The sequence below is a fragment of the Ascaphus truei genome, chromosome 7, assembly GCF_040206685.1.
Source record: "Ascaphus truei isolate aAscTru1 chromosome 7, aAscTru1.hap1, whole genome shotgun sequence".
In the NCBI taxonomy this organism is placed as follows: Eukaryota; Metazoa; Chordata; class Amphibia; order Anura; family Ascaphidae; genus Ascaphus; species Ascaphus truei.
In genome coordinates this window covers 2,601,878-2,746,056 of record NC_134489.1, presented here as the reverse complement: position 1 = coordinate 2,746,056, position 144,179 = coordinate 2,601,878, and the positions used below count along the sequence as shown (strand labels likewise).

General features: G+C 44.7%; 1 protein-coding gene across 3 annotated transcripts; it reads left to right on the top strand.

Annotated features, from left to right (window-relative positions):
• The first annotated feature begins 55,222 nt into the window (after nucleotides 1–55,222).
• MEIS3 (Meis homeobox 3) lies at nucleotides 55,223–117,873 on the top strand. Of its 3 annotated transcripts, XM_075606852.1 has the most exons (13): nucleotides 55,232–56,236; nucleotides 59,674–59,876; nucleotides 63,540–63,687; nucleotides 66,582–66,632; nucleotides 67,095–67,145; nucleotides 75,255–75,404; nucleotides 79,286–79,397; nucleotides 103,100–103,245; nucleotides 105,935–106,011; nucleotides 106,701–106,759; nucleotides 108,531–108,620; nucleotides 109,665–109,752; nucleotides 116,880–117,014. In XM_075606852.1, exons 1-12 carry the CDS (start codon nucleotides 56,225–56,227, stop codon nucleotides 109,721–109,723), a joined length of 1,158 nt encoding a protein of 385 aa, XP_075462967.1. In that variant the 5' UTR covers nucleotides 55,232–56,224; the 3' UTR covers nucleotides 109,724–109,752; nucleotides 116,880–117,014. The 3 variants fall into 3 exon arrangements, with proteins under 3 accessions (XP_075462966.1, XP_075462965.1, XP_075462967.1); XM_075606851.1 differs by lacking the exon at nucleotides 109,665–109,752 and having other exon boundaries at nucleotides 55,223–56,236; nucleotides 103,139–103,245; nucleotides 116,880–117,873; XM_075606850.1 differs by lacking the exon at nucleotides 109,665–109,752 and having other exon boundaries at nucleotides 55,231–56,236; nucleotides 116,880–117,871.
• The last annotated feature ends 26,306 nt before the right edge of the window (nucleotides 117,874–144,179 follow it).

Genomic DNA, 144,179 nt, shown 5'->3' with positions numbered 1-144,179 from the left:
TGCCCTGAGTGGTAGATGCAGGCCTGGCCTCTGCTGCAGACGTGAGCAAGAGGGGAGGTTCTGCTGACATCACGAGAGCTGGGGCTAGCTCTATATTTAGCAGCCAACACCTATAGCAGCCAACTCCTATATTTAGCAGCCAACTCCTATAAGTGACGAGTCTGCCGTGGGACTGTCTGAGAGTGAGTCCTGCGGATCTGTCCAAGGTGGTGGAGATGGTGGATTGGTCAGCGCAAGGAGATAGACTCAGAATATTTAGCAGCCAACTCCTGTAACTGATGAGTCTGCCGTGGGTCGGTCTGAGTAGTGAGTCCTGCGGATTCCAAGGAGTTGGGGGAGACCGCGGTCTCACCTGCGCAGCCGTGCAGGAACCGAGAGAGAGGAGCGGGGAGACTCAGCCGCTTTTAGTAGAGCTGATAGCATTATAGACCTGGTGGACCAATGCCCCTCACCCCACTGCCTGGGGTGATGGGGAGAATCCAATCCCCACCGCGAGGATAACCTCGGAGGTGGGCCGTGGGGTATTGAAGCCCCAGCCCAGACCATCCTGTCGGAGGAGAGACTTGTAGGGAAGGAGAGGAGGAAATATCTGTGTGGGAGGAGAGCGGAGTAAATAGCAAGGCTTTGCTGTTGTTGCTGCGGTGGTTGAACGCCACTACCTTTTGAGAGACGCTGATCTGCCAATAAAGAGACTATCCTTTGTACCAAAGACTGTGTGTGAGTTGGAAGCTATTACGCTAGGACCGAAGGGATTCTTCTATACAGGTCCTGTCCCATATTCCTGGGAGTAGGAAGATGGAGGCGCTGCACCACTAATGGATCATGGAGTCTACCACCCCAGAAGCCTGGTCCTGGCTCCCCAATAACATCGTGGGAAGCTCAGGCCCTCCTGTTCCTCACAGGTATGCACCACCACGACGCATGTAATCTGCCCTTATGCACCCTAGACACCACCGTAGAGTCTGGGGGGGGGAGCAGGGTTACATTTGGAGGCGCTGCTGAGATATATGCCAGCACAGGACCGGCTTATAGTAAGGTGGAACGGGCAGAGTGAGATGCACTCTCCGTGCAAGTGTTGGAGAAGGATGGGCGCAATTGCATATGCCGAGGGTAGTCAGGGGAGCGCAGACTCTCACACAGTACGCCTTGGGCGCCCATAGGAGGTGGCATAGGAAGGGTGAATAGTTAGAGCTGACCGAGTCCCTTGAGGCAGGTAGCGTGAGGCAACTGGGGGGGTCAGCCTGTTAACCAGACCAGGGACCATGGCCCACGGCCCGCGCTATGAGTGGCCAAAAGTAGGAGACACCCGTACCTAGAAGAGAGGTACCATAGCTATCACCCACACACACACGCACCACAGAGCACTTGCATGGTAGACATCGAGTACAGTGCATGGAGGAGAGGAGTTCCGCTGAGCCTGGGGTACAAGCCACCTCAATTTAGTGAGAAACAGAATGCAGAGCACACAGTTGGATGTCAGTCAGTGTTTAGGTACGAGATACCCGTTAGACATTGAGGATAGACGGGATGGACGTTTGGAGGACTCATCCAAGATGGCGTCCATCCCTACATGTGCTCCGCGGAGCAAGAACAGTGATCTAAAATGGCGGTTCCCGCCAAGCCTGGAGCAAGCATGTGCAGCGTGCACAGAAACTATAAGGAGAATGTGGCTGGAAATGTGTAATAATCTGGCGCCAAACCCGGATTCCTTGCACGGGGAGCGGAGCGGCGTGAAAGCCAAAAGCCCACCCACCTGTGCCGTGACTGGTCAGAAAACCAGGCCACGTCACGCTGAGGAAGAAAAGATCCCACCTCTGGATTCCACATGAGGGAGGGGGCACAAGGAGAGCCAATCAGGAGAGTCCTCCCCAGTGAAGGGAGGGACCGGAAGCCTGAGCGAAGAGCTTTACTTTTGTCTGGCATTCGAGGAGCTGAAACACTGAGCTGTTCCAACCCTGAGCGAACCATGTCCGAGATGAATACTTCCATTTATCAATTGCCAGGAGGCCTACTGGTAGTGGAGGTAGCTGAGCACGAATACATCCGGTGTTTGTTCGTTCACTGCGGGATACCGGGCGCGGTACCAAGCACCAAGGCCCGATGCCCTCAATGTGGCACGTTTTACCTTTGGCCGAACGAGCCGTGACCTGTGTTCGGAACCCCACGGGGTGCCTCTCTGGGAACATTGACGGAGGTGGCGGGAGGCAAAGAAAAGACTGCCCTGGTTCCCCATTACACCCAAGCGGGAGGAACCAAGGCTCAGCCCGCTATTGAACTAAGCGAGCTGGTGACAGAGAAGAGCGCGACCGCAGTGGAGGTACCAGAGCGAGACTACTTTGTACCTATACCCACTGGTTGTATCGCCGAAGAACCAGGTGACTCCCTAGCGGAGGAACCGATCGTGATTTCATCGGAGGAAGAGGTTGGCATGACATCGGTGGCGATGCGCCTACTGGCGAACCACCCCAAAGGCATCAAGAGAGAGCAGACAAGTCCGGAAACCATCCGACGGCGAGCGCTGGTGCGGCCGGAGGCCCGTAAGAGTCCCACCGCAGTGGTGACTCCCAGTGCGATGGAGAGGGAGACCGAGACGATCCTAGAGGAGCCCGATATCATCAAAAAGCAGTGGAGCGGTAAGGAAACTCAACCACCCCCTTACTCCCGCCAGGTGCAGACCGCAACCATGGTGGACGAGAAAGAGAGGCTTGAGGCCTAATTGTTCGACCGTGTACCGGATGCTCCGCCACTGCCCCTGAAGGTCCTCGACGCACTTCCGGTGCGTGACCACGGAGCGGGTGGAGATTCTGCGGGCGATCCTGATGACATCATTTCCGGTTCCACCGGAAACAGAAGGCCTGGAAGAGTGTTCTCCTCTTGAAGCATAGACTCAGCCATTGCCCTGGCTACCCTACAGAGTCGAGGCCACTCCTGAGAAGCCAGAAGTATGACGGAGAGTGCCTCTAAGAAAATGTTCCGTTGGCGTGGTGTCACCCGCTTGCTGGACAGTGATATGGACGTTCCCCAAGCCCCGGCCCATAGCTCCACTGCCCCGGCCACTGCCCCTGCCCCATCATGAGTGGTGCCACCGGGACCTACCAGGGATAAGTTATGTAAATACCCCAAATACTCCAAGGACTTGCGGGATTGGGAGTTGAGTGATGAAGGGTCTGATGGGGAGATACCTTTTCGAATGTTATACCTGTGCCTAACCCTGTACCGTTTTCTCCTGCAGCTGGAGGGAGGGCCCGTGAGTCTCACACTCCAGTAGAGGCTGGGTCTACCAGCAAAGTGGTGCACAAAACCAACCCTACTATGTATTATAATGCCAAGGGAAGGAGAGATTGCTCGCGATCTACTGATGCGGGTACGCCCGGTGTATCATCTCAGGTAGAGTCTGATGTAGAACGCACTAGTCATTCCGCAGAGTACGAACACCGCGACAAATGGTGGGCACCTTTGTTCATTGGATACCACGAGGGGATGGACCGTACATGGTTCTTATTAATTAAGAATAATGTAGTAGACCATTGGGGGGCGGCTGGTTCTTTCACTCCGCAGGAGGTGGAGGATGAGTTAGATCACCGGTTTCGGGAGATAGAGCAGAGACTGATTGTATCTCGAGGCCCAATATCTTGTACGATGAGGTAGCTCCAGAGGAGCCTGTATTTTGGGTACTGCCGAGCAGGGCAGGGCACCGCAAACTCACCAAACTAAGTCGAGCTGACAGGGCCATAGTCGCTAGATACCGGCAATCCCACGGGTATGTGTAGCCCTATGTGCTTGAGCCCATCATGAGGGAAATTGAGGAGAACCGAGACAGTTGGCTTAGGGAGGCAGTCCAGGAATACCTTCGGACCAAGTTCGGTCAGGGAGGGTATCACAATGAGGATAAGATTAGTGAATTAGTATGCATATGGAGCATAGGTAGATGTATCTACATGCACGGTGTTACATACAGGCCTGAGCATGGGCCGGTCCAATCGTTCACTGTGACCGTCACGGATCATAATGGACGGCGGGTAAGAAAGCCTGATCCAAAGCATTATCTGTAGGGTTCTCCATGTTGGGAGTACCCGGTTGTACTTGTACTGAACTACCTCATTATGTCATGTATTATGACAATGTTTATGTGTGATGTTTCCCAGGTTGTTTCGCCGCAGGATGGGTCTGCTAAAACTAGTTCCAAGTGGGGACCATTGGATTCCACCATAGGGAGAGTGTAGCCCCCTGTAAACAGCACAGGCTATACCTATCTCCCTTCTACTGTGGTAAGTCCTGTTAAGATCAGGCACCAGTAATCATCATGGGTTTTCCCCCTTCATAGCCCTGCCCTGAGTGGTAGATGCAGGCCTGGCCTCTGCTGCAGACGTGAGCAAGAGGGGAGGTTCTGCTGACATCACGAGAGCTGGGGCTAGCTCTATATTTAGCAGCCAACTCCTATAAGTGACGAGTCTGCCATGGGACTGTCTGAGAGTGAGTCCTGCGGATCTGTCCAAGGTGGTGGAGATGGTGGATTGGTCAGCGCAAGGAGATAGACTCAGAATTTGAGAGGAAGTAAAATACACAGAATAATTGTGTTAGATAAACATACGCGTTTAATCAATAAACATATGCATAAATATAATAGAAATGAAATCAAATAAAATGCACCACCGTCCGTTTCCCATTCCCCCTCCTCTCCCGCCCCTATCCCTTCCCTATCCCTTCCCCTCCTGTTAGCTTCAGGATATATATATATTTTATATTTTATTTTATATATTATGCATTTTATTTGATTTGATTTCTATTATATTTATGCATATGTTTATTGATTAAACGCGTATGTTTATCTAACACAATTATTCTGTGTATTTTACTTCCTCTCAAATTCTGAGTCTATCTCCTTCCGCTCACCAATCCACCATCTCCACTGCCGCTATAAGAAGACTCCGGGCTTCGTCTTCTTTCTGGTCCAGCTGCAGAAAACAACAAGGGCCAGTATATATTCTCCCCTTCTTTTGGTTATACACTATTTTTTAGGCGTTACTACAAGCCACACAAATAGGGAGCGCCCCAGTTTTCCCCTGTTTTGGATCTGTCCAAGGAGTTGGAAGAGACAGGCGGTCTCGCCTGCGCAGCGTGCAGGAGCAGAGAGAGGAGTAGAGATGATAGCATTATAAGACCTGGTGGACCAATGCCCCTCACCCCACTGCCTGGGGTGATTGGGAGAATCCAATCCCCACCGCGAGGATAACCTCGGAGGTGGGCCACGGGGTATTGAAGCCCCAGCCCAGACCATCCTGTCGGAGGAGAGACTTGGAGGGAAGGAGAGGAGGAAATATCTGTGTGGGAGGAGAGCGGAGTAACTAGCAAGGCTTTGCTGTTGTTGTTGCGGCTGCTGGAAGCCACTACATTTGGGAGTTGCTGATCTGCCAATAAAGAGACTATCCTTTGTACCAAAGACTGTGTGTGAGTTGGAAGCTATTACCCTGGGACCGAAGGGGTTCTTCTATACAGGTCCTGTCCCATATTCCTGGGAGTATAGAAGATGGAGGCGCTGCACCACTAAGAGATCATAGAGGCTACCACCCCAGAAGCCCGGTCCTGGCTCCCCAATAACATCGCAGGAAGCTCAGGCCCTCCTGTTCCTCACAGGTATGCAACACCACACCGCTTGTAATCTGCCCACATGCACCCTAGACACCACCGTAGAGTCTGGGGGAGGGAGGGGAAGCAGGGTTAAACATACAATACAATACAATCTGGAGCCTTGTCAAGTAGCAAGCAAACTGGAGTTTAGAAGGGAGTTTAAAAAGGAGTGGAAAAAGTGGACAACACTCAGAAGAGGAAGGCATTTAGATTCTTTAAGTCGGAAGGGACGGAGACATCGTATCAGAATTATAAGGAATGTAACAAAAATTGCAAAAGGGCAATCAAATTAGCAAAAATGGATAATGAAAAAAGGGTTGCAATAGAAAGTAAGGTCAATCCTAAAAAGTTATTTAAGTACCTTAATAACAAAAAAAGGAGAAAAGAAAATATAGGACCCTTTCAGTGTGAGATGGGTAGGCAGATTATTATTATTGGAGATAAGGAAAAAGCTGAGGTATTAAACAAATTCTTTGCCTCTGTGTTTACCAGGGAAAAATCAAGTTCAATAGTAGTGCCGCAGGAGGAAGCCACAACCTCCATATTAATGAATAATTGGTTAACTGAGGAAGAAGTTCATAAGCGACTTGAAAAAATTAAAGTAAATAAGGCACCTGGCCCCGATGGCATACATCCAAGAGTTCTCAAGGAGTTAAGCTCAGTAATAGCCAAACCATTATATTTAATATTCAAGGACTTCATTTCCACAGGCTCAGTACCACAAGATTGGCGTAAAGCAGATGTGGTGCCTATTTTTAAAAAGGGAGCTAGATCACAACCGGAAAATTACAGACCTGTAAGCCTGACTTCAATAGTAGGGAAACTACTTGAAGGTTTAATACAGGATAATATTCAGGAATACCCAATGGAAAACAAAATTATTAGTAATAGTCAGCATGGATCTATGAAGGATAGATCTTGCCAAACTAACCTTATTTGTTTCTTGAGGAGGTAAGTAGGAATTTAGACCAGGGTAATGCAGTTGATGTAGTCTACTTAGATTTTGCAACGGCTTTTGATACGGTTTCACACAAGAGGTTGGTGTACAAAATAAAGAAAATTGGACTCAGTAATAATATATGCACCTGGATTGAAAACTGGTTAAAGGACAGAGAGTTGTCATAAATGGAACTTTTTCAGGTTGGGCTAAAGTCGTGAGTGGAGAACATCAGGGATCGGTACTGGGACCCCTGCTTTTTAACTTGTTTATTAATGACCTTGAGGTTGGGATAGAGAGCAAAGTCTCCATCTTTGCTGATGATACTAAATTGTGTAAGGTAATAGAATCAGAGCAGGATGTAATTTCTCTTCAGAAGGACTTTGAGAGACTGGAAACGTGGGCAGGTAAATGGCAAATGAGGTTTAATATAGATAAATGTAAGGTTATGCATCTGAGATGCAAGAATAAAAGGCGACTTACAAATTAAATGGAGATATATTGGGGGAATCCTTGATGGAGAAGGATTTAGGAGTGCTTGTAGACTGCAGGCTTAGCAATAGTGCCCAATGTCATGCAGTAGCTGCAAAGGCAAACAAGATCTTATCTTGCACCAAACGGGCAATGGATGGAAGGGAAGTAAACATAATTATGCCCCTTTACAAAGCACTAGTAAGACCACACCTTGAATATGGAGTACAATTTTGGGCACCAATCCTAAGAAAAGACATTATGGAACTAGAGAGAGTGCAGAGAACAGCCACCAAATTAATAAAGGAGATGGACAATCTAACTTATGAGGAGAGGCTAGCTAAATTACATTTATTTACATTAGAAAAGAGGCGTCTAAGAGGGGATATGATAACTATATACAAATATATTCGGGGACAATTCAAGGAGCTTTCAAAAGAATTATTCATCCCACGGGCAGTACTAAGAACTCTGGGCCATCCCTTAAGGTTGGAGGAAAGGAAAGTTCACCAGCAACAAAGGAAAGAGATTCTTTACAGTAAGGGCAGTTCAAATGTGGAATTCATAACCCATGGAGACTGTGATGGCAGATACACTAGATTTGTTCAAAAAAAAGGTTGGACATCTTTTTAGATGGGAAAGGTATACAGGGATATACCAAATAATTATACATGGGAAGGATGTTGATCCAGGTATTAATCCAATTGCCAATTCTTGGAGTCAGGAAGGAATTATTTTTTCCCCTTAATGGGGTTTTTTATTTGCCTTCCTCTGGATCAATTAGTAAGTATGGATATAGGATAAAGTATCTGTTGTCTAAATTTAGCATAGGTTGAACTTGATGGACCTATTTTTTCAACCTCATCTACTATGTAACTATGTAACACCTGCTGGCCTTGATTCCTGCATTTGACCTACGCTGGAAAGGAGGATATCACCTATCCCAGGCTGCACATCTCAGCACTAAACTATTGCTGTGATGCCGACTTTACTATTTTTATTTGCTGTGACCTTTGCTGTGACCTCTCTTTTTTTCAAATTATGCACGTCCTTCTACCAGCTTCATTATGTCTCTAACTCTATTCATATATCTCCATCTCTCCTTTCTTCACCACTTCTCAGTTCACATGAACTCCTTTCTTACCTGCGCCCTCTGACACCACACAGCTATATCCCTTGCACTAAAACACACCCCTACAAATCATCCTCACAAATTCTCTTTCTATCCATGCTTCTCCTCCTTGCTTCTGGGGATTTCTCTCCCAATCCTGATCCCTGCTTTATTTCTACATGCTCTCGTCCTCGCCTTCCACATACTTCTATTCCTTCTGATGTCAACCCCTCTAACCTCATACTCATCCACTGTCACCCTCTCTCCTCTCTCCCTTTCTCCTGTGCCCTTTGGAATAGTCGCTCCCTTTCTAACAAGTTCCTCTCTGTGCATGACTTCTTTCTCTCACTCTCTGCTCCCATTTGCTATAACTGAGACCTGGCTCACTCAGTCTGACTCTGCTCTTGAAGCCGCCCTTTCTTATGGTGGCCTTTCTTTCTCCCACACTACACGCCCTGATGGCAGGGATGGAAGTGTGGGGCTCCTGCTCTCCTCTATCTGCCGCTACCGTACTCTTATTCCTCCCTCTCTTGCTTTTCCCTCCTTTGAGACTCACACTGTCCAGATCTTCTCTCCTCTCCCTGTCCACGTGGCAGTCATCAATCGCCTACTTCTACTTATCCCCTTCAGCCTTTCTCTCTCACTTTGAATCCTGGCTCTCTTTCTTTCTCTCCTCAGACTCCCCTGTTCTTCTCCTTGGGGACTTCAATTGCCACATTGATGACCCCTCTCTCCCTTGGGCTTCCTGCTTTCTCTCTCTAACCTCTTCTTTTGGCCTTCAACAGTGGACTGCAGCCAGCACCCACAAGGATGGCCACTACCTAGACCTGGTTTTCACAAAAAACTTTTCTCTCATTGATTTCTACATTTCCCCCTTTCCTCTCTCTGACCATCATCTCATCTCATTTTCTTTCTCTCGTTTCTCCCCCTCTCCATCTCAATCTAGCCCTCATTTCTGCAGATACCTGTGCGCTATTAACCTACCAGCTTTTGATTCCACTTTACGCTCCTCCCTTTCCTCTCTCAGCCCTGCTTCAGACCCTGACAACCTGGTCAGGAACTACAACTCTGCCTTATCCTCCTCTCTTGATCTACATGCCCCGCTTTCTCTCTGCCATCCTCGCCCTTCTAACCCCAGACCATGGCTAAATTCCCACACACGCATGCTGCGTTCCTCCACTCGTTCCTCTGAATGCACCTGGAGGAAATCTCATACTCTCGCAGACTTCCTTCACTACAAATTTATGCTGTCCTGTTTCAACTCTACCCTCTCTCAGGCTAAACAAACCTTCTTCTCATCACTAATCAACACGAAAAAGTCTAACCCACGCCAACTCTTCTCTGTCTTTGATTCTACTCAGACCACCCTCAGCTGCCTCTTCTTCCTCCATCTCACCTCAGGACTTTGCTGACTATTTTAAGGAAAAGGTGGAATCCATATGTCAGAACATCCCCTCTCTTGCCTCCTCCCATCCCACACTGCTTCCTAACTGTCCTACTACCTTCCTTGACTCTTTTTCCGCTGTCTCGGAGGAGGATGCGTCACTGCTGATCTCCTCTTCTCCCTCTACCACCTGCCATCCTGATCCCAAACCCTCCCATATCCTAAAACCTCTTGCTCTTACTATTATCCCTACGCTTACACACATTTTTAACTCTTCCCTCTACTCTTGTGCCTTTCCCTCCTCCTTCAAACATGCAACAGTTATACCACTCAAAAACAGCAAGCTTGACCCTACCTGTCTTTCTAACTATCGACCTGTCTCCCTGCTACCTTTTGCCTCCAAACTCCTTGAACGTCTTGTATTCTCTCGATTGCTACATTTTCTCAACACCTATTCTCTCCTAGACTCTCTTCAATCTGGCTTCCGCACAGCTCACTCCACTGAAACAGCCCTGACTAAAATAACTAATGACCTCCATGCTGCCAAAGGCAGAGGTCATTACACTCTGCTCATATTACTCGACCTCTCTACAGCATTTGACACCATGGACCACCCTCTTCTCCTTCACATTCTCCATACTCTTGGTATTCGTAACAAAGCTCTATCATGGATCTCCTCTTACCTCTCCCATCGTACTTTGTGTCTCTTTTGCCAACACCTCCTCCATCGATCTCTCTGTGGGGGTACCCCAAGGCCCTGTCCTGGGACCTCTTCTCTTTTCTCTGTACTCACTTTCTCTTGGTGACCTAATCCCATCTCTTGGGTTTAAATATCACCTCTATGCTGATGACACACAAATTTACCTTTCAACCCCCAACCTTATGTAGAGGGAGAAAGGGGGTGGCCCGATATTAAAGGGATTGCACCCCATTTGGCCATCCCCTGACCTCACCAGGGAGACAAGGGGTTAACTGGGCTGAGGCCCAGAAATGTGATTTAACCCTTGTTATAACATGTAAATGTATATCCCCCTGTTCCCATGCTTTATTGTAATATCTGGTTTAATCAGTGTCTGCATCACACACACACTGGGATCCATCCGGGAGTGCAAGGGTTAATAATGGGTTAGTGATTATAGCCCTTTGTGTAATTTTCCCGCCTTTTCAGGAACCATTTTGCAGGGTCCCATAGGCCGCCATTGGAGCTCCATGCGTTTCAATGGCGAATGTTGCTGTTTTGGTCCTGTTTCCCGTGAAGACCAGCAGATGGCGACCGAGAGGAGGAGCGGCGGTTTCCCATTGTAAGTCAATGGGCTCATTGACTTCAATGGAGATTCCTCGACGGCGCTGTCCAGGAACGAGTTGGCTGCCGTCCAAACCGCAAAAAAACGCAAAGCGGATACTTTTTCTAAAAGAGAGCTTTGATCACTGTTAGTCAAGTTCAACGTTAAGTGGGGTGGGAATCTACAGTTCTAGGACACCCAGGAATAAAATTCTTTTTGCCCCTAGTTCTTAGACCTCCCCCCACTTGACCCCCACCGGGTCCCCGAATCCTGGACCCCCAAGAAGGGTCGTGCCGAGAGAGCGGGTCACGCCATAGGTTCCAATGGCGGCGGCAGAAACCGCTCAGGAAAATGACTAAGTGTGAAAAGCTGAAAACCATGAATCCATATCTCCAGTTCCAGAGGGTCCAGAGGGCCAGGGTTTGGGGTACCTGTAGTCACTGCTCCGGCATGACTGCAGAACCATCCTTGACCCTCTCGAACCAACCCAACGGAGTATGGACCCCCTTGAAGGTTCGGGACTTTTCCCATAGACTCCAATGGCGGCCAACCTCCATTGACCGGCTATGGCAGAGAAATCCCATTGACTTCAACGGCGACGATGCCCCGTTGAAAGTCTATGGCGGCGGATTCCCATAGCCGCCAACGGCGGCAGTTTGCCATTGAAAGTCTATGGCGGCAGAGCCCGTTGTTTTCAATGGGGATTTAGTGAAAAAAAACGTGATTTCATTTACAGCGGAGTTTATTGTATTAAAATAGGAAACCGTTTGTGTATTTGTGTAACTCCGGTTCTGAAGGTCGTAGCAGGTCTCAAATTGGACCATATGGTGTCCCAGTTCCGGCATTGAGAACTGGGAAGTTTGGACCCGCTGAACCCAACAGAACCGGACCTTTTAATATGTTTGTGTTTAACTTGTAACACTGTATCCCAAGGCAGGGATAAAACCCAGAGGAAATTCCTTTGCATACCAGGGTAGCATATGGTCAGAGAGGCGACCCAATGTCTAGGACTTAAGTGTTGTTCAAATGATTTTGTCACCCTCACTGTTTACCTGAGGGCGGAGACGACTCAAACCAGATCAGTCTGTATGTGTCCCATGTAACACCTTACAACAAAGAGTATCCTGCCAGAAATCCCATTTGGTAGACTGGCTGGCATTCCTGATGTAAATGTGGGGCTACAGAAATGAGACCCCCAGGGTCCTAGTGCGCATGTCCTAACTAGCAGGGGGCATGGATTAAAATGTATTCCCACGTTAAAGATTGGCTACAGGTAATTGTGGCCCAATCACCTGTACTTAATGTTAAGGATAGGGTCACAAAAGATTTATAAACAGTGGTCAACCCTATATCCTTTGTCTTTTGATACCATCTTGATTGTACCTGATTGCTGGAGAATTGCTATGCAACATACTTCTCATCCCCCATCCCCAAAGTAAGTGTACTTCTTGCCTGTTACTGTACTATATTGTGTGTTCACCTATCCAAAGGAATAAATATACTTTATTATATCTAAGCCTCGTTCAGTTCAAACCCAGTTATTTGATGTAACTTACAACCTGTCATAAGCTATCGTGACACCTTACACCTGCTATACAGACCAAAGTTTCTGAATGTCTCTCTGGGACATCATCCTGGATGGTCAGCCGCCAACTTAAACTTAACATGGCTAAAACAGAGATCCTAATACTTCCTCCCAAACCTGGCCCTACTACCTCCTTCCACATTACTGTTGGAAGTACCATCATTCACCAAGTAGCCCAAGCACGCTGCCTAGGGGTCACACTCGACTCCTCTCTCACATTCGCCCCTCACATTCAACACGTATCTAAAACCTGTTGCTTTTTCCTCTGAAATATCACAAAGATACGCCCTTTCCTCTGTTACTCGTCTGCTAAAACTTTGACTCAGACCCTCATTCTCTCCCATCACGATTACTGTAACCTCCTGTTGTCCAGCCTTCCTGCCTCTCACCTATCTCCCCTACAATCTATCCTAAACGCTGCTGCCAGAATCACTCTACTCTTTCCTAGATCTGTCTCAGCATCTCCCCTGCTCAAATCATTCTCCTGGCTTCCTACCAAATCTCGCGCGCAATTCTCCTCCTCACTTTTAAAGCTTTAAACTCTTCTGCCCCTCCTTACATCTCAGCCCTAATTTCTCGCTATGCACCATCCCGACTCTTGTGTTCTGCTCAAGGATGTCTTCTCTCTACCCACTTTGTATCTAAAGCCCTCTCCCGCCTTAAACCTTTCTCACTGACTGCCTCGCACCTCTGAAATGCCCTTCCCCTCAATACCCGACTAGCACCCTCTCTATCCACCTTTAAGACCTACCTTAAGACACACTTGCTTAAAGAAGCATATGAGTAGCACCGTGGCTAATACTATACACGATACATAAAGCTTTGTCCCCTGCAGACGCATTTACCTGAATGCCTTCCTACTGTCTTTGTACGTTCTCCCCATCAATTAGATTGTAAGCTCTTCGGAACAGGGACTCCTTTTCTACAATGTTACTTTTATGTCCGAAGCACTTATTCCCCTGATCTGTTATTTGTACTATTTGTTATTTATATGATTGTCACGTGTATTACTGCTGTGAAGCGCTTTGTACATTAATGGCGCTATATAGCACTCAAGCGCTCAATAGCACTCCATTTTGACACATATACATATATATATTTTGTGGGGGCTCAGGGGTTCCCAAAAAGAGCTTGCTGGGGTTCTGTGTTTTGTTAACCCATTCTCAGCTGTTTCAGCTGTTTGGAGGTTAGTGGCTCCTCCTTCCCAGGTTTTAAGCCCGCCCCTCCCCACTTCCCTAGTTTGCAAGTCCCTCATTCTGCTGGATATAGACCCACTGTGGTCTTTCTCCCTCCTAATAGAGGTAAATGAGAATTTTAATCCTAATAGAGGTATATTAGTATTTTATCTGGTAGTGTTAGGCCTTGCGAACAGGTGTCTGCCATGTCGTGGCTCGCAAGCTTACAACGCTTTGGCCAAAGGGTTAAAATAAATGACTCTATTTCAAGAGAATATATAAGTATTTTACTGTGTATTTCTGTCATGTTGGATGTAGCATTGGGCTTCTCTGTCGTCTGCTATATAAATAAAGACATACATACATACATATATAACCTAAAATAATACAACTGTATTATTGACAGGTAGGGGTAATGCAGGGCTTAACCTTTTTAACATCAGCCATATTTACCCCTGCTGTTACAGAGCCTTATAGACGGATGTCAAATAAAGCACCTTTCCTGGTGCCCATCCTTTTTCAATTGGCTTATTCACGCCCAGTCTGCACCTACCCAGCATCCAGAACAGGTATGAGAGACTAAGCACTGCAATGTATATAGTAAATCTGATCTGACCTCCACTGGATCCAGGTAAGGAGGGCTTCATATTGTACCTATCCACCTTTCCTTTCTAAAAAGATGCCTTTACTAAAGGTTATTTACTATGTGTGCCATCATAGTCTCCATGGGTAGTAAATTCCACATTCATCAGTCTCTATTGTAAAAACACAATTTCCTGTGCTGTTGGTGAAATCTCCTGTCCTCCAATCTTAAGGGATGATCCAATGTTATTTGTACTGCTCTTAGGATGAAAGTTCCCTTGAATGTTCTTGGTATTGACTTAGAATATATTAGTAAATAGTAATCATCTCTCTGTTAGGTGCCTCTTTCCAAATGTAAACAATTCCAATTTGGATATTTTTGCCTCATAAATCAGACCTTTTATCTCTTTTATATGTGTGGTGGCTCTTCTCTGCACTTTTTCCAGTTCCATAATGTCTTTTTAATGAAGCGATGCCCAAAAATGTACTCTGTATTGTCTTGCTAAGTATTTATACAGTCTTCCCTTCCATCTATACCTCGTTGCATGACAATATTTTATTTGATTTGCTTTTGCAGTTACTGTCTGACATTGAGCACTATTGCTATGTTTTCAGCCTCGAACTCCTACTCCATCAAGAACTGGCCAAATGTTGTCCCATTTTATTTGTATTATCATGTTTATTCTTGCTTCCTAAATGCATAACCTTACATGTATCTGTATTAAACCTCATCTGCCATTTACCTGTCCAAGTTTCCAGTCTCTCCAAGTCCTTCTGTAGAGAAATTCTGCTTCTGCTCTCATTTTACTACCTTACATAATGTAGTTCATCAGTAAATATGGAGCCTTTGCCCTATGTGCCTACTTCAGGGTAATTAAAAAAGAAGTTAAAAAGCAGGGGCCCAAGTACTTAACCTCAGGGTACTCCACTTACAACTTTAGCCCAATCTGAAAAGGTGAAAAGGTTCAATTTATGACAACTCATATCCAGGTGCAAATATTTTAATCCAGACCAATTTCCTTTATTGTGTACACTAACCTTATTTTAGTAGACCACATCAACTGCATTACCCTGGTCTAAATTCCTACTTTTCTCCTCAAATAAACTAAGTTTAGTTTGGCACAACCTTTCCTTCATAAATCCATGCTGACTATTACTAGTAATGTTGTTGTCCAAAATGGATTCCTGAATATCCCTTAATAAACAATAAACTAGCTTCCCCACTATTGTCAGACTTACAGGTCTATAATTCCTTGTTTGTGATCTATCTCAATTTTCAAAAATAGATAGGCACCACATCTGCTGTTCAACAATCTTGTGGTACTGCGCCTGTGGACTCCTAGAATAATAATAACGTTCTGGCTATGACTGAACTGATCTCCTTGGCACAGTAGTGACATACAAGGACAATTATGTTTAGGAGGTCAGTACTAGAGTAGCAAATGGGACAGCAGATAAAGATCGAGGTGCTGGATGTTTTTGTTGTGAAGTGCAGGGGGCTAGTGCAGGGATACTAGAGGTTTCTTCAGGATGGGACTGAGCCTTATTGTGGGGTTAACACAGAATAGTAGAGAGTGCAGAAGTGGCACATTGAGGTGCAGGGACAGGATTAATAGGGGATGTTACAGGGCACGGGAGATCTGCATATAACCCTAGTAGATGCAATTCTTCACTAGCAGAGAAAAGGGTCTGAAAACTGCATCTCTAGCAGGTCCTGTCAAAGGCCACAGAAGAAAAATGAGCGCGAAGGGCTCCTTCATCAACATAAAGTCATTTACTTGATCAATGTTCCCCAGCAGTAAACAACGATTTTTAATCCATAGAGGAGCTGATTGGCTTTTGCTGTCTCTGGGAGCTGAGTGCAGCCGATATGGCTGACAATAAGGGAAGAAAAATGTTAGCGTCTGACCCAGAGCCGAGCACAGCCTGGAAAATTAAAACGGGGGAGGCGGGGTGCAGAGGGGAGAGAGAGAGAGAGAGAGGAAAAGAAGGGGTGATGGATGATGGAGGTAGAGAGAAGAGGAGGGTGCTGTGAGAGACTGCAATGAAGGGAGAGCAAAACAGATTTCAAAAGATTGTATTAGAAACATGCATTAGCTACAGTAAAGTGAAATGGCTCCGCTATGTAACAGGGTTAAACTGCAAGTTCCTAGGAGAAGGGACTTTATTAAAAACTGCGTCCATGCTTTGACTTGTTGATGTTTTAGCCTAGGTCATATAAAAACCTTAATTTTATTATTCTGCTTCCCAGTGTACCACACTATTATATATGTTGGTGCCATGTGAGTAAAAACAATGTAACCAAAGCATCCCTGAGATACACTCAGGTTAGGGGGTTTGTCTGTGTGCCAGATAGAGTCAGGATCATGAAAATAAACTGTCTGTCTGAGGAGAGCTTTAAGAAGGGAAAAAAAAAAGTGATTAGGAGGAAGGCAGGAGGGTTGAAAAATGAATGTTGGGAGCAGAGTAATTTGCCTGCTCTCTGCGGTGATAGATGGCGCAGGCGGCATAATCAATGCTTGAAGTGCGTGCCGAGGGGAAATGATGCAGCACACGGATAACAGCTCGCTATGAAGGAGGGGAGGGGGAGGGGGAGGCAGAGGGGATAGGGGTAACGGAGGGAAAGAAAAATGTTTTCTCCGTTGACCAGCCTGGTGCCCGTAATAGCCGGGAAGGGATTTCAATTACCAGGCTGCTCATCACAGATGCTCATTGGTCAGAGGGAAGGAGCCGGGGAGAAGATGGGTGAGAGACCCGGGCAGTTCAATCTGCTATAATTTATTGGACGCGTGGACCTTACTTGTTTAATTTAGATGTAACCCCTTCTCTGCTGGAGAAGTGTGCACTGGGATTATACACAGAGCAGTATGACTAGAACTTGATACATTCCCACTATGCGATGCACGTTGTATGTGCAGAAAATTTCTCCTATTTCTCCATTTAATTAACTATCTTATAAATCTTCCATACAACCACTCCCTATGACTTCACTTTGCTTCATATTATTCTTGTCTTCCCTAACTCCTATTGCTCCATATACTGTATAATACTCCCTGTGCTTCTTCCTTTTAACTCCTCCCATTGCTCCATATAACCGCTCACTACAACTCTTCCTATTGCTCCATGTAACCGCTCTCTAACTCCTATTACTCCCTAAAATCACTTGCTATAACTCCCCCTCTTGCTTCATATAACAGCTTCCTGTAGCTCATCTTATTGATCTATATCAGGGGGGTGCAAACTTTTTTCCCTGCGCCCCCCTGCCAGCGGTCTACTCACCCCTGCACCCCCCACTTACCTCGGCTTCGGCGTCATGACGTCACGTTGCCATAGCAACGTGATGCCACATGACCTTGTAGCATCATTTGATGCCGCGTTGCCATGGTGACGCGTGTGGAGCCAAGGTAAGTTAGGTTTGCAGAGGCCCTGCAGCTCCCCCGGCACTTAATTTAAGTGCCTTTGGGAAGCGCGCGGGGCCTCTGTAAACCGCACGCGCCCCCCCCCCCCCCCCGCAGGCAGGCTCGCGCTCCCCAGTTTGTGCACTGCTGATCTATATAACTGGTCTGTACAAATTCACCTATTGCTCTCTATAACCGCTCCCTCTAACTCCTCCTATTGCTCCATATAATTCTTCTGGTGCTCTATAAAATCACTCCCTATAACTCCTCCTGTTGCTTCAAATATATGCTCCCTGTAATTCCTCTTGTTGCGCCATATAACCGTTCCCTATAACGCCTCCTATTGCTCCATATAATTCCTCTTGTTGCTCTATAAAACCACTCCCTCTACCTGCTCCCCAGTTGCAACATATAACCGCTCCCTATAACTCCTCCTATTGCTCCATATACTCACTCCCTATAACTGCTTCGCTCATAGTGCCTTAATACTTAGGGGCTTATTCGGTAAGCTCCGTTAGTGCTTTACCGTTCATTCTGCATGAAAAGCCCAATTCAAGTCAATGGGGCTTTCCGTGAGGATCGTTTGGTACAGCGCTAACGGAGTTTACAGAATAAGCCCCTTAGAGTGGTATATACAGAACATTTCAGGGAAAGCTCAGCCTCTTCAATCAGAACATAAAATCAACTTTCCAAAAAGCAAATGGAATAGTTGAAGTTGGGGAATAGTTTAGAATCTCTTTAGTGGAAGCATTGTATGCTGAGAGATAATGGGGAAAGTCAAAGTTGGAGGCCTGTCTGAGACATGAATGTGCTCACAAGTGATATTTTTAATTTACTGAATAAGAATGTTAAAGGTTGAACGTCTAAGCAAGGCCATTAATGCAATTCCTTGTTGACTATATATCAAGTGAGTGAGGTCATAGAGAAATAATAGATATGGTGCTGTAGCAGATTGAACAGGGAACAGGGTTTAATATTGCGCTGTAACATGCCCATACTGGTCTATGAACTCATGTCAAGACATTTAAGAAGGGGAAATCTTTATTTTAAGTAGAAATGATAAATGTTGCACCTAATTAATATGGACCCTCCCTCTTAAATATTTATTTTATTATAGAAGGCATTAACATGTTACACAGTGAAATCAGTGAGAGATCAGATAATATACAACATATTTAATTAACATGCACTGGTAGAGAAGTAGAGAGGTCTTTTCAGCAAAGATCTTACAATCTAAAAAGATGACGGGGAATAGGTGCTCAGCTCTTTCAACAATGCCGTTGTTTTGGCATTGGAAAGTATTCCTTGAGCTAATGAGTGTTTAGGGCAGGTGAAGTCTGGGTGTAGATTTGGTCTGTCTGAATGGGCCACTTTGTAATGCAAAAGTGGGCAACTTTAATGTCCAATGTACGCTGGCAGTGAACTTAAAAAAAAAAAAAAAAAAAACGATTAGACTTTTCCAGTGCTTGTTAATCCAGGAGCTGAAATTATAGAGGGAAGCAGAGGGTAATTATGTATTCAGAAGAGACAGAGGAATTGAAAAGAGCGTTTCATGCTTGGGTTCACCCCAGCTGTTAATTGAGTGATCTTGTTAAGAGAGGTCTTTCAGCCCTTGACAGTTTCTCTTGCTAATTCTTTAATAGCCCTGCTATTTATCGTCCTTAGTTAGGTGAGGAAATAGAGGGGGTAAGCCAGGAATTTAATGGTTGCTTTCTGAGCTCCGACGGAACGCTATTGTGTAGCTTTGAGAGCAATTTTTTTTTTTTTGCAATATATATTTAATCCTACGAGGGGGAGGCTGGGGAATGAGTAGGGAGGGGAGGAGGTGGTCTATTTTGATCTGGTTTTGCTGATTGGCCGGAGTTGAACAGCAATTCTACTTGGTTAGAACAAGTAGAACAAAGAAAAAACAGCCAAACAAATATAAAATAAAACCAAAAACAAGTGCACTGTAAATAAAATAAAGTGCACTAAAAATGAAGGGTAAGTATAAAATAATCCAAAGTGGGGGATACCGAGAGCAGAGCACCCCGCCTGACACCCACTGGGAGGCAAACTCTGAAACTGTCCCAGTGGACTCAGCGTATATACACTCTGCCCGGATACGGGAGTGCACCAGTGCCAGGAACATGGCCACGATGTTTGTTGGGACCTCCCTCTCTGCTTCCTGGTCTTATATTATTACCGGTCTGCAATACCCCCTCGATTAAGGATGCCATCTCCCCCAACTCACGCACCTTCATCTCCTGGATCAGACGACGAGGAACGCGGGCAGTACGCAGACCCATATGGTGTGTGAGTACCTCTGCCCCTACTCAGACCCATCGCTCTTAGTCAAGGAGATCCTGGCACGAGTGACCAGAGTCGGGGATTAGTTGGCGGCAGATATATAAATTGAATCCAACATCCAAGCCCTCACTGCTGGATTAAACAGCAGGGGCTCGGCGAGGAAACCAACCCCCACCGCCGCCTGTTCTTTCCTGATCGCGGAGACCTGGTTCCAGGCCCTTAATAAGTCCTGGTAGTATGCCGGCAGCACCGAGAGGTCTCTACCTCAGGCTTGATGATAAACAGTCGCCGGTCATACCCCATATTGCGCAGCTGGTGAAAGAAACTGGTCGCCATCTGGCACCACTGCGGAGACGGATCTGCGAATAGGTATCTCTGCAGGTATTGGAGGAGGAAAGTGTGTATCCGGGAGCGGACACACACCACTCCCTGTCCACCCTCTCCCAGAGGGAGGCACGCCACACCCGCAGAGACCAAATGCTCCCCATCCAGAGAAAGTCAAGCAACTGCCTCTGGATCTTGCTGACAAATTCAGGGGTTGGAGCCATGGCTATCAGCCGGTGCCACAGCTGACTGGCCACCAGCTGGCTGATCACCAGAATCCTTCCCCTGAGGGAAAGCATTTTTTACAAATACACCCACGACCCCAGACGAGCGATGACTCAATCTTCAATATCACTGAAGTTCCTGCGGCCGGGTTCTCCGAGCAGACAAGTAAACTCCCAGATAATTGATAGTATCGCTCCCCCATGAGACATTACGGAACATGGGGGGCAATGAGTCTAAATGTAAGGGACCTACCAAAAGGCCAGAGCACTTGGACCAGTTGATCTGAGCTGAAGAGGCCACGGTGTAGACCTCTTGGCACGCTTTTGCCCGCTCCAGATCAACTAGGTCCTGGGCCACAAGGAGCATGTCATCAGCATAGGCTGACAGGACTACCCGCTTGTCAGGCTCCGGCAGCACCAGTCTGGTGAGCCTCTTCCTCAGGAGTGGGGGAAGGGCTCGATGGCCAGCATGTACAGTTGCCTGGACAGGGGGCATCCTTGACGTAATCCCCAACCAAACGCCAAAAGGTGCCACCAGACACTCTTCACAGGCGTACAGCATCTGGAGAAGGCCCACAAATTGTGGGCCAAAGCCAAATGCCTGCAGGTTCTGTAGGAGGTATCAGTGATCCACCCTATCAAATGGCTTCTCTGATCTAAGGACAGGAAGGTGAGTGACAGACCAGTCTTCTGCACAGGTCCAGTACCAGAATTTTTTTATCATGAATGCTCCGGTCCAGGATAGTATAGGACTGGTCGGGGTGAATCACCTCTGCCAGCACGGACTTGAGCCTCAGTGAGAGCACTTTGGCTACAATCTTATAGTCCGTGCTGAGCAGCGAGACCGTTTGCCAGTTGGAAATCTGGCGGAGATTCCCCTTGTTCGGCAGCAGAAACAGTACTGCCCTCCAACATGAAAGGGGCATCTCACCGGTCTCCAGGGCTTTGACCAGAACCTCAGTGAAATCAGGTCCCAGCATCTCCCAGAAAAACTGGAAGAACTCCACAATCATCCCGTCTAGCCCCGGCGCTTTTCCGTGAGATGTGAGATGGAGGGCTTCAGAGAGCCCGGCCAGAGTCAATGGTAACTCAAGTCACTCCTTTCCACTCTCGCTTACTGTGGGAAGCCCCTCCCATAAGATCCTGCATGTGTTCGGCTGGATGGACTCCAGAAAGAAAAGGTCTATGTAGAACCTCCGGGCTCTGTCCTGGATGCTCTCCGTGTCCATCAGAGGGAAACCGTCCTCTGCCAGTAAGCAGGTAACATGTTTACATTTTCCCCTCTTTTTCTCCAGCGTGTAGAAGGTGCGACCTGCGACCCATCTCCATAAGGAACTGGATGTGGGATCGCACGTATGCCCCCCGAGCTCTCCGATCTTCCAAGTCCCGGAGAGCGCACTTCCTCTTCAAGTACGCACTCTGCAGGTATTGGTCCCCTGACATACAGTCGCTCCTCAAGATCAAGCACCTCCCCCTTAAGGGCATTGATCTCCGCATCATGCTAGCACCTTGGGCGTGCTTCTGACAAACGAGGTGCAAGCGAACCTTACCCACGTCCCACCACTGCTCTAACGTGGCAAAGACCAACCTGCAATCTCTCCAGGCCATCCAAAACTCCAAGACCGACGTCGCAAACCCCTTCTCCTCCAACAACGTATTGTTGGAAGTGCCAATAGGTGACCGAGGGCGCTGCTGGTAGTAGCGCCACAGTCACGGATGCACAATTGTGGTCCGAGAACGGCGCCAGCCTAATGGCACTGGACTGGGCTCACAACAGGCTGTGGTTGGATATTTATTTATAAAATATTTTACCAGGAAGTAATACATTGAGTTACCTCTCGTTTTCAAGTATGTCCTGGGCACAGAGTTAAGACAAATAATACATGGTTACAAATACAGTTACATAAATGAAAAGGGTATTCATTATATACAAGACATTGCATGCACAGTTAAAGAAAATATATATTATGGGCTTATGAAACAGTTACAGACCAGATTAAAATGTGAGACAGCCTTAGATTTGAAAGAACTTAAACTGGTGGTGGATGTGAGAGTCTCCGGTAGGTTGTTCCAGTTTTGGGGTGCACGGTAAGAGAAGGATGAACGGCCGGGTACTTTGTTGAGCCTTGGGACCATGAACAGTCTTTTGGAGTCTGATCTCAGATGATAAGTGCTGCATGTGGTAGGGGTGAGGAGCTTGTTCAGATAGCTGGGTAGCTTGCCCATAAAGAATTTAAAGGCAAGACAGGAGAGGTGAACTTTGCACCTAGACTCGAGTGATGACCAATCTAGTCCTTTGAGCATTTCGCAGTGATGTGTGATATACATCCAGTCGATCCGGGACCAGGACATCCGGTCACCCATATACACTCTAACATGGGTGATCTCAGTGGATGCACTGGGATGTTGTTCTTGCCAGACATCTACCAAGTTGTTGCAGATGATGATCTCCGGCAGGGTCGACGCATAGTATGGGTGTGGCTCTGCACCATTCTGGTCCAGAGCCTCGAGGGTGCAGTTGAAATCACCACATACTCTTCCACGTCGACTGTCTCTAGGTATTCAGACAGTCTGATGAAAACTGTATTCTCAAGGGTCCGGTGGCAGGAGCATACACGTTTAAGAAATTGAATGTGCTGTCTTCATGCCGGACCCTGAGATGCAACAGATGGCATGGAACAACAACTTTGGCAAGCAGTAGCTCTGGCTGAAAAGGACTCAGAACAGGGTCACTGTGACCGTGCAGGGTTAACCAGGCTTATAATAAAGATCAAGACCACTTGGTCAATCCTGACCCATGTGTTAGGGTCTTAGAGTGTCAGCTCTGGGACCCAGATGTCGAGAATGTATTACTGCAACTGTATTGTATTGTATTGTATGTCTTTATTTATATAGCGCCATTAATGTACATAGCGCTTCACAGTAGTAATACATGTGGTAATCGAATAAATAACAGATAATATAAATAACAGATCATGGGAATAAGTGCTTTCGACATAAACATAACATTAAGGAAGAGGAGTCCCTGCCTCGAGGAGCTTACAATCCAATTGTATACTAATTCTGCGACATTAAAGATTTCTGTGACTTTTTGCCTTTCCAGGATGCTGGGATCAGGAGATTTCTAGGCTGTACGTTTCAGGGTGGGTTTGGCGGAGAAAGTCATTGCAGAATGTGTCTGTGTAGTGGGGTTCCGGAGTTATGGGATTCCCCAAGAGTTATAGCCGGAGATTGAGTGATGTCTTCGGATACAGCTAAGCGCATTACTCCGCCAACCTCGGACCCTGGAATCGTTCTTACGACTCAACGCCAGAGTCTCTGCTGCAGCATCTTCCAGACAAGGTAAATAAAGATATATATGGGTTAACATATATCTGCAGGTAGTATAGTAGGGATTCCCCAGTATAGCAGAGGTGCCCACATACATGCCCAGGTATCCTGAGCCTAGAACAGGGGTTCAGGAAGGTGCTTGAGCTAAGGTTATAAAGCTGAGCATATTGCAGTGTTTTAAAAAGTTTAAAAGTAGTTTTCTCATGTGTGCCAGGAATGAGGCCAGTGATTTGTAGGGAATATATGCACTCACTCCATTCATGACACCAGAATAGGAACTCATAACTTTTAGCACACAGAAGACAGGACACAATATATTTTATTAAATGGGTAAAGTTTAATATATATATAACCTGTATATGAACTGAGGGCTTTCTAAGTTATGGATTCCGGAAGACCCAGATGGCTACTAGTTGGTGCCTCTGTGTCTGTCCGGAGGCCGCACTTGAAAGGCTCAGAGATGCCTAGGTGTTAGGACAGGAGGGGGCACTGCCATTATTCTTGAGTACCCATATCCTGGCCTGACACAAGGCAAGTTAACACCATTTGCCAAAATCCAGACTCTGTGGAGCTGGAGCAGAGGGTGGGCTCGGTATGCAAGGAGGCGGAGGGGCCAAGATAACCCATACCCCCTTGCTACCTGAGAAAAGGTGCTCGCCCAGTTTTACAATGCTGGCAAATCAGTGATTGGCTGGCAGGAGAATTCCCATGCTTTGTTTAGCTGTCCTGGTTAGTGTATGAGGGCCTGAATGCTTAAGAGGGCTTGCAGCCAATGGGGAGTGCAGAAAACAGTTCCAGGACTTTTGTGAGTAACTACCGGTCATTGGAGAGTGCTCTAAAAAGGTGATCTTAAGGAATTTCATTCCAGAAACGGATTTAATCGTTAGCCCCATTCCCAGTATGTGTGTTAATCTTGAATTGTGTAACTTTGCCTGTCTTTTATAAGAAATAAATTACCATTTATTTTACCATCTTGTTTTGCTCAATCAAATGATCCCAGTTATAAAAAGGTGTTGTAGAACCTGGTCTCCTGTGGCAGTCACCACCCCACTAGAGGACGCTGTGAGGTGGCTGAAGAAGACCCTGCCTCGCCACTCCAGATGCCAGCTGGCTTTGGCCTCTGGAGTGGTATGGGTTTCCTGCAGGAAGCTCACAGAATACCCTCCCTTCTGTTAAAAAGGAGAGTACCTGGAACCTGCGAAACCCGTCCCTACAGCCATTTACATTAAGCGTACCGATGCTCAAAGCCATTGGTAGTCAGGAGTTGATCTTGTGCTTCCCACAGGTGCTCAGGGTGCTGAATCCTGAGTAGCCATGTGGGCTCGCAAGAAGTGGTAAAACTTCCGGGCACGAACATGGTCTAAGGTCCCGGAGTTTTTGGCCCGGTGGTTGGCACTCATATATTCAGAGAGAGAGGGAAGAATGTGTGAGGCATCCTCCCACCTCTTGAGGGCCAACTGCACCTTCATGCTTCTCTGCCCATAGAGGGTACTTTCCAAGAAATAGTTCCTGGGCAGGGATAATGGGGGTCAAGGAGTCCACCGACTCCACGGTGCCAGAGGACTCCTCACTGCCCCAACTCCCCGGGCTCCTCTTGGCTGATGATTTCAAAACTCCCGTCCTTCCCTGCGGGAATTAATTTCCTCAGCCTTAGAATGGGCCCCCATTTGGCGTTTTCACGGGGGGTCCATCGTACCCTCTACATTTGACTCTGGGGTAGAAAGTTCAGGGGCAGCTGGTGGTGGTTGGGTGTAGCAGTGTAGAAAAAAGAAAACAAGCGCACAGCCAAAGGAGTAGGTCACCAAGATATACAGTAATTGAAGAATGATTCTTTATTAATCCATAAAACAAACGGAGGTTGGCACCCTCCTACGCGTTTCGTGTACGCCATTACACTTTATCCTTGATAAAGTGTACTGGCGTACACGAAATGCGTAGGAGGGTGCCAACCTCCGTTTGTTTTATGAATTAATAAAGGATCATTCTTCAATTATACCTTGGTGACCTACTCCTTTGGCTGTGCGCCAGTTTTCTTTTTTTCTACACTGCACCAGCACTTCGACTCAGCAGCACGCCTCTCAGGACATTGAGATTGGGCAATATGTGAGTACTTTTATTATCCCACCATTGTGTTACATTGTGAACCAAGGGACTATCCCCATGAGGGGCTTCATTGTTAGCCCTATCTTCAGGGGTCTTCTGGCCCCACAGAGGACTATATATCTTCATTATCTCACTAGCCCTATTCTCTGTATCTATTTGCATTTTATGAATGAGATGGATCCAGCGGTGGAGCACATTAATCACTAACTATCTCTCTGGTTGGGTGGAGGCAGTGGCCCGAGTGACATTGGGGGCAACAGAGGCATGCAGTGCCTTCACCGCTTCCTCCACCACCACCTGGGCTGATGAGATATCGCAGGGCCTTGCAGCAATCGTGGAGGGTTCTCCTCGGTGAGCACCCCATGGAGGGTGTCCAGCGCAACAGGCACCTCCTGCGGAGAGCACAACGGAGACTCCCCACAGAGAGGTCCCACATCAGATGCCTTCACCATGTAATTTGGAGTACTCTCCTAAACACCCCCATTCATATCTGCCTCCCCCGCTCAATCCCCCACCTCACCAACCACCCCTTAATACCACTCTCAGAGTCATCCATGGGGGTCAGTCCAAGTTCATCCCCCTCCTCCGATGACATGAGCTGGGGCATTGCCACAGGTGTGCCACCTGAAGATGGCACAGCTGGAGGGGGATTCTGGCTGACCCCCGAAGACAGCTGCATTCGGTGTGGTAGATCCACTGAAACACAAGTCCATGGGGACTACCTTCCAATTGAGGAGTATTGGAAGGCACCCCAACACCATGTCCAGGGCCTCATGCTGTATAGCAATCTCGGCCTTCCACCCCTGAAACGCTGGGTACCTCCCTTTCTCCTCTCTTTCAGCAGATCCCATGACCCTACAGTCTCGCATCCTTGGGGATCTGGGGTGGTGTCCAGCCTACACTGGCTGAACTTAACCAGTGGGCCGGACCAGACCACGCTGTGCGGAACTGATGCTTTGTTCCACTTAGGAGTCTTTAGAGAGTGAACAATAATGTTCACCCTCCTCATCCTTAGCCACCCTCTTGTTGGTCTTGCACTTCTTCTTGGGTAACGATTCCCCAAGTGAGGGTGCGGCTGTCTCCCCAGCAGGAGTTTCCTCCTGCTCCCTCGCACCCTGTACAATGCTTGCATTGGGGATAGGGTGTGCTTGGGGGAAGACAGCAACAACAGAGAAGGATGGCTGTTCAAGGGTGGCCTTTTTCTTCTCTCTTTTTTTGGGGGGAGAGTTCCAGAAGTCACTGCCTGAGCAGGGGCAGCAACATATCCTACGGCCTTAGGGGGGACCTGAGCCCTCGAGGGCCCTGTTGTGGTGGGCACTGGGGTACAGGGTGTGTTGGCTGAAGGAGAAGTGGTGCAGGAGATGGGGTAGATCTTTTGTTCCCTTTGGACGCATGAGGCAGTCTGGGAGGAAGGGGGATACATTTGAAAGTATGATTCTAGTGCCCAACCCTTGCAGGGGTTCAATGGGGATGTAGGTCCCCCTACTGCAATGCCCCTCTGCACCAGGGTGTGGGTGGCAGCCAGCGTACAGAGGAAGAAAACACCCTTCCCGTACATCTTGCTGGCTGCCACCACTGCAGAGGGACCCACTACATCCCTCCTCCCCTTAGGCATGCTATTTAAAGCCTCTATGTCAGGGGAGGAGGTAGTGCCTAGGGAGAGAGGAGCTGACCATTTAAGAACTAATTAACTACCTTTTGCTAAGGGAGGAAAAAAAGGCAGCTTTTAAATCGCTGCAGTTTTTCTATTTCCTCCCTTATTTATTCCTCTCTCCCTAGCAAGGAGCTGCACCTCAGTATTCCTTCCTTTAAAAACACAGAGCTCCCAATTGAAATGCACAACAAATCAACTTAAAAAGTGAATAAGAAAAAACCAACCAGTGGTGGAGGAGGGGATATGGCTAAAGCTGGAGTTACCAGCCCAGTCAGAGTGTGACTGTGCTGGGTTCAATAGCACTGCAGCCCCTGGGTGAAAACAAAAAACATTTTTTTAAAGACCAAAATAAACCCCAAACGCCCTACAAAACACATAGTGTATCCCCCTACTATTCTCACACCAAAATATATCAGCTGAAATTAAATTAGAAAACAATAAAACCGATTTCAAACCAAATGTTTGGGAGCTCTGTTCACATGCTTCCTGAGTGGGGGGGAGGGGAGTCAGAGATAGGGGATCTCTGGCAATTCTTATTAACAACTAAATTGCCATGGGGCCTGTGATAACTATTAAGCCTCTTGATTCACTTATGTGTAATATTTTATTGATTTTAGGAGGGTGATCCTATTAAAGTCCATAAGGGCAGCCAATATTTGTAAGAGAGAGATTCCAACTTAATAGGGTGGTCCCACTGAAAACCCTTTCATATTAATACATTTGTATAGGACACACATAGGATCACTTTTAAGATGGTGATCCTATTGAAGTCTATGGGGAAACTGAGGGCGAACCTATTGAACCCTATGGTGACAACTGATATTTGTAAGAGGATGATGCCACTAAACTCTATACAGGCAACTAATGTGTGGAAACATGTAATCCCACTTAAGTCAACAAGGGTAATTAATGTGTATCAGAGGGTGAGTGTGATGGTGATTACATTAATCCCTTCACACTAAGTGGGAGTTTAGTATTATGTTCCAGAGCTAAAATATCAGGATTTATGTGAGTGTTTTAATATCTAGTCATGAAAAAAAGAAAATACTTTGCACCAATGACAAATATATGCAAGATCGCAACAATAAAAGCAATATCTGAGTGATGTTATGGTGAGTGGAGCTCAGTTGGGGGGGGGGGGGTCAGGTGCTTAACAGGGTGCACACAGGCAGGATCAGGGTATTTAATTAACCTTAGTAATTGTAGTGTGTCCCCTCAGAGTAACCCCCTCTTATGACACCCCCCTTGATAGATAGGGCCCTCTCCATGCAGAAGGGAGTCTGGCCCCAGCTGATAATAGAACTGCACATAAATCTTCATAATAAAAACAGGAGGGGAGGGATAGATTTAGACATTCAAAGACTGCTCTGGTCATTTCTCTTGCCAAGTGTGTCTGGTGTCTGAGCCCAAAGTAAAACCATAAGCCAGTCCTGTTTACTGTGCAATACATACACGCCACTTACTATATGTACTATTGTTAATTTTAGCACGTTACAATACATGGCAACATGTATGAATTAAAAAATATAGTACTAGAGAATAGGTTTAAAAAAGTGAACAAAAATTAACATTAAAAAAATGATCTATTTGATATTGTATAACATATTAAACACAATTAAAATAAGCCTTTCACAGTTATAGATATATGCATGCACCTACTTTTATTGGTGATAAATGTATTATGTACACATCCTTGTATATTCTGTAGGTATAGCCGTATGGACCTGCACACTGCAATTTTAGACGTGTAAACGTTTTTTGCACGAGGCCGCGCGTACCAGGCGAAATGGACCCTTTTTTGCGAAAGTCAATGTTCGCAGACAATTCGAAATATGCATAATGTCAGGGTTTCCCAACTATAGTCCTCAAGACCCCCACACCAGGTCAGATTTTCAGGATATTACTGCTTGAGCACAGATGGCTCAGTCAAAGACTGAGCCTCTGATTAAGCAAACTGTGCTGAAGCAGGAATATCCTGAAATCTTGACCTGTTGGGGGGAGGGGTATTGAGGACTGGAGCTGAGAACCCCTGCATTAAATAAATGTGCATAGTAATCTCATTTCACATGTTAATTTGCTACATTCATTGTAACCAGATATTCCTCTTACGTACACTATATATTATATCGTGTTTCTGTATTTCTGCCATACCCTATGGCAGACCCTGAGAGGTTCGAATGCTTGTAACATTTAAACTACTTGTTGGTCCAATAAAAAGGTACCATACCCCTTACTCCCTCTGCAAGGGTCAACACAGCTACCCCCCTCCTTTGCATGTTAATTTAAGGAATTCTCTAAGATCGCTTAATACGGAGAATAAAAATGGGGCACAAACACCAGGTTTCACGCGCTGTGTGGCGATATTTCGCTGAAAGCTCACTAATTTGGTGACACTATTAGCCCTTCAATGATTGGCGCATCAAATATATATGACGCACGTGTACAACTTATCTTTCCATATAGCCACCCGCAATTATCCACCGCCATAGCAGGTCCAGCTGTAAAGCTGCACACACACTCCATTTTATGGGATTTACACGGATACATACTGTATGTGTATATTGCCATAGCTACACACTGCAGTAGCAGGTACAGGTAACCAGCACTGCGCATGCACAGCCCTCTCCCCCTGTAAATGAAGATTTATGCTGTTGTCTGAGTTCTTGCTATTCCAGCAGTCCTGCAGTCCCTGGAGAAATCAGTGGAGTGAGTAACACCCCATCCTCCTCCCTCTCAGAAGAAAAGACAGAGCACTAATATCAGCCTGGGGATTCATTTAGAGGCTGGTGATTAAACCCCAGTTTAACTGCTTCACTGCTGTATGCACAGATCTTCCAAATGGCCCCTCTCTCTGTGTACTGTGGAAGCTAGCATGTCATTAACCTTTTCTCTGCCAGAGAGGCCAGCAAGGCATGGTAATGCTTCTAACCACTCTTCCTCTGTACTTTGTACCTCAGATTTACACTGTTTATTTATTTATTTATAAAATGTTTAACCAGGAAGTAATACATTGAGAGTTACCTTTCGTTTTCACGTTCCTATGCATAGAGTTAAGATGACAAATAAGACATGGTTACAAATACATAGTTACATAAGTGAACAGGGTATACATTATATACAAGACATTGCATGCACAGTTAGAGATAATATATATTATTGGCATAGGTAACAGTTACAGACCAGATTAAAGACTGGTGTGGCTGTGGGAGTCTCCGGTAGATTGTTACATTGTTACATTTTGGGGTGCACGGTAAGAAAAGGAGGAGCGGACGGTTACTTTGTGGTCATAGTAGTCTTATCCTATAGGTATAACAATCTCAGTCCTGCCATATTTCTTGTAGTAATTATTATTATCATCATGTATTTATAAAGTGAAAACATATTCCGCAGTGCGGTACAGTGGGGGTACAGAGATTTACCAATTACATAAATAAAGTTACATACAAATACTAACAAGAAAGAAAATGCACAAACGGATACAAAGGTGTAATGAGGGCCCTGCTCGTGAGAGCTTGCATTCTAGAGGAGCTAGTGTTGAGAGTTTAGAAAATATTACAGGCACATTACAGCACAGTAATGTCATAAAGAAACCATCTGCAAAATTAAGATTTTATTACTGTTTAATGCAGGAATCCTCTCACTACTTATCACACTTTTTTATTTTACAGGATGGTTCCCTCGAGCAGATCTGATTCATTTCAGCCCCGAGAATCCCAAGACACTGTAGTTACCGGTATCACTTCCTGGTTTCTACGGGGGCTTTAAATGGCTGTCCAATAGGAAATTTCAACAGATGATGTTGCAGTTTCCTATTGCCCTACGTGACATGGGAGATTTGAACGTCCATTTTTCCCCCACTAGAGGGGCAGACACACTGGTAACTGTACCAGTGAGTACCTTCTCCGGAAATGAATGTGAATGTGGTTCAACTCAGAAAGATGCACTAGTTCCCAAAAGGGGGAGGGGTTAAAAAAAATCAGCAGGGGAGATTGCTGCTTTAAATATACAAAATGAGTGTACAAAAAACAGCACCAAATTTGCCAAAGAGAAATTCCCAAATGAGCTTTGTTTCTTTAATGGATCTGTATCATTATCATCATTATTCTGTAAACCTTTTTATGATTATAGTTAATTTGAATTGTAGTAGTTAAACCAGTAACTTCTAAAGTGCACCCTTTTAAATGTAATTTTGGCAAATTTTGGGAATTGACCCCCCCCAAAATAATAATAATAATAATAATCCCATTTCAAATATTGAAGATCTTTTTTTGTGTGGAATATATTTGAATTAATGCAGTGAAACTGCCTTATTGCATTTTATTACTGTCACTGACGTCTCATCTTTAGTTACTCTGTCCTTTTACTCTATTCCCCTCTATCTCCCTCCTGTTAAGATTATGCATCCTCTTCCCTCCCCCAGGTTATGAAACACTGTTATAAACTATGAATAAACTATGAATGGGCAGGTTCGCAGACCGGAGCTTTGAAGTTGCCCAATCATGATTCCTTTTGTTTTCAATTTGTTTAAAAAAATTTTAAAAAACTCTGAACTTTTGAGTTGGTGAACAACTTATAAACTCATGCAGAAAAGTTTAACGTTTAAAAAAGTTTGCCCAAATGTTTTTATTTAAAAATCAAAATCTGCAACCAAAACACCAGTGACAGTGTCTGCCTTTAGTACAATATAAACCGTGGGTGGCCGACTCCAGTTCTCACGGGCCATCAACAGATCAGGTTTAAAGGATATTCCTGCTTCAGCACAGGTGGCTCAGTCAACGACTGGTTGAGCCACCTGTGCTGAAGCAGGAATATCCTTAACCTGACCTGTTGATGGCCCGTGAGAACTGGAGTTGGCCACTCCTGGTCTAAACCCTTAAATGTCTCTGCAAGCTACTGCAAAGTGGAAAGAGGTTAGAACAGGGATATTGGGTGGATGAACATTGAAGCCTGCTGGAAGTTGCCCTGATGAGCACACTCTGGACCTGCTGGGTCCCATTGAGGCAGAAGTTGCCCATGCCCTTTCAATGCTTTTGATGCCATTGGTCCCTTGTTGCTCTGCCCTTTGATCCCATTGGTTTTCTTTGTCATTCCCTTTCATATTGTCTTGTTCCACTCTCTCCCTCCCCACACACACACAGTTGGGTTTTAGAAACAAAGATCAGATGGAGGGAAAACAAAGGAACACCAATAACCCCTCCTTCTCTATGCAAAAATGCCATGTGCTGTATACCCCTTCCCTGCAAGCTGCCTTGATGTTCTTTTTTCCAGAGGGGAGGGGGGGGGGAGAGTAAGGTTTGCAGTGGAGGTTTTTTGCATCCACACAAAAGTGTTCTGACCCCCTGTTCATGTCTGTTTTTACTCCTTTTGGGTCCATGTCTTGATATGTGCATTCTGGCCCTCAGCCCCATGGAGAGGACTGAAAAGCCCTTTTGGTATTCTCACACACTGCCACCTCTGGGGAGAGGCAGAGAGAGGTCAGGTCCCAGTAAGGGGTTCTGTGTCCACCCTAGGGGGCATTCCTTTGCCCCTCTTGCCGCCTGTATAATTTTCAACCAGATGATTCCCACAGCTTGAGCTATGTTGGCAAACTATGTTTAGGAAGAGGATACAATGCAAATCCAGAGTCAAATCTATTATTTGAGAGGGAATTACATAAAGTCTAGGCAGACAAATCATTTTTTGGAGAGTGGATCCCATAAAATAGGAAAGTCTGCAGGTGAATTGCTTTGGGTGTCCTGTGGATAAAGACATAAAAATATGATGGGAAAAAAACATTCTCCACAGAGATCAAAATCAACATGGTGCTGTAGCTCAGCACACATATACCATGCAGTGGAATGATTGTGCAGTAACATCCATTGCACTTTCATTAATGACCATGAGCACACCATGTTTAACAAAGTAGCAAGCAAAAGCTTTAGGGAAACCGATAGGATGTAACAAAGAGAGTAGCAAATTCAGTGTACTAATTTGCATGCCATTACCCAGAATGGTGTGCAGTTTAAATCACTGAATGATGGGCTATGAATATACCTGGAGACAGGGAGTGAGTGATACACTCAACCAGAAGCTTCCGATACTTGTTATTGTCTTGATGGACCATTTAATCTGACCCAATATTGCCAACTCTTATGCAGTGAACCAGGTTTTGGGGAACCTGTTGAAGACCTGAAAATGCATTAATGAGTTTCTGATCTTCCTTAGTATAACTTTACATGAGGATTAGGAATGAAGACTAATGCAGCATCCTTACTTCCAAGTATATAATAATGTATATGTACATAAACACACACAAGCCATAAATCTCCCTGCTCCCTCAGCACACTCTCTGCCTTGACCGTCAATCAGGGCCACCTGCATACATTGCGCTCCAAAGCCTTTAGGGTATCTGGCATTATATGATTTGCTGTTAAGGCCAATTATCACCTCCTGCACTGGTTCATTCCAAGCTGCAATGGGTTTATGGACCCTTTGATTGGTTGATTCTGCCACAGGGTGATTACTCTGAGGGAGGGGAAGGGGGAACCTTTTCTTTTTTAACTGGCCTGCACTATACAATGGGACAAGGCAGAGTCATTAACAAGCAATAGATCAATCACTGTGATTGAGTCACTGTGCCAATGGCTTATCAGTCATGCTTGCATGGGCATTCTTATTTAAAAATCGATGCCAAATATTAATTGTGTGTCCCATTAAATATGGCCGACATGTTTGAATGGCATCTAGGTTGCCTAATCCGCATTTACTGCTGAATTATTTAATCTCAAAATTTACCCTCCATGAGATTGTATGGTGACATCCTACATCCTTGATATGCACCATAAATACTTGATATGAGTGACCCTTCACAGATCACAGATATGGTTTTAAGATGGGCTTGTTTAATTCCCCTTCCTAGGAAGAAAAAAGAAGCTAAAAATCCACCTCATCTTCAGATGTTAAGAAAAACTACAAGACCCATCTAACATCCCCCCCAATGACAGACATTTAGTACATTGCTCTGTCAGTAAGAAGTGGGGAGGGGGTCAAAAAAAGTTCACTCTTTAAAAAAAAATGCAGCTTCTTCCATGTAAAAGGAGATGCTGTGGGGGAGTTTCTTTCAGATGTCTCGTTGTTAACCTCCTTGCTGCCACATGTGCCTGCAATACGTCTCGTTGCATGCATAGAATGCAATCACAGGGGTTAAAGGACTCGGCCTCCAGAAAGTAGCTCTATGAGCAGACTTATATGGGGTTCCCCTATTTATTATAGTATTCTGATTATACACGTGATTAAAAGCTTACCCCGTGTCCTGAGTGAGAAGTGACAGCATTTATTAGGAGACAGCTGTGCCCTGCCCTGCTATTCTCACACCACTTACGAAAAAACATAAATACACACATATATACTTAACGTGTGTGTGTGGTGTGTGTGGTGTGTGTGTGTGTGTGTGTGTGTGTGTGTGTGTGTGTGTGTGTGTGTGTGTGTGTGTGTGTGTGTGTGTGTGTGTGTGTGTGTGTGTGTGTGTGTGTGTGTGTGTGTGTGTGTGTGTGTGTGTGTGTAATAAAGGTGTGTATATAAGGTTTCCCACCCAGATTTTAATTGAACAAAATCCACCACTTCATAAGCTAAAAGACGTCATGCTATAGAAATGATCTATTTAAATGTATTCCTACAATAATGTTTTAACTCATCTGCAAGCCGACTACATTTGTTTGGCATGCAAGCCAAGTAATATATAAAGCCTATTAATTAACCAATGCTTTCGATTAACCTAAACAGAAATTGTGTGTGGGGTTTTTTTTTGGGGGGGGGGGGGGGGGGTATTTAATATTCAATGGAAAGGGAATGTCTAGGTTTGTCTGCTCATATAATAACCTCCTGAGGTAATATAACTCCAGGTGATATTGTTTGATCGTTTAATGTTGTGTTTTCCAATTCTAAATACATCGTCTTTAATTCCTTTCTGCAAGATATTGTGTACAGTAAAATCTCGTCCCCAGGCTGCATCAAGGTTAAAACAGCAAAATGCAGACTTTCTGTAGGGAAGCTTTAATCGTCTCCCCACAGTAACATAAATCACCTTTATTGTTTAAACTGAATTAATGATTCCAATTTCTAACAAGCAAAAAAAAAAAATCCACCCTGCTCAGTAATGGATCACACAACACAGGCTGCCTTAAAAAATAAACTGCTTTTTTTTTTTTAATGAAATAAAGCAACAAGTACATGTAAGAAAATAAATAGGATAGATAACAGGATGTTATAGGATTGGTGTTTAAAGACAAAAGAGAAAAGGCAGGTTCTACTCCAAGTGCTTTCACAATGATGAAAGAAAATGTTTACCTGGCCCTGGAATTCCCCGAAATGTATTGAAGATAGGAAGGGATCCTGGTCATCCAGGCTTTCTGGGGCTTTTACCACAATCTTTTGTCTCCTTGTTTCTATTTACAGAAACTGGAGATGCTTTCCTCTCACTTCCTCGTGTTATATCCACAAAGGCACAAATGTGCTTGTGCCTTTTATAACCAGACGAGGTTATTTTTGTGTGTAATGTGGTTGACCTGAGTGCAAAGGGGAATTATTTTCAGACATTAGGTTTTGCAAACACATCTCAAACTACCTACCAGGATATTACACTTGGAATAAATAGTTAGCTATATGTGTATCAGTTGTATATATAAGATGACATATAATTAGTATACAGGTAAATTATTCATATATATGTATATACACACATTTGTTTTTATTGATACATAAACGATGATAAACTTGATATGGAACTAAGATCCAGACAAACAAACATATATGTATTTCTCAACGGGGTTGAATGGAGGATAAACCCTTGAGGATTGCATGAGTATATTTTATAAATAACTCTGGTTGTGCTATTTAAATATGTCTATTGTGAGCTTCTCATCGATTGAGTGAGGAATTTTGCTTCGTTTTTGAATTTAGAAAGGAGATCATGTTATTTATTTGCCCCTCTTTTTTGCAACATGGACAATATACACAGCGCTGTCAAACGAAAAAGCAATTGGGAGTCTGCATTTTAATTTGCATTAAACGTTAACAGAAAGGCATGGCTTTCAGAGAACAAGCCTCGTGTAAAGATTTTTAGACTTTAACCCGCTAATTGCTGATAACTGGAGTTTAATGTAATTCTGCTCTCTTCAGGGTAAGAACACGGAAAACCAAGTGATGGCTTAAAAGATTATTTTGTTGTATTTGTGAAACGTGTCTTACATTTTAGGATTTCCACTGCAGAAGACTCATGTATTGGGATGGAGTTTCTTCACCCCTCTGCCCTCTATCCATCTTCATAAGAGTTTATTTTTCCAAAGCAGCCTGACACTAATTGCCTTTGCAAATAAACAAACCGGCTAAATATTTAACAGTTTGTTCTGAAAGGGAAGAGCAGCTGAAATGAGAGGCAGAGAGGGGAAAAAATGTATCCAATTGAACTTTTACACATTTTACACATCACTGTCCAGACAAATATTAACATCTACACACAAACCATTAACCCTTTCCTGTTCTGATGAGCCGGCAATCCCGTCCTTTTAAAAAAAAAAACTGCGTCTGGAATTACCCAATGAATGACTTCTGCATCTAGAAACTTTATTTTATCGTTGTAGTTTTATTTGGAAGCGTGTGACATTTATTACAGGCACAAATACCGGTTTAAAAATTATAATTTGTATTCGTACAATTGGTTTGCAAAACAAAAAACGTAATTCATTTTATATACTCGTTTTCTTGTATCTATAATTTACCATCTAGGAAAAACAGATTCTTTTTTGAAGATAGATACAAAAGATGCAAAAAAATAGGAGTCCTTTTGAAGGTTTAAATAAAAATAGGAAGCTTGAGTTAGTCAACAAAATGCCTACCTACACAATCTGCATTTTGCTTGTGAATGGATATATGTATTTCTCATAAATTGTCCTAATCATAAATCTTTATTAAGAAATAAATATTCCAAAGGCACACACAGTATGCGCAGGTATCTAAGGACCACAGACATTCATTTTTGGTGCTCTGCAAAATGTGTTTTATAAGGAAATGTAGACAAGATTAATTTGCCTTACCTAACATACCATAAAATTAGTTTTATTATCAATAAATCTTTTGACCCTCTAATACTCTGATTTTTTTTTTACAGACCCTGATTGTTAAACCAATTTTATACATTATACTTGCATGCACATATAAAGTTTTGCATGCAGCTATTAACTTCTCTATCTTTTTCTAAAAAGCGGTTTAGTATATACAAATGCTTCAAAATAATTTGAAGATTTAAAAAAGCACATCTCAGAAGATGAAACATTGCAATAAGCTTAATACAAGAATGTATCTAATTCTACAGATAAGTGACCATATATAAATATTAAGATAGAAAACTTTCCATATTTCCTTTTTTTTTTTTAATTCCCAGTATCATTTGATCACATATTTTGTATGAAATTGTATGGAATTATACAACTTCCATTAGCTTGATAATGCTATAAATAATATAATTAACCCCTTTCCTGCAAGAGACCAGGCCGATATTACTTGGGGGCAAAAAAAGTCCCCTTGCTATTAAAAAGTTGAGTACATTTTCCAGGACTTGGGTCAACAAAAAGTTCATTTCTACAGCTTAATTGCATCCTATAAATAACACTAAAATCTAGTTACCCCTACAATTAACTTTTGCTGGGCCATTCTTTTTTTTTACTGCAATGGTGAGAAATGTGGATATCAAAGGATCACGGCTACTAACCCTGTGCATTAAACAGCAGATTTATCAAAGACGAGGAAAATACCATATTGGATTTATATGGGACTTTTTCAGTGATTAACCTGGCGCTGCCCATTTTCCAACTGGAAGGCGGAGTTGTAACTCCCTACATATCAAAGTTATTTTGGACCAAATTGTGCTGTCTGCTTCCCTGCCTGCAGCTTTTTAATTGCATGCAAGTGAAAAGGAGTCTTGTTTTATTCAGAAGTGAGACCCTTCTCCAGCACAGCAATTTATAGTAAACAAGGCACGTTTTTTGTCTTATTTTTCTTGTTAAGATTAGAGTTTTCATGCTATCACCAGATCTAAGCTGATCTGAAAAGCAGGGCCCACTTAATGTCTTTCAATCACCATGAGCATGATGCTGATCTTTTATTAAATCAGCACAAACATTGATTAAAAGAAAATATGCAGACTTCCTTAACAACAGCATTACTACAGAACCTGATTTTTATCATTTATTTTCTGACTGTGCATTTCTTAACCCAGGCTGTGCTGAACAAGTTGTGTACCAGAGCAGACATAAGTTTATAGGGGGTCCCATGTTAAAATGGACATGAAGCAAAAGGTGACACACTGTATGCTCATTTGCATGTCATTACTCAGAATCCCTGGCTGCAGTGGAAGCAATGTATGCTAAGAGATAATGGGGGAAGGCAGGGTTACAGGCCTGCCTTGAGACATGGGAATGTGCTCACAAGTGATATTTTTTATTTGCTGTATCATTTATTCATAAGACACCAACATATTTTCACAGAGCAGTGCAATAGGAGTGTGAAGAGTAAGACAATAACACTATTACAACACTAACACACTGGTACAGTAGGTAAGGAGGGCCCTGCTCCTAGAAGCTAACAAATCTAAAAGGAAGGGGGATGGGGGGGGGGGTGCATCTGCTTGGTATTCTGCTTGCATTTGTTAAATATGATTCACTCATAGTTTTCTTGGTGTTAAACCTGTAATTGAGTGCGTGAGGCTTCCTTCTGCAAACAGACAAAATAAGGTGTTTTAAAAGCAGCTTCTTGCAAATAAAGGGGGGAGAATTTATAGTACTTGTTCACCCAGAAATGCCTGCAAGGCAGCAAAAGGTTCCGGATTTGTTACAATTCCCCATTTTTATGTGGAATGAAGCATTAAAAAAAAAACCAGGACAGGCTGAAGCATACACCTCTAATTCTCATCCTTTAGTATTCTCCACCAGGCAATTAAAAAAAGTACTCTTTATCTAAATGTGCCCCTGTCATCTTTTTTTTCTCTCTCTCTCTCTCCTGGTACAGTGGCTCCTGAAATGGACTACAGGGATTCCATCCTAGGGGTGGCTGCACAGATTTCAGAACACAGAGATTTGGTACTTTGATATATCCAAGATGTTTAGACAGACATCAAAAGCTGCTGTTCCAGCACACAAGGTGTTCATTTTAAGATGGAAGTTTGTGGCCCTGTCACCAACATCTAAAGAATTAATTGACTGTTAACACATTTTATCTTTCACGAACCAAACCAGAACCTTGTGATGAATGGAAGGGGGATCTGAGCTAATTGCTTTATACTGGCAATTATCTGTGAGTTATCTGAAATTGTACAGACCAGAAATGGGTAAGAGGAGATAGGAGGAGGTGGAGGTGGAGGTGGGGAGGAGAAGGGAGTTTGGTGGAAGGGGGGGTGTGGGGGGATGGAGAGAGAGGGAGGACAGACAGTTAGGGTTACAGTGAGGGAAAGGTGGTGACAGATAGCTGGAAAGGAAGAGAATAAACCAAGTGGGATAAACAAGAAGCATACACAGTAATGCGAGATTGGAGGTGATGGAGATAGAGGAAACATTGCAAATAAAACGGGAAGGCGTGTTGGTGAAGAGAATTGGAGAGTGGAGTTGTGCAACATTTTCGGTAAAGTTTTTGAACCAGGCAACGGTTATTTTTTGGGGATATCCGCAAACCAATTTGCCAAGCATTAAAAGTCAGTGTGCATGGTCACGTGGCATTTTACATAATTATTATCATTATCGTTTATTTGAAAAGCGCCAACATATTCCACAGTGAGGTACAATGGGGTGTTGTATATTACAAAAACAGAGTGACATATCAAATAAGGACAATCAAGTGCAAACAGATACAAAGAGGCAAGGAGGAGGGGATCAGTGAGTAAAGACACTGACTCTGTAAACAGCAACACTGAGTTTGAAGCAGGGAGCCTGGTTCAATTCCTAGTGTCAGCTCCTTGTGACCTTGAGTAAGTCACTTTATCTCCCTGTGCCTCAGACCCTAAAAATAGAGATTGAAAGATCTACAGGGCAGGAACTGTGGCTGTAAAATTCTTATGTGCTGTGTACCACGCACTATGTTATAATTGTGACGTGCAATATGAAATACAGTTGTTACCAAATGACCAAATGACCAAATGACCAAATGACCAAATGTCCATCGGCACTTTGCCGTGAGTCACCCCTGGGACTTGTCACCGGCAGCTGCGTCAAGAAGTGCCTAAGCTTAACCCTCTACCCTAAAACTAACTCCCTACCCTAGTGGACGGGATTCCAGAAGCAGATTGGCTGCAGCGTAGGGTCCATCTGCGGTCATTTAGTCATGACCAAATGTTCCATGCCGTTATATAGTGTAGGCAAAGAAGGGTGTGTAGCCTGCTTGAGGGAGCTTACACTCTATAATAGTATAACATGAGATGTTTGAAAACTTGTAATATTTCAACTACTTGTCAACTATCATACCACCTACTCCCTCTCTCTCTCCCTACAAAGAAGAAAGGTCCAACATGGCTACACACCCTTCTTTGCCTATAACGGCATGGAACATTTGGTCATGACTAAATGATCGCAGATGGACCCTACGCTGCAGCCGATCTGCTTCAGGAATCCCGGCCGCTAGGGTAAGGAGTTAGTTTTAGGGTAGAGGGTTAAGCTTAGGCACTTCTTGACGCAGCTGCCGGTGACAGGTCCCAGGGGTGACTCACGGCAAAGCGCCGATGGACATTTGGCCATGGTGAAACAGCCGCTACCAAATGTCTTAGACCGCTATAAAATGCCATTATCGCTAAATTCTGTAAAAAAAAAAGTGACAACAATTGTCAAATTAATGAACTCTCTCGAAAAGGAGCACTTATTGCATGACATATGACATACCCTGTACTTATTTGTCTGTATCCTTTTATTTATATAGCGCCAACGGTGTACGCAGCTCTTTACAAAATGACAATTCACGGTAAATAAAATGCAAACAAGGGGGATAAGCGCAACAGGTCAATGACAACACAAGTCAAAGGGAGGCACTTCTCCAAAGAGCTTACAATCTAAACTGCATGTGACCCCTGGTATCCAAGCTCTAGTGACATGTACAGTGCATTATGGGGTATCCAAAGGGATAACAAAAAAATATTTGCAAAGCAGATTTTAAGATATTTGCTCATTTCTACTAGAGAGAAGGGGGGAAGGAGTGATGGAAATCACACCGTGAGCGGCATAAAAACAAAGTATTATGGCCATCTGCCGTTACTGTCTATTGAAAGTATAACCTCTGTTCATTTACTGTAACCATGTATCTGTCATTATAACTCTGTGCCCCGGACATACCTGAAAATGAGAGATAACTCTCAATGTCTTATTTCCTGGTAAAACTTGATATAAATAAATAAATACTGTACATTGAACAGATAAATGACCATAATGGTGAGGGAAAGATTGATACAGGTTGACCCTGATTGTAAAAGCAGCTGATTGACACCGTATCACAATTGGGCAAATACATTTTTTAAAATAATTTTTTAAATTTAACTTTTCCAGGGTAAACAAAAGTTTTAAAGGACTTTTTTTAATGTTTTTTACAATCTTCATCTAATCTTGTGGTGAAGAGACTGCCAGTCCGCAAAACTAGAGGCAACTTGTCTATTCTGTCCTCTGTTTGTATAGCAATTATGAAGCCATCATTAGTCAAACCAAATAAACATAATTAGCGCATACAGTTAGGTCCGGAAATAATTGGACACTGATACATGTTTTGTTATTTCGGCTGTGTATCAAAATAAATTCAAGTTACAGTTAAATAATGAATATGGGCTTAACGTGCAGTCTATCAGCTTTAATTTGAGGGTATTCACATCCAAATTGGAGGAAGGGTTTAGGAATTACATCTCTTTAATATGTAGCCCCCCTTATTTCAAGGGACCAAAAGTAATTGGACAATTGACTCAAAAGCTGTTTCATGGACAGGTGTGGTCTACTCCTTCGTTATTTTATCATCAATTAAGCAGGTAAAAGGTCTGGAGTTGATTCCAGGTGTGGCATTCGCATTTGGAAGCTGTTGCTGTGAACCCACAACATGCGGTCAAAGGAGCTCTCAATGCAAGTGAAACAGGGCATCCTTAGGCTGCAAAAAAAAAGAAAATCCACCGGAGACATAGCAGGAACATTAGGGATGGCAATCTACAGTTTGGTACATTCTGAGAAAAAAAAGAACGCACTGGTGATTTCTGCAACACAAAAAGGCCTGGACGTCCACGGAAGACAACAGTGGTGGATGATCGTAGGATCCTTTCCATGGTAAAGAAAAAACCCTTCACAACATCCAGCCAAGTGAAGAACACTCTCCAGGAGGTAGGCATATCATTATCCAAGTCTACCATAAAGAGAAGACTTCACGAGAGCAAATACTGAGGGTTCACCACAAGGTGCAAACCATTCATAAGCCTCAAGAATAGAAAGGCCAGATTAGACTTTGCCAAACAATATCTAAAAAAGCCAGCCCAGTTCTGGAACAGCATTCTTTGGACAGATGAAACTAAGATCAACTTGTACCAGAATGATGGGAAGAAAAAAAGTATGGAGAAGGCTTGGAACGGCTCATGATCCGAAGCATACCACATCATCTGTAAAACACGGTGGAGGCAGTGTGATGGCATGGGCATGCATGGCTTTCAATGGCACTGGGTCACTAATGTTTATTGATGATGTAACAGAAGACAGAAGCAGCCGGATGAATTCTGAAGTGTATAGGGATATATTGTCTGCTCAGATTCAGCCAAATTCAGCAAAGTTGATTGGACGGCGCTTCACTTTACAGATGGACAATGACCCAAAACATACTAGGAAAGCAACCCAGGAGTTTTTTAAGGGAAAGAAGTGGAATATTCTGCAATGGCTGAGTCAATTACCTGATCTCAACCCGATCGAGCATGGATTTCACTTGCTGAAGACAAAACTTAAAGCAGAAAGAGCCACGAACAAACAACAACTGAAGACAGCTGCAGTAAAGGCCTGGCAAAGCATCACAAAGGAGGAAACCCAGCGTTTGGTGATGTCCATGCATTCCAGACTTCAAGCAGTCATTGCCTGCAAAGGATTCTCTCGACAAAGTATTAAAAATGAGCATTTTATTTATGATTGTGTTCATTTGTCCAATTACATTTGAGCCCCTGAAATAAGGGGACTGTGTATGAAAATGGTTGCAATTCCTAAACATTTCATATAATATTTTTGTTCAACCCCTTGAATTAAAGCTGAAAGTCTACACTTCTATTTCATCTCGGTTGTTTCATTTCAAATCCATTGTGGTGGCGTACAGAGTCACAATTATGAAAATTGTGTCAGTGTCCAATTATTTCCGGACCTAACTGTATATGCTTGAATTCAGAAGACCCGGAGAAAAGGGAAACATTACTTTTTAACAAGATGCGAATAAGTAAAAGCGTTACTTTAATAAGGGATCAAATCTTTCTATGGATTTCCATTTGTTTTTTACTTGCTATGTGGGACTGACCCTTGAAAGATAGGGATAGATGGAGATGTACAGCACATGGGACAAATGGAGAGACTAGGTGGGCCAAGCAGCCCTTATCTGCCATCAGTTTCCAGGCATCTATGTTTGGGGTAGTTTTTGCCTGAATGCACCAGTGCTTTCACCCTACACAGTGATAGGGATCTCTTGTGGGGGGAGGTGGAAAAGAAGAGACCTGTTGCTCTTGCAGAAGAGGGTGGGTTTGTGTGTGTGTGACTTTACCTTGGTTGCAGAGATTGTTGCTGCGGCAGATAAGATCTCAGACCTGGATGCTCCCTGGGCAGAAGAATACTGGAGAAGGTGGATGGACTCACTTGACCCTAAAATGACCTCAGAGGCTAATACCTTGTACAAACACGAAAACAAGTCAAGGAAGCTGAAAAAATAAGCACAAAAAAAAGAAGAAGATATGCCTTGGAAATAAACACAAAAGGAGGAAAACCTGCAAAAGAAAAATGTGTGAGGAGGGAAGGGGTTGAGGAGATAAGAAGGAAGAGAAGAACAAGAGAGGAATGGGGGTTTAACTGTTCTGTTGCAGAATAGAACAGATATATTACAGTATCTATCTGCTGGGCATGAATAGCTCTAATACAGCAGTTCCCACATTTTTACACTGGTCCCCACACCTCCAAATCAATTGTTTTGCCTTTGGGACCCTGAGTATTTCATTTGGGGAGTTGTGCCCGGAAAATTATATACTAAAAAAAAAAAAAAAGTGAGTGGAATAATAATTTGGTTGATTAAAGTTGTGACTTTCTATTGTCTCAGTTTGAGTTAATTGATATGTATTCTTTTTTTTATATATAATGTTATTGTCCTCCCTATCACATTGTACTGTGTTGTGGTATAAGATGGCATCATACAAATGAAAGATAACACACAGGGACCGCATTCTCTGTCACTTTCTTTGGTAGGCTCTGTATGCCAAGTCCCAGATGGCATAATCTACCTTAGCTAACAGTCAGGACCAGATGTAAGAAACTAACTTATTTCTTATATTTGTTGTAACTAGGATCAACATGGTGCTATGCGTAAATGCCTTAAATTTAATGGACTTCATGGTACTTTCGTCCCTGTTGCTTATTTTATCACATGCTATTTTTTTCATGGTTTATAGCTTTAGAGGCCTATAGTTGAATCCACAGCACCCTACATTTGTCCTACAGAACAGCGCATGTAACTGTTAGAAGATGAGGCAGTGAAAGGGTTAATGCTTTACGCAGAGTGCAACAGAGGGTCACTAAGAGATTTGGGTTGCATTTTCGATTTACAGCTGCCATGTCATAAATACATATTCCCTGGCTCAGGTTTTTCAAAGGGGGGAGGAATTCTTAAAATGTTTGCTGGTCTCTAACCCCAAAGCTCCGGGGTTTACACCACAAAATAAACACTTGGGCTTTCTGGATTTTATGGGGCAGAGTTGGGATAATTTATAGCGCTGGATCATTGTGGCAGGGCAGGGCCCAGGGACCCCTCTCCTCATTGGCAGAACAGACGTGGGGAAGAGGGGAAAAAAACATTTTGAAATCCGAAACAGGGAGAGCTTGAAAGGAAAACTAATAGCTTTAATACTGCTTTTTGACTTCTTGAACCTTGGGGGAAGGGGGGAGGGAGGGGGGAAGAGAGATAGAGAGCTGTTTGGATAGATGCCATATAACCACTGGGCAGAGCCTACTGTATGGTAACTTTTGGCAGTGGAGTGGAAAAGGGCAAATGATGAGAGAATTGTGTCCACACTTCAGGAAATCTTAAATCGGTTGTGAAAATCACAGTTTGGTGCACTCCTAATGGCTGTTTTGATGTTAAAGACATTTCAAAGTTGAGGTCTACCTATCAATTTTCCCACTTAGCTAAAGAAGCAGCTTAGTGCTAACAACACTGTCTTTGAATTGGGTGAACTGGTTCAAATTTCAGCCCTCATTGTGACTAAGTCATTTTATGTCCCCGTGTGCCTCACTCACCAGAGAACAATCTAAAAACAATCTAAAATAGACACTAAGGCATTTCCATTCTGTCTTTAAGGATCATTGGCCAAAAGTCATCAAAGCGTGATCCACTGTTTTGCACCCAAATCGGTGATATCAGTCATTAAGGTCAATGGCGGATATCGCCGATTTGGGCATGATGCAGCGGATCACACTTTGATGACTTTGGCGTTCTTTATTTGGTAGTTTGAGACTATGTTATCCCAATGTGCATCAGCTTGCGATTTGAAGAGTGCCAATGGCAGGAATGAATATGCATACAGATTATATAATGGCATCTTGGATCAAATTCTGCATCTGTCCATTTTTTTTATCCTAGCGTCTCAAAATACGCCAGATCTCAGGAGACACAAACCTGCATCACATGGAATTAACAATATGTGTACATGTTGTGCAGGCACAAGCAGAATAATGTGAACATTCCTGTGCTTCTTAGTCTATAGATCGTCTTAGAGTTGAAGGAAAGATGCTGCAATTCCCTTCCTTAAGATCTAGAGAGAAAAGAGGTATTTTCATGCAGACCTCTGGAAGCACAGGGGTTAGACATGTGTTTGGCTGCAATTTAGGCTATTTTGGAGAAATCAGAAGCCATACTTATCTGATGGCCCCTTCCTAACCTCTAAAGTGTTTGCTTGCTGGTGTGGGGGGTGGAAGAGAGGGTTTGCATCTCTTATTTATTTAAATGGCTGATTAACGATGACTTTTTGTGAGTTATGGCTGTGTTCTCTGACCTTAATATGTTTGTAAGTATTAATGGTGAAACTGCCTTAGCATAGGGCAGTATTGCCTATAGCATTGCAGCGTACACAGCACTGGATTATATTTCCTAGATAGTGTTGCATTGTGCATAAAATACAGTACTTCAGACAAGTTCCTGCCCCATAGAACTTACAGTCTAAATATTTGTGCCTTTCTTGCCCAAGAGACCACCACCAAGATGCAAACTGTTTTTACCCATTACAAAGGCACGAGTTGCCACTAGACTAGGATATCTTGCTATATAAACCTTCCCATTGCTAGTTTATCATTCATGCCTTCCCAAACACTGTCCTATAAAACAGGGGTTCTCAGACTGATCCCCAAAGATAGAATACCATATTTACTAAACAGGGCTAAGCCAAACAACACCTTAAGGCCTATGCAGTGCCAGCAGATGGGTAGTTGAAGGGGTAAGAGAGGGCTATTTCTCCCCTTTCTCCCTGCCTGACACACAGAATTTGTCAGGCGGGGTCCTGTTCTTTGACGCTGTCCCTCATTCTCCTCCACTCTAATTGGATTCCCAGGCCCTGAAATGGCGATGTTCACCTGTATCATTGATTAGTAAGTGCATATGGGAGCCCATTACAGGACTGATCCACTGGAGCAGCAGCATTTTATAGCTGGCACCTCTGACCCAGCTGGCACGAAGCTGAGAGAGGATTCCTTCCAGCTCTGGATGTTTCCGTTGACGTTTTAACTCCTGTAAACAAGCTCCACTGTCTGCTCCCCGGGCTGCATTCACTTTCCTGCTCCAAACAGTCTACAGGGTTTCTATATACAGGGCATCCATGTGTAACTCAATATAGTACTGTATAGAGTAGATCAGGGATAGCCAACTTCAGTCCTCAAGGGCCACCAAACAGGTCAGGTTTTCAGGATATGCCTGCCTCAGCACAGGTGGGTCACTGTGCTGAAGCAGGGATATCCTGAAAACATGACCTGTTGGCGGCCCTTGAGGACTGGAGTTGGCCACCCCTAGCGTAGACCATTTTACAGTAACTGCTGGGGATTTCTGTTAACTCCCTTTGGACATCAGTTCAGAAACTTCTATGATTAACCTCTAGACTTTTCCCCTTGCAGAAAATCTATCATAACAGTCTTACGATGCATTACTGGCCCAACTGCTATTTTAGGGGGTTACACTTTTTTATGTTATTTTGCAAATAGGTTTTAATACCGAGTGGGACATAGCAAAAGGGTCCAGTCCATCCTATCCAAGGTGCATTCTTGTCCTGTATTATTTAGTTGACATATTTAAGGCGTTTTCAAGCCCAGAGCATCTTTATAAAAAAGAGAATGTGTTCGTTCAGTGGGGGGGGGGGGCCGGGGGGGGGGATATTTTTCTATACAAGACTCTCTTGTAATAAGATATGCATTCTTAGAAATTGATACACAGCCCTTACAATCTCAATTGATTCCCATTTGGCATGTGTCTGCTCTACTCCACCACTTGTGATTTATCTGAGATCATACAGTGGCGAAAAAAAGTTTGTGAACCCCAATGATAATTTCGGAAATTCCATAGTTTTTCCATGATAACCTTCCTGAATCAAAACCAGTCTTTCCTTAAATATCCAAATGGGTTTATATTAACCAATTCCATGTCTCTTGAAACAAAATGATGTATGAATTAGACAAACAATGAGTAATTAAGAGTGTATGTGCAAAAGTAAGTTAAACCATTGTTTTATCAGATAAATTAAAGGGGATAATTAGAATCAGGTGTTTAAATAATTAGGTAGATCTTCAAGTGTGAGTTTGGGAGGCCTCAAATATATATAAAGATCAGAAACTTTTTGAGTTTGGTCTTCACCATACAGGTGTGTGGAAACACGTCATGCCACGACCAAAAGAAATCTCTGAGGACCTCAGAAAAGCAGTTATTGATGCTCATCAGTCTAGAAAGGGATACAAAACCATTTCTAAGGATTTGAGGCTCCACCAATCCACTGTCAGACAGATAGTCTATAAATGGAGAAAGTTTAAGACCACAGTCACTCTACCAGGAGCGGTCATCCTACCAAAGTCTCTTTAAGAATAACCAGCAAATGATCCAGGAAGTCACAAAGAACCCAAGAGTAACATCCAAGGATCTGCAGGCCACTCTCTAAAACACTGAACAAGAAAGGTGTTCATGTAAGGATAGCCAGGAGGAAACCACTGCTCTCTAAAAAGAACGTTGCTGCCCATCTGAAGTTCCCTAAAGAGCACATAGACAAACAACAAGACTTCTGGAACAATGTTCTCTGGACATACGAGTCAAAGTTAGAACTTTTTGGCCTCAATTAGTAACGTTATGTTTGGCAAAAACCAAACACTGCGTTCGAATAGAAGAACCTCATCCCAACCATCAAGCATGGTGGTGGGAATGTGATGGTTTGGGACTGCTTTGTTGCCTCAGGACCTAGACTGCTTGCCCTCATTGACACAACATGAATTCTGCATTGTATCAGAAGATTCTAGAGGAGATGTCAGGCCATCCGTCTGTGAGCTGAACCTGAAGCGAAAGTGGGTCATGCAGCAAGACAATGATGCTGAAAATACAAGCAGATCTACAAAAGAATGGCTGCAGAAGAAGAAATTTCACATTTTAGAATGGCCTAGTCAAAGTCCAACCCTAAACCCCATGGAAATGTTATGGCAGGACATGAAGCAAGCTGTCCATGCAAGGAAGCCCTCAAATGTCACTGAGTTTAAGCCATTCTGTAAGGAGGAATGGACCAAAATTCCTCAAAACTGATGTGATGTAACTCTGACCAAGAGTTACAGGAAACGCTTAGTTGAAGTTATTGCTACTCAAGGGGGTACTGAATCAAAAGTTTCACATACTTTTTCACACATGGATATTGAATGTTTAATTAATTGTGGATAAATAAATGTTGAAAAGATATCATGTTTTTGTGTCATTTGTTTGATCAGGTTATCTTTATCTATTATTAGGACTTAGATTAAGGTCTAATAACATTTTCGGTTTGAAATATGTGAAAATCCTAAGTGGTTCACAAACTTTTTCGACACTGTATTTATATGTTGGCGCTTTTTAGAGGAAGCCAGACAACTTCCTCTAGAATGGGAAGGTGAAGGGAGTCTGACTTGGGGTCATGTAAAGGTTGCAGTGGGACACAGTGCTCTCTCCCTAAGGCCCTGTTAATGCATCTAGGACAATTACCCGCAGCCCTTTCACCGCCAGGACATTTGGCTGCCAGGACAGTTCCCTGCTGCAGGTGTCCTAAAAATCTTAACCCTTGCCATAGAAAAATTAACCCCTTCCCTTAAAAACATTAACCTCTTACCCTAAAAGCTTTAACCTTAATCACTTACCCTAAAAATCTTTACCCCTTACACTAAAAGCCCTAACATTAACTCCTTACCCTAAAAAGCTTCATTCCTCATTCTAAAAACCCTAACCTTAAGCCCTTACCCTAAAAACCTTAACCAAATGTCCCTTGTGTCTTAATGGCTGCAGCAAACGGTCATGGCTAATTGTCCCTTTCTGTGTGTTAACACAGGAGGGGGAAGGAAGTTACCTTATACCCATTGGGCAGGATTAACCTGAAGTTTAAAAGCCTACCTTGATAAACTGCTTATCCCAGTGTTAAATGAATACATAGCTGTAGACCTATCTAAGGTGGGAATACAGTAAGAGCTTCTTAAAAACTCAGCAATTCGTGTTCACAATACACTCCCCTGAGAGCGAACATGCTGCCTTATACACCACTACAGAGCATGACCGCGTGCCTCCATCCCACCTGGTAGCTCCAGTCCCACACTGTGCAATATATAGGAATTCAGTAAAATGAAAGTATTCTGCTGTGTAATCTCTTCTATTACATTTTGAATGTTTTTTTTTTAATCGTTTAAAATGTTTTGTTTTCAAAGCTTTGAAATATTTACGGTCAAAAGATTAAATGCAAAATGTATTAGAAGACTTATATATTTCTTATATTGCGCTGACAGTGTACCTAACGCTGTTTTTCTTTGCAGCCACTATGAATCCCTGGCCTGAAGAGCTCACAATCGAATTGTGGTGCTTTAGGCACAAGGGAGAAAGTGACTTGCTCAAGGCCACATGGAGAGCTGATACTCAGATTCAAACTGGACTCACCCACTTCAAAGGCAGTGCTTTCCCCCCAGGCTACTCCTTTGGCCCACCCACCATTTTTTTTAATCAGGTACATTTTAATGAAATGGTGAAAAAATGTTAAGAATAGTAATTTTTTCAATTAAAGTGGTTATAATAATCTGCCAGGTGCAAAAAAAAAAACTGCCCCCCAACTCCCGAGTATATGTCACAACCTCAGAGAGGTCAAGAGCTGCGTGTGAAATGTAGCCCACAAATTGCATTTTTTTTCAGGCATTTTCACCAATCTCACACTTCCCTGGGACACTTCACACCAGCATGTCAACTGCAGGAATTAGTGAGAAATTACACGCTGTTGGGAAAACACCCCCTTTTTTTTTGTGCTGGTGATAAGAAACATACCAAGGGTTCAGCCAACTGCTACCAATGCTTGTTTGCACATTTCTGGCTATTTTAATTGCAAAAAAAATACTATTGTGGCACATGGTGAGTCCTCATTTGCATGTCATAACCCAGAATCCGGGTCAGCAGTGGAAGCATTTTTTCTAGGAGATAATGGAGAACGCAGGTTTGTGGACCTATCTGAAACATGCAAAAGTGCTCACAAGTGATATTTTTATTGGCTATTTTCAGGATTTTTTTCACTGCCACCAGAGCTGCCCCCCGCCCAACATCTTTTATTTGTAACAACAATGTGAAAAGTGCAAGTGCTACTATTACTTTTAAGGCTGAGTCCCCGCTGGTGCTGAGCGCCGCGTGTCCTGGCATTTGTGCGTGCGGGTGGCGCTTGAAAGTATAATTTGTTTTGTTTACCTAAGCGCCGAGCGCAGGTGAGTGTGTGTGCCCGCACACGAGCGCCGCCCGCTCAGGGCCAGCGGGGACGCAGCCTAAGATGCAGGAAAGCAAGGCGCTCTTAAACACATTGCAACCTGTTTTTATTTGGTAAACTCTTCCTACAATTTACATGCACAATGAATTTTAGGAAACAGATGTTTTTCTCCTCCCTCGCCGCATGAATGACAGCGATTTTTTCTACCCCAACATTTATAACACAACACAAGCACATTGCAAGTACTGCAACTTAAATAAGTCAATACAGCAACCAAGTCAGTTATTCACAAAAGTGCAACAGTAATAATCCAGGGATGTGGAGGAGGAGGAGAGGAGGAGAGGAGGAGAGGAGGAGAGGAGGAGTGGCGGAGTGGCGGAGTGGCGGAGTGGCGGAGTGGCGGAGTGGCGGAGTGGCGGAGTGGCGGAGTGGCGGAGTGGCGGAGTGAGGAAAGACAATGACTCTGTAAATAATGACCCTAACTTTGAATCAGGGGATCCTGGATCAATTCCCAGTGCCCACTCCTTGTTGCCCTGGGCAAGTCACTTGATCTCCCTGTGCCTCAGGCACCAATAACACAGATTGTAAGCTCTACGGGGCAGGGACTGTGTCTGTAAGAATTCCTATATGCTGTGTACTTCACATTATATTGTACTTATGAAGTGCTTTGAGTCCCATTGGGGAGAAATGTGCTATATGAGATAAAGTTATTATTACTATTGCATGCCGCAAAAAAAAATCACGTGTGAGCACATTAGCACGTCTCAGGCAGGTCTGCAACCCTGCTTTTCACCATTATCTTCAATCATACAGTGCTTCCACTGCAGCAAGGGATTCTGGGAAATTACATGCAAATGAGCACGCACGGAAACTCACATTGACTGCAGTTCAATGAAAGCCCCCTAGAGGTTTATTGGAATGTGACTTTTTTCCCCCCCAAAGTGGAGAAACGTTTTGCATCTTTACAAAATAAAGATGCTGTTGAGCTTAGTCATAAAGTATCATTTTCTTTTACAGAGTCGTATTCATCATGCACAGACCATCATCCAATTACCAATAATACTATCTTTTTGGAGAAATGTTGATGGAAACTATTTTTTTTCTGGCCTTCGTTTTGGCTTTCCTAAAAAATCTCTTTCAAATTTATCATAGCACATTATAGAAGTGCTGCAAAATTCCTCTCATCTAGGTGTTAGCCACAAAGAAACTTCTAAGGAAAACAGGATAATTTTGATATTACATGATGTTGATGTTGGAGGAAGGCCCAAAATATATCAAGAGGTGCTGAGAGGTCTGTGTCAATGATGTATGTGTAATAGGAGGGGGTCAGAGAGGTACTTGTCCCTGTTGTCTGTGTATTACGAGGTCGGAGGTATGTGCCTCTGATGCCTGCGTATTAGGAGGAGGTGAGAGGAATATATCCCTGATGTCTGTGTATTGGAGAGGTGAGAGGTGTGTCCCCCTGAGGTCTGTGTATTAGGAGAGGATGACAGGTATATGTCCCTGATGTCTGTGTATCAGTACGGGGTGACAGGTATATGCAGAGGTTGACAAATCACCAAAAAATCTACTCGCCACACAAAAAAATCTACTCGCCACCTAGTACCAAACGTGTGCTGCTTGGGCCAATATTTCCTCGCCCGGGGGTTAAATCCACTCGCCCGGGGCGAGCAAATGTATAGGTTTGTCGAACACTGGGTATATGTCCCTGCGGCTTGTGTATCAGGAGGGGGTGACATGTATGTGTCCCTGCGGTCTGTGTATTAGGAGAGGATGACAGGTATATGTCCCTGAGGTCTGTCTATCAGGAGGGGGTGACAGGTATGTGTCCCTGTGGCCTGTGTATCAGGAGAGGGTGACAGGTATGTGTCCCTGCGGTCTGTGTATCAGGGGAGGGTGAGAGGTATGTGTCCCTGTAGCCTGTGTTTCAGGAGGGGGTGACAGGTATGTGTCCCTGCGGCCTGTGTATCAGGAGGGGGTGACAGGTATGTGTCCCTGCACCTGTGTATCAGGGGAGGGTGATAGGTATGTGTCCCTAAGGTCTGTGTATTAGGAGGGGGTGACAAGGTGTGTGTCCTTGCAGCCTTTCTATCAGGAGGGGGTGACAGGTATGTGTCCCTGCGGCCTGTGTATCAGGAGAGGATGAGAGGTATGTGTCCCTAAGGTCTGTGTATTAGGAGGGGGTGACATGTATGTGTCCCTGCGGCCTTTGTATCAGGAGGGGATGACAGGTATGTGTCCCTGCGGCCTGTGCATCAGGAGAGGGTGAGAGGTATGTGTCCCTAAGGTCTGTGTATTAGGAGGGGGTGACAGGTATGTGTCCCTGTTGACGAGAGTGATGCATAGTCCCCTACATATTTGTGCGTGACAGGTATGTGTTTGTAATGCATGCACATATCAGTGAGCTCTTACACAGTGGTGTTACAATGTGTGAGCATATGGTCTTGACTTTGTATCACCTACAAAATCCTCTGAGGCAGCATGTTCAAGGGACATCACTCCTCCTTCATAAGCAACAGTGTATCTACATTAGCGGCCTGGAAGTGGGCAGCTTGTGTTTGAATGAATGAGCCAGCCTGTTATTCACACATACATGAAACACAAACACTCCATCCCAAATGAAGATTAGGGAAATAAAAGGACAGCAGTGACATCAGACATTTAACTGCCTTTTCATATGGAAAACCAGCAACTAAGGAAGAAAATAAGACTGCACAAGGATGACATTTTGACAGTAAAAGTAGCCAAGGTAAAATTAACCCCTTTCTAGTTTCTGGTTTGTACTGTATATACTATTTTGCTTCTAGGGTTTGGGTTGTGGGGGCAGCCTTCAACACATTCATTATTGCTCTGTCCTTCTGGAAGCAAAGATGTTAAGCATACATCAGCAATTTGTTGCAAGGTTAACAGTTTACTTTGCACGTTGGCAGCATTAAATCAAGTATAAAATAAATTGCAAGCTCTTCGGAGCAGGGATTCAATTATGGCTCATATATCTGCATTGCATGTCCAGTTTTCAGTGCTTTGAATGGTCTGCATGGTTCTTCTATAGGGTGTTGAATAAAATATATACTTGGCATTAAAAAAATAATATGAACATGTATTTCATAAAATACATTTGTACAGTAGACTACAAAAAAAATAAACAGTATCCTTTGGTTGAAGCAAAAGTGTTTTAATAATTATATATATATATAATTATTAAAACACTTTTGCTTCAACTAAAGGATACTGTTTATTTTTTTTGTAGTATATATATATATATATATATATATATATATATATATATATATATATATATATATAATTAAACTGGAACAGCAATATTGTAGGGGTTACATCCTTCAGTTGGACTTGATCCCACTGGAGCTGAAGAGGTTAATGCGAAATGTGACTTTGCTTTGCGTGCTATTTGATTACAGTTCTTTTATTTGTACCTAAAGTCATCAGCTGCCAATTGTGGGGCAATAGGTGCACTGCACAGCTTAATTTATGGCGGAGGCATCCAGTGTCAGGAGGGTGGGTTCCTACGGAGCCCTAAAATTTGCAGAGATCTGGTAGAGATTGATCATTGCTGCTTTAGTGGTTGGTAAAGAAGAAGAAGAAGAAGAAGAAGAAGAAAGAAGAAAGAAGGCCAGTGACCAAAGCAGATTCTCTGTGGGCAGCTTGTGTCAGGCAGTGAGTGAGTTAAACGGCCCTTCTACTTCCGGATGTGCTCATAGCTCAGGGGCTGTAGAGCTGAGAGAGAGGGAGAGAGAAAGAAAGAAAGAGCATCCCTTATCCTCTTCCTTCACACACACACAGCAAGAGCTGAGCATCCTGCTGGAAGCCAGGAGAGGTTTACACCATGACAATCTGACACTTTCACCCCTCCTATGCTTACATAAAGAAACACAGCACAAGAGAAGGAGAGAATTACCCCAGCTAAGGAGTCTCCCAGCCAGTGTGCCTCTTGAGCTGAGACTGTGGATGTCTGGCTAAAGCTGTTCAGATAAATCACATCTCTGTGTCTTCCTGATCACCAGCAAAAAAAAAAAAAAATACAGGCAAGCAAGAGAGAGAAAAAATGCCCAAGCGTTAGATCCAGAGGGATAGGAGAAGAGGAGAGAGGCTGTTTGGGGTTCTGATTCAAACCCCCCTTCTGCCTTCCCCCACCCACTGATTCGTAAGATCATCAGTCATCTGGATTTTGACAGATCTTGCAGCCTTGATGGACAGCTAAGGCAGGCAAAAGGCACAGAGCTTTAAGAATATACATCAAGAAGAAGAGGAAAAAAAGCACAGCTCTCCTCTCTCTCCATGCTCCTGATTCCTGCATGAGCTGCTTAGCTCGGACTCACAAGGTCCTTCCTTCTCCCCCCACCATAGAAATACCAAAAACACATCCCTTGAATTGGTTGCAGTTGATCAAGAGTCATCTCTGGAGAAGCACAAACAGAAGCTGTTTTTTTTTTTTTTTTTTTTTTTCTTAAACCACCTTCTTTCTCTTCTACTCTTCTACCAAAAGGACAATCACTGCTGGAATTGCATCTTGCAGCGCTAGGCTTGGAATGGCACAAAGGGTAGGTTGTTCCATTGTCACCGGGGTTGAACTGGCAGCAGTAGCCGCCTAGCAGGCACCCTAGGCCGGCTAGATTGGGCAGCCTGCTCAGCTGAGTTTTGGAGATTGTAACCTTGGGTGTTTTATCGGATCCTTTTTCCAGGGGAGATATCTAAAGGGGCAGTGTTATAGGGGGTATTTTGCCTGGGCTTCCTGCTTGCTACTGCACATCTGTCTATTTCCATCTATTTTATTTATACAAAGCATTTTTAGTTTAGCTGTAGGAATAGATCTTCTAGGTTTCAAAATAAAGCCAAGGGCTGGAAGAAAAAGTACAGCTACAATGTGAACAGTCAGAACTTTTAGCTCTGCAAACAGCAAAGGTTATTTTATAATAAATTCCAATACTTTTATCATTTGCATGTTTAAAGAAACAGTTCTAGATCTTACAAAAAAATATATGTTTAAATTATATTTGTCACAGTTAGAAACACTTCTAAAAGTTGAGCTGGCAAACATGCATCACCAAGGGAATGCTTCATCCTGGTTGCAGTGAACAGAGTTTAAAACTTTCTAAGCAAGCGAGAGGCGTTTTAGTTTTTACTCCACAAAACCAAGATACAGCAAACGTTTACATTAGCAGATCTTATCTACTGCCTTTGACAACAGCTTTTTATGTCTATTTAACCAGCAGTTACATTTTGCTACTCCTATGTTTGCTGTGAGAAAACTTTTGTATGCATGTATAATTTATATGTATGCACATATTTGTGATATATATATATATAATATAATATAATACACACACATACACACACACACACACACACACACACACACACACACACACACACACACACACACACACACACACACACACACACACACACACACACACACACACACACACTCCCCCCCAAATATGTCTACATATGTAGATACACATGCACAGAGTTGATTTATAAGTAAGCTTACTGGAAATAATAAAATGGTATTAAATAGTTATGCACAAGTTTGGTAATTAAATGTAGAGAATCACAGCAAATGTCCATTTACACATGCATGAATATATGTGTACACACTACATATATGTGTGTGTGTATAAAACTATGTGTAGATATATATTGTACACACTACATATGTGTGTGTGTGTGTGTGTGTGTGTGTGTGTGTGTGTGTGTGTGTGTGTGTGTGTGTGTGTGTGTGTGTGTGTGTGTGTGTGTGTGTGTATATATATATATATATATGTAGAGGTATATATACACACACACATACACACACACATAGTGTGTATATAAGTTGTGTGTGTATATAAGTGTGTGTAATATATATATATATATATATATATATATATATATATATATATATATATATATATTACAGTATATACATATCTTGTGTGTTAAGAATATATGTAAAAAGCTTGACTTTAAACCAAGGTGGAATTAACATCACCGTCCTCCTTATAAGATATAATATACACCGCGTACAGTGCCTCTTGATATTTCATTTCATCCTTAGGCGAACGAGGGAAATGTATTAATTTAAAGAAACAAAATAAGTATAAGTCCCCCCCCACACACACACATAGGGGAAATATATATATATATATATATATATATATATATATATATATATATATATATATAATATTATATATATATCCCTTATGTGCCTTACAATGAGCTGCGGGGCCCTCTAGCACTTAACTATCTTCAATATTGATTTTTCTTGTTTTAAAACTTTTTTTATTGCACCAACATAGCTAGTAGTATTTTTGTATTAGGTCAGTGGCAACTATTTCCAATATCCCCGTTGTTATATATATATTATATTTTATATATATATATATATATATATATATATATATATATATATATATATATATATATATATATATATAAAAAAACAACATAAAGAATTTTAATTGTGCCAAGAACAAAGGCTGGTTTATTTCAATATGAATAGCACAAGGGTCACACACATTTCCCACTTCGGTTTTGTTAAAGATCTGGTGGAGGTAGAAAAAAGGAAAACCTTATGTCAAAAGGCATTGAGTCGAAGTTCACACGGTCTTTTAGCTTAGCTACATTTCCAAACTGCTTCAAATCTCAAGGGTTAAGAATAGGAAAATATAAAAGCAAGCCCTTGAAATAATTCTGAGGATATACATTTCAGTATTTAGTTTAGAAAAAGTTTTAGGAGATTTATGGAGCATGTTATTTCTTGACTTGGTTGTTAAAAGTTGACCATGAGTGAAGTGAAAAATACAAGTCAGAAACGTGAATAAAGTAGGCAAAAATAAACAGTAGCAAAAATATAAAAAATAAAATGTCGATTGCAGAAAGAGACATTCACATACTAGAGTAAAAGATTTTGAAGGTTTGGGTAAAATGAAAGAGCCGTTTATTTTTTAGTGAATGCTGACACTTTTTACAGACCTACATGTTACTTAAACCTAAGGATAGAGCTGGGGTTTAAACGTTTGGACTGTGCTATAAATGTAAAAATAAAAAACGTTTTTTTCCATATTTTGCCATTTTTTGGGGGGTAGGCCATTGTCCATTGTGAGGAGCGTAAATATTTGGGTGGACCCTAAAGTTGGGTGAACATGAATTCGTGTTACCCCGAGGATAAGAGCAATTGAGTGTAATATATTCATGGTAACCTAACCCCCAGAGTGCTTCCATGATGGAAAATTAGGAGATGCACTGCTAGGGGAAATATCCTAAACCCTTGGTGTGGAAATGTAGAATTTTAGGGCATAATCTGGAGTTCGCCGTGTGGAAATGGTTTTATCTCATATGTTGAAAAGTCACCCAGACATTCTTCATGCGGATATAAACACGTTATGGTTATTTTAGTGAATATTTTGTCATTTCAAAACATGTTGGATTTTTCTCAGGGAAGTTTACTCTTTAAGTAAGATCATGTTTTTAAATCAATATTTTCAAAATGAAGAATTGCAAAGCACATTATATCCATGTGAGCATTTGCAGAGACATTCAGAGCACTTTAATATTAATTTGGGAGTTTATTAAAAGGTCTCATGTTAAACTCCTCATTTGGAATACAACTTTAAATATCTAGCCTTCAACTTCAGTTTCATGGTTGAGGACCTAATCTTAAATTAATTAGTTAAAGTGTCTGATCTTAAAATCATACAGACATTTCTTTTTACGTGTCTAGTTCCATATTCATTTGTGTTTAATAGTTAATCCTATATTATGAATTGAATGGAATTGAATTAAATTCTGCAGTTGGGAGATTATTGAAGGGTGTAACTTTAAATTGTTCATGGAGTGTATTATTTCAAGACTAATACATTTTTATGGGAGATTGTAAATGTAAGGGGTCTTATCCCCCTACAGTAGGAGTCCCCCCTTCTTTTCCATATATAGTGTAAGTTTTTGGATCTCCATGGCTTGTGCTAATAGGTTTGTCCCCCCTCTCTCTCAGTATGATGAGATGGTGCATTACCCTGGGATGGATGGGATACCTCTGGCCGGCTTTGGAGATCTTCATGCGGGCAGGGCACTGCAGCATCATGCCCTCAACCAGGGATCTCCCTATGGCTCTGCAGGAGCAGCACACAGAGTTTCAATGCCACCAGGAATGGGTGGCAACGACAGCCTGAAGAGAGAGAAGGATGAAATCTACGGGTAAGAGACGGGTACCTCGTGCCCATGTGTTTGATGCCATGCGTGAGAAGTATAAATACCCCTCAAAACACCGTCATGTGAATACCCAAAATAACCAAATTCGTGTACTCTGTAGCAAATGAAACAGAATATATATATATACACACACAGTGTTTATATATATATATATATAGACAGACAGACATATATATATATATATATATATATATATATATATATATATATATATATATATATACACACACATAAGTATAAGTGTAAATGTGTATGTATGTATATACACACACACACACACACACATATATATATATATACTAACATTTCATGATAAGTGTATATGTGCACATATAAATATATAGGAACATAAGTAAATGTGTTTATATGTAAATGTGTTTATATATACTTAGTTTGAAATGTGTGTTTATACTGATTCTTCTATATGCACATACATTTCCAATACTGCAACAGGAACTAAAATGTCCTGCTTTTCTGCTTGTATAACCTACTTATACAGTGTAACTACACAATTCTGTCGATGTATCCATATAATTTAAATCTCTCATTTGGAGTTTAGCAAAAGGTTGGAATGACTGGGTATATTTGTTGCAACCTCAATGACTATGTTACCATGTTTTTATGTTTGTGTATAATTAAGATTTTTTTCAGAGGCTTTGTAAACCTCATCATTTAGGGTTATTATATTGAGTGAATACTGACCTGGATGACACTAACATTTCGGGATACAAAAGAGTCCCCCCAAATGATGCTCTGTTTGTAGCCCCTTGTTATAAAGTCTGAGGGCTGATACAACACAGAGCTGTATGAATTCAGAGAAGACACTTCACACTGCAATAAATATCTTTTGAAATCAATACCATGATATGGCTTTGATGAGATCTACCTTTGTAATTTGTGAGCTCATGTAGAGGTAGAATAGGGGTTATATCACCACAAAGAGGTGGGAGGGAATTTAGGAGGAAATATGAAAATATAATGTCTTTTTGAAGATCTTTATAGCTGCAAACTTTTTGACTGAGTTGGATTTACAGAATTTATTTATATTATTGAATATATTTATGTGTAAATTTATATACATCATTGAAATATTGCCATAGTGTGTATACATCATATTAAATCACACATATAGTGCATTTACTGTTGTGTATTTGAGCACATATTTACATATATTTACATATATATTTGTGAATGTGTTATATATATATATATATATATATATATATATATATATATATATATATATATATATATATATATATATATATATACACACACACAAATACAGAATTCTCACTGCTGTTATTGGATATATGGATATGAGGATGTTACGTGCCTACAATACTGTGTATATATATATATATATATATATATATATATATATATATATATATATATATATATATATATATATATATACATACATACACACACACACACACACACACACACACACACACACAGATACAGAATTCTCACTGCTGTTATTGGATATATGGATATGGATATGTGCCTACAAATAGCTATACCTGGTTGGGATGTAACTGTTTGCTTAGGTCTGAAGCTCTGATAAGCATTTATAAAGGTGACACAAAGGAGCTGTTGATACATTCCCTTTTTTATATACTTTATTAATAAGGCTACAATGTTTTCTTGTACAAGACTTGCATTATAATTACTATTACATAGCACTGCCAGCGTACACAGATCTGTAGGAATTTACAGGCTCAACTAATCTTTAACCCAAAGAGCTGACAATCTAATTTTTGATGACAGATGGAGATAAGTCTCCCAGCTGCATAAAGAAGAGAAAATCATCTCAAGATTTAATACAAATGCACATATTCATAGAAGGAAATTGAACTGTTTTACTTAATTAATTTAGTACTTTGTTGCAACACCTTTTACAGTCCGAAGACTGAAATAACCTCCCATTGGTCTCAAATCATGTTGATGACCTCCAGCCATAAAAGGGTTAATTCCACAAGCCCTACATTAAAAGCCTGTCTGCTAGACTTTAGACTTTACCAGGCGTATATTACATTTATATCTTAACAAATGTTATCTCTAATGCTCTGACCCCTTATATATTGTAGCTAACATTCCCCTATCACCCCTTTTCTTTGACAGAGGGGTGAAGCATCTCGCTCCCCCAACCCTTCATCCAAGGAGTTAATGACATCCTTGTATTGGAAAGTTCTGCCTATATGATTAATGTCTCAGCACAGAATATTCAGTTATTTACATTTCAAAATGCTACTGGGATGTACAAAAGCTAATTCAGTTTCACTTTACGCGTCTGTTTGAATATACATGCTGTTCTTGGTAGAATAATCTAAATAGGAGAGAAATTCTTGATATATTCAGGGGCTACAAGGATTTGAGCACCAGATATGAAAGCAAGCACTGGAAAATTGACTCACTGTCCCACAGAGCTTACAGTCCAATTTATATGCAAAATATGTATATATAGATTGTAAGCTCTTTGGATCAGGGTCCTCCTCACCTACTGTGCCAGAGTATTGTAATATTGACATTTTATTTTTATCGTCTTGCCACCCCATTGTACTGCACTGTGGAATAAGTTAGCGCGTTATATATAAATTATAATATTCGGCTATTTCTTTTTTGGGGCCCAAAAACTGAGTCTTGAGGTTGTTTTTAAAAGAGAGTGTGATGTTACAACAGCTCTACAGTTTCTTGTTAATTGCATTTATGATTGGTTTTATGCAAGAAACGTACCCCTCTCCATACTAAAGACCTTAATTTTAAGCAAAGACTTGAAATATATCCACAATTTATCATATACACCTTATCTAACCGGAATATTTCTTTTTTATATTGTATTGTATAGTATACAGCACTACACCCTATAGATACAGTGATGCTGATAGTCTAGTAGGAATATATTTATTTCCCCCAAAGAGCTTAAAATGATTACATTGTAAGCTCTTTGTGGAATATGTATATATATATTTTTTTATATTTTGATATTGGGAGAAAGACGACATATAAGCAGAAAAAAGATCTTTAAAGTCATACACCTGCTACTTAAGTTCTAGTTATCTGGCATTTTCTTTTATTAGAAGTTGTGGTGTTAATTCGATAATACCGTATGGTTTCCATTTTCCTAAAAACCTCCTCAGATAATAATGGCAGAATGGAATTTTTGCGGGGGATATTTTTTAATAATTTCATGATAAACTGAATCCAGTTGTAGTTAAGAAATCCACAAATATATAGTTTTTTGGGGGGGATAGGAGGGGAATTAATATTAAGATCCATTTTTTTGTACGTAACTCCTGCAGTGCCAAAGAGGCCTTCAGCATATTGCTGTGTAATGTGTTGTCGACCTCTGTCTCTGAAAGGGTTAAGGATCAGCATGTCCCTATATAATTTATGTCTGCATATTTTAGGTTCACAAAGTCAAAAGTGCATAAGAGTCACATTTCACATCAGCATGGCCAGTGAATCAGCTATCAGTCTATTTTTACACTGCACAACTTTGATGAAGAATTCAAGTAGAATGTAAGCTCTTCAGGTCAGGCACTTTAAATTCTATGTGCAGTCTTGTGCACAGGATAAATATGTACCCCTGTACCATTTTGCATAAGTCTTATTTTTGTATTATGTTTTGTATTCCACCAGGCACCCTCTTTTCCCCCTCTTGGCTTTGGTTTTTGAGAAATGCGAACTCGCCACTTGCTCCCCACGGGATAATTCAGGCTCCTTCCCAGGAGGGGACGTATGTTCCTCAGATTCCTTCAACGAGGACATTGCAGTTTTTGCTAAACAGGTCCGTTTTCTCCCTTGTACATTTCAGATACGTGTTAAGATGACAACACTTGAGAGAGAAAAAAAAATCACTAGCGTTAAAATGTGCCAAATGCATTCAAATTAATCTTATTAATTTTGTGTCTTGCATATGACGCAGATCTCCCAAGCAGCTGAAGTGTATGCCACCTAACCTTGTGGATATAATTAGTGTAAGGGGGAGGGAAAATTGAACCAGAGAAACCCAGCTTTTGGTCTCTCCCTTGGTCTCTTCTATAACCACTCCCCAAAACACTTCATGGCGCAAGGCAGAGCCAAAGTGGCGCAAAGCATATGGATACATTGACACAAAGTGTAAAAGATATACAGGTAGTCCTCATTATCCAATGTTTCACTTTACAACCAATGGCATATCCAATGTTTACAATGCAACCTTATGGGCCGTTTTTCGACGCCAGAATGCGTTATCAGACACCTGAATGCGTTATCCAACGCTCACCACCACTGATTAACATGGGACTCACTTTACAACGGTTTCACTATCCAACGCTACTTCCAGAACGGATTCCGTTGGATAACCGAGGACTGCCTGTAATTTGCATAATGTTTGGAGAAGCACTTGTTTGTGAAGTTTCATATGACCCATTGTCTCAGTGTAATCGCTGTTCTGTGTTATTATAAGGCACACTCTGCTAATAGCAACTGTAACTTAGATTTTTTGTTTGTATTGCACCGCATTCTCTAACTTCAGGGAGGAAAATAATAACATGCAGAAAACAGACTAAAATTTAATCTGTAGAGATTATAAATACAGGAGCTGGAACAGGTGCGGAACTACTAAAACTGTTGGAACTTTAAATTGACAGCACAGTCGAATTGCATACAGTAAATATGTACATCGATGTGTATATTTACACATACATTACACACAATGGAATGTGTGTGTGTGTGTGTGTGTGTGTGTATATGTACGTTTTTTAAGTTATGGTGGGTGAAAAAGGCAACAAGAAACCTCCACCATATATATATATAATCAGTATTTTTGACCTGAAGAAGAGAGGAAAACTCTCGAAAGCTTGTCCTATGACATAAATTGTTAGTCCAAATAAAAAAGGTATCACCTAATACTGAAGAACTAATTTATTCTGCACTATTGCAACTGGACTAACACGGCTATTTCCGATATATATATATATATACTTTAAGTTATGGTGGGTGAAAAAGGCAACAAAAAGCCTCCACCGTTAGCATTTACACATATATGTGTGTGTGTGTGATACAACAGTGACAATTACCCTTCGCTGGAAAGTGAAGACAATATACTCAGGGCATGCGCACACACCTCAGGATCCCTCGAGCATGTTGCAGACTGCAAAACACCAGTATTTACATGGCATATTCAGACATTGAAATGAGAAGACTAAGGATCTACAAGCTGCATGATCAGCGCACTGACACGTTAGGGTCATTCCTGTGCAAAGGTATTTGTGGAAGTTTCACTCAAATGTAGTTTAAATGCTGTGTGTCATGTAAAGACTGTGTGTGTGTGTGTATATATATATATATATATATATACAGTGTTCGACAAACCTATACATTTGCTCGCCCCGGGCGAGTGGATTTAACCCCCGGGCGAGTAAATATTGGCCCAAGCAGCACACGTTTGGTACTAGGTGGCGAGTAGATTTTTTTGTGTGGCGAGTAGATTTTTTGGTGATTTGTCAACCACTGTATATATATATATATATATATATATATATATATATATATATATATATATATAAAATAAATAAATATATATATACTGTATATACACACATACGCCACAAAACCAACGCCCAATGAATAAGACACAGAACTGCATGCAGACCAAACAAAAACAACATTTTGGACCATTATGGGACTTTCATCAGGGCAGGATGTTGAAGGTCCCATAATGGCCCGAAACTTTTTTTTATGTTTGGATCACAATAACACTTTTTGAACATTGGCTCTACAGTGCTGCGTCTTATTCATCGGACACTGGTGTGGATGAAGTACGTATTATGCTTTATATTTATGTAGGATACGTGCACTTTCTGTTATGCCATTATATATATATATATATATATATATATATATATATATATATATATATATATATATATATATAAATAAATAAATAAAAACATGGAGATACACAGTCATTTTGAAAAAGTGAATTTATAACTTAATCACTAACTTTAGACTTTTTACTGAGACATTAAAAATAAATAATATCTTTGAGTCCTCTCACAAACTCTCCCCCCCCCCTCCACCCAAAAAACAACAACAGAAAAACTCTCCCCCCCCCCCCTCCACCCAAGAAACAACAACAGAATTTGTCCAAAATGGAACAGAACATGTGGTGACCAGGGGGTTAATTTGCTTGTACCTCCGGTTAGAAAATCTCAGCTTCCCTACAAAATACAAAACAGAGCAAGGAAAAAAGAAAATCAATAAAAAAAACACTTTAACACACATGATCACTCGCTCCCTGTGGCCAACATTTCTTCTTGAACTCGAAATATATATATATATATATATATTTTAAAACAGATACTAGAGTTTATGTTTTATGGATAGGAAAACAGAAAAGGATTAAACTTAAAAGGGAAGATGCTGAGTTCTGTTTTAGAGATGAGAGGTTGGGCCCTCTCTTTACCGCAGTAAACTATCCTTTAGGAATATACAACAAAACAGAAGTTTGAAAGGCGAGTTTTATAGATTATTGGAAAATAAAATGCAAAGTTTAGCTGGAATAAAAATAGAAAAAGATTGTAAGTAAACTCTTGGGGCAGATGCCTTTTCTCCCTGATGTTTTTAATAAATAAAACATTTGAGTCTATCAGCATTTTTTGTTTAGAAAAACTGACATTTTCCCCCCTCGATTTTTAGGTCAGAACAGAAAAACCTTTATTTTCTTCCAATCCAGAGCTGGATAACTTGGTAAGAGCACTTTATGGCAATAGTGTAAATTTGCGAACGCGCATTAATTTTTACTAGTGTTTACATATATAAAAGTGCATTCACATAATGTGTATATTTAGCAACAGGGATGTTAATTTTCTGATTACTCGAATACAATGGAGATCCATTTTTTTTGCTGGTCATCATATACAGTATGTCCCTTTAGTGCCAAACGTAAATTCCGATAATACATTGAAGCCATTGGACACTGAAGATATTTACCCACAAGCACTTATACACGGTATCAGTCATCTTCATTGTAAATCCAATGCAAGACTTTCAAGGTCAAACAGGGGCCTGGGTTACCGAAATGTCACACATTGTAAGCTCTTGAGGCTAAAAGTATGCTTTGAACAGCAAAGTCTACCCTAAAGGTATAGTTTACAGTGTTTTTACTTTCATAACGACGCTTGCATCACTAAATACTGCTGTCTATTCTAGATGATACAAGCCATCCAAGTTCTGCGATTCCATCTACTAGAATTAGAAAAGGTATGTATGCCAAAGAAACGTTTTTTCAACTGACATAGTGAATAAAAGCCTTGAAAGTTTTTTTTTTACAAATGATGTATTTTGGGGAGCAGACGGAAAACCCCAGTCAGTCCTCAAAGCCTCAGGCAAACTGTTCTGATTCTGTGCTTTTTTGTAACGTAATTATGAAGCAGATAGACAAGCAGAAGTAGCTGATAATGCCTAAATTCCATGTTCCCGGAGAAAACACATTTCTTTTTCAAAAGATACAAACAAGTAAAAAGTTACTCTTAAGGGGATTGCATCGTTGTAAGAAATCCAATTAAAAGAAGTTGTTTTACTTATTCTAACATAATGTTAACCTTTTCTTTAACTTACATACGCCCATAATCATACATTATCTCTAACTGTCCATGAAATGTCTGTAAATTGAATGTATTATCAGTGTTCATTTAATGCAACCATGCACTGTATATCATAACTCTGTGTCCAGGATATACTTAACAACGAGAGGTAACTCTCAATGTATTACTTCCAGGTAAAACATTTAATAAATAAAAGAAATAACATTTTGACCAGCTGTGTAGGTCTGCGCCTTCAACATCAGTATTCTTTGCATTTGATGGATCCGCCTCTCTTGAAAATAAACAGCATTACTATATTTACATAAGGCTGACAAGGGAATGCAGTCGGAACGCAAGGAGTGACACTGGCATTAATAGAAACAGAGATTTAACAACAAAAAAACACTGAGGATTATTTATCAAGGTCTCCCAGCTGAAAAATAAGGCAAAAAGCTGCAGCCTTAAACTTGTAATTTTCTTTTGACAATTCTAAGGTTTTTTTTTTTTTTTTACACATCGAATGAGAACTAGGGGAACATGCTTTGCAAAAACAGCATCAGATTTATCAAAAGAAAAAACAAACAAAAAAAACCAACACATTGAAAACTCTTAAAAATTTCCTTTGCTGTTTGTCTCAGAGCCGGTGATCCTCGTTACACGGGTGTTTTCTTGGGGAAATCTGGTGCTGTTTTCTGCATCAAGAGTCACCACGGAATTTTGGAATGCTTTGAAAGCCTCTCCTCTTCTGTTGTAGGAGGGGCAAGTGGAGGGTGGGGAGGGGCAAGTGGAGGGTGGGGAGGGGCAAGTGGAGGGTGGGGAGGGGCAAGTGGAGGGGGAGGGGCAAGTGGAGGGTGGGGAGGGGCAAGAGGAGGGTGGGGAGGGGCAAGTGGAGGGGGAGGGGCAAGTGGAGGGGGGAGGGGGAGGGGCAAGTGGATGGGGGAGGGGCAAGGGGAGGAGCAAGTGGAGGGGGGGGGCAAATTGCTGGTAATGTTCTGCGGTTTGCAACAATGCGGTATGTTTTCAGAAAGTGTATTCCACCACTTGTGGTTTCCCCACTCAGGTAGAGGAGGGTAGGAGCAAAGCAGAGGAGGGTAGGAGCAGAGGTATACAGGAGACAGATGGCTCCAATCTTTCAATCCAGAAGCAACCAGAGCTTAACCCGTTGGTTGCCAGACCGGGTCTGCAACACGTTGCAGTGCCCGCAACAAGTTTCCTGCTGTTCCGTATAAGTATACTGAATATAGCTGTATATACTATATGAACATCCATTGGCAAGTTGGCATGAACAGGAGCGCTTCTCTGCAGCATAGTTTAGAGGTGGGTGAACGCCTTGACTGCCACATAATGCATTGTCAGCGACGGGGTTATTTGACATTAACGCATGGACAATGGAATTCTTCTGCTCCTCTTAGGATATGTCTCACATAGTGAATTGATTGTAACACATGGTAAATAATAAACACAGAAGGAATAGGTCAATGCTAACTGCTTTTGAAGCGGCGTTTTAATCCAAGTTTCAGCTCTATTTGGGAATGTTGGCAAGTCACGATCTCCCTGTGAAAAATGAGATTGTAAGATCTTGAAGGCAGTGTCTCATTGTGCCAGCAACGTTTTATGCACAGCTTTGTGTACATTGTCAGCACTTTATACGAAAATATTATGGTTTGCTGGACATTTACAGTATTTATATTTACACATGCATATTACATGTTGTAATGGGCTGGACACGTGTGTAAACATAGGAATACACATTTTCCATGTATAGAGTGTTTATCTATGCCTTGCAGGCAGTGAAAAGGTTAAGTGTAAAATCAAAGTCTACTCCCCCCCACCCCCCTTCCATATGGTGAATCCCATCACACTTTGTATGTGCACTGCTGGCATATACCACTCAAAGAAGGGGGGGGGAGTCTAGAGATGAAAGGGGTCTGTTTAAAAAAAAAATTCCCTCTGGTTTGATAAGCTAATGAGCTCATTAAAGGCTACAATAGGCACTGGTGGTTTTTAACCAGATAATCCTCTTGTTAATGTGGTAATTAACCCTTTGATTCCCCCAGCCTGCCTGCTGAGAATCAGAAAAGATTAAAGTAGCAGAGCCTTGGGGTATAGAGGTGGGGTGTTTGAGCTAGGAGTCACAGCTGATGTAGTGCTATACAGCTAAAGAGAAGGGAATCTCTCTTATAAGGCTGGCTTTTGAAGTCACGTCCCCGCTTTGCCCTTATTCTGTAAGGTGTGACAGTACCTCATCTGCGTTATCACATGAAAAGCCCAATTAAAGTAAATGGGACTTTGCATGCACTAACACATCATCTGTCACGTCACCGTAGGCTTGTTTTATAGCTGGCGCACGCACGCGTGTGGTAATGGGCGTGCACTTTTTGTGTGTACAGGTCTGAGCTGTGAGCGGCAGGTGGGCGTGGCTATGACATCACACCCGGCTTCACACACAACCACAAGCCCAACGTGCACATCAATACCAGTCCCACTCCCCTTTACCAACCTCTTCTCCCCCTTTCTCCCCTTGTGATTCCTACCACCCCCTTCCTCCCCTTAGAGACCTCCCCCCCCTCCGAGGGGTAGATTAATCAAGCTGCTTCGGCGGTCAGTGAATCCACTTGCCCTGCTCCTCCTGCCCCCGGGAACCCCACCCCCCCAAGCCTATCCCGGCCGCGCTGTGATTGGCTTGGCAGCGTCGTGGTGCGGTAGCAGCGTGAAAATATAAATGTTCATGTATTTGCGGTGATCTGCCGCCCCACCGCTCACAGCCGTGCACACACGCGTCTCGACTGTATCAGCGTCAGCCTCGCACAGCCAATTGTAATTGACGTGCGCGCGCTATATTACCCGCCTTACATAGTAAGGGCCTTGGAATGTAATCCACAATGGACAGACAACTAATTTTTGGAAAGTCTGGCCCATCCCGTCTTTTAAGGGGCAAAAATTCATTAGAAAAATGCCATTGAGATTTACTTAATTTCCTGAAGAAAATTAAGTTTATTTTCTTTGGGTCCTACATTCGACCGATACTTATTGTCCTCTCTCTTTTATCTGTTTAGCAAGTGGCAACATCCTAATTCCTTTACACAAAGGGAACAAAAGCACAGATCCAACCACCTTTGTGCAGATGGACGAGTTTACATTTAAGCATCTGGTTACTAAATAGTAAACATTTGTTAATAATAATAATAATAATAATTATTATATATATTTATATATCTATATATATATATACCATATACATTTTAAGTTATGGTGGGTGAAAAAGGCAACAAAAAACCTCCACCGTTAGCAAATAGCCAATAAAGAATATCACTTGTGAGCACACTCACATGTCGTAGACAGGTCTGCACGCCTGCCTTTCAACCATTATCACCTAGCATACAGTGCTCCCACTGCAGCAAGGGATCCTGGGAAATGACATGCAAACCATTTGGTTTGACTTGCTTTGCTAGTCCCATGCTGTGCTTAAAAGCTGTGTAAACAGCGATGCATTTGCTTATATGGGCTCCATGTGAATGGATATTCCAGGCAAAAGGTGACAAATTGTGTGCTCATTTAGCACTGTATGCTAGGCGATAATGGTTGAAAGGCAGGGTTGCAGACCTGTCTAAGACAGCGGTGCGCAAACTGTGGGGCGCGACCCCCAGGGGGGGCGCGACACTGCCGACGGGGGGCGCGGGGTTTACAGAGGCCCCGCGCGCTTCCCGAAGGCACTTAAATTAAGTGCCGGGGGAGCTGCAGGGCCTCTGTAAACCTAACTTACCGTGGCTCCGGCGGCTTCCTCCCTGCGGCGCCATGGCAACGCGGCATCAAAATGACGCTGCGAGGTCATGTGACGTCACGTTGCTATGGCAACGTGACGTCATTACGCCGGAGCGCGGGTAAGTTGGGGTTGGGGGGGGGGGGGGGGCGCGGGAGCGAGGGGATAGCCGTCAGGGGGGCGCAGGGAAAAAAGTTTGCGCCCCCCTGGTCTAAGACATATGAATGTGCTGACAAGTGATATTCTTTATTGGCTGTGTATATAAAAAAGATGAACAGCCGGCACTCCAATGAAGCACAATAGGGTAGGTGCATGTCCCATAATAAGTAGATAAATATACGATACTGTTCGCACGGGAATCAGCAGACAGCACTCAGGTTAAGATTTGTAGAATATATATTGTAGAAAAGACACAAATCACCAACATTTCGGACCCACAAACAGGACCTTCCTCAGGGTAGCACAACCCTGAGGAAGGTCCCGTTTGTGGGTCCGAAACGTTGCCTATAGGGAACCATGTTAAAAATGGTTATTGAGGCAAAAAGTGACACTGTGTGCTCATTTGCATGTCATTTCCCAGAATCCCTTGCTGCAGTGGAAGTGCTGTATGCTGGGTGATAATGGGGAAAGGTGGGGTTGCAGACCTGCCTAAGACATGCAGATGAGCATACAGCTATATTTGCATATTTGCTTTCCTGTGGAGGGTTTTTGTCACTTTTTTTACTCACCATAACTTAACTCAGTATTATGGTTTAGCCTATCCCATAAGCCTCTCTTGCATTCCCAGTAAAATCAACCCCACACTGATGAGACCCATCAAGGTCGAAACAGCTGTCTGTGGGTGGTTTTCTGGGTATGCACCTTAACCCTGGCTGTGCTCAAAGCTGTGACCATGCAGCAAGCTTAAGCCTATAGGGAACCATGTTAAAAATGGTTATTGAGGCAAAAAGTGACACTGTGTGCTCATTTGCATGTCATTTCCCAGAATCCCTTGCTGCAGTGGAAGTGCTGTATGCTGGGTGATAATGGGGAAAGGTGGGGTTGCAGACCTGCCTAAGACATGCAGATGAGCATACAGCTATATTTGTTTATTTATATATATATATATATATAATCAAAAAATAAATAGATGATACCGTTCTGTGGCTAACGAAATGCTTTTATTTGTGCGAGCTTTCGAGATACACTGATCTCTTCTTCTGGCGATGTTACAATGAATGAAGCAAGTAAAAGCTATACTATAAACAGTGTCTATTGGAATGTTATCGGTGCTGGCCCTTCCCCCGTTGTGGATGTGTTTTATGGCTGGAGGTGTCAAAAGGTTCCTAACACGTGGCTAACACGGTACTGATACCTCTACATGAAAATATGGAAGATACCACATTGTACAGGCTAACACGGTACTGATACCTCTACATATATATATATATATATATATATAACTAACAGTATTAAAGACAGCGCCCTTCACACACTATACCCAAATTGCTGCAGCTCTGATTAAATGTGGCAAGATGTTGCACCAAGTACAGATGACTAATTAAAATTAGATATATCAATATATATATGGCATGAAACAAATGAATATCTTGCCTATACAATAAAAAACAAAAAAGTGTGCATTCAAAAAATGAAAAATAAAAATAAAAATGCAATAAAAAATGAAAAAATGTCACAAAATGTGTCATAGGACTAAAATAAAAATAAAAAATACACAAAATTATTAGGTGAATATTGGCATATAAAAACCGTGTAATAGTATGCCAATAAAAGTGAATTAAAAATATCAATGAATACTTAAGTCCATAATAAGTCCATGGATAAGATGATACAAAAGTCCAGGCTGCTTCTTCTTGGGCTCACCAACCTCCCACAGTACCTATTAGAAAAAAAGAAGAGAAAAAGCGCCCGATCTTTGTGTAAAATCAGATGAAAAATTTTAATAAATCATGGACAAGACAAATGCACACTCACAATTTGTCTATAAAAATAAGGCATATTATGGGACCAGCCCATGCACCAACTGAAGACTCCACGGTCACCTCTGCTTAATAGCATCCGAAATGGTTCCAGATCTTGTGTCTGCAAACGCCGCTATCTCCAAGATGGATGTACTTCACTTGTGAAAAGCTTGTTAGTAGATGAAATCCGCAGAGATGGAAGAAACGCGTAGGGTCACGTGGCATTGAAACTACGGTGGTCGAGCAGTTCAGGCGCCAGTGTGAGGACGTGAGGACGTGAGTGAAAATCTTCCGGGTCCCGGTTTTCCATGTGAGAGAGTAATGGTGGCCGCACGCTACTAACAAGCTTTTCACAAGTGAAGTACATCCATCTTGGAGATAGCGGCGTTTGCAGACACAAGATCTGGAACCATTTTGGATGCTATTAAGCAGAGGTGACCGTGGAGTCTTCAGTTGGCGCATGGGCTGGTCCCATAATATGCCTTATTTTTATAGACAAATTGTGAGTGTGCATTTGTCTTGTCCATGATTTATTAAAATTTTTCATCTGATTTTACACAAGGATCGGGCGCTTTTTCTCTTCTTTTTTCTAATATATATATATATATATATATATATATATATATATATATATATATATATATATATATATATATATGGGACCCTTCAATTGGAAGATCTTTACCCTTTGGACATTTTACTATCACAGTGTGGCATGGATGGTCTCATGGACTATGGTAACTGATGTGAACTGTTAACCATTGTTGATCCCATACTAACAGTCTCTTTTTGGTACTGTGCCTGGTTTGCCTTGATTATACCAACTGCATTTACGGTGTATGTATATAATATATGTATTTGACATCAGCATGTATTAGGCAATTTGGTGCATGTGCTATCTATGCTTGCTGTGTGGTTTTATATTTACTAGGGGTGAGGCCGGCCTTGTAGGTTCAAGGGGTTATTGTTAACCCCTTGTTCTACATATATTTTGTGCTTATAGGCTTTTTTCCCCTTGCCTTGGGTATTAGGGGTCATAGGGGATTTCCCCTGTCTGATACATATTCTATTACAGGAGGATGTCAGGGTGTGTTTTAATATGTTTTGTATTTTATGTTTGATTATTTGTGCTGTTAAATAAATCATAATTTTCTTTGATATTTGTTCTGAGCATACTTGAGTGCTGAGTTGGGACGCTTTTCTTTTTCTTTTCATTGTTATATATATATATATATGTATATATATATATATATATATTTTTTTTTATTAAGGTTATGGTGGGTAAAAAAAGTGACTAAAACCCTCCACCGTTTTAGTCACTTTTTTTACCCACCATAACCTTAATAAATGTGGTGATAACCTACTCTTTCATCTCATCTGAGCAAATGTCAGCAGCCAACCTCACACTGATGATACCCATCAAAGTTGAAACATGTCTGTGAGTGGGTTTACTGACTTTGCATCTCCCAAGCCCTTGCTTAAAAGCTGCGTCTAAAGCAGCATGCATTGGCTAAGGGTTGCTCATGTAATGTGAACATGAGATAAAAGGTGGCACTGTGTGCTCATTTGCATGTCATTTCCCAGAATCCCTTGCTGCAGTGGAAGTGCTGTGTGCTGGGTAATAATGGTAAAAGACAGGGTTACAGACCAGTCTAAGACGTGCAAATGAATATACAGGAATATTTACAGTTGCTATATATATATATATATATATATATATATATATATATATAATCAAAAAATAAATAGATGATACCGTTCTGTGGCTAACGAAATGCTTATATATATAAAAACACATACATGCCTTTATACATACATACACTTATACCTATTTGGACTACAGATCGCAAAATGTTTATGTGTTAATGTTAAACCAGGGCCGGGCCAAACTGTTCTGTAAATTCAAACTTAGTTGATGGATTTACAATTCATTATAGTACCAGTGGACTTCTCCTTGGTTAACTTGGTAAAAGGTAATCTGTGAATGTGCTCTGCTTTACAATGAGTGTCTGAGGGGCGTTGGTTGTTCTGTGGGATAACCATTTATTTTCCTTGCCCCTTGCAGGTGCACGACCTGTGTGATAACTTCTGTCATCGATATATCACCTGCCTGAAGGGGAAGATGCCTATAGACCTGGTGATAGATGATAGAGATGGCACTTCCAAGTCTGACTTGGAGGATTTCACAGGGTCCTGTACGAGCTTATCAGACCAGGTACGATTTTGGGGCTCAAGCAGTACAGTAGCTCACTGGTAATGTGACTTTCTTTGAACTGGGACAAACCTGGTTTGAAGCCATGTCCGCCCTCCTTGGGCAAGTCCTTTCACATCTCCCTGTGCCTTTGGCACCAATATTAGATTATCAGCTCTATAGGGTAGGGAAATATAACATTCTACATTCAGAGCTGCAAACACTTACATTACTATATTATTTTCCATCTGTGCACGGTCAGTGCCAGCTGTTAGATTATGGCAAGGAGCAGGAGAGAAAGGTAGAGAGATTACTGGGAAGAGAATAAAAATAGACAGAAGCAGGGAGTAGGTGAATTGATAGAAAAATAGAAAGATGGGGGGTTAGGGGGGAGAGAGAAGAGAAGGGGTTGGAAGAGTGATGGAGTAGTTTGGGGAAGAGGAGAGAAAGTTGGAGGGGCAAAGAGGTGAAAGAGGAGACTGCAAAAGAGATGGAGGAGATTGGTGAGGGACATGAAAGGGAGATGTCACAGGGAAGGAAGGAGAGAAACAGAGGGGGATAGACGTAATAAGTGAGAAGACTAATGGAAAAAGGAGAGAAGAACAAGGGATGAAAGACGAGGGAGCTGAAGAGGTCTCCCACAATTAGCAGAAAATTGCCGTAATCTGGGATAGCATGTGACCTTCCAAACAGCTCCCATCCCTGTCTCAGCTAGAGCAAAGGGAATGATGGGGGAGGAGGGGGGGGGGCATATGTAAAGCAGAGACCCCTGTAATAAGGGGGTGTTATATTGAAAAGATTTTCTGAAGATTAAAGTCCTTCTGCTCAACACTCCTTACCCCTCAGTCCACCCCCCTTCTGCACCATTTAAGCAAAGCATCTCATCTGGTGACAATTACAGAGAAATCTCTGTGAGGGAGGCTCTGCATTCTGCTAACTTCTCTCTCTGGGGTCCCTTCTCTTAAAGCCCCTGTTTAAGGGAAATAAAACTGGTGTATGCCAGCAGCATCAAAAGGTATTAACCCCATGAAGTGCCATGCATTGTCCCATTTAGAGTGGGCAGACAGACGCGTGAAATTGGGGAGAAATTAACAAGTTCTACTCATCTTCCATTGAAGTTTCTTAGGCTGAGGAAGCCTGCATCAAAAGAAAGTAAAAAAGTGGTAAATATCAGTCGAATACACAGGCAAAAAAAATAATTGCTTGGCTAATAGACCATGCCTCTTTAACCCCTACAGTGGCAGGGAAGATGCCCCGCGGCACTGCCCCATACAATAATTGGTGGCGACCGGACCCGATTCAGCTGACAAGGGTCTGTCATGCTTTCTCCAGGCTTTCAGGGGTTCCCCCCTGTACTAAACTAATGCAGGCAGTGCCTGCATTTGCCTATAGCAAAGCTGCTGCATTTTTAATATGCCTCCAGGCTGCAGAGCAATGAGGGTATAGATACCTGACGCTGCTTGCGCTAATTCTGAATTCCAAACAGCATCAGTTTATTATTTGCAGCCCATGCAATTCACAGCACCTTAGACCATAACCTTCTTCCTGCCAGAGGGTGCTGTAATACAAACTAATGGAGTTCAGCAGCTTGCACCATTTAACTCTCTATAGTTTTCTTTTTTTTTTAAACCACATCAAAGTCAACTTCTGTGAAATCTGTTCTACTTCATTAGAAGGCTTTAGGCCATGTCCCCACTGGCTACTGCAGCGCCCGCTGTTGGGGACGCTGCAGGGACAATAGCCGCTGCACAATGGGACCAGGCCCGCTGCGAGGGGGGGCGCTGCGCTCTGCCGACAGTGACTCCTGCTCGCAAGAGAATTGTGATCAGGAGTCGCGACAGAGCGCTAAGCCCATCGGTGGTTCAGCCAATGAGGGCGAACCTGCCGGGTGATGTCACGGCCGCGCCCCCGTCCCTCCCCCATCACGCCCCCCCCCTGTATTTTGGTCTGCAGCTCCCTGCGGACCAGGGGAATCGGCTGCACGCGCCGCCAGTCTCGCGGGCGCGCGTGCAGCGGAGGTACTGGGGCCTCAGTATTACACAACTGCAACTTTCTTTGTATAAAAATGCGATTTTATTGATTGCCCTTAATAAAGAAAAATGAAGTGCTAAAATGCTTTACAGCTACACAGTATTTCACAATGTCTGTTTCTCTTACGTCATATAAGATTCTTGTTTTTTCTATGGTGTTTATTTAAAAAAACAAATAAAAAAACCAACTTTGAATTGTGGAAGTTTCCTGGCCAGTGAGGTGAAGCTAAGGGGGACCGTGACAGAAAAGCGATGGTCAGTTAGGAGCAGAGAGGACAAAAGACATGCAGTCTCGTAAAAAGCAATAGGCTTCTAGTCAACTTCAGTGCCTCATCGCTGACCCCTACGGCTCTGAATGGGGTTGATTTATTTCGCGGTGAAATGTCTATTTATTTATACAATGCTATTTTAGCATTGTTCGTGTCATCCTGCTCCTCTTTCCTCCCCTTTCCCAGCCCTTTTTTTTGATCCAAAGTGGATTTTACAACTATGGTTTACTTTCCTTGCAGCTAAAGGGTTAAGGGCAGTCTGAGCAATGGAAGGACATTGAGCCTGTACTTAATTTACAGTTGGTGTTGCTAACCCAAAACCCCCTGCAGATTTTATACAAGAATCTTGTCCTACAAACCTTCCCTTTTATGGAGGGTCAGAGCTACCGCATGTGCCTCCGGCACGCTCCCTCCTTAACCCTTGTCCCCCAATGCTTATCTGGGGTCTCCCAATCGCAACCTCCAGGTTAATCAGGATAGGGTTGAAGGGTCGTGGTTACACTATATCCTAACACTCCCAGCTGGAACCCGAACTCTCACTCTGATCACCTGAAACCAGCAGCTTACTACATAATGCAAGTAGCTGGAGCTTGGTCAGAGCCTAAAGGCAACAAGTCCCTTTGAATATAGGATTAAAGGGTCACTAAGGGTCACTTCAGCTCCCAGAGGGGGTGTATGTACAAATGAAAATGACCCTGCATCCTAAACAGCAGAGTTCCTTTTCATCCTCCTTATCTGTCCCAGTGTTAGGTTTTCAAAAAGCACAAAAAAATGACCGTAAAAAATCAAAATCTCCCTCTAAATGTCAGTGAGTTTGGTTTTTGTTGCTGTTGTTGGAAGGCTACATTACATTTTAGCGACTGATGTATTTATTACACATGCAAGTATTTCAAGAACGTTCTTGAAAGAAGTTCCCCTGGAAATGTTTTAACAGAACTGCAAATGTAAGGATTTAAGGTTCACTTCTCTCCCTTTGTGAGAGGTGGCAGGCTTTGTATCCACCCAAAATGTTACAAGCAAATGGATCTATATCATACATTTAAATCAGAGTCCCTGTACAGAGAAAACATGTTTATTGAAACTTTGCATACTGTATTTAGAACTCCTAGCCTATCTTCACAAAATGTAAGGGGATTTGCAATAAAGTGATAGCACAGCCACATAACCCCTTTGCTCTTAATCTACTTATAGAAGTCTCTCTAACAAGCCCAATAACAAGTTCCATAGAATGCACAACGTATTCTGCTTTTATTAAGGGATAGCTCAGAGATGTATGTATGTTTTTATTTATATTGTATAATGTACATAGCGCTTCACAGCAGTAATACACATGCCAATCATATAAATAACAAATAAGAGATCATGGAAATAAGTGCTTCAGACATAAAAGCACATATAGGAAAAGGAGTCCCTGCTCCGAGATCACATCTAAATGTGGTCAGAATGGATTCCAATGTTGCAGTTAGCTTTAAGACTGCCATGATTAAGAGGCCCCAGAACATTTTTTTTAGATCTGTCCAAGACTGAAGTAGCTGATTGAATTGGTGTTAAATATATACAGTTCACTCAAGCCAGCCTTAACTCTCCTGTAAATCTCTATCCCCAGAACAATTCCTGGATCCGGGATCATGACGAGACGGGCTCCACGCACTCGGGAACACCGGGACCATCTAGTGGGGGCCTCGCTTCTCAAAGTGGAGACAACTCTAGTGAGCAGGGTAAGGGAAGTGTTAAATGACAGGGGGCTTTGGGTTCTGGTACTTCTGGGGAACATATTGAGCTTCTCAAAGGGTAGTAGATGCTTGCGGTAAACAATAGTATCCTGTATCTTAAAGCAGCAGTCCAAGCTGCGTTTATTTATTTATTTTTCTTCCTTTAACATGTGCATCAACACAATCCACACAATAAGTAATTAGCTAAGTTGCTGATCGATCCATTCTGCTGTGATCGATCAGTGAAGATTTTGTTCTGGGGTTCACTAAATGGCTGTCAGTGCAGCAGAAGAAGACCAAAGATGCAAAATTCTGTGGGGAAGATTAAGTAACCAGGCAGTCACTAGATACAATTGGTGCACTGCTAGAGAGAAGGTAGAGCTCAAAAGGGGTGTGCCTGAGCCTGTTTTAGAAGAGGAAGGCGATATGACGTTGTAAATGGTTGCTATAGAAACAAAAATGCTTGTTACATTATAATACAGAAAAAATGGAATTGAGTTGTTTTTAAAAAAAAGTATTTCCTCATAGTACTGAACTGGTTTATCTAAAAAAAAACACACATGTAAGATATTGCTTCGTCTGCAGCTTTAAGGTTATCCTAGGGTTGAAGGAGGAGTAGCTCTGTCGTAAAAACACAGCCTTTGAAGTGGATGACCCTGGCTTCAATCCCAATGTATATAGTGACCCGAGGTCACAAGGAAGGAAGACGCGTATCTGCCACCAACATTAGACTGTAAGCTCTTGGGACTGCAAAATGTTTTGTGCAGCGCTATATGAAAAAATATTTAACAGTCAAATGTGTTGCAATAGGTAGAGAAACACGTTTTAATGGAAGCAGCAATCCCACCTACTCTTTACCCCCCAAGCCCCATTCATGAACCCAATTAACCCTGAAACACCATATATACGCCAAAAATTAACCCCCCGCACCCCATACAGACACCAAATGAACCCTCACATCCCATACATACATTAAAGTAACCCGCCACACACACAGATTACATATACGGTATCCTGCCTTACCCCGATCAGAGAGTAGCAGGGAGGCCAGGTATAGAGCACCCTCTGAGGCCTGGAATATGCAGCTGCCCTTTCAGTTACACAGCCTGCCCCTGCCTCCCCCTTGTTTTTGTAATTGTTTTGGAACCAGGGTGTCCTCTGGTGATGAACTATGCTATTTTCAGCTCAATGCACCCCCAGTTCCCTTGATAGTTACCATTGAAGTTACCAGTTTTAAAAGTTCCTTTAAATCTTGTGGGTCCTATGGCAATAGGAAGCCACTCAGTCTACATATTGGATGGCCATTTAAATCCCTTGAAAAAAAAACAACTATAATATATATGTAGCACATGTATCCCCACCCTCTGAGATATGTGTCTACGGTGTACATGTGGTGCAATACCTGTTGCTCACAGGAGGTCTGACCCTCCGCTGCAGGGAGCCTCGGGTGTATTCTGGAACAATCTTCGTCAGCGCCTCCACCTGTAATGGATCCTACTATGTGGATTTGCCCATTACAGGACCCATATACATATATAGGCATATATGATTACACAGTAACCACACTTGGTATAACATAAAAGGACATTTTACAAGATATATGAATTTGCTACTGGTTACAGCTACCCGCCAGCCGGACACGGCCGTAACCACCCACCAAGGTCCCACACTCTTGTCCACAGTCTTCACCGTACCTTAGAAGCCCTTGGGCACTCAACCACAAGGATAAAGCCCCCCAACCTTTATGTGTGGTCAGCGCTGCCACTGTACTGTATATGTTGGTGCACTTTGATGAAGGTACCTGCCGGGTGTGTCCACACCCGGGCATGCTATGTCCTGCGATGGGGTTCACGGACCCAACTGTGCTTGGCAGCTCCAGTGCATCCGTTCTTGTGGGGAAGCGTCACCCCGTGAGGTGTCCACCTTAGTGACAGTCCCTTCAGGGGTGCTCTGGTTCCAGACCACCAAGGGCCAGGATGCTGCCGCGTCCTGGCTGTGTCCCTCACTAGGGAATCCAGAAGCCCTATTGACTGTATTGCAGCAGGTGACATGGCAGCCCCATAGGCTGCTGGGTAATGTAGTTCCCCATGTGGAGCTTATTGTGCCCCATAATTATGCCCCTTTACAAAGCATTAGTAAGACCACACCTTGAATATGGAGTACAATTTTGGGCACCAATCCTAAGAAAAGACATTATGGAACTAGGGAGAGTGCAGAAAAGAGCTACCAAATTAATAAAGGGGATGGACAATCTAACTTATGAGGAGAGGCTAGCGAAATTAGATTTATTTACATTAGAAAAGAGGTGTCTAAGAGGGGATATGATAACTATATACAAATATATTCGGGGACAGTACAAGGAGCTTTCAAAAGAACTATTCATCCCATGGGCAGTACAAAGGACACGGGGCCATCCATTAAGGTTGGAGGAAAGGAGATTTCACCAGCAACAAAGGAAAGGGTTCTTTACAGTAAGGGCAGTTAAAATGTAGAATTCATTACCCATGGAGACTGTGATGGCAGATACGATAGATTTGTTCAAAAAAAGGTTGGACATCTTTTTAGATGGGAAAAGTATACAGGGATATACCAAAAAAGTAAACATGGGAAGGATGTGATCCAGGGATTAATCCGATTGCCAATTCTTGGAGTCAGGAAGGAATTTATTTTCCCCTTATGAGATATCATTGGATGATATGACTCTGGGGTTTGTTGTTTGCCTTCCTCTGGATCAATAATTAAGTATAGATATAGGATAAAGTATCTGTTGTCTAAATTTAGCATAGATTGAACTTGATGGACATATGTCTTTTTTCAACCTCATCTACAATGTAACTATGTAATGGCCGCCGCTAGATTTCTGCACTGCGCATGCGCGACACACAATGGCGGCGCCTTGAGTGCTCGGGCTGCCGCGGAGCCTTCGGAGCACCGGAGTGCTCCCTGCACATCTTGGCAACCTGCCCACTAGCCCGACACCTCCCGAAGGCGCGCACCCGCCACCTGCACTCGCGCGCCCCCGCAACCGGCCGCAACTCTCCCGACCGCAGCGGAGGTGAGTGGCAGGGAGGGGAAAGGAATAGAGCCCAGATGGGGCCTGGCTACATCCTCCCCCTGGTGAAAAACACCAACGACCCAGCTTGGGAACAGTGTGACATATAGAAAACTATATATAACAGTTACACAATAAAAATGCAGATATAATATATACAACTTATCACATTAAATTGTGAAGTTCGTTGAACATAGTAATTATAGATATCACTTTATTGCGAGCCCACTGCTGAGTCATACTAGTTGGGGGATGCCTGTATCTTTGGCTCCGTCGGAGCTATTCTGCAGCAACTCCCTCGGGGGAGTAATAGGCATAGTCCTGAGGCTCAGCCTCTCCCGTTGGGGGTAATAATGTCTCTGAACAGTCTCTTTCTGGCACAAAGCACGGGCTTCGTGGATTCATAGGCTGACTCGCTGGAGCCACCTGTGTAAGTGTTTGTAAGTGTTTGTGTACGGGGCCCTTTACCCGTGGCTCCTCCGGGAGATGCCCCTTGAAGTTAAGTGTCCCTTTGAGAGGGTCCTTCCATAGGGTCTTCAGAGTCGGTATTATTATTTACAGTCTCTTGACCAACCTCTGATGGATTCGGCTCACCATCCAAGGGTGTCGCCAGTATTTCGGGTTCATCATCTCCCACTTGTGCGATGGGAAGCAGATGATTTCAGTGCCATACCTTTATCCGTCCATCCGCAGCTTTTATGCGATAGACCGGGAGGCCCGGCATCTGTGACTCAACTTCGTTTATGCTGTCCCTCCAACGGTCCGCTATCTTATGTTTTCCCGGGACTCCCAAATTGCGGAGCAGCGCAGCATCTCCAGGATGAATCTCCCGATGTTTGACCTTATGGTCGTAGCGCCTTTTGTTGTCGGCGTTAAGCTTAGCGGCAGACTTCTCGGCTTGTTGGTAAGCCTTTTGCAGATTTGCCTGAAGTCTTTGCACATATTTAAAATGGGTGGCATTGTGTATCCCACCCGTCGAAACCCAAAGGCGTACATCTACTGGCAGTGTAGCTTCTCGCCCAAACATAAGGAAGTATGGGGAGAATCAAGTTGACTTATTGTGGGTACAGTTGTACGCGTGTCCCAAGGCCTCCACGTGTCAGCTCCATTCGGTCTTCTGAGCACCCTTCAGGGTTCCTAGCATGTACAACAGTGTCCTGTTGAACCGTTCTGGCAATGCGTCTCCTTCAGGAAGGTATGGAGTCATCCGGGATTTAGTAATATTCAGCATTTTGAGCAATTCCTGAATCAAAGTGCTCTCGAAATCCCAGCCTTGATCGGAGACGGTTTGGAAGACCATAGTGCACAAAATACTTTTCCCACAGGATTTTTGCTACCATGTTGGCTTTTTGGTTTTTAGTGGGAAAGGCCTGGGCATACCGTGTATAATGGTCCGTGATGACCAACACGTTGCATATTCCCTGGGTATCAGGCTCAATGCACAGGAAGTCCATGCACACTAAGTCCATAGGGCCTGAACTTTTCAGATGAGCCATGGGCGATGCTCGGTTTGGGAGAGTCTTGCGGTGGATGCACCTGAAACATCGGCGGCAATGTTGTTCCACTGATTCTCGCATCTTCGGCCAGAAGAATCGGTCTCGGACCAACCCAAAGGTCTTTTCCACACCGAGATGTCCATGCTCGTCATGTAAGGATCTCAACACCATATGCTGTAAGTTCCGAGGTAAGATCAATTGTCTTCTATCCGGGTGGTTGTGATATTGCACCACCCGATAGAGTAAGCAGTTGTAAATTTCGAACTTGTCCGCTTCCCGCATCAGCAAAGCAACCATGTCTCTAGGAGCACGTTTCAGGAGGGCCGGTTTCTTCCATTGGACAGCTTGCCAGATGATGACGATTATAGGTTCCCTTATTTGGTAGTCCACCAGATCCTTCCACCGTATCACTTTATCGTGAGTTATATTCATCCCCTTTGGATCACAGTAAGTGGCGGGAAAAGCCTGTGCTTATAGTGTTGGCGACAGCGATGCGACATTGCGGCAAAACAAATGCATTGCTGCCGTCGTGTGTGCTTATAATAAGCGTGACGCGACGGCACGATGGAGCGACGGATTGGTCGCGATCGCTGGAAGTCATCTCTATTTGATTATTCAGCGACCGTCGCGTCGCCGGCACTATAACCGTAGCCTAAGGCCACTCGGTCATCAATAATGGCAGAGGTACTGCACATAGCCCGCATCCCTGGCCCTTGGATCTCTTCCCATTGTTCATCATCAGGAGTGGCACTTAGTCCTGGTCGTCGAGATAGAGCATCGGCGCCAATGTTCAGGGGACCAGGTTTATACTTCAGGGTGAAGTTGTAATTGGATATGGGTGCTAGCCATCGGTGACCAGACGCATCCAACTTGCGGATGTCAAGATGTAAGTGAGGGGATTGTTATCCGTCCTTACCTCGAAAGTGACTCCATAGAGGTAGTCATGGAGTTTATCCACGACTGCCCATTTGAGAGCAAGAAACTCTGACTTGTGAATGGGGTAGTTTTGTTCATTGGGGGTCAGACTGCGACTGACATAGGCCACAGGCCGAAGTCCTTCTGGGTGTTTCTGATGTAGGGCGGCACCTTGTCCTTTGAGACTGGCGTCCATGTGCAGAACATATGGCTATTCTGGGTCAGCATAGGGAAGAACCGGTGCTTCTGTCAGGCTTTTCTTCAAGCCCTGGAAGGCCCGTTCACACTCGGGCGTCCACTTATCGCCGAACGGCTGATGAGCCGAGGTGTCCTTTCGCCCTGTATCTTCGGGATATATTTTTAAGAGGTTGTTGAGGGGCTTGGCTCTACTGGAGTACCCCTCCACAAAGCGACGGTAGTATCCACAGAAGCCTAGGAATTATCGAAGCTCGATGACATTCTCTGGGTGAGGCCAGTTCACGACAGCTTCCATTTTGGCCGGATCAGTGGCGATTCCCTTGGCAGACACGATGTTTCCCACGTAGGTCACCGAGGTGTGACAGAACCGACACTTGTTGATTGACAGTTTCAGCCCTTTTTTCCCAAGATGGTCCAGCACCTTAAGCAGCCGTTCTTCGTGCTCCTCCAAGGTCTTACCAAATACAATAATATCATCCAGGTAGACTAAACACCCCAGAGGGTTCATGTCGCCAATAGTTTTCTCCATTAGGCGCTGGAAGGTTGCAAGGGCCCCACAGATTCCTTGGGGCATGCACGTATATTGATAGAACCCCAGGGGGCAGACGAAGGCTGTCTTTTCCTGGTCCTCTTTACTCATGGGCACCTGGTAATACCAGGATCGTAAGTCTAGGACACTGAACCATTAACTACCGGTTAGAGCATTGAGGATCTCTTCAATGCGAGGAAGAGTGTACTGACCAGGTACCGTGCGGTTGTTTAGGGTTCGGTAATCGACACACAGTCTCACGGACCCATTCTTTTTCCATACCACCACTATGGGCGAGGTGTAGGGATTACGAGATTCCGTCACAATCCCGGCTGTCTCCATCTCTTGCAAGACATTCCTTACATCGTCCACATCCCTAGGGGCGATGCGATGAGAGCGTTCACGGAAGGGAGTGGAATCCCTAGGCCGGATAGTGTGGTGGGTGCTTCGGCTACAGCCTACATCCATCTCTCCCGTTGAGAATACTGCAAAGCAATGCTATAATCCTCATTGTTTAGCCCCCTCACCTTCATGTGGTCCACCGACTGCAACGGACGGTGTTTGAGGTGTTGATCATAGAACTTTCGTATACGATGGTCACCTGCGACCCAGTGTCCAACAAGGCGGATGAATAGACACCATCCAGAACAACCCACACGATGGCGGAAGGGCCTACGCGACTGTATGCATCCAATGGTGGGGTTCCATCGTTGGGGCTTGGCTCAGGAGGGGTTTCGGGGGGCTCTGCCTCGGCAGTCTGTATGCGGCAGATCATGGACCGAGCAGAGCTCGTTCTACTTGGAGGTTTTTTTTTCTTGGTCGTCCTTCTCTGGGCATTCCCTGAAGAAGTGACCCTTCTGCCCACAGCCATAGCAGATGACTTCACTGAGTTCAGGGCGAGCCTTGTACGTGGGAGAGGCCCTTCCTGATGGTCTGGACTTGATGGAGGGTGATTTGGGTGGAGCCTCCTCCTCCCTGCTATACTGTTTCTTGACCTTTGGAGCGGGGTTTCCCTGGGTGTCGCTCTTGAGGAGTTCTCTGGTCTTTTTGGGGTCATGGAAATGCAGCTGCACCGCGTGTCTTCTGATGTGCCGCATCAAATCCATGTAGCTGGGCGGTGCTGTGGTGGCCGGGGCGGTCCGCATCACCAGAGCTATGGGGTGGGAAGGTAGCAAACCCTTCAGTAGCTGTTTGAACCGGTACCGGTCCACTTATGCGGCCGATATGATGTTCTTGGATAGAAGGGTCCCCAGGGACAGCGGGATCTTGCGGACAAAGGCATACAAGTCTTCTCCTTCTTTTTGGCGGAGAGCCTTGAACTGCGCCATTAGCTCGTCTTCATCGTCCTCGCGCGTATAGGACTGGGGTAGCATTTCTACCAGCTCGTGAGCTGTAACTTCTCCTTCTACTTCTCCATACATCCTTATGTATCCTTATGTCCTGCGATGGAGTTCACAGACCCAACTGTGCTTGGCAGCTCCGGTGCGTCCGTTCTTGCGGGGAAGCGTCTCGAAGTGAGGTGTCCACCTCAGCGAATGTCCATTCAGGGGTGATCTGTCCACCAAGGGCCAGGATGTTGCCACGTCCTGGCTGTGTTCCTCACTGATACTGATTCTACAAGGCCATGTCTCTATCCTATGCGCCGGTCCCTGCAGCAACCACAAGCTGAGATGAGTCAGGGCCTAGTTGGGGCCTACGGGTGTGATTCTAGCCTAGTGCAGGAGTCACAGACCCCTGCACATACCTCCTACATCTATCTTGTCCCAGCACCAACTGGCGTGGCTCACAGCGCGCCAAAAGTATCAATTTGCAGAGCAGGGGAATCCAGAAGCCCTATTGACTGTATTGCAGCAGCTAACATGGCAGCCCCAGACGCTACTGGGTAATGTAGTTCCCCATGCGGATGATGTCTGCACTGTGCAACACACAATGGCGGCGCCCTGAGTGCTCAGGCTGCCGCGGAGCCTCCAGAGCACCGGAGCGCTCCCTGCACATCTTGGCAACCTGCCCACTATCCCGACACCTCCCAAAGACGCGCGCACCCGCCACCTGCACTCGCGCGCCCCCGCAACCTGCCGCAACTCTCCCGACCGCAGCGGAAGTGAGCGGCAGAGAGGGGAGAGGAATAGAGCCCAGAGGGAGCCTGGCTACATATAATAATTAATATAATCTGGTAAAAATGTAGGGGACCCGGGGGGGGCACTGAAGCTGAAACTAGCATGATTTGCATCCAGAACGGGGGGTTAGTTAGGCAGGCTGCTGCTTTAAAGACTTACTGTTGTCTCTGAAGTTCAGCGTTCTTGCTGTTCCTTTCTTGAATGGTAGAAACCTCCAAATTGATCATTATTGCCATTATAAACTGGGTTTATAATTAAATAGTACTGTGGTGGCATTCTAAGGGTTGAACATTCCAACAGGCGTTACAGCAAATAACAGACCATGTCCAGAACAATTACAATGCTTTACTATTAAGGCCTAATTTTTCAGGCACCATTATAGGTTTATCATGAGCAGGAAAACATCCCAATGTGTGCCATTCAATGGGATATCATACTACATCTGTACTGTGTTTGGTACAGGTTGTTATAATGACATCATCATGTCTATTGTAAACATGGCGTCTCACTGGGAAACATGAAAAAGCTTCCAATATCTCATTATGTGTTCATATAGCACATTGTGTCTGCGGACTCAGGAGTCACTAGGGCAGCCCCACCCAGCGGGTCCAAAAATTGGTCTGTAATTAGTTCACTTAAAAAATTCCCTCATCCAGAATGTAACATTACTTCTTTGTACTCTCAAAAATCAAACACTTCATTCTGTTGGGGTCTGCTGAAATAATGCTTATCAGATGTGTATGTTAATCTGTTGGGCTAATAATGGCATCTTAATTCATTTACAAAGAATAAGATCATGCTTCTATCTAACCTATAGATTAGAGCGTTGACGGTCCTATCTATGTCTATTTTTATTATTATAGTGCCAATAAGGTTGTCAGCACTTTACAAAATAGACAGTAGGGTACAGGAAATTATAGTACAATAAGTGCAACCAATATACAGTACAAGTGCATGAAAAGTAATGCCTACCCTAGAGAACTTAGATATTAGATACAGATAGGAAAACCCCCAAAGCATTAGAGTTGAGTTTTTTTAATTTTTCTGTAAATACATATGCTTGAAACGTTTTGTTTTGTTTAAAAGACTCCAGGTATCACTTAACATATTAAACATGTCACTAGTATCACTCTGGTCCAAGGAGGGACTGGCCGTTTAAGAATAAATAAGAAGAAACCACAGGAGCTACTTAATCAGTCTCCCAGCTTTAAAACCGCTCCAAGATTGTGCAAATATTATCAATGAAAAATGATTAGAAAAAAATATTTTGTTGCACCAAGAAGACCGCAAATAAAAAAAAGTCACCAATCAGGATACACCTTTGAAGTAGGGGTGGACACCAGAGTTACATGTGACCTGCATGTTGGAAAATTGGGAAGCAGCTGTATGGTTGTGCTGGTTTATCAGGAGGGCAGTTTAAGTGTTTGCTGAACAGATCAGGATCACCACTATGCTAATTAAGCTTTAGATTCCTGCACTCACCATCTGTCTGATCAGTATCTGAGAACAGGGGATGCCCAGCTGAGAGGGCACAGAGAGGGTAGCATTACACAGACCAGACTGACCCCTCTGATCTTCGGAGATTTGGGGAGGGTGAGGTCTGCAGAGTGTTAAACTGCTTGTGTGCGGCTCACCCTCATGATTTATGTATGAGCGAATTTCTGGCTAAGAAGAGGGTGATCCATAGAAGTCAATGGGGGCAAAGTGTGTGTATAATATGGTGATCCTATTGATTGTATAGAGTTAATGGATGTGTGTAAGAGAGTGATCCTGACCTAATAGGATTATCCAATTGAAATATATGGGTGCAACTAAAGGTGAGAGGGTGATTCCGGCTTATTAGGGTGATCCCACTGAAGGAAACGGGGTAAATTAATAAGAAGGTGATCCCATTGGATTCTACAGCGTTAACTGATACTTGCAACTGATCCTGACTCAATAGGGTGATCCCATTAAAACCTTGAGCATAAGTTTGTGTGGAAAATACATTGCAGGCCCCTCTGGCAGTAAAGGGGTTAGCACTGAAATCACAGCTTGCTTTTCTCCCTGTGCCAATAGACCTCCCCTTCCCTCCTGCCCTCTCTCTCCAAACTTCAAGGTCATCAGATGCCAGAAGTGTAAATTCAGTACTGTGCCCTAACTCAGCTGCCAGAGAAAGTTTTCTTTTTTTTTTCCATCTGCGAACTACTTCTCATTCATAAATCTCTGCGCCACCATCCTCCCCCCCCCTCCTTCCCCAACCTTTCCCACTTCTCCCTCCCCCTGCTGTTTCACTGTGTGTCTGCTTCATTGACTCACAGCATGGGTTGTCATAAAACTACAGGGAGTGTTTGTTAATCACAGAATAGGGGAGGGGGGCCTGCAGGGACCCCTTTCCCCTCTCCAACCCCCCCCCCCCCCAGCAGCTTTTCCCCCCCACCCAGCAGCTTTTCCCCCCCTGTCCCTCCCCTCTTCCAGCCGCCCCTTGAAGTATGTAAACGGGATTAGCGTAAAATAAACAGCTAACGCAGGCGTACCATTCTCTCCAACCACTGTCACATTTCGCAACATATATGGGTTTTTGGGAATGTGAATAAAACCCCGTAATTTTAATATTAAAAATAAATAAATAGAAGAAACTCATCATTAATCTCATCAAATCAATCAACCCCTGCACATTCAAAAACAGAACATTTTTAAAAATGTGTAACAGTCCATTTAGGTAGAAATCCATCGTAGCGTTGCAGTTGTGGGTAAATGCCCAGTTGTTCTCATTTTATGAACACACAACAGCGCAGTCTTGTTTGTAAGATATATTTCGGACAGAATAGAATGAAATCAGCATTGTAATGTCTTCTCTGCCATCTGTAACAGTTCCTTCATTTGAGAGATGTTTAGTAGTGTCATTTTTAAATCAAAAAGTCTAACCACAAGAAAAAACAATGTACAGGACGTGCGGCGTTAGGGGTTAGTCAGCTTCTGAGGCGAAATGCTGCAATAGTTGCAATGATGCAGTGATTAACTCGGGAATATTAGTATGGGATTCTATAGCTTTATTAGATCAAAATATCTGACAACATTTGTTGTTTCAGGAGTGTTTCCCCGAAATGTTTGTACAAAGTGACAATGAACATAATCTATAGGGTTATTCCATTGACGTGCATGGTAATAAGTATTTGTCGCGTAGACATAGGCAGTGGTAACGGAGGTGTTTAAGAGGGTGACCCTGAATTTTTATAGCGTTTTACCATTTGAAGCCAATGGAAGCAATTAGTGTTTAAAAGGTGATCACATCAAAGTATAAGAGGGTGAGTGTGATGTCAATTAGTGTATGTGATCAAGATGGATGTAGAGCAGAATTGGTAAAAAAAAAAAAAAAAAAGACACTTTGCAGTGCATTGCTTGCCTCTGGCAGCAAAGAGTTTAAAGTCATATACATAATATATCTTCCTAATATATCCTTATTCTGCTATTCCGTACATGGATTTATTTTCCCATCTTGCCTTTGTCTACTTTCTCACTCCATTTCATTTTACATTGAAGGGGTTCATTTAACATAAGGGAATAAACACCCCAACTCTTAGTTCCACCACCTTGTCATCCCATCTCTCATATGACATATAACAACCTGCTTAAAGCCCCCCATCCCCCACCCCCTTTAGCGTCTCATGTCTTTGTTCTATGCATCCTTTTGTTGTTCCTCCTTTAATTCTTGCGCTATGAAAATTAATCAGCCAGGGAAGGGTTTTGCATAGGGAAAGCAAAGGCGGGGAGGGGGTGTTATGGAAGTAAAGGGAGGGAAGCAAGACCATGCACATAGTGCAAAGCAGACGCAGCCTGTGATGCATAATTTACTCCCCCTCCAGGCAAGCTTTTAAGCTGCTCTTTTGCCGCAGGATACAGGAGCTCAGCAGCTGTTATGAAGTCCCCCCTCTGATTTATGTTTATGAGACAGGAGAGAGAGACTGTGCAGGATAAGGGAGAAGTCCATGAAGGGACACAGTCTGAAAGGTGTAGTCACTGATTTGTGGCACAGTCAGTGGGGAAAAAAAACCCAGAAACAAAAATACATTTTAAAGCAAATGCAGAGAAACTAGGTCAGCAAATAGAATATGTCCAGGGTGCAAAGCTGTGCTTAAGTGGGTTGCTGGATCTGTAGACCCTAACACTGGGCATGGCTGAAAACACTGCAATGCATTGGGTTATAGCTTGGACACTTTTGCTGCCATGGCAGTCCTTGCCACTTTCTAAAAGTTGACCTTTAGAGGTAATTTATCAAAGACCTCAGCTGCAAAGGTGGGAGTGTTACACATTTGTGATATACATCTCATACCTATAGTGTGTGTGTGTGATATATACAGTATATATGTAGCCGAGTCGCCCTACCCTGCCAGGGGGTAGCTGTTTAGTGCTTCCACAGAGCTCTGCGCGATCGGGACCTGGGGGCGGCCATTTTGTCGCAGAGAGGCGAGGAGCGCATGCACAGAGTGTGGTGGCCATCTTAGGTTAGCCCCGCACATGCAGCTGCAGGACTACATGTCCCAGAATCCCTAATGGGAGGGACTGCCCACATGGGGTTGCCCCAGCCAATGGGATTCGCGCAGGAGGGAGAGACAGGATATCCTCCGCATGCAGGTAGCGTGAGTCAGTCTGGACAGAGGAACCAAAGGAGAAAATAGTGTCCAGGGAGGCGTGCTTCCTGGGCTAGGCCTAGACCTTGCCCCTGGGCCCCAGTTAGGCCCTGAGACACCAGTAGAGGAGTGTTGCACGGCCACGTGGTGCCCTGCGGCCTGGAACCAGGTCACAGGATCCAGAGACATTGTGTGAGACCCTCCGGCTGGAGCTCGCACTGAGAGGAGAAAGAGCTCACCCCAGGCTCTCAGAGACGAGGCTTAGGCCTGGGACATAGACGCTTTGTCCGTGCGGAGGCGCACTGAGGCTCAGGGAAAGCGGTGCTTTCCCTGGCCTTAGAGCGCGCGCCGTCCGTGGGCGTGCCAGTGACGTCACGGAGCTGGTTCGCCCTCATTGGGCGAACCGCTCACGTGACCGGCCCTGCGCTCCGGCGAGTGCCAAATCTGAAATCTTGGTGAGACACACGCTTCCGCAAGCGTGCGGAAGCGTGCGCAAGCCCCTGCTAAAGCCGCTCTCATTGCGGCTGCAGGGGCTCAGGCATTTGCATATTTGCTTTGCTGTGGAGGGCTTTTGTCACTTTTTTTACTCACCATAACTTAACTATATATATATAGAGTGTTCGACAAACCTATACATTTGCTTGCCCTGGGCGAGTGGATTTAACCCCCGGGCGAGTATGGCGAGTAGATTTTTGGGTGATTTGTCAACCACTGTGTATATATATATATATATATATATATATATATATATATATATATATATATAGCGAATAAGCAAGAACAACAGGCACTCCGTCGGGAAAATCAAGATGATGGGTGCAAATCCTATAAAGAATAAATAGGCAATACAGTAGCGACATACTTTATTGAAGTAAATGCCGGCGGCATGCCGGGATCTACCCCAGCTGCCGCCAGTAAAAAACGCGCGCCGCTGCGTTTTCCCCACGCACCCCCCCTCCACTTCGCGCGCAATTACCCCCCCTTCCGGACCACGAACCCGGCTTCTGCTCTACCCCTCTGCTTCCCCGCACCCCCGCTTACCCTAATTTGATCTCCAGGGGTGTCGGGGAAGCCTGGGGAAGCCGGGCGCGCATGTTACTGTGACGTCACAGTGCGCCACCACGCGCCGCGGCTACCCGCTTCCCAGACGCATGCAGCCGGCGGCTTTTGCTCAAATAAGAGCTGCCGCTGCTGTACGATACCGTGTTTGAGACGAATATCAAGAGGCAGCACTCCAAAAGGTAGTCAAAAAACTCATGTGATGTCTTGATAATACAAAGTTTTTTGACTACCTTTTGGAGTGCTGCCTCTTGATATTCGTCTTAAACACGGTATCGTATTGCATATATATATATACACACAATGTATCACCTTTTGCCTGGAATATCCATTCACATGAATGCATTGCTTGCATACAAACTTTTAAGCACAGCATGGGACTAGTAAAGCAAGTCAAACCACTCACAGACATGTTTCAACCTTAATGGGTATCATCAGTGTGAGGTTAGTTTATACTTGCTTTGCAGTATTTCTAGGTTGGGTAGGTTTACCATTTACATTTTAACAAAAACCTCCACCATTAGCATATAGCCAATAAAGAATATCACTTGTGAGCACTTCACATGTCTTAGACAGGTCTCCAACCCTGCCTTTCAACCATTATAACCTAGCATACAGTGCTTCCACCGCAGCAAGGGATTCTACCCAGCCTACAAATACTGCAAAGCAAGTATAAACCAACCTCACACTGATGATACCCATTAAGGTCGAAACATGTCTGTGAGTGGTTTGACTTGCTTTGCTAGTCCCATGCTGTGCTTAAAAGCTTTGTAAACAGCGATGCATTTGCTTATTTGCGTAGTTGCCGCTTAGTTACCTTGGGCATAGGGAAAGGGGGCTACATTTGGAGGCGCTGCTGAGATCCAGACCTGGGGTGCCAGAGATAGCATAACCAAATTTAGGGAACCATGTTCGTACTCTCCAAACAAGAGGTCTGTCAGTGGGCCGTGGCGTTCCACGAGTCTCCCCGCCATGTGGTCACGGTGGGGGATGTCCTGGCCGGCACCCCCCCCCCCCCACAGCAAATCTGCACCTCCATAAGGTGGTTTTCTGGTTTAGCTGGAGCCCGGGCTCAAGGCCGAAAGTGGGACCCTACCTACCGCTGGAGTGTAGTAATAGTTACCGCTGGCAACGAGTTAAGTGAAGATGATTGCCCCCGGGCCCTCCATTTTCCAGAAGCCCTACCCACTGGTTGCCCAGTCATATACCCCAATCTACCCATACAGATGGAGGATTTCAGTCCCCACCCAGCATCAGTGGGGCCTGCATGGCCATCCCATGAGAATAGCCCCAGACAGAACAGAGCTAATCCAGAGTTAGCTCACAGCAGAATGTTGGATTGCCGTAGTCGACGTCCGGAGGCACGGACGATGAGGAAGTATTACAGAGATTGGCTGACAAGTCCTCCCAGGGTTATCACTATCTGAAGCTTAAAGCTTTCTCAGCGATGCGGCCCACGCAGCTGGGAGAAGAGGATTTTGCAGAGTGGAGAGACCATGCAGTACAAGTGCTGCCAGAATGGACTTGCATGGACGCTATCAAGAGACAGCGAACCGTGGAGTGTCGCGGCCGCTGGCTGAACAGCCGTACACACCCTCAGATAGTGCCCCTGCTCCTAGCCCCGAAAAGAAACCCCAATCGGATGCCTACAATATAGTAGGACCTGCGGCCATAGTAAGAGTACTAGTGGAGGGCATCTACTCTTCTGCATTGCTGGTCACTGGGTCGCAAGTGACCATCATCTACCGCCCATTTTACGACCTGCATCTAAAACGTCTGCCTATGCAGTCGTTGGAGAAGATAAAATAGTGGTGCCTTATTAGTGAAAACTACCCCATTGATGGCGTTATTCAAGTGCGGCTGGATATACCGCAGCTCAATACCAACAAAACCCACCCCATGGAAGTGGAAGCCTTGATATGTCCCGAGCCCCAGAAACACCCAAATTCCCCCATCATATTGGGGACCAACGTGGATGTGGTGAGAGCCCTGACCCAGCCCTATTTGCAAGAAGCCGGCGAACTACCCCGATCATCTTTGCAGATCCACCCCGTATTCAAAGAGGAATGCTATAGGATCTCTGCCAAAGAAAGATTTGGAAAAATTTTCAACCTTGAGAAGGGGTTGACAGAGATTCCACCAGGGGGAGTGAGGCAACAAGGCCGACAGGTACTTTTCATTAGAGACCATGCACGGAGAGGACACCAAGAGAGGGTTCAAGGTGGTGCCAGAGATGGAGTGGAAGTCTTCACTTCCTCGCCGGTTCAAGGTGACCATACAGAATAACTCACCCCACCTTTTATGGTTTGACGTCGATCAAGCACTTGGCGGATATACCAGGTTACTCAAATAAGATCCCTCACTCATGTAAATGCGGCTTCCATGCGAGAAGCCCCTACGGGATTGCAGTTCGACTTCGGGCAATCTCCCTTGCCCGCGGAGTGGAAGAAATGGCTAAGCGACAAGCTGGCAGAGTGCCAGGAGGTGTTCTCCACCAGTGAGATGGATGTGGGCTGCAGCAAGAGTACTTAACACACAATCCGATTGAATGATGCCACTCCATTTCGTGAGCGTTGCAGACACATAGCTCCCAGAGATGTGGAAGGACTTCCTGAAGGAGATGGAGAGGGCAGGTATCGTAGCAGAGTCCCGTAGCCAATATGCCTCTCCTATTGTGGTAGTGCACAAGAAGAACAGATCCGTGCACCTATGCGTGGATTACCGCACCCTGAACCGCCGCACGGCTCAGCACCAATATACCTTGCCGCGGATTGAAGAGATCCTCAGTGCTTTATCTGGCAGCCAGTGGTTCAGTGTGCTGGACGTGAGGTCTGGGTTCTACCAGGTACCCATGAGCTCCAAAGACCAGAAGAAGACAGTGTTTGTCTGCCCCCTCTGGTTTTACTAGTTCACCCGGATGCCCTAAGGCATTTGTGGTGCACCTACAACGTTCCAGAGGTTAATGAATCCCTGGGAATGTCTGGTCTATCTGGACGATATCGTCTTCGGAAGAATTTTAGAAGAGCACGAAAAACGCCTTCTGAAGGTTCTGGATCGACTGGAAAAAGAAGGCCTGAATTTCTCTCTGGACAAACGTCGCTTCTGCCGCACTTGGTCACCTATGTGGGCCACACAGTGTCTGCAGAAGGAATAGCGACTGACCCGCTAAGGTAGAAGCCGTAGTGAACGGGCCCAGACCAGATAATGTGATAGAGCTACGATTCTTTCTGGGGGTTTTGCAGATACTACCGAAGCTTCGTAGAGGGGTACTCAAGCAAGGCCAAAGTCCTCATCTACCCAGAGGAGCCTCGGCAAATAGCCGCAACCCTGCGAACACCGTTCGGGGACAAATGGACTTCCGCCTGCGAGAAGGCCTTCACCGGGCATAAGAAGAGCCTCACTGAAGCCCCTGTCTTGGCCTATCCGTACATCCTGAACGTGGATGCCAGCTTCAACGTGCTGGGAGTGGTATTACCCTGCAGGCCTCTGGCCGGTAGCATCTGTGAGTCGCAGTCTGACGACGAGCAGAACTACCCAGTTGATGAACTGGAATTCCTAGCGCTCAAATGGGCTGTTGTAGATAAGCTACATGATTATCTTTCCTTTGACATATATCCTGACCTCTGCCAATTTAGATGCCACCGGCCACAGGTGGTTGGCTGCTCTGTCTAACTATCATTCACGCTGAAGTACAAGCCAGGGCCATTGAACATCGGAGGCGATGCTCTGTCCAGAAGGCCTGGATGGAGTGCAGCGCCAGACGATGGCCCATGAGAAGAAATTCCTGGCCCTGAGATTTGGGTCAAGTGCTCCATAGCAGCTATCGTGGACGACAAAGTAGCCTTTTCCGAACTCAGAGTAGCGGACTCATTGGGGTGTCAGTCAAAGGTACTTCCTGCAGCATACTGCTATCCAGAAGGCATGTACATCACGCAAGATACCATAATGTGGTGGAAGGAATTAGTGATACACCAGATGCGAGACCCGGTGGCCAAAGCCATACATCGGGAAACCGAGAAAACAACCCTTCCTTAGTGAAGCTTGCTCCCGCCGCCACAGTCACCGTCATCATGAGGGAATGGGAAAAGTTCCACATGGACCGTGGCCTTCTCTACCAGTTATACCCTATCACAACCATCTCGATAGGAGACATCTCATCCTGCCCAGAATCTTGCAGTACCATGACCTACGATCTCTGCACAATGATCACGGACACCTGGGAGTGGACAAAACATTCAGTAAGAGATAGGTTCTTCTGGCCCAAGATGCAGGAATCAGTGGAGCGCCATTGCCGGAGGTGTCTGCGGTGCATACAGCAAAAAACACTGTCTACATGCGCAGCCCCAATGGGCTATAGGGTACCGGGAACGTCCTGGTAGTAACAGAACATTACACACTATACGTTCTAGCGTTCCCTACCAAAGACCAGAAAGCTCTCACAGTAGACAAAGTACTGTGGGAGAAGTACTTTATCCATTGCGGGTTACCTAATCGGATGTATTCTGATCAAAGGAGAGATTTCGAGAGCAAGTTAATAAAAGAACTTCTAAAACTGCTCAATATCGAGAAGTCTCGTACGACTCCCTATCACCCTAAATGAGATGCCCTTCTGGAAAGGTTCAACCGAACTCTACTGGATATGCTAGGCACTCTGAAGGGCTCTGAGAGGCCGGATGGAGCAAGCATGTCGAGCCAGGTACACACCCTATTTTATGATCTTCGGCAGAGAGGCGCGACTACCTGTGGACATTCGTCTGCGAGTATCCATCGACGGTGTACCGAACATGATGCACTACAAATATGTGCAAAGGCTCCAGGATAACCTCCGTAGAGAATATCAGTTGGCGGAGAAGCTGAATGAGAATAACAAGTGGAGTATGACTATAAAGTCTGCCATCTGGAACTTCGGCCTGGAGACTCAGAATTGAGGAATACCAGGAAAGCATAAGTTAGCGGACCACTGGCGAGAAACTCCCTTTGAGGTGGAGTTGCAGATGCCGGGCCTCCCTGTATATCGCATCTGAGAATCAGAAGGAAGGGTAAGGGTCTGGCATCGGAATCACTTGCTACCCTTTCCTCAAGTGGGGGAAAGTGAACCTGAACCGTCCTCAATAGTGCCGGCAAGTGAACAGAAGGAGTCCAGCGAAATCCCGGATACTGTAACGGAAAATAATCAGGATCCTTTGGAAGGAACCTCTGCCACCACAAATGGAGACTGGTGGGCACCACCAGAAGATGTAGCGGGTAATGGGCCTGGCCTCCATGTACCCTCCCCAACGGCTTCAATAAGCCGACCACTCAACTCAAGGAGTCCGAGTTTCATTCCTACTAGAGACTATATAGCTCAAGATTCACTTTTTATGAGAGGGCCAGGGCCTCAAGCCGATGGTAGTCTCTCCACCCAAGAAGACGTTGAGTAGAGACTTGTCGGAGTCAAGTGAGATGCCCTCCAACGAGAATGGCGTATGATTTGTTAGGGACACCTCACTATGAGTCTCAGCAGCTGTCTCGGAGCAGGTTTGCCTCTGTAATGACCATGCTAACTGAACTATTTAATTTTATTTAGATGTCTTGTACAAGTTAAGTTGTATGATGAACTGTATTTTTCATTATATAAATGTTGTATATGTGTTCTCAAGCAGGGATGTTGAGGTCTCCACCACGGAGAGGATGTAGCCGAGTCCTCCTACCTGCCTCAGGTGCGGAGTAGCTGTTTAGTGGTTCCACGGAGCTCAGCGCGATCTGGAGTTGGGGACGGCCATTTTGTGAGTCACACATGCGCAGAGCAGCGAGGCGTGCATGCGCAGAGTAAGGAGTGCGGCAGCCATCTTAGGTTAGCTCCACACATGCAGCCATGGGACTACATGTCCCAGAATCCCTAGAGGGAGGGACTGCCCACGTGGGGTTGCCCCAGCCAATGGGAGACACAGGATATCCTCCGCATGCAGGGAGCGTGCGATCCATTCTGGATGGAGGAGCCAAAGGAGAAGGTAGTGTCCAGGGAGCAGTGCTTCCTGGGCAAAGCCTAAACCTTGCCCCTGGGCCCCAGTTAGGCCCTGAAACACGAGTAGAGGAGTGTTGCAGGGATGGCCCCAAATAGGGACTCTTCCCCTTTTGTTTTTTCTGCCCCGCTTACCTGACGGCCACGCAGTGCCCTGCGGCCTGGGACCAGGTCACAGGATCCAGAGACGTTGTGTGAGACCCTCCGGCTGGAGCTCACACTGTGCGGAGGAGCAGGACCCTTTAGGAGAGAGGGGATTTGTGTTGGAGGCCCCCGCTACGTGGTACCCATTCCAACTCAATACGCCAAGCAGCACCTGGGTACTGGAGAACCCAGGCAGGTACCCAACGTGCACCTATATCCACAGGGTGTAGCGCTACCTCACACTTGGGTGGGAATTGCTGGGACAGGACACCAGGGGTATTGGTGCCATGGCAACCTCAGTACTTTGGGGGAACCACCACGTGTTGGGTCATTGGGTGTACACTGTGAGTACAGTTATTGCTGTTATTGTATGTGTGCATGTGTTAGTATGTGTATACAGTAAACCTTAGTTATATACATTGTTTGGTGTATTATTCTTTACTGTGTATTGGTTCCTGTGAGGGGTTATCCCACCAACGCAGGGATCCCTCATAGGTGGAGGCGCTGCACTGCAAGGAGAAATAGCTCACCCCAGGCTCCCAGAGGCGGAGGCTTAGGCCTCCATTGAGCAAACAGGTATAGCAGCCCGCATAGTTGCCACATAGTTCCCTTAGGCATAGACAAAGGGGGCTACATATATATATACACACACACACACACAATGTGTCACCTTTTGCCTGGAATATCCATTCACATGGAGCCCTTATAAGCAAATGCATCGCTGTTTACACAAACTTTTAAGCACAGCATGGGACTAGCAAAGCAAGTCAAACCACTCACAGACATGTTTCAACCTTAATGGGTATCATCAGTGTGAGGTTGGTTTATACTTGCTTTGCAGTATTTTTAGGCTGGGTAGGTTTACCATATACATTTTAAGTTATGATGCGTGAAAAAAGCAACAAAAACCTCCACCGTTAGCATATAGCCAATAAAGAATATAATTTGTGAGCACATTCACATGTCTTAGACATTAGACAGGTCTGCAACCCTGCCTTTCAACCATTATCACCTAGCATACAGTGCTTCCACCGCAGCAAGGAATTCTACCCAGCCTAGAAATACTGCAAAGCAAGTATAAACCAACCTCACACTGATGGGTCGAAACATGTATGTTAGTGGTTTGACTTGCTTTGCTAGTCCAATGCTGTGCTTAAAAGCTGTGTAAACAGCGATGCATTTGCTTATATGGGCTCCATGTGAATGGATATTCCAGGCAAAAGGTGACACATTGTGTGCTCATTTGCATGTAATTTCCCAGAATCCCTTGCTGCAGTGGAAACACTGTATGCTAAGTGATATTGGTTGAAAGGCAGGGTTGCAGACCTGTCTAAGACATGTGAATGTGCTCACAATATTCTGTATTGGCTATATGCTAATGGTGGAGGTTTTTTGTTGCCTTTTCCACCCACCATAACTTGGAAAAAAAATAAAAAATAAAAAAAAAAATATATATATATATATATGCAAATATAGCTGTATGCTCATCTGCATGTCTTAGGCAGGTCTGCAACCCCGCCTTTCCCCATTATCACCCAGCATACAGCACTTCCACTGCAGCAAGGGATTCTGGGAAATGACATGCAAATGAGCACATAGTGTCACTTTTTGCCTCAATAACCATTTTTAACATGGTTCCCTATAGGCTTAAGCTTGCTGCATGGTCACAGCTTTGAGCACAGCCAGGGTTAAGGTGCATACCCAGAAAACCACCCACAGACAGCTGTTTCGACCTTGATGGGTCTCATCAGTGTGGGGTTGATTTTACTGGAAATGCAAGAGAGGCTATGGGATAGGCTAAACCATAATACTGAGTTAAGTTATGGTGAGTAAAAAAAGTGACAAAAACCCTCCACAGGAAAGCAAATATGCAAATATAGCTGTATGCTCATATATATATATATATATATATAGAAATATAAATATAAATACAACTGTATGCTCATCTGCATGTCTTAGGCAGGTCTGCAACCCCGCCTTTCACCATTATCACCCAGCACACAGCACTTCCACTGCAGCAAGGGATTCTGGGAAATGACATGCAAATGAGCATATATATATTAGACAAAAAAAACAACACAAAATTATGTAGCGCAAAGGTCGAAAATAGTGATAATTAATTAAAAAATGTCCAATGTGATTACTTAATTAGTAATACTGAATATTAAACTAAACGATATATTACAACAAACCATAATGTGACCAGTGATAAAGGATAAGTCCAAAGTAATGTTCCACTTGATGAAAAAATCCAGAGAGGTGAAAGTCCCAAAGAAGATCCAGGGAGTGTAATGCAGCTTCAGATATAAGTGGTATAGCCAACCACTAGGAATCTAAGAACAAAAAAACAAACAGAAGTGCAAGCTCCATAGCATGTAACTGTTTAAACAATTGAGTACATTTATTAAAATCAGCATCCCAAAAGGAAATGCACTTACAGGATTAAACAAAGCAACCATACGTGGGAGAGAAATCTCTGTATGAAGATATCAACGGGGGTGGGGGAGTCCAAGATAGGCAGGGTGCACCTGATCAGCTCGTAGCCAAAACCAACTCCTGTCACGAGCTGGCGCCAAATCGCAATGCCTGTCAGTGCCTCCGCGTCCTCTGCTCCTGCATAGATCAGATGCCAGCACTTGGAAATTCAGCTGACTGGATCGCTAGGACGCCAGGACTCCACGTGCACGCACCCACATGTGATGACGTCACCAACCCTACGCATTTTGTCACGTTGGCGCGACTTCATCAGGGGATGTCTGATTGGTCAGTAACAGCCAATTAAATACGCTGAATGAATGGCTGAATGATGGCCTAGTCTCACTAAGTGGTTACTGATTCCACAATATTCGGTAGTTTGCAAAGTTAAATACACATTAATAAACCATAATACTTTCACAATAAATCATAATATTAAATTGGATTGTTCACACCAAACACTGAGAATATCCCAACTAATATTTAAATTAAAACTCTCCTAATTTGTAACATATATGAAAAAACCATCCTACTAAGTGCATTTCCTTTGGGCTGCTGATTTTAATAAATGTACTCAATTGTTTAAACTGTTACATGCTATGGAGCTTGCGCTTCTGTTTGTTTTTTGTTATATATATATATATATATATATATATATATATATATATATATATACACAGACACAGACACACACCTTATGGGCCACATGCATCCAGTGCCGTTATTCTGGCGTTAACTCATATTAAAGTCAATAGGAGATAACGCCAGAACAGGTAAGATAATCTGTACTTGATGCATGTGGCCCTACGGTATATGTGTTAAATGTTATATGTTGTGTGATCTAGTTATTGGTGTAAACGTTTGTGCCATAACTGTAAATGGGCATAATATATAATGTTAGCTTGCGATAAAATGCTGTGTTACATGTGTTTGTTTATGGATATGGGGTTCTCTTGCAATATATATGTGTATAGTATACAATAGAATGTATGTGCTATATATGTTTGCGTGGGTTGTGCTTTGAGGATTATGTATGCATGGAATGAACGTTGTGTTTTGTATGGGTTAGTTTGGTGTATGTACTGCGCTTTTTCACTGAGTCTCTCCTGCAGGGGATTGTCTAGATAACAGTGTGGCATCACCCAGCACAGGTGACGACGATGACTTGGACAGGGACAAGAAGAGGAACAAGAAACGAGGCATCTTCCCCAAAGTCGCCACAAACATTATGCGGGCGTGGCTCTTCCAGCACCTGTCGGTAAGGTCACATGTCATATGTTATTGTCTCACTGTGTTGGACATTGGTTCATTTAGTCTGTCACCCTGCATTCGGAGCACAGACTCTGTGGTTATTACGTTTGCATCTGTTACATTTTTGTGGAATGGACGTATGTGCCTTCTCTCACCGCACCTTGTGGCAGGAGAGCACAGGTCCACACATCATTGGTCTCTTCTGTTTGTCACTGTCACCCTGTAGGACGACAGACAGACTTTGAGCCCTAAGCTGTTGCGGAACACCAGCAGTGCAAAATTAACTCATTTAGCGCCAGATGGGCGTGCAATGTATTGCTTTGCAGTGTTGCAGCCCCCCCTGTGGCGCTCGAGGGATTAATACAATTATACTCTCTGCAAGAAGGCTGGTACTGGTAGTCATCATAGAAACAAATGAACACCAATGAAAAATCAAAAACATTTGGTCCAATTATTACAAGAAACTATATTAAAATAGATTTTTTAATCACAGGGTGGCTACATTGTGCAGCATCTTCTATTCTCTAATGGAACATGCTTATTCCTCCATTGCCAACGTAGCCTAATTAAAAATTACCAAAACACAGGATATAAGCTTACCGGCTGTACTTCTCCTATTCACCATCAGCGCCTGAGGCACAATGAGAGCTACCGTAGTGTTGAGAAACAATTAGTCAGAATCTGCCTGTGCCTGTCCCTGGTTAGTTAAACAAAGCAAAGTTAATGAACGCTGACCAATTAGTTACTAATTGACAAAGCTATAAACCTATTAGAGGCTGGTAAACGGGTAATCAATTCAAGGTAATTACCCTGAACCTGCTTTTAGCTGCAGACATTGGCGAGGGAGAGCAGTATGTAAGATGGGAATCATCTTGCTAAGTGCATTATTATCTAAAGGGATTACAAACTGAACCCTTTCCAGGTGCAAAAGTGCCTGGTATATATTGAAATTTCAATGAATTGAAAGCCCCCGACACGATCAGACATTTTCTACAATGATGGTTGTGCCTTGAACTACGTTAGGTTTATCAGCTTAGCAAAATAAGGCCTGAAATGGAGAAGAGCTGAATAATTATATATAACATACAATGCACGCTGCTTTTGTAAAGTGCTGTAAACTATTCATTACTGAGGGAAGACTGCAACAAGCAATTGGGGTGAGTTTTTATGTAGTTTTTAGAAAATCAGAATGGTGAATATCTTTAATAGGCCCCTAGGATACAATGTATGCACATAAATATTCCTCCAAAATGGAAAACTAGTGAGCAAGTTAACAATGAGTAGCAGTCAGAGGGTGAAAGGGGACAAAACATTTAAGTTTTGCATAGAAAAAATTTGGGGTGCAGGCCCTTGAAGATTTAGGGACACCCGTTACCAGTGCACCCAAAACAGCCCATGATTTAAACAATGTAAACCTTCTGCTTTCGATATTCTCCAATACATGTGTTGTTTTGTAAAACAATTAACAAAGAAAGTTTCTGAACCACAAGCCATTCCTAATATGCTCAGACGTTACGGTTTTCTACATTAGTATTGCAATAAGAATAATGGTAGTGATAAAGAAACAAATAGCATTGCGTTAAAACTAGTTTAAAAAGTGAACTTCTTGCTTAGCTAACGTTCTCCCCTGGGATTTGAGTTTAAACTCTGCCAGAAGGCCAGCAAGGTATTGCTTTGCATGCTGATAGACGTTGCTTTGCAACGTGTTGCTGACCTTTTATAGTAGCACTTTATGATCTTATTTAGAACTAAACACCAGGGCCAGAGCTTCTTATTCTTTGAAGCAGCAAAGAAAAAAAATCACTAAGCTGCAAATATTTGTTAAACAACAAAGGCCTGGTCTGGTAACCCGTAGCAACAATGAAGGCCTTTGCGTTTTTTTTCCTCCTTGGGCCTGGCTTTCGGGCATAGCGTTTGTCAAATACTATACCCAGGCCCTTCATCTGTCACCAAGCTGTCAAGGGAAGGTCTCTGCTTGACTGCAACCTTAGACCCTCAGCCTCATCCATCATGGGGGCCTTGACAGCTCCCTGGAATTTTTTTCGGCCTTCTAATCAACCAGGGGCCAGTTGCACATTTCCTGGGTCCCTGCGAAAGAAAGCAATGTGTGTGTCTGCCCCATCTGTTCCAAATCTAGGGAGGATAAAAACAGCCCAAACTCCTACTGAAGGATCCAGATGGTTCGAAGTTTTATAGGAAGAGGGCCATCAAAATAAACTTCATTCCACCAGTATTGGTTCATTTGGTGCAAAGTCTAATGAGCAACCTTGGTTTTAATAAACTGTTTGACAGTTTTCTGTTACAGTAGGCAGTAGTAAAACATCCGTGAGTTGTTTAAATGGAGATTGTGTGTGCTCATGGTAATAAGGCATCTATGGTTTTGAGAAACTAGATACTTTCTTGCTACATGGATGGAAATGAAGAATGGCTGGCTTTTAGGGCCTGTTGAGGTATGATCTGTGACTGGGGTGGCAAAGTCAATTGAGTCTCATTGATAAATGTCAGAACCTTTCCAATGAAATGCCATATATGGACAAGAACCCCAAATCTCACGGATTTCAGTCCTTAGAGGTTGACATCTCTGCATAATGACAGATGGATAGTGCAATGCACAGGTAGGAGTAACATGTCTAGTTAAAAACAACATAGTTAAACAGATAAAGAGAACTCACATTCTTATTCTGTTACCCATCCAGCATCCGTACCCCTCAGAAGAACAGAAAAAGCAATTAGCACAAGACACAGGGCTCACTATACTACAGGTCAACAACTGGTAGGTAGCAACTTGTGCTATCAAATCACTTCTGTATAATTAGTATAAACCTGTTAAAGGTGTTGTCCCACTAAGCAGTAAATATTGTGTTTGCAATAAACTGAAAGCGGATCGCTTTGTAACTTTTGCATGTTATCAGCTCTTTCATAACTCCTTTATTAGCTTTGCTAACAGTCTTGAAAACCAAACATAGAGAAAAGCAAAGTAAATCGAGTATGCAACACATTGATTTATCTACTTAATGGCTTATTAAGTGTCCATACATACACAGTAGCAACTCCAAAGTTGCAGTGATGAGGGCAGCAATATGTAAATCAATACAAAACAAGCCTTTCACATCAGTACTTCTCTGAAATAGAATACTGAGTAACTGAAGAGCAAAGTGGGACTAGGACGATAAAGGGAAAGTTATGGCAGCTTGTACAGTATCACCCTAGTAAATTGCACTAAATCTGTAACTGTTACTGGGTCTGTGTAAGCTGCGGTTACTTCCTCAGATGGTTTCATAAAGTTTCACGACACTAACTGTTTCACCTAGTTAGAACTAGTTAAATATCCTTCATTGTGTTCCTCTCCTCAGGATAGATGGGGTTAGGCCTTGGGCTTTGACCATCACTCTACCTTTCCCTGTTTAATACTCTTCCTACATACTCTGGACTCCAGTCACTAATACCTTTCTCTTGACGCAGGTTCATTAATGCCAGAAGGCGCATTGTTCAGCCTATGATCGACCAGTCAAATCGTACAGGTAATGTGTTGTGTGGGTAAAGGGAAGGTTTCGAACGTGCAGGCCTACGCTTGTTTTCTGCCAAAACGAACAGCTCTGGCAATGAACGGGTTAAACTACATAAGCATTGCTACCCTTTTATTACGCAGGGCATTTTCTATTGTCCTTGCGGATACAGATATGGTGAGGTCTCTGACAAATGCTAATTTAAAACTCAGAGGTTAGTTATCAAAGACTTGCTGTAAGGGCAGTGCAAAGAACCACAGCACCAGACTTATTAGTCAAATAAACCTTATTGAAAGTAATATGATTTTTGTTTGTTAAAAAGAGTCGTACTCAGCTGCCCGGGGCAAGTGATGAATAACTGTAATGTAGCATTGTCCGGTAGAACTTTCCCTCATTGCAAGACACCAATTAAGATAGACAAAAACAGTACACTCCCCAAAATGTTATGTTAACAGTAACGTTTGTAGAGGAAGAGAGTCCATATTAAGATACTCTATCATAGTCAGAGATTAATTGAAAGGAACTAAAAAAATAACTCCAAGAGAAAGATCCTCCACTCAACCCAACCATCATGGATCCCACTCATATGTCCAACAGTGAAAACAGAAGTGAGGTTCCAAACTCCTATTTATACCCAAAATCCATGTCAATCGAGTAATCTGTTTAAATATTGAATAGTTCATATAATCATAGGAAACCACCACAATTAGCTTCTCTCTTCACTCCCAATGGCACACTACCTCCATCCAAATAATTTGCCTTTGAAGAAGCATTATTAGCATCAAACTGGCGCACGTTTTCCCAGGATGTATTTTAATTTGTGTTAAGTGTATTTAAGCTTTATCCTTCATTAAGACTATCTTCAACCCTTTCCATATCCAGAAGTTTTAATATGCGCTCTTTCCTGACTTTTTGTGTTTGCAACTGCATGAGATGTAAGAAGTTTGCATTGTTTTTCCCATTTGACACAGACAGTGAGCAAAAGGTGTACCCCATATGAGACCGCAGAATTTGATACATCCCATTAAAATATCCCGAAATCCACCACTAAGTGACTTTTCAACCGATAAATCCAGTTTCTATGTTTTTTGCACCAGATCTGTTTCACTTTTGCATATTTACTTAATGGCACTCAACACACATTTTCAGGCTAGATACATCACTCCCTTATCTCCTAACCAATATACGCTGGGATACAGCATACGTGGTATTGCACACGAGTAACTGCCAGGCCCCCCAAGAACGTTTTCCAGGGCCTAGGACTCAATTTGGACCTAGAGTAGACCATGATACCTGTTGAGCAGGGTTATGGAGCAGCTTTGTTGGAACCGATCAGGCAAAGAGGGAGGCGGAGCCTATCGGTATGGTGGGTTTGTGTGGCAGTACCTGTGAATACAGGGGATACTGGTCAGGCAGGGGGATCCCTGCACCAGAGAAGGGGGCCCCACCTGTCTGACCCCCTCCCTTACCGAATCAGCTGTCCCTGTCCTGCCCCCCACAGTCATTGGCCCTGTTAACTGCCATTTAAGTCAATGGCAGATAACACCAGGCAGAGTGCGATACCTTTCATTAGACCTTGAGGAATCATTCCCATAGAGAATTGTTGGGTAACCCACAGTTAACAATGCAATTTCCATTCACTTGGAGAGAAGTGAATGCATCATTAACTGTGCATCGTACCGTTTCTCACCATATTGAATTGTGGGGTTGATGACTTCCTGGGACAATTGGGGCTCACAGGTAGTTTCACGCTTCTTCTCACTGCTGCTTTTTCTTCTCATTACAGGCCAGGGAGGAGCCCCCTACAGCCCAGATGGTCAGACCATGGGGGGATATGTTATGGACGGCCAGCAACATATGGGCATCCGCCCCCCAGGTAAGCTAAGGCCCTTATTCTATATTTAGCTCTACACACAAATGGTCTGTACCCCCTTCCCTGAGGAGCTGACATTGGGTGTCAGATTGTGTTTTCCCACTTCAGAGGCTGTCCACAGGGCTACTACTCATCCTGTGACTACAGCGAGAAGGATAAATGTAAGACAAGGGGTCATGCTCTGCAGCTGGAAAGTGGGAGTCTCAGGAGAAATTTGAGGAAGCCTGTCTTCACTGAAAGGGTAGTAGGTGCATGTAACAGCATCCCAGTAGAGGTGAAGGAGGTTAATACAGCAAATGAGTCCAGAAGATGCTTGACATAGACATAAGGGGGTCCTACCTATAGGGGGAAACAATTCTAATAGTCCTACTAGTCCTGGTGAAGTGTAGGCTCTTAGCAGGTGCTGATACCTTTTTAATGGACCAACATGACAGTTTCCATTGTTGTAATAATATGTTTGTCAGGGATTTCCACAAAATGTCCAGAAAGATATGAACAAATTATATGAAAAGCCAAATTGCTGTACTTGGGAAACAGATCTGCAACATGAACATGAACATTGCCCTGAAAGCATTTTGGATACGCTTCTTTGAACCATCTCACTCAACTCTCTTTGGACACAGTAATAGATATATTTGCTGCTGAACTCCAGACCTATGAACTCTCACTCATTTGGGGTCAGTCTCAGTGACTTCTCATATCAGCTGCCTCAGTGGAGAGTGACGGATACAAAATCAGCATTTTCCCACTAAATTGCCAATTGTTTTGGTTTAGGACCCTAGACCGCACTGATTTCAACCCTTCGAGGCTACAATCCCTTGGCCTCTCCAGCAGGTAAAGGATTACAGAGACAGTCCTTTTGGCTCTATTCAATACACCATGAAGCAATCTTACTTTTAGCTAGTAAGACTCCCTCCAGTATAATGCCTTTAAGCTTCATGAACGTGGAGCAGACAGCATGACAGCACATTGAATAGGGTGTTGGCGATGTTCCAGCTGTGTGTTCCTCTGATATGCTGTGGTCTTAGATGCCTATCTTCCTCCTAGGACCCATGGGAGGCTTAGGCATGACCGTGGGTATGGAAGGGCAGTGGCACTACATGTAACGCTATGCCATCTTTCTGATACTAGGGATGTAAGTAAACTATATATATATATATATTCTGGTATGGAAGGGGGAGGAGGGAGTGTTTGCAATCACGACTCCCATCCCCAGGCACACTGCCCCCTTCCCTCACCCCGCATTTGTTCATCACATGTAATGAGTGTGTATTTATTATTTCTGTGTCACATGCACAGCCATCACTGCACGTGTTTTATCTGGGGTGTGTTTGCGCCGTCATGCTCTATAACCATACATATGTGCACGCAAACACGCAGACTAAATACTGTGACTGGAGTTTTCTGTGAGAAATTGGTCCTAATGCTGTTAAAATAACACGTAGTGATACCCAGACTGATGCTAGAATAATAGAATTCTGTTAAATGAGAGGCGCAGGGTGTGGGGGCAAAGAGCTGTAGATAATATTTCCTACCGGTATTTGACACATTGTAACTGTAAGGATAGAAAGGGGGGAGGTTTGTTTTGTATAGAGGGAGAGAGTAGGAAAAAGAAGCATGAATGAGGGGAGACTGAAGGAGAAGAAGAGAGAGGTTGGCAAAATGTAAGGGAGGAGTAGGGAGTGGATTTTTTTTTAGGGAAAAAGGAGGAAGAGTAAAGGAGACAGGTCTTTATCTTGTATGCTGTGAAGTCTCTTCCCAGCGCTGGTGAAGAGAACAGCTCCAGTGAAATGAATGGGACTAGAAACCTTCCATCACTGGAAAGCAACTTGACAGTATATTGAATAAAGGGACCAGACAGAGTGAGAGAAAAGAAAGTGAGAAAGGAAAATAAACAGGATTTATTAAGTGAATACAGAGAGAGGGAGAGAGTGAATGTATTTGTCCTTTTCAGTTGAAGCATATAATGAGTAAGATCAGAGCTGGGGGAGAGAATGCAGAGATGTCAGCAGGGAGGCAGAGAGAGGAGCAGGGAGGGGGTGGGTGGAGGTCTCCCCTGCGCTGCCCCTCTCCGTGCAATCCCAGCTTAGTGCTGCCCCTGAGCAGGCTCCTGCATAGCACGCAGGGAAGTAATATGAGGAGAATAAGTGGGAAAGTGACTGGGGAAAATTAGCTACAGATGATGAGGGCCGCGATACCCTCGAAGGAGCTAATTGATGAGTGGTGAGCTAAATACTCCATCTGTGCTGCCGTGGCCAATCATAGTGACTGCGCAGGTATGTAGATTTCTCTGCTTCCGAGCGGCAGTTTAACACGGGTCAGCAGGTTTCATCGGAGGCCGCTGCACACTACAGAGAAAAGACTTTCATTTTTTACTTTCTCCTAAGCCTGCTGTACCATCTTCTGGTTTAAGCAAAGTCAGGAGAGAGATTTGATCTCTAGTTGGCTAAAAACCAGCAGTTAAGTTGGGGCACCATGACTGCTCATAATTTAACTTGAAAGTTGATATCCACATGTTCAGGAGATTTCCTCTCTTCTGTGCATCAACCATAAAATAATCAATAATAATAAATGTATTTTACACAGAAAAAGAAAAATGAGGATGAGTGTATCAGTTTCGAAAAAAAATCTCCTTTTATTCATCAAATAAAAATATCACTGTCAGCACATTAACGTCTCAGACAGGTCTGCAACACTACTTTTTTCCCCATTATCTCCCAGCATACAGTGCTTCCACTGCAGTCAGGGATTCTGGGTAATGACATGCAAATGAGCACATAGTGTCACCTTTTGCTTCTTATCCAGTTTAACATGGACCCCTATAAATTTACACCGCTTTTCAGTACAGCCTGGGTTAAAGAAGTGCACAGCCAGTACACCTACTCACAGACAGTTGTTTCAACCTTTTGGGTCTCATCATTTAATTCATACAAAGGTTAAAATATTTAGCAGTATACAAAAGGTGACATAAAAAAAAGACATCAGTACACAAATATGTCCATGTGCCACAGAAAGATCCACAAATAGTGCAAATTGCATCACATCTTAGGCGTTAGACCAGGGATCTGGTAGAAAAGCCAACAGTCATTTCATGGTTATACCAAATGCTTAGTGAGGCCTGCCTGGATCTTTCTGTAGCACATAGAGAGGTTGGAGTACATACTGTATTTTTATTTATTTTTTGCGATGTTTGTATACTGCTACATTTTTAACCTTTGGATGAATAAAATTAGATTTTTTTTGGAACCAGGGGCACCATCCTCCTATTTTTCTTTGTATAATATATTATCTCTAGTTTGTTTTAAGAGATTTTCGTTTCTTGGTTGGTTGTCTGTGAAATGTTCAGAGGTGAAAGTTCCGTTGTCAATCTCCTGCTCTTATGGGTTAAAGATCGAAACCTTAAGCTACTTAGAGGGGGGAGGGTGATTGTCAAGAGTTTATATTTGTGTAAAAATCCAGGAGTTTGATATGTAGCAGAATAAATACCATATTGTACAAAATAAGCTGGCTTCTCCAAGAAACATAAATACATGTTTTAATCTTCACATTATAACACTGTACCATCCATACACAAAAAAAGGAATTTAGAATTTACTGTCGAACACAAATGTATTCATTAGAACTTATAGGTGACAGGTCCACTACCAACATGTAAATGTTACAGTAACAATACAAAGTGGGACCTGTACTCTACTTAAAAGCAAAGAAAATGTAAAGATACATTGAATAAAGAAAATAAAAAAATCAGGTTTATGCTGTCCAAATTCTTCATGTATTAATACCCACACACAAAATAGAAGAGAAGCAGTTAGTCACACACTGCTATGCATCATAATAATTCCAGCAACATTTCTGGTTCCCTGGCCCTTTTTTGTATGAATATTAAAACTATGAAAAATGAAACAATAAAAGAATTTGGACCGCATAAAAGTGAGAGTGTAAGAGATGTGTGCAGAGGTATGCAAATGGAGACTGTTTTAGGGTGAAATTATATCTTGGCTTTATTGAGGCTGTTCCTTTATCCAGACAAAATATACAAAAACAACAAAATAACAAACCCCCTATGCCTTTGTAAGGGCTAATTTACGTCCCTAGACCCTATCTGCAGAACTGGAGGGATATTCCCATTACCAGCCTATCACCCCAAAGTCTCAGGAAGTACCTTAAGCAGGTGGCCCTCCATGTCAGTCTCTGGCAGGTTCCTGGGTCCTCTGTGTCCAGGAAAGATAGGTCTCTGGGTGTCTGGGTGTCTTAATATCAGCACAGCCTTTGTGCTCAAGACAGTGTCTGTGTGTATGCTTGTCTGCTCTCCTTCTTTCAGCCCAAATGTGAGCTAAGGAATCTCTCTCCTGTTTCCAACATTAGGCTTTTCTTAAAGACTTAATTGGCCAGCTGGGGTCTGGTTAATCACCTGCTGCACTTATCCGGATCCCTGGTGGATTTTAGAGATGATTTCTTCAACAGGGATAAGTCCCTGTTACATACCTCCCCTGTTTGTGGGAAGCTCGGGCTTACCACGGCCGAAGCCAATCCTTCCACTCTCACTCGAGATATCTCTGCGTCTCGAATGAGAGTGGATTTAGGAAGAGAACCCTCAGTCTCATTGGGATTGGAGCCCTTTCTCCAGGTTATTAGTATCTCCTCCAGAAGGTAGTTGAGATCAGTACTCCTCAGTCGCTCGAGGAGGACATTTTTCAAGTACAGTCTTTCTACTGACCGCATGGTCATGAGATTTCCCCCTGCATCAGGTGATCCTCTCTTTGTAGGCTGATTGTATGGCGACAGTCGCAGAGCGTTTATGCAAATAGCTTTCTCTCACCATCTTTTCCTTGGATTCCAATTTAGTACTAAATGTCCATTCCTTGTAACCCTTGCTCAGGTCTTGCAAAGCCTCTGCCAGCTTACTTTTGAATTCTGTCTGATAATTCGGAATCTATTTCTACTTTCCTAGACTCGTGCCATTTCATGGTATCATTTGAAGAGCATTCAAGAATACTGCACCGACACACTTTATTCGAGCAAATACCCGGTATGTACCTGGCAGATACCTGGAATGCGCCGCTCCTCACCTCTGACAAGCCCCGTTGCATTTGCCTTCCCAGCCTGGGTTCATGCCTGGCTGATGGGCGGCTGATCTGTTAAATGATAATGATTAGGATTTAATAGGCTGCAATGCTTCGCGTGTCTACCAGATGACATAAATTCATGAATTGTAATGCAGTATATATATATGTACTGTTCAGTATTGCAGCCAGCGGGAATAAAATGCTTCAATCCCTGCTGGAAAATAACTCAATGCACTCGGGCAGAAAACAGTCACAAACCTCAATACACCCGGGTATACCCAAATTCGTGGGACTAGCCGAGCTCGAATAAAGTGTGTCGCCAGTGTAGCTATTTGAGTTTTTAGCTCTTGAAGCTGTCCTTCTGCATTTCTTTTTCCACTCAATGCAGTTGCCAGTTCAGCTTCTTTGGAGTTGAGTTACAATTCCACATCTCCCCATTGACTTAGAGCAAGACTTAAATCTGTTTCCTTTTCTCTATTTCTGATCTGCAGCTGCCTGGCCTTCAGCCGGACTTTGTCCAGCTCCAGCTGCAGCCGGGTCCTCTCATTGTCCTGCAATTTGTGGTCATGGCCATCTTGGCCTCATAGTGCATTGTCAGGCTGGCCACTTGATGAACGGACACCTCTTCACTCTCTTCCTTTTTGGTGAGCTACATATTGAGCTCAGCAATCTGCGTCTCCAGAGCTGTAACTTGCTGGGATGTGTGTTTAGCTGCCAGCTTTAGCTCTTCCACTTATAGGCTTTGTTGCAAGTTCAACTCATAATCAATAGATCCCTGTTTCTGGAGTGCATCCTGCAATTCTCCTCTTAGGGCTGAAATCTCTTCACTGTGCTCACTTTGAGCTTGCTTCCACACATCCTTCATATTTTAGAGCTGTGCAGATTTCATTGCCAGGGTCGTCGCTGCTTGCGATTTCCACTCCTCTTTCTCCTGTGCGTACTGACTTTTGGGGATGGAGCAGCCACTCTGCTTCTCCATCTCTTGCTCTAGTTTCTGGACCTTCTCGTGCTCCCTCTGATACAGAGTCACTTGGCCTCTAAGCTTGGCCTCCAGCGATGCTCTGGTAATGCTCAGTGTAGCCTTCAGTTCCTCATGCTGTTCTGCAATGACATACTTGGTTCTTAGACGTTCCTGCAGTATTTGCACTTCTTTAGCAGTCTGCAGATTTTCTTCCTGCAGAGTTCGCTGTTTCTCCTCGGCATTCTGGAGGTGCGTATGCAGACCTTGCAGTTGGTTCTGCAGTAGGTGCTCTGCTTGTGTGCGTTGCTCCAATGCTTCAACCTTTTCATCGTCCAGTAGTCTATTCCTTTTTTCTAGCTCATGAAGCATGCTATTCATTTCACTGGCGTGGTCAGTCAAATCAGAATTTACCCATTTCAGGCTAGTATTTACTCCTTTTTACAGTCTCTCTAATATTCAGGGCTTCTTCATAGTCCTCCTTCCACTTACGCACTTCTGATTTTAGACTCCTGGTCTCCTGGCGTGAGACTTCTATCTCCAGGTTGAGGATTTGAAGCTCCTTTTGAGAGACTTTAAGCGCTGCAGACAGCTTTTTGAGAGATGTCCAGCTCCTCAGTGAGACTGTTAAGTTCCTTTTTAGAGACTTCCAGTTCTGTGCGGCAACTGCTGATCTCTTGGTGTGAGGCATCAAGCTCTATGCGAAGAGTATGAACCTCATTCTGAGATATGTCCACCTCTGTCCAGATACTGTTGACCTCCTAGTGTGAGTGTTATGCGGAGAGTGTGAACCTCATTCTGAGAAACTTTCACCTCTCTATGGCAATTGCGAACCTCTTGCTGAAAGACTAATCTCTTTCAGTGCCTCCTCATACTTCTGTTTCAGATTAGCAATCATTCAGTCAGACTTGCTCTGCTTTTTATCCATAGCGGTAATAGTAGTGTTCGCACTATCTTGATTCATCCATAGATCCTACAATTCGGTCTTGGCCGCAGAGTAAATTGCGAGCACAGTCTTCTATAGCTCAGCATTATTTTCTCTCTCCATTTTCAATTCTTTACGGAGCAGATCAGAGTTATGCCTGGCAGCTTGCAGGGCATCTTCAGGGCTGCTCAAGGGATTGTCACTCATTCTGCTTCCCTGGTATGGTTGGTTGAGGGTTCCTCACTGTTGGCACTGAACAGACACTTCTTTGTGTTACACGACTTCTGCCTTGGGCCCTCTGGATATTCTGTCATTAGCGTGATGAATCCTCCATTTTCTATAGGCTGCAGGGCATCTCGGACGCCCTTTTTCTCCGCTGGATCTGCGGACATGTCTGTTCCTTCCACGGTAAGTGAAGACCCGCTTTTCTTTTTCTGCCTATTTGTTTTGGACTACTCCGTCCCGTCAGGGATACTGGGGTCTCCGGCTTTATTCGAAACTTCAGCAGCTTCACTGTATCCGCCAGGCTTTTCTTGCAGTTGCGTTAGCTGGCAGGAATATTCGTGGTCATAGAGTCCCGTTTTTTTGGTGCGTACCAAGTTTAGGTATCTCCACCTCCATTCTTGAGGTGTTTTGGGGGTGTGACTCGGTTCGGGTTCCCCATAAGAGATATCTTCATCCTTATCCGTATCCTCATAGGACCGGAAGGGCCACTCTTCCGTGGGTAGGGTTCATTACAGGAACTCCACATCTTGTCCTCCATTTTGGGGCTATCAGGTTTATTTTTCTTCCTGACCTCGGGAGGCGCTATTGCAGCTGTTTTCACTGTAGTAGCTAGAACCCCGTCTTGTAGTCCTACAGATGGGCAGACTTTGCTTTAAGAGTTTGTAGCTCTCACAGACTCTCTGTAGACTTTTTCTTCTTTGCTTTGGTAGGTTCTGAAACATCAGCAGTGCTGTACACACATTTTTTCTCATCAGTGATACTGGATGTGCCCTTGCCAAGTAAAACTTCTGTATTTTCCTTGTGACCACAGCGCATTGCTTGTTTCTGCAGTTCCTTGGCATATTTAGCGAGATTCTCAACCTATATTTATAGTTATATTGATTCAGAAAAGGACAAGAACATTTAAAAGTGTACATATTCATCCTGCAATGTGTTTAGGGTGATATGTGGTTTCATTTTCTGTTATCTTTTATTTACAAAGCTCCAACATACACCGTATTTTGCAGAGCAGTACAATGACAATGACCGTACAATGACATTAATAGGTGTAGTAGGTTAGGAGCTCACAATCTCTTCCTTTCTTGCAGGCTTCCAAGGAATCTCGGGGGATTATACAGTGGCCCCTGGCACCATGGCCATGGGATTCCCACAGCCCGGCTACACGCCCGCCATGCCCCTTCACCCCGCCGGTCTCCGACACGGACCCTCACTTCACTCCTACCTCCCAGGGCACCCTCACCATGCCTCGATGATCCTGCCAGGCGGGCCCTCCCCACACCACCTTGTGGCAGCTCAGACTTCAGGAGACGCACTCATGAACGGGCAAAGCATAGACATTCACGCTCACTAACGCCCATCAACCGGGGCGATTTATTTTAATTTTTTTTAATTTTTAAAGGGTGTTTATTCATTCCCCCCCTCTCCCCCTCAATTTTTTTCCAAGTGGAGGAGAAAAAAACTAAACTTAACCCTTATTACTGCCTAAGGTGCCTGTGACGCCATAGCTATAGCGCTGCAGGCCACTCGGGCAGCAAAGTGGTTTAAAGGAGGAGAACCATGGACAGAACGAATGGAAAATGAAGAATAAAAGAGAGATATTTGCAGTCAGGAAACGGACTGAAACAGGAACATATCCATATGGCTGGAATAGTGAGAAAGGAAAGACCGGATCTGGAAGGAAAACATCAAATGGACAGTTTTTCTTCCTGGAGCTCACATTTAGTTGTATGAAAGGAGAAAATGATTTTCAGAAGGAGAAAAGAGAAATGATTGATTGTTTCTTACGCACACCCTTCCACATGATTCTCTTTCTTTGGACGGACCAAGATAAAGACACTGTTTGTGGACAGTTCAGAACTGAAGAAGAGATATTTTAACTTGTTTTTATGTTGTCACTCGGAGCAGGGACTAAGTTAACTTGTACATTTTTTTTTAATTATTATAATTATTTTGGTCGATACGTGTCTTGTTTTACCTGTTTTTTTATGATAAAGAAAAACAACTTGGAAAAAATGCCACTGTGGATGTATATATATGTATAAATATTTATAGCACCTATAAAAATTCAGGGTCAGTAGAAGTATGATTTCAGTGATGCTTCTTTCTTTAATGTCTTCAGGCCATCAAAAACAGTTTTAAGCATATACTGTACACTATAAATATATAGAACCCATGCTTTCTAGAAGCAAATTGGGGTAGTGGCACCTACCTCTTACGTAGTAATGCTCAGGATTTCTCATGGTCTCTCTCTGCCTTTCTAATGTTCTGTATTTTCCCTTTCCTCTGTCACTCTTTCCTACACACTATCTGTGTGAATGTCAGCCTCTCTCCTCCTTCCTTTGCCTGACTCTCTCTCCCTCTTTATGTGCCTGTCTTTCTCTTGTCTACCTCTCTTTTACCAGGATTCATTAAAGTCTGATAAAGGAGCAGTTGATATGGGGAACAGAATGGGCACACAGATCCAGCTATTGGAACACAATTCCAAGGTCAGATTTGGGGAGCGCAGATTTAACCATATGTGAAAAAAATGAAAATAATACAGTGCAATCTGTTTTTAAATATGAGACATCATGGTATCAACAGAAATGGGGACTCGCACTTTCCCAGTGATTAAACAGCAGTGGATATCAATAGCTATCTCAGCTCAGGAAGATCCCACAGGATGGCCCTCGGTGCAAAACAGAAAAGTACACACTTAGTGCAACTTTGTATGTTCAAGATGAAGCTCTTTTACGAGCAAAACGCGTAAAGTCCAAGCAAGTAGGCCATACAAGCTCCCAAAACTGCCCTGCACTGTCGGCATCCGTGGCTCCAAACCACAGGAGGTTCCGTGACCGGAAGTGACGTGGATTGTTGTCGGAAGTGACACGACGCGGTCGGAGAGTCCAGAGGATCTGTGCCACCTGTAATTTCTATGTGAACATGCCACACTAACAGAATGTAAGTGTGATACTATTCATTTGAATACAATACAAGATTGAACATACAAAGTTGCACTAAGTGTGTACTTTTCTGTTTTGCACCGAGGGCCATCCTGTGGGATCTTCCTGAGCTGAGATAGCTATTGATATCCACTGCTGTTTAATCACTGGGAAAGTGCGAGTCCCCATTTCTGTTGATACCATGATGTCTCATATTTAAAAACAGATTGCACTGTATTATTTTCATTTTTTTCACATATGGTGAAATCTGCGCTCCCCAAATCTGACCTTGGAAATCTACAAAAGGAGATCTGGACCGTCTCAAAAGGGTTGAGCTGCGTTTTCTAATTCCTTATGTTGTTATAACACATTTGCACGGTTAATATAGTAGAAGAGCACAAATTATTGTTTTATTTAAGCAATTTTAGCTATATATAATCACTATTTATATATTTTTGCCTCATATAGGAGCACCTTAATCACACTTTTTTAGTATTAGAACACAATGGAGGGTCCAAACAGGACTGTAAAAACCATGTTGTGTCTCACATTGGGCATGAAGACCTGGCAAGGGCATGAATTTCATTTGGCACAATGCTAATTTAATAAGATAGCTGATGCGGGACACATAGGGGCCTATGCAGAGAGCAGCGCTATTTCGAAATTCGCCATTTTTTGGAGAAAATCGCGCAGAAAACAGCAGAAAATGGAGATTTCCGAAAAACGCGCCAATTTTTCTTTTCTATTTGTAAAACTCGCCTCGCGGCTGGCGAGAACCTCAATCTCGCCAGTTTTAAAAATATCCTAATGCAGAGAGCCGCGAACGGCATCTAGCGGCTGTTCGCGCCAATAAAATGGCGCGATTGTCTCCTTTTTGCCTCGCCAGAAAAAATTGGCAAGAAGCGGCCGCTCGCGGCCATTGCAAAGGGAAAAAAAGGCGCGAATTTGTTTTTACACGTTTCTGAAGCGCGCATCTCGCCAATTTAAACTCGCCACACGCATCCATGTTAAACATAGCAGAATTCGCACTTTTCTGCATATGGAGAATAAAACTCTCCAAAAAAGCTACTTTTTAATAAATTCGCCATTTTTCAAATTCGCTGCTCTCTGCATAGGCCCCATAGTGAGTGAATCAAACAATGTCAGCAGTCCGAGCAGGGGTGATGTCCGTGTGCGTATTTCACTCAGTAAGTCAAATAGTGTATTATAGTAGACTATGTTCATTCAGTGTGTCTGCAGATCATAGAGCAGTAGCAGCTAGTATATAGTGAGTACTTATACCGGCATATACCGGCAGTTAGAGCACAGGTAGTATCAGTGCCTAAAGCCATAAAGTTAAATAGGAGTACAATAGCCTGGCAGCAATCACTGTATTCCTTTTATGAAGTTAGCAAATCATAAAACAATTATAATTGCTTAATAGTAAATAAGCGTCACAACATGTACTTGTTTTTCCTTGGTTGTATAAATTGGGGGGTAGCGGGGGAGGGGAGGGGTGCAATTGGTGGAATTTGCCATGGTGCAAAAATCCCCTAGTTGCGCCTCTGATAAGAGGTATCAGAACTCAATGCTGCTTTAACTGCCATTGAATGAAACCCTTTGTTAGATCTTAGTGAACCCAATTTCTTCCTCGCTATATCTCTCCCTGATTTTCTGTGCCTTTCTCTATCTCCCTGTCACAGTCTGCTTCTCAATGTCTACCACTAGGTCTTGTAGGACCCTAAACAATAGTTTGACGGGCCCTGGTCCTCAATGTTTTGCAGCTTTTTTGGAGCAATATTTTTCTAAACTTATGAGAGTATAGAGCAGCTAAGAGAGAAGCTCCCTTGGTTCTTGCCAAGCACAGGGTTCCACTTGCAGCTGCAGTAGAAAAATGGTCATGAGTGCATAGAGATCTAGCAAAAGAAAGACTCAATCAGAAGCATAGGATCCTATTCAGGGCCCTTTAGCTGCAGGGCCATGTTGCATAATGGTACAGCCAACTCCGAAATCTACCTCTCTCTGCTCTTGTGTCTCTTCCTGTGTGCCTTTCCCCTGCTCTCTCTGTCTACCACTCACTGCGCCTGCCTGTCTGTCTCTCTCCTTCCTGCCCCCTGCCATAGAGAGGGTAACATACAAATACATATCACAGCCCCCACCATATAGTCACAGAGGGTCACAGCCTCTTACCATTTGCCTTCTACCATTTGCCTTCAGGGTTACTGGCTGTGGAGTGGTGACAGACAGTCTCCTTACAGCCACTTTGCTGACCCACAGGTCACCCTGCGGTCACTCATTACGGATGTCCCCATGGTTCAGTTTTTTGTAAATTAATCCCCTCTTTGATTTGGGAAGCAGGGCCTTGTAGAGGGCTGATTGTTCCGCCTGTGGGGCGGGAGTCATTATTTGTGCATGGGATTTGGACGATTTCTCTCTTTCCTACTCTATAAAATTAGCACTGTTCCTCTGCCAAAAATAACCTTGTGTTTTAGTACAGGCCTTGTAGAGCCGACCGTATGGTTAGCTGGCCTGTGGCCTCCTTGCATGTTATTCCATATAACACACTAGGAATAGAGATCAAAATGGCCCACACTGGCAAAAATTAGCGATCACTTTTTTTTTAAATTGGCAAATTGGTAGCCCCTTAACTTTTAAAAAATTATTTAAAATGTCGAACTAAAATAGTTTAAAGCGTGCAGCAGCTCTACCTAGCCAGTGTTTGGGGAAGAGAGAGGGAGGGGGCAGGGTAACTAGCTCACTGGATATCAAGAGGCGCAGCTAGGATGCTAGAGAGGGAGATTGAATGAAATATTCCCTTTATTTTCTTTTTTTTAAACATTTTTTTTGCTTGATTTTTTTTAATGGAGTGGCCTTATAGCAGTGGTGGGGTTCTGTTCTCCTGTGAAACTGAGGAGGGAGTTTTCCAGCTCTAGAGGCTCAGTTATCGCAGCAGGGACAACAGATTCCACACCAGTACATGTACAAGTTTATTTTGCTGGTATCAGTAGCAACAGCAATAGTACTATGGCCGCATTCCCTGTGTACATGTACCAGGTGCCTGCTGCTGTTCAACCGTACTCATTGGAAGTAGCTCTGTATTAGAGGAAGAAGATCAGTATGAGGATTTGCTGGTTTCCTCTATGTTGAGGACTGAGATTTTGCTAGAACCATCTTTGGCAGCAGCAATCTCAACTATGTCATCATTCTCAGCTGATTCTGTCTCTGTCGTGTCAGTGGGTGTTGATGCTTCAGTTACCCAAGCACATGTATTGTTTGGACAGATGTGGGAGCAGAAAATGCAGTACATGTGTTGTAGGCGGATGCAGGTCAGAGATGGTGACCCATGCTCAGTCCCAGCCTGTTGTGGAACCCCATAATGGGTTTTGAATCAGTATCACTACCACCAGTATCAGCTGCTGTTATTCTTTCATTGCTGAAGAAGGTGATGTTACATTGGTGGTGATGGTAGAAGCATTCTTGGGAAGGTGAGCTTGGTGGTTCCTCTCCACAACGTGGTGGTAGGCCCAAGGCTCGTATCCCATCCTACTCCCTCAGGACCCATGCATCACATAGATGGGGTTATTCACCAAGAGGAACAACCTCTTCCGCAAGAGAATTCTTTGAATTACTATGCCATAGCATGGTGAGTGACTTTGTGGTAGTCCATGCATCATATGTAATGCCGCAGTGCAAAGGGGCAGGAGCAGGTTCTGCCTGAGAACTACTGCACTGCCAAACCACCTGCAATGCAATCACTAACGTCTGTGAGAGCTGCTGTCCGCAATCCTCCAAATCTACATAGTTACATGAGGTTGAAAAAAGACTTCCGTCCATCAAGTTCAACTTATGCTAAATTTAGACAACAGATACTTTATCCTATATCTATACTTACTTATTGATCCAGAGGAAGGCAAACACAAAACCCCATTGTTATATCATCCAGTGATATCTCATAAGGGGAAACATAAATTCCTTCCTGACTCCAAGAATTGGCAATCGGATTAAATCACTGGATCAACATTCTTCCCATGTTTACTTATTTGGTATATCCCTGTATACCTTTCCTATCTAAAAAGATGTCCAACCTTTTTTTGAACAAATCTTTTGTATCTGCCATCCCAGTCTCCATGGGTAATGAATGCCACATTTTAACTGCCCTTACTGTAAAGAACCCTTTCCTTTGTTGCTGGTGAAATTTCCTTTCCTCCAACCTTAAGGGATGGCCCGAGTCCTTTGTACTGCTGTGGGATGAATAGTTATTTTGAAAGCTTGTTGTATTGTCCCCGAATATATTTGTATATAGTTATCATATCCCCTCTTAGACACCTCTTTTCTAATGTAAATAAATCTAATTTAGCTAGCCACGCCTTATACGTTAAATTGTCCATTCCCTTTATTAATTTGGTGGCTCTATGCCAGGCCTGCAAAACTCGTAAAGTGAGAAGGGCCGAACTGCTCCAAGGAAGAAAAAAATTGGGCTGCACGGGTAAAATCATCATCATCATCATCTCTCCTCCAGCACCACCTCATCATCATCATCATCATCATCCTCATATCTTCCCCAGCACCCCTCATCATCTTCATATCTCCCCAGCACCCTTCAACATCATCCTCATATCTCCCCCAGAACCCCTCACTATCAACCTTTGCGATACTCCCCATCTATCTCTCATACCCCCATCTCTCCCCCTCACCCACACACATAATACTCCCCCTCCACATCAAACACACAATAACCCCCTGCACAGCACACGCATCACACCCCCCCTGCACATCACATCCCTCTCCCCCCTTGCACCTCACATCACTCTCCCCCCTGCACATCACATCACTCTCCCCCCTTGCAGCTCACATCACTCTCCCCCCTTGCACCTCACATCACTCTCCCCCTTGCACCTCAAATGACCCCCCTTGCACCTCAAATCACCCCCCTTGCACCTCAAACCACCCCCCATACACCTCAAATCACCCTTCTTGCACCTCCAATAACCCACCCCTGCACCTCCAATCACCCCCCTGCACCTCACATCACCCATCACCCTCTCCCCCCCCTGCACCTCACATCACCCATCACCCTCCCCCCCTGCACCTCACATCACCCACAGGGCCGCCAACAGAAATCATGGGGCCCGGGACAAATGAAAGGAACAGCCCCCCCCCCCGAACCCATAGCACACTTACCACGAAAAAATATCTTTTAGCGCGCAACTTTTACTTAACTGTTTTCTTATTGTGATACAAAAAAACCCATTAAATCTCCCCCTCCTCATACCTCACCCCTCCCCTCCTCATACCTCCCCCCTCTCTCCCTTCTCTCCCCCTCTCTCTCCCTTCTGCCCCCCTCTCTCCCTTCTGCCCCTCTCTCCCTCCCCCTTCTCTCTCCCTTCTGCCCCCCCCTCTTTCCCTTCTCCCCCCTCTCTCCCTTCTGCCCCCCCTCTCTCCCTTCAGCCCCCTCTCTCTCCCTTCTGCCTCCTCTCTCTCCCTTCTGCCTCCTCTCTCTCCCCCCTCTCTCTCTCCCCCCACCCCTTCTCCCCCTCTCTCTACCTTCTCCCCCCCTCTCTCCCTTCCGCCCCCCTCTCTCTCCCTTCTGCCCCCCCTCTCCTTCCCCCTTCTCTCTCCCTTCTGCCCCCCCATCTCTCCCTTCTCCCCCCTCTCTCTCCCTTCTGCCCCCCCTCTTCCTCCCCCTTCTCTCTCCCTTCTGCCCCCCCTCTCTCCCTTCTCCCCACCTCTCTCTCCATTCTACCCCCCTCTCTCCCTTCTGCCCCCCCTCTCTCCCTTCTGCCCCCTTTCTCTCCCTTCTGCCCCCTCTCTCCCTTCTGCCTCCTCTCTCCCCCCACCCCTTCTCCCCCCATCAACAACAATCCGTTTGCCCCCCCACCAGCAGCCCGTTTTACACCCCCACCCCTGCACCAGCCCGTTTTTCACAACCCCTGCACCAGCCCGTTTTTCCCCCCCACCTCCCCCCCCCCCCCACCAGACCGTTTTTCACACCCACCCACCCCACCACCAGACCGTTTTTCACACCCATCCCCCCACCCCTGCACCAGACCATTTCCCTTCTGCCCCCTCTCTCTACCTTCTCCCCCCCTCTCTCCCTTCTCCCCCCCCTCTCTCTACCTTCTCCCCCCTCTCTCTCCCTTCTGCCCTCCCTCTCTCTCCCTTCTGCCCCCCCTCCCTCCCTTCTGCCCTCCCCCTCTCCCTTCTCCCCCTTCTGCCTCCTCTCTCCCTTCTGCCTCCTCTCTCTCCCCCCTCTCCCTCTCCCCCCACCCCTTCTCCCCCCTCTCTCCCTTCTGCCCCCTCTCTCTACCTCCTCCCCCCTCTCTCCCTTCTGCCCCCCTCTCTCTCCCTTCTGCCCCCTCTCTCCCTTCTGCCCCCTCTTTCTCCCTCCTGTCCCCCCCTCTCTCCCTTCTGCCCCCCCCTCTCTCCCTTATGCCCCCCCTCTCTCCCTTATGCCCCCCCTCCCTCCCTTCTGCCCCCCCCCTCCCTCCCTTCTGCCCCCCCCCTCTCTCCCTTCTGCCCCCCCCTCTCTCCCTTCTGCCCCCCCTCTCTCCCTTCTGCCCCATCTCTCCCTTCTCCCCCTTCTGCCTCCTCTCTCCCTTCTGCTCCTCTCTCTAACTTCTCCCCTCCTCTCTCCCTTCTGCCCCCCTCTCTCTACCTTCTCCCCCTTCTGCCTCCTCTCTCTCCCCCTCTCCCTCTCCAGCCTCTCCCTGTCACCCCTCTCCCCCCACCCCTTCTCCCCCCCTCTCTCCCTACCTTCTGCCTCCTCTCTCGCTTCTGCCCCCTCTCCCTTCTGCCCCCTCTCTCTCCCTTCTGCCCGCCTCTCTCCCTTCTGCCCCCTCTCTCTCTCCCTTCTGCCCCCCTCTCTCTCCCTTCTGCCCCCCCTCTCTACCTTTGCCCCCACTCTCTCCCTTCTGCCCCCCCCTCTCCCTCCCTTCTGCCCCCCCTCTCTACCTTCTCCCCCCCTCTCTCCCTTCTGCCCCCCCTCTCTCCCTTCTGCCCCCTCTCTCTACCTTCTCCCCCCTCTCTCTCCCTTCTGCCCCCCTTCTCCCTTCTGCCCCCTCCCTCTCTCCCTTATGCCCCCTCTCTCCCTTATGCCCCCTCTCTCCCTTCTGCCCCCCTCTCTCTCCCTTCTGCCCCCTCCCTCTCTCCCTTCTGCCCCCTCTCTCTCCCTTCTCCCCCATCTGCCTACTCTCTCCCTTCTGCCTCCTCTCTCTCCCCCCTCTCCCTCTCCCCCCACCCCTTCTCCCCCCTCTCTCCCTTCTGCCACCCTCTCTCTACCTTCTCCCCCCTCTCCCTTCTGCCCCCCCTCTCTCTCCCTTCACCCCCCTCTCCCTCCCCTTCTCTCTCCCTTTTGCCCCCCCTCTCTCCCTTCTCCCCTCCTCTCTCTCCCTTCTGCCCCCCCTCTCTCCCTTCTGCCCCCTCTCTATCCCTTCTACCCCTTCTGCCTCCTCTCTCCCTTCTGCCTCATCTCTCTCCCCCTCTCCCAATCCCCCCAGCCCTTCTCCCCCCCACCCCTTCTCCTCCCCCCTCTCTCCCTTCTGCCCCCCCTCTCTCCCTTCTCCCCCCCTCTCTCCCTTCTGACCCCCCTCTCTCCCTTCTGCCCCCTCTCTCCCTTCTGCCCCCTCTCTCTGCCTTCTGCCCCCTCTCTCCCTTATGCCTCATCTCTCCCCCCACCCCTTCTCCCCCCACAACACCACTCCGTTTGACCCCCCCCCCCACCCCCGCCCCTGCACCAGCCCGTTTTTCACACCCAACCCCCCCACCAGCCCGTTTTTCACACCCAACCCCCCCACCAGCACGTTTTTCCCACCCACCAACCCCACCACCAGACCGTTTTTCACACCCAACCCCCCCACCCCTGCACCAGACCATTTTTCACACACCCCTGCACCAGACCGTTTTTCACACCCACCCCCCCCCACACCTGCACCAGACAGTTTTCACACTTGCAATATTGAGGGACATTGGCAATCTTGAAAGGGAATTAGAGCTCACTGAGCAGGCACTTGCTTCGACTAGTGATGCAGATGGTGGCGCTGTTAGTGAGAAGCAGGTAGGTAGCTTGGTTGCTGTTAGTCAGGAGCAGGTAAGTAGCTGGGTGACAGTTAGAAGGGGAAGCGGGGGCAATAGGGAGAGGCAGGTCGTTTCTGAGCTGACACATCCCAATAGATTTGCCGTGTTGAGTGAAAATATTGGGAATGTTGGGGCAGAAATGGCAAGGCTGGGGGAGACTAATTCCTCTAGCAGCCAGGGGAATAAATAGTTCCTCCAGCACAGTGGGGACTCAGGATGCTCAGATAGGAAGGTAGATAGGGCAATCTGTTGCCTAGACCGCATGAACCGAACAGTTTGTTTTCTCCCGGGTGCTCGGGTTTGGCACATTGCGGATCGGGTTGACAGATTGTTGGGGGGGGGGGGCTGGGATTGACCCGGCGGTCTTGGTACACGTTGGCACCAATGACAAAGTTAGAGAAAGATGGAGGGTCCTAAAAAATGATTACAGGGATCTAGGCCAAAAGCTTAAGGCAAGGACCTCCAAGGTAGTATTTTCTGAAATACTACCAGTGCCATGCGCTACCGCAGGGAGACAGTCAGAAATCAGGGAGGTTAATGCATGGCTAAGAAAGTGGTGCAGGAAGGGGGAATTTGGGTTTTTAGAGCACTGGGACTCCTTTTCTGAGAGGTGCCATCTATATTCTAGGGACGGATTGCACCTCAATGAAGAGGGATCTTCTGTGCTAGGGGGAGAATGCTAAAAAGGTTGGAGGAGATTTTAAACTAGGATGGAGGGGGGAGGGGAATGAAACAGATAATGAACTAAATGGAATAGATGAGGATACAAGGTGGTATGGAGGTAGAATGGGGGCAAGTGCAAGTTTGACAAACAGTGAGACACCCATAGTAAATACAGATAATACTAGAAAACTTCTAAAAACTAAACCAAGTGGGAGCAGAAAGGAAGGAGCAGATAAGATAATATTAGTACAGGCTGAAAAAAAAGTTAAATGCATGCTTGCTAAGCAAGAAGCCTGACTGATAAAATGGGGGAGCTTGAATTAATAGCTGCAAGGGAGCAGTATGATATCATAGGCATTACTGAAACATGGTGGGATGAAACTCATGACTGGACAGTTAATTTAGAGGGTTATTCTCTGTTTCGGAAGGATCGAACAAATAGAAGGGGAGGTGGAGTATGTTTATATGTTAAACCGGATCTAAAACCTATTATAAGGGATGATGTCTATGAAGGGAATGATGAAAAGGTAGAGTCTTTGTGGATAGAAATTAGCAGTGGAGGTAAAAGTATAAAGAAAATGTTTGTGGGAATATGCTATAAACCACCAAATATCTGTGAGATTGAGGAAGCTTAAATACTTTTGCAAATGGAGAAGGCATCAAAACTGGGTCATGTTTGCACAATGGGAGATTTTAATTATCCAGACATAGACTGGGGCAATGAGATTAGCGTTACAACAAAAGGAAACAGGTTTTTGGGGGTGCTTAAAGACAATTATATGACCCAAATTATTGAGGAACCAACCAGGAGAGGGGCAGTTCTGGATTTGGTCATATCAAACAATGTAGAAGTAATAACAAATATTCAAGTCCTGGAATATTTGGGTAACAGTGATCATAACATGGTCTCATTTGAAATAAATTATCAAAAAACAGATTACTTGGGTTCAACAAAGACTTTAAACTTTAGAAATGCAGAATTTAATAAACTGAGGTATAATCAAGTAGTAATACAATGGGATGATGTTTTTGCAGGGAAAATGTAGAAGATAAATGGGCAGTCTTTAAAACATTGTTAGAAAAGCACACTTATCAGTGTATACCCTTGGGTAATAAGTATAAAAGAAATAAGTCAAAACCAAAGTGGCTAAATAAACAGGTAGGGGAGGAAATGGACAAGAAGAGGAAGGCGTTTAGATTCTTTAAGTCAGAAGGGACGGAGACATCGTATCAGAATTATAAGGAATGTAACAAAAATTGCAAAAGGGCAATCAAATTAGCAAAAATGGATAATGAAAAAAGGATTGCAATAGAAAGTAAGGTCAACCCAAAAAAGTTCTTTAAGTACCTTAATAACAAAAAAATGAGAAAAGAAAATATAGGACCCTTTCAGTGTGAAATGGGTAGGCAGATTATTGGAGATAAGGAAAAATCTGAGGTATTAAACAAATTCTTTGCCTCTGTGTTTACCAGGGAAGAATCAAGTTCAATAGTAGTGTCGCAGGAGGAAGCCACAACCTCCATATTAATGAAGAATTGGTTAACTGAGGAAGAAGTTCATAAGCGACTTGAAAAAATTAAAGTAAATAAGGCACCTGGCCCCGATGGCATTCATCCAAGAGTACTCAAGGAGTTAAGCTCAGTAATAGCAAAACCATTATATTTAATATTCAAGGACTCCATTTCCACAGGCTCAGTACCACAAGATTGGCGTAAAGCAGACGTGGTGCCTATATTTAAAAAGGGAGCTAGATCACAACCGGGAAATTACAGACCTGTAAGCCTGACTTCAATAGTAGGGAAACTACTTGAAGGTTTAATTCGGGATAAAATTCAGGAATACCTAATGGAAAACAAAATTATTAGTAATAGTCAGCATGGATTTATGAAGGATAAATCTTGCCAAACTAACCTTATTTGTTTCTTTGAGGAGCTAAGTAGGAATTTAGACCAGGGTAATGCAGTTGATGTGGTCTACTTAGATTTTGCAAAGGCTTTTCATACGGTTTCACACAAGAGGTTGGTGAGCAAAATAAAGAAAATTGGACTCAGTAATAATATATGCACCTGGATTGAAAACTGGTTAAAGGACAGACAACAGAGGGTTGTCATAAATGGAACTTTTTCAGGTTGGGCTAAAGTCGTGAGTGGAGTACCTCAGGGATCGGTACTGGGACCCCTGCTTTTTAACTTGTTTATTAATGACCTTGAGTTTGGGATCTAGAGCAAAGTCTCCATCTTTGCTGATGATACTAAATTGTGTAAGGTAATAGAATCAGAGCCGGATGTAATTTCTCTTCAGAAGGACTTGGAGAGACTGAAAACGTGGGCAGGTAAATGGCAGATGAGGTTTAATACAGATAAATGTAAGGTTATGCATTTGGGATGCAAGAATAAAAAGGCGACTTACTGTTGCGGCAGCTTTTATTCTTACAAATCACCGGCTTTTACCTGGCTTGTTCCTGGAATGCCACGCTGTTCACCTGGAGCATGCCGTGCTCCTTTTGCTGTCCCAGCCAGGGTCATGCCCCGCTTACGAGCGGTTGATGCGTTTATTGATAATGGTTCGGATTTAAATAGGCTGCAATGCTTCGCGTGTCCGCCAGATGGCAGAAATTCATGAATTGTAATGCGCCGAATCAGTAATGTGTGAGCTTGCAGGTGTTTCGTTTAAAATAGATACTGTACCACAGTGTGCCATTGTAACTTGGCCTTGGCCTTGAGACTGAAGGAAGAGTTGCCAAAATGTATCAATTTAGGCTTTTCATATTAAAGAAAGACAAAGACCAGTTTCAGTTTGTGTTACACTATTCTCCAGAGACCCACCCGCCATGAGTGTTCAAGTGCAGCCTGCTTTCCAAAAACCTGACAGAAGTTACGCGTATTTGATATGGGCCGCGATTAATGCAACAGAGGATGAGATGGCAACAGTTGCTCAAATTTATCAGTATTTTATCGAAAAATATGACTTTTACAAATTTTCGCCAACTCCTCATACGTGGAAGCGTGCAGTAAGGAAAAGGTTATGTAGTGACCCCTGTTTTCACCGTATTGAGCCCCAATTTGTTGGAGGGTATTGGTGTGTATCACCGGGTTTTTCCAGTATCTATGATCATGGAGGCGGCAAAAGGCAAAGGGTCGTGTTAAAACCAACTAAGAAGCGACAGTCGCTACCAAGCAATGCACCAGCACCGGCTTCCAATGACGGTCCCACTGTCAGTGACAACCCTGGGCCTGAGCCTGAGGCTGAGCTGGATTTGGCGTGCAGTTTTGATGAAGCTTGTATGTACCTAAGCGATTTCCAGCCTCACCTGCTGACTACAGGTGGACTAGTCCCGCTGCCAACTATCGACGTGGATGATGAAGAAAGCTGGACTGGAAGTGGACCGGCGCCGGCGCAAGCTGAATGGGAAATTCAATGGTGAGTACTGTATTGTTGCCGTATTATTTTGGTGGGGCTGGCTGGGTACTTCTTTAGGGGGCTGACCATTACTGTACATTAAAACTTTTCTTTTTTTTTCCTCAGAAAAGAAAATGGCTAATGGGGGGATTTCAATGGATAATATTGTACTGTATGCTGATGTTTTCCAGCCGTACAGTATACTGTGTAATAAACCCGAATAAATAAAAATATGCATTTATTCTACATATTCAGTATCGTTTCATTATGTGTCTTCCACAGTATACTGTACAGTGGTATACAGTGCCTAACATCTATGGGCAAAAATAATTTTATTCCTAGGTGCCCGAGAACAGAAGTTCCCACGCCAATTGCCTGTGAACTTGACCGCGGCCCTAAGTAGTTCCCATGCCAATTGCGCGAATATAATGTAAAATAACCCGTTCTGTGGGTCTGAGCGGGTTGAAATTTACCTGGTCCTCATGCGGGAGGACCATTGCCATAGTGGCAAAATATCAGCCTTGCACGACCACTGGAACCGGAGATACCAAAAGACAGTTTAAAAGCACATTACCAAAGTGGCTTTTTTTCTGCCATGCAAGTCAAAGGCAGAAACCTAAACTTTAACATCACCCTGACTCCGTTCTGTTGCCACGAGAGGGTCGCAATTTGCCATGCGATCCTGCCGCAGCTAGTAATACATGGTCACCGAATCTGAGCCCTCTAGGTCGAACAGAACCGGAGTTGTGGGTTCCAGGTTTCTGATCATTCTGACTTAGCCAGTTCAAAGCTTTCTCCGCCATTGCGCTCAATGGTAGGACCCTCCTCGCCGACGTGACCCTTTCTCGTCGCCATTACTGCTCGGACCCTGTTGGGGTCAAGTGAGGGGGTTCCTAACATCTAGGGCCAAAATGAATTTTATTTCTAGGTGCCCTAGAACAGAAGTTCCCACGCCAATTGACATAGTTCCCACGCCAATTGCCGTAGTTCCTACGCCAATTGCGCGACCAGGCAGTAAAAAAACAGTGCAGCAAGCCTCTACATTTGTTACACTGGCAAAGGAGCAAATGGAAACAATGTGAGGCAATTCAACATGTTCTTTTATTGGTGGAGTCAGTACAAAAACATTTATTTACAAATACTGTACAATGTTGAAACATTTAAAGTGCACAGCAATTCTAACCATCAACACATAATAATACATTCTGCAGCCTTTATTAAATTCTTCTGCCACAAAACATTTTTGTTGCATGGGGCAAAGGGAGTTAAAGTGACTTGCTTTTTATGTACTGTATTTGGGGGTTGTCTTTGGGGGTTTATTCATCAAATTATTATGATGAACTGCCTTTTGAAATGACACTGCTGTTAACTATTTCAGCCACACACCTCCAGAGTTTTTAATCTTTCCCTAGCCAAGCATATTGTCATTGTGTTCTTAATCCGCCCATAGCCGAGCTACAGTACAAACACTCAGTACGCCTGCGTCTAATCACACCATCCCCCTCCCCCAACCCTTAGAGGCCTGTTGTTTGAACGGTAATGCTTTGGAAAATCAACATGTTCTTTTATTGGTGGAGTCAGTACAAATACATTTATTTACAATGTTGAAACATTTAAAGTGCACAGCAATTCTAACCATTAAAACACAATAATACATACTGCAGCCTTTATTAAATTCTTCTGCCACAAAACATTTTTGGTGCATGGGGCACAGGGAGTTAAAGTGACTTGCTTTTAATGTACTGTATTTGGGGGTTGTCTTTGGGGGTTTATTCATCAAATTATTATGATGAACTGCCTTTTGAAATGACACTGCTGCTAACTATTTCAGCACACACCTCCAGAGTTTTTAATCCCTCCCAAGCCAAGCGTCAATCGGCTGAGTCACTCTAGCCTACCATCCCCCTCTCTCCACTGGGTCGTTGATCTTCTGCATATTGCCATTGTGTTCTTAATCCGCCCATAGCCGAGCTACAAACACTCAGCATGCCTGCGTCTAATCCCACCATCCCCCTCCCCAACCCTTAGAGGGCTATTGTTTGAACGGTAATGCATTGGAAAATCAATTCCCTCTCGAATTTGAAATGTAAATCTGATGTGCACAGCACTGTGAGAATTGAGAGTACACTGATACAGTATTTCATCAGGGTGTGAAAATATTTGTCAGTCACTATGGTTTACAGTCACATGTTTTTAATACAATACAGTACATTCTTTAATATCTTTAAAATAAAAATATATAAATCCTGTACAGTATATACAGTAAGTATAATGTAACATAACCCGTTCTGTGGGTCTGAGCGGGTTGAAATTTACCTGGTCCTCATGCGGGAGGACCCTTGCCATAGTGGCAAAATATCAGCCTTGCACGACCCCCGGAACCGGAGGTACCAAAAGACAGTTTAAAAGCACATTACCAAAGTGGCTTTTTTTCTGCCATGCAAGTCAATGGCAGAAACCTGAACTTTAACATCACCCTGACTCTGTTCTGTTGCCACGAGAGGGTCGCAATTTATCATGCAATCCTGCCGCAACTAGGACTACGTGGTCACCGAATCGGAGCCCTCTAGGTCGAACAGAACCGGAGTTGTGGGTTCCAGGTTTCTGCTCATTCTGACTTAGCCGGTTCAAAGCTTTCTCCGCCATTGCGCTCAATGGTAGGACCCTCCTCGCCGGTGTGACCCTTTCTCGTCGCCATTACTGCTCAGACCCTGTTGGGGTCAAGTGAGGGGGTTCCTAACATCTAGGGGCAAAATGAATTTTATTTCTAGGTGCCCTAGAACAGAAGTTCCCACGCCAATTGACCTAGTTCCCACGCCAATTGCTGTAGTTCCTACGCCAATTGCGCGACCAGGCAGTTAAAAAACAGTGCAGCAAGCCTCTACATTTGTTACACTGGCAAAGGAGCAAATGGAAACAATGTGAGGCAATTCAACATGTTCTTTTATTGGTGGGGTCAGTACAAAAACATTTATTTACAAATACTGTACAATGTTGAAGCATTTTAAGTAACATCTCCTTTATTAAAGAAACCCAATACTGTATACAGTACAGTACAGTGGGATGGTGCGCAACACTGTCAGTCAGACCTGCACCAGTTCAGTCCTAGAGGGCAGCAAACAGGGCAGGTTTTCAGGGCAACATTGAAAACCGTGCCTGTTTGCGGCCCTCAGGGACTGGAGTTGTGCATGTCCTGTGAAAAAAAACACACAACAACATCTCCTTTGTTTAAGTACAGCAGGTACTGTAGAGTACAATACAGTTCAGCACAACAGTATGGTCTCACTGACAGTCCTCCACATTGTCCATCCATGGCCGATTCCTTGCATGGCGCAAAACGCCATTAATGCAGTCTCTAACGCCTTTCATTACAGGATCTGTAACTGTATAAAAGCGCTGCAATTCTTCCACAATGTTTTTCCTTAAATTGGCAGGAAGGGCCTTTATTACGTAGCTCACTTTGAACACCCACTCACAGTACAACGTGTAGGGAACATGGAGCTTAAAAATGATCAAGGCATACTTGTGGGGTACACCAGCACTCATCACCCTATACTTCTCCCTAAGCGCCGCTGTCAGATCGCGCAGGGTGATGTCGGGCACCGTTTCGATGCGAGCGGGTGTAGGTCTTTTGGGAACGGGTGTGCTTGTGGTGACGGGTGATGGTAGGATGTCTGGGAAGAAGCTTTCCTCTGGTCGTGGTCGCCGTGTTGTCTCCTGGCGTGGTCTTGACGGGGTTGTCATGTCCTCCTCAACGGCATACATGTATACTACATCTTGTGGTAGAGGGGGTGCGCTTGGTGATGGAAGGGGGTCAAAGATCCCATTCATCACATCCATGTCACCCTCCTGCTCCGGCGTCGGGGAAACAGGGGCATTAGCACCGAGCAAATAATGTATGCCCGCTATGTCAGCCTCTATCTTCTCCATCCGTTGCTCCATTTGTAGCATCCGTTGCTCCACATTTAGCATGGTCTCAAGAAGCAGATCTATCTTTGCCAGCACAATAGAATTCCCGGGGAGATCCACACTTATCCCATTCAGCATCCGGTCCAACGAGCTGCTTCTTGTGCATGGCGTGTGGACATCTGGAGGGATGGGTGCAACGGAGGATGAGATGGGAGTTCCATGGAGAGAAGCGGCATCAATGGAGAGTGGAGGAGGTGACCTGTGGATACTCGGTAGAGGAGAAGCGGCAGCGTCGTCGAAGAGGGATGGAGAAGGTGACCTTTGGATTTCCGGGCGAGAAGCAGAGTCGTCTAAATGCAAAGGAGACAGTGACCCGTCGTCAGATGGAACCGGAGAAGATGGGGGTGGAGAAGACGGGATGAAGATTTCCGGGACAGCTAAAGCAGAGTCGTTGAAGCATATGGGAGGAAGTGGTCTGCGGGTCCGATGGGTTGCTGCCATTCGTTCTGCGTCGAGAGTACATCACCGTATATCTTCTTCACATAATGAGGCTTACGTCTAAGAAAACCCTTAACCTTTGGGCATGGGCGTCCGCAGAAATGTTTTCAGGGGGGGGCATAATGTTAACTAGACAGAGAGAGAGTGGTTGTGGGGGTGTGTGGGTGACGGGGTGGGTGACTGACACTTTGACTGACTGACTCGTGTGTGACAGACACTTGGGTGGGTGACTGACTGACTGTGGGTTGGTGTCTGTATTCATTCACAGACAGACACAAACACACACCCTCCCTCTCTCAGACTCTCCCTCTCCCTCTCAGACTCTCCCTCTCCCTCTCAGACTCTCCCTCTCCCTCTCAGACTCTCCCTCTCCCTCTCAGACTCTCCCTCTCAGACTCTCCCTCTCAGACTCTCCCTCTCAGACTCTCCCTCTCAGACTCTCCCTCTCAGACTCTCCCTCTCAGACTCTCCCTCTCCCTCTCCCACTCCCTCTCAGATTCTCCCTCTCCCTCTCAGACTCTCCCTCTCAGACTCTCCCTCTCAGACTCTCCCTCTCCCTCTCAGACTCTCCCTCTCCCTCTCAGACTCTCCCTCTCACTCTCCCCCTCAGACTCTCCCCCTCAGACTCTCCCCCTCAGACTCTCCCCCTCAGACTCTCCCTCTCAGACTCTCCCTCTCAGACTCTCCCTCTCAGACTCTCCCTCTCAGACTCTCCCTCTCAGACTCTCCCTCTCAGACTCTCCCTCTCAGACTCTCCCTCTCAGACTCTCTCTCTCTCTCACTCACTCAGACTCTCTCACTCAGACTCTCTCTCACTCAGACTCTCTTTCTCTCACTCAGACTCTCTCTCACTCTCACTCAGACTCTCTCTCTCTCTCACCCAGACTCTCTCTCTCTCTCTCACTCAGACTCTCTCTCTCTCTCACTCAGACTCTCTCTCTCTCACTCAGACTCTCTCTCTCTCTCAGACTCTCTCTCTCTCACCCAGACTCTCTCTCTCTCTCACTCAGACTCTCTCTCTCTCTCTCACTCAGACTCTCTCTCTCTCTCTCTCTCACTCAGACTCTCTCTCTCTCACTCAGACTCTCTCTCTCTCTCACTCAGACTTTCTCTCTCACTCAGACTCTCTCTCACTCAGATTCTCTCTCACTCAGATTCTCTCTCACTCAGATTCTCTCTCACTCAGACTCTCTCTCTCTCACTCAGACTCTCTCTCTCACTCAGACTCTCTCTCTCTCACTCAGACTCTCTCTCTCTCTCTCACTCAGACACACACACCACACACACCACACACACCACACCACACACACCTTGTCTGGTGCCACTCTAATGCAGATAGTCCCAAGGTGTAGCCCCATCTCTTTCTTACCCCCTCTCTTCTTCATTCACTCTCTCCCCTCACCCCTCTCTTCCTCACTTCCTCTATTACACACCCTGTCTCCTCACTCTCCCCCCTCCATCAATTATCCCCCTCTGACTAAAACCCACTCCCTGAATCCGTCCTCCTCACATTCATTCCCTCCCCCCCTGATCTCTCACACACACACAGACACACACTCAGACACAAACTCAGACACTCGCAACAAGGGGGAATCGGAGCAGGGGGGGGAACCGGAGCAGGGGGGGAATCGGAACGGGAAGGGGGGACCGGAGCAGGGGGGGGGAATCAGAACAGGGGGGACCAGAGCAGGGGGAAGGGAATCAGAACAGGGGGGACCAGAGCAGGGGAAAGATTTTGGAACGGGGGGGATCGGAGCAGGGGGGGGGAATCAGAGCAGGAGGACAAGGGGGAAGCGAGAGTGGCATGGAGCAGTACTCACCTGACTTGCTCCATGCAGGAAAGGGCGGGCCTCGCTATGCAAGGTCAGATAGACTCCGCAGGGGTGAGCAAACTTTTTATGCCGAGCCCCCCTTTTCATCCATTTAATTTCTCGGGCCCCCCCTGCCTGACGTAATCAAAATCACATGAACCGCCCCCCCCTTTATTAAACGATATACAATGTAAATACAAATATGTTTCAACAGCTCGCGCTTGCAAAATTGGGCTGCGTCCACGCTGCCGCCGAGAGTGGTGACATCACCAACTCTCCAAGCATGAGCACAGGGTGTCCTGCATAATTTTGCAAGCACGAGTGGGGGGCATGGATCAGGGCTATTTCTGTGTTTGTGTGTGGCTGTGTGTGGGGGTGTGCGCATTGACTGCTGCTGAGCATGCTTCAATGTCAATTTTGTTTGTCTCCCCAAGCGCCAAGCTTGGGAGAGCGTACACCCTCCAGTTTGTGCAACGCTGCATTCAATCACAACACCCATACACACACACAATCACAACACAGACACACCACACACACAATCACAACACACACAACACTCCCCCACACACTAATATCACAACACACACTAATATCACAACACACAACACACACAATCAATCACAACACAAACAACACCCCCCACACCACACACAATCACAGCACACATTCAATCACAAAACACACACATCACTATACATATATATATATCTACTATATATTTCTGAAAGTGTCCTATGTGTCCGGGTCTGTATGTGTCTCCCTGTGCCCCTCCCCGTGTCCCTAGCGGCAATCTCATTGGACCTTGGGCCAGGCCAATGAGATTGCTCCCTTGGGCCGCCCGCCCCCGCACACCTGTCATTGGCCTGAGGCGGAGTGAAGGGCACACACACACACACACACACACACACACACACACACACACACACACACCACTATACACACACACACATCACTATACACACACACACACACACACACACACATAACTATACACACACACACACACACACACACCACTATACACACATCACTATACACACACACACACACACACACACATCACTATACACACACACACATCACTATACACACACACACACACACACACACACATCACTATACACACACACACACACACACACACACATCACTATACACACATCACTATACACACACACACATCACTATATACACACACACACACACACACACACACATCACTACACACACACACACACACACACACACACACACACACACACACACACACACACACACACACACACATCACTATACACACACATCACTATACACACACACACATCACTATACACACACACACACATCACTATACACACACACATCACTATACACACACACATCACTATACACACACACACACACACACACACACACACACACACACACACACACACACACACACACCACTATACACCACTATACACACACACACACACCACTATACACACACACACACATCACTATACACACACACATCACTATACACACACACACACACACACACACACACACATCACTACACACACACACACACACACATCACTATACACACACACACACACACACACACACACACACACACACACACACACACATCACTATACACATCACTATACACACACACACACACACACATCACTATACACACACACACACACACACACACACACACACATCACTAAACACACACAACCCCCCCCACACACACGGTGTTACATACATTAGCGGGGCTCACAGTGTTAGCAGCACATCTCCCGCTCTCTTCCCCACCGGTCCCGGAGGCTCCGCCTCTTCCTCCGCCTCTCCCTGTTTCCCGCGCTTTCACCCCCCCCTCCACGTGGGAGCTGCTGGACGGGTGAGGGAGCTGCCGGACGGGTGAGGGAGCTGCCGGACAGGTGAGGGAGCTGCCGGACGGGTGAGGGAGCTGCCGGACGGGTGAGGGAGCTGCCGGACGGGTGAGGGAGCTGCCGGACGGGTGAGTGAGCTGCCGGACGGGTGAGGGAGCTGCCGGACGGGTGAGGGAGCTGCCGGACGGGTGAGTGAGCTGCCGGACGGGTGAGTGAGCTGCCGGACGGGTGAGTGAGCGGTCTTCACCTCCCCACACCCACCCCTTACTCCACTTCCCCTCTCTTCCACATCCCCTTCCACCTCCCCTTCCTCCACCCCACCTCCCCTCCACCCCCCCCTTAACCTCCCCTCCACCCCCCCTTAACCTCCCCTCCACCCCCCCTTAACCTCCCCTCCACCACCTCCCCTTAACCTCCCCTCCACCCCCCCTTAACCTCCCCTCCTCCCCTCCACCCCCCCCTCCCCTCCACACACCCCCTTCACCTCCCCTCCACCCCCCCTTCACCTCCCCTCCACCCCCCCCTTCACCTCCCCTTCACCTCCCCTCCACCCCCCCCTTCACCTCCCCTCCACCCCCCCCTTCACCTCCCCTTCACCTCCCCTCCACCCCCCCCTTCACCTACCCTCCACTCCTCCTTCACTTCCCCTCCACCCCCCCCTTCACCTCCCCTCCACCCCCCCCTTCACCTCCCCTCCACCCCCCCCTTCACCCCCCCTCCACCCCCCCCCTTCACCTCCCCTCCACCCCGCTTCACCTCCCCTCCACCCCCACCTTCACCCCCCCTCCACCCCCACATTCACCGCCCCCCCTCCACCCCCACATTCACCGCCCCCTTCACCCCCACCTCCACCCCCACCCCCCTTCACCCCCACCTTCACTCCCCCCTTACAACCTCCCACCTCCCCACAACCTCCCCCCCCCCTTCCCACCTTCCCACCACCTCCCCCCCTTCCCACCACCTCCCCCCCCTTCCCACCACCCCCCCCCTTCCCACATTCCCACCACCTCCCCCCCTCCCCCCCTTCCCACCTTCCCACCACCTCCCCCCCCTTACCACCCCCCCTTCATCTACCCTCCACCCCCCCTTCATCTACCCTCACCCCCCCTTCACCTCCCCCCCCAGACCCCCACCTCCACCCTTCCCACCTACCCCCTCCACCCCCCCTTCACCTCCCCTCCGCCCCGCCTTCACCTCCCCTCCGCCCCCCCTTCACCTCCCCTCCGCCCCCCCTTCACCTCCCCTCCGCCCCCCCTTCACCTCCCCTCCGCCCCCCCTTCACCTCCCCTCCGCCCCCCCTTCACCTCCCCTCCGCCCCCCCCTTCACCTCCCGTCCGCCCCCCCTTCACCTCCCCTCCGCCCCCTTTTCACCTCCCCTCACCACCCATCCTCCTCACCTCCCCTCCGCCCCCCTTCACCTCCCCTCCGACCTCACCTCCCCTCCTTCAATGCCTTTCGTCCGCCCTCCTGCCTCTGCCTTTCGCCCACCCGCACTTCTGCCTTTCACCCGCCCACCGCTCACACCCCTGCGCCACACAGCCGCTGCACGCACTCAACAGACACCCGCCACTCGACACACACCCGCCGCCTCTCACCCACCCCACACACTCGACACACACCTGCTGCATCCTGCCCCTACGCAACAATATCACTGACCAGCTGTCACCCGCACTCGCCACACACCCGCCGCCTCACACCCTAGCAGGACCCTGACCCACAGCCAGCACTCACTACCCATGCGCCACCCGTACTGAACACCCACCTGCCGCCTCACACACGCTCACACCCTAGCAGGACACACGCCTCACATTTTCACATCACTTATGTCACCAAAATATACATTGTACTGTAGTGTGTTTACAATAAACCATTTTTAAACAACATCGTATTACATTTTCTTCCATCTTTCTTTTCAACATTATTATCCAACCTTTACAACAAATAGTCATCTATTGTTCCACGATTTATAAATAATACTACCTATTACGCATTTACATCCCGGGCAACGCCGGGTCTCTCAGCTAGTATATATATATACACACACACACACACACACACACACACACACACACACACACACACACACACACACACACACACACACATCACTATACATATATATACACACACACACACACACACACACACATATATATATATATATACACACACACACACATCACTATACATATATATATATACACACACACACACACATCATTATACATATATATACACACACTCATCATTATACATATGTAACGGGTATTCCACCCCACCCAATCGCATATATAGTGTGGGTGAGTAGAACATGCGGTGTTACCGGTGTGGTGCGTATACCTGCAGGCTCACAGGAGGTCTGAGCCTCCGCTAGTGAGAGCCTGGGGTGATTCCTCTGGAACGTTTCTTCCTTCAGCGCCTCCACCTATGTAGGATTCTATGGAAATGTAGAATGACCCTAACATAGGAACCCACTCAGAAACCACATACACCAGTATTATGGATAACAGGTTTACTGAATGAACAAACACTTTACCAACACACATATAAGACATTACACAACATCATAACCTTATGCTATAACCGCATCACCTTCTGCCCAATGTCTGGTGTTCCCACCCAGTGTCTGGTAATCCCCACCCAATGTCCCGTACTCCTACGGAGATCGTGGGTGACTGCGCAGTCACTAAATTAATAGGCCTGTTGGTGCACATATAATACAGAGGTACCTTCCGAGCACTCCGATGCTCGGGCCTGCAACACTCTTCTCAAAGGGTCAGACGTGCGATGCATCCGTCTGATCCTATCCAGGTACTTCTCCAGGAACCCCAACGAGGGTCCCACCGCTTCACGGGAACACAACCGTCTCACGGTAACAGCAACCGAATCACGGGAACAGCAACCGCCGCTATCCCTGTCTATCCCTAACTAACCCTAACGTGACAGGAACCCTAACCTAGGGCCTGTCCCTGATGAACCGCAACCTGGGGTGGCTTGGGGGAAATCTCCTAGGGTCTGTGGAGTAATACCCTGCCCCACTCCCCTAGCTACCCAAGTCCCTAATCCTCCCTAACATATAGCTACTCGCTACTCCTAACAGCCTGCAGCAGACACACAGCTCTCACCGTCAGCCTGCAGACATTCACACACGCTGCACACACTGCGCCCAGCACATGCAGCGACACACACACAGCTGGCAATCGTACACAGCCACCTTGATACCCGCAGCAATAATCCACTGCACACACCCTGTGCCTATTTGCCAGTGCGCACAGCACTACCCGCTGTGGCACTGCAAAACCTGCACCTTACACACCTAAGGGTGACCTCCCTATCTAGGGCCGTCCCTTAGAAATTACCCACTAACCTGGTGGGGAGTTGGGGCCTACCTGGAGCGTGGGTACCTATCTGGATGCAGGAGCTGCACTTACTCCCTGCATCCTTCCTTCCCCTTCAGCTCCGCTGCTCCAACTAACTGCGTAGCTGCAGTCCACACAAATGTATCCCTTTGCCTGCCTGTGGATCTTCAGCCCTATTGGCTCCCTGGTGTCACATGGGGAATACAGAGGCTCATGGGACTCGTAGTCCCTGCTCAGAGTCTTCCCTGGTAGGCTAGGGGTTCGCGGGCTTTTGTTGCACTTCCCTGCACAGGCGCAGGCTATCTGGGGCTGCCTCACTATTCCCTGGCCTCTCCCTACACTCGCGCGACTTCTCCCTAACTCTCGCAGCCTCCCTGCGCATGCGCGAGCTATCTGGGGCTCTCCTGAGTCTGGGCCATCCCTGCGCATGCGCAAGCTAATGCGCAATGGCGGCGCCCTCACCGCCCGGCTCCGGGAGCGCTGGGAGCCCTGTGACGCACGTGCGGCCTTGGCAACCGGCCGCACGCGTCCCCGGCAACCCCCGAGACGGGACCTGACCGCCCTCACCCGCGCGATTGGCTTGCGGGGCCGCCTTGGGACTCGGCGGTACCCGCGATCGCGCACCAGGGGAGGAGGGTGCTGACAGCCAGAGGAGACATGGCTACACATATATATACACACACTCATCATTATACATATATATACACACACACTCATCATTATACATATATATACACACACACATCACTATACATATATATACACACACACTCATCATTATACATATATATACACACACACATCACTATACATATATATACACACACACTCATCATTATACATATATATACACACACACATCACTATACATATATATACACACACACACATGGGCGTCCGCAGAAATGTTTTCAGGGGGGGCATAATGTTAACTAGACAGAGAGAGAGTGGTTGTGGGGGTGTGTGGGTGACGGGGTGGGTGACTGACACTTTGACTGACTGATTTGTGTGTGACTGACACTTGGGTGGGTGACTGACTGACTGTGGGTTGGTGTCTGTATTCATTCACAGACAGACACAAACACACACCCTCCCTCTCTCAGACTCTCCCTCTCCCTCTCAGACTCTCCCTCTCCCTCTCAGACTCTCCCTCTCCCTCTCAGACTCTCCCTCTCCCTCTCAGACTCTCCCTCTCAGACTCTCCCTCTCAGACTCTCAGACTCTCCCTCTCAGACTCTCCCTCTCCCTCTCAGACTCTCAGACTCTCCCTCTCAGACTCTCCCTCTCCCTCTCAGACTCTCAGACTCTCCCTCTCAGACTCTCCCTCTCCCTCTCAGACTCTCCCTCTCCCTCTCAGACTCTCCCTCTCCCTCTCAGACTCTCCCTCTCCCTCTCCCTCTCCCTCTCAGACTCTCCCTCTCCCTCTCAGACTCTCCCTCTCAGACTCTCCCTCTCAGACTCTCCCTCTCAGACTCTCCCTCTCAGACTCTCCCTCTCAGACTCTCCCTCTCAGACTCTCCCTCTCAGATTCTCCCTCTCAGATTCTCCCTCTCCCTCTCAGACTCTCCCTCTCAGACTCTCCCTCTCCCTCTCAGACTCTCCCTCTCACTCTCCCCCTCAGACTCTCCCTCTCAGACTCTCCCTCTCAGACTCTCCCTCTCAGACTCTCCCTCTCAGACTCTCCCCCTCAGACTCTCCCCCTCAGACTCTCCCCCTCAGACTCTCCCTCTCAGACTCTCCCTCTCAGACTCTCCCTCTCAGACTCTCCCTCTCAGACTCTCCCTCTCAGACTCTCCCTCTCAGACTCTCCCTCTCAGACTCTCCCTCTCAACTCTCTCTCTCTCTCACTCACTCAGACTCTCTCTCACTCAGACTCTCTCTCACTC

What these genes read in the sequence shown, in the direction of transcription:
- MEIS3 (XM_075606850.1), top strand. An exon ending in GTACGAGCTTATCAGACCAG is followed by an intron (nt 75,405 to 79,285) that starts GTACGATTTTGG and finishes CTCTATCCCCAG; the next exon opens with AACAATTCCTGGATCCGGGA. An exon ending in TATGGGCATCCGCCCCCCAG is followed by an intron (nt 108,621 to 116,879) that starts GTAAGCTAAGGC and finishes CCTTTCTTGCAG; the next exon opens with GCTTCCAAGGAATCTCGGGG.